The sequence below is a fragment of the Castor canadensis genome, chromosome 8, assembly GCF_047511655.1.
Source record: "Castor canadensis chromosome 8, mCasCan1.hap1v2, whole genome shotgun sequence".
Lineage (NCBI taxonomy): Eukaryota > Metazoa > Chordata > Mammalia > Rodentia > Castoridae > Castor > Castor canadensis.
This window is the reverse complement of record NC_133393.1, coordinates 18,437,104-18,564,996: the sequence shown is the minus strand read 5'-3', so window position 1 is coordinate 18,564,996 and position 127,893 is coordinate 18,437,104. Positions and strand designations below refer to the sequence as shown.

At 51.6% G+C, this 127,893-nt stretch overlaps 1 protein-coding gene and 1 long non-coding RNA gene across 3 annotated transcripts; one reads left to right on the top strand and one right to left on the bottom strand.

Annotated features, from left to right (window-relative positions):
- Positions 1-16,659: 16,659 nt before the first annotated feature.
- Mdga1 (MAM domain containing glycosylphosphatidylinositol anchor 1) lies at positions 16,660-73,513 on the bottom strand. 2 transcript variants are annotated; one of them, XM_020175911.2, is made up of 17 exons: positions 73,226-73,513; positions 45,858-45,997; positions 39,889-40,063; positions 38,482-38,678; positions 37,637-37,769; positions 37,228-37,497; positions 34,427-34,756; positions 31,018-31,314; positions 29,935-30,219; positions 28,367-28,518; positions 27,357-27,534; positions 27,080-27,103; positions 26,062-26,214; positions 25,678-25,812; positions 21,837-21,967; positions 21,526-21,634; positions 16,660-20,827 (listed from the first exon to the last, which is right to left on the bottom strand). In XM_020175911.2, exons 1-17 carry the CDS (start codon positions 73,290-73,292, stop codon positions 20,736-20,738), a joined length of 2,868 nt encoding a protein of 955 aa, XP_020031500.1. In that variant the 5' UTR covers positions 73,293-73,513; the 3' UTR covers positions 16,660-20,735. The 2 variants fall into 2 exon arrangements, with proteins under 2 accessions (XP_020031500.1, XP_073938387.1); XM_074082286.1 differs by lacking the exon at positions 27,080-27,103.
- A 27,599-nt stretch (positions 73,514-101,112) lies between these two features.
- LOC141425446 (uncharacterized) lies at positions 101,113-108,410 on the top strand. The gene is made up of 3 exons (XR_012450467.1): positions 101,113-101,220; positions 104,409-104,640; positions 106,289-108,410. It is a non-coding gene; the product is annotated as an uncharacterized lncRNA (long non-coding RNA).
- The last annotated feature ends 19,483 nt before the right edge of the window (positions 108,411-127,893 follow it).

Below are 127,893 nucleotides of genomic sequence, written 5' to 3'. Positions count from 1 at the left end.
GAGGCTGTAGTGGGGCAGGGAGGGGGGCTTGAACGAGGCGTGTAAGAGGATGTCACTCACACGCGCATCTGCAGGTTGGCACTGGCTCTTGGCTGAACCTTGTGTCTCCAGCATCCTGCAGAATAGCTGGGCTGCTTACAGAGAAGTCTCAGAGCAGCAAGGAAGTGAGACTGAAATTGTGAGCCCATGGGGTTAGGCTCAGAATTTGAGTGATGTCAGAGCGTAATGCAAGAGGGGGTGGGGTGGGGAATACGTCCATATCTTTATATCTTTGTGTGTGTGGTACTGGGGTTTGAACTCAGGGCCTGTGCTTGCTAGGCCAATTCTACCAATTGAGCACCCTAGGCCTTATTTATTTATTTATTTCCAGATAAGTTCTCATGGCATTTTAACCCAGGGCTGTCCTCAAACAGCCCTGCTTCCCAATCTCTACTTCTTGAGTAGCTGGAATTATAGAAGTGCACAACCATGCTGGCCTAGATCTATCTCTTATTCAGGGTGCTGTAAAGAATTCCTGGTCATTTAACATCTACCTCTCTGGTTGTCTATTGCTGCATGACACACCACAAAACTTAGTGGCTTCAAGCAGTGATGCCATTTCTTTTGCTCAAGAATCCTCAATTTGGGCAGGATTTGGTAGAGACAGATCTCTCAACTTTGCCCAGCACCAGCTGGGGTGGCTGGAAGCCCAATGGCTAAAGTGATCTGAAGTGCGTTGGCTCACCTATCAGGGGCTGGCTCTGCTACTGGCTGAGACCTTGTGAAGAGCTGTTGTCCAAAACATGGCAACTAGGTTTCAAGAGTGAGCATTCAGAGAGAGGGAGCAAGAGGGAAGGAGAAGGGGTGGGGGGCAAGAGACAGACAGACCGACCCAAGCAGAGCTGGGTCATACAATGTGTGGTGTGGTGGCTCACACCTGTAATCCCAGCTACACAGAGGGTTAGGTAGAAGGATCAAGGTCCAAGACCACCCTGAGCAAAACACATGAGACTGTACCTGAAAAATAATTAAAGCAAAAAGGGCTGGGGTGTGGGGTGTGGTTTATAGAGCACCTGCCTAGCAAGTGCATGGCCCTGAGTTCTAAAACCTCAGTACTGCCACTAATAATTAAAACTAATATCATAAAATGTCACACAATGCCACTTCTGCAGTGTTCCACTGGTGGAGGAGGGCACAAAGCTGCCCAATTTTAAGAGGACAAAATACTTTTCGGATCCACATTTTGACAAGGAGCTGCTGGGCCCTGGAAGAGCTCCTGGGAGCAGAGACTTTTCTGGGACCCATCATGGAAAGCACTGTTTTCTCAGGAGCCCCAGGACCCAGGAGAGGTCAGTTCTCACACCTGCCTGTGGTGCCCAGGAACAGCCATGTCACACACTTCGACCCCAAGAAGGCTTTCTGTGCAGAGATGTGCTGGGAAGGCCATGCTCTCACTGGCCCTTGTCACTGGCCTCACATCCTCCACCTCCTTGGGTTGGGTCACAATGGAGGTGTGATGGGCAGGTGGACACGAAGGACAGTGACTGACCCAAAGTGTAACATCACAGGTGCTCTTTGCTTTCTGATTTGGGTGCTGATCTGTCTTCTAACCTTTATCTGAATCAATATGGCAGGAAGGCAAATCCATGCAGGCATGAGTTCAAGTGAATAAGGAGTGAATGTCTACATTGTTGCACATACAATTTACAAAGCTTTAACTGTATAACATTTTTGTACCTAATAAGAAGTGCTGAAGAGGTGGTTTCATGGGTAGTCTGCCAGCAAATCAGTCATCAAGAATCCCAAGTTCAGTCTATATTTTTTGCTCTGCCATCTTCAGTGCTGAATTTTGTTCTTGAGCTCGGTGCCTCGGTGCCTCATAGTCACAAGATGGCTACCATTGTTCCAGACATTACAACCTTACAGTCATGCTCATGGGAGAGGGAGAGTTAATTGACAAGGCAGAATTATCCTCCTGAAGCTTCTCTCAACAGGAAGAATAAACTTCCAATCCCCAGACTTCCCCTTATATGTCACTGCTGATAACTGGGTCATGTGGGTCACCCCTAACTGTAAGGCAGGCTGAGAGATCAATACGTCAGTTTTTTGAGCTTTATAAGAGGAGGACAAAGTGGGGGTGGGGAGAGGGGATGGTGGCATTAGCATTAGTGGCTGTCACAGTGACTAGCGGGTGGTGAAAGAGCCCATGCAGTGAAATTGTAGCCATGTTCCCTCCAGTTCTAAGTGGGACAGCTCTGGGGCCAGGTTTCAGGGTTTAGAGGCAGGAGGGAAGCTAGAGGATTAGCATTCCTGGGGTCAGGTGAGTGGAGAGGGAGACAGGAATCCAGAGAGGACAGGGCACCTGGTGGTGGGGGGAGCAACTCATGCCACAATAGCAGAGAAAACAAACAAACACAAAAACCCCACACTGCAAGCGGGGGAGGATGCAGTTCCTGGAAAAGGGAGCAGGGCTCAGTCAAGTAGAACTCCTGAAGTATGTACGCAGACAGACAAGGTACTGCTGTGGCAGTGGCCCCTGGATTGAATGTGTGTTGGAGAAATCCATCTCTGCTAAACCAGAATCCATCTCTGCTAAACTATACCCAGCTCTCAGAAGGCTGAGGAAGGAGGATGGAAAGTTCAAGGCCAGCCTGTGTTGGAAATGTAGGCCCCAAAAGTGACCACGTGGAGAGGAGTGATCTGGCCAAGAGATTCTTTATTGCCGGGTGGGAGAGGGAAAGAGCCAAGAAAGAGAGAAGCAGGAAGGGCAGGGGCTTAAATACCCCTCAGTGGGACTCGGCATGATCTGATTGGTTAGGATCTTATGGTTCATGCTGATTGGAGGTTGGGCAGAAGGCGGATCCAAGCTAGACTTGAGGCAGGACCCTGACCCTGGAAAACAGAAGCTTAAGGGTGCAGTAAGAACAAAACCCATCAGCGCCATTATCGCCAACATTCCTCCCTTTTTTGTTTGTTAAGGAAGGGGGGCGTTGTGTTCGCTGTGGCTTCTTCGAGCTGGCAAGGGGCGGCGTAGGGGAAGGGAGGGTCAGTTGGCAAACAATGTTGGGGTGGTGACCCTCATGATGGCGTACACCCAGGCTCCAAAGGTGAAAATTTCCTCCTCCCTGAAGTTGATGAAGGTCCCTTGTAGCCATAGGTCATAAAGAGTCTCGAGCCAATCCTCCGACCTCCGCATGGTGGGTATCAGCCAACTATCCTCGTGTTTTGGAGAGGTTGGTGTCCCTGGAGGTACAACTGGTTAAACTTTTGATAGTATGACACAAGGGAGGAAGCTCAAGAATAGGAGAGCAAGAACACAGGCATCAGGATGGGCATTGGCCAGGAGAACCACTGTGAAATGTTGTTCCCTAGACAATTTCAAGAGTCCTCCAATTACAGAGAGAGAAATGGGTGGCCATACATTATCTAAGGCCCAAATAGGAATATTAGGAGGAGCATAAAAAGGTGTCTGTTCAGGGACTACATGCCTAGGGATCTAAATTGTGCAAAATCCTATAACTGCCAGGAAAACTGTAAGCTGTCTTATGGTATGGGGGTTGGGAAACGGAAGATTGGGTTGATGCATTTATGACTCAGGGAGTGAGTCTGTCCCTTTAAGGCCACACCTAGGTAGGTGACCTGTGGGAGGCAGGGACTGTCAGGATTTAAATGTAACACTCATGGATAAAAGAGAGCTTTAGCTCATTATTTTATATAAATTGACACTTTTAACCTTTTAAATGTTTGTACCATATTCAGATAACACTGTTACAAGGTGGTCATTTAAGACACATAAGCAAATATGTAAATGAATTCTGATTTAGTAGTACTTAAAAACTTGAGAAGATCAGCAGAAAACACAAATAATTTCTTTGATAAAATCTTTCTCTGTAATGGTTTTTTGTAGATGCTACTCAGAGCAGAACAATATTAAGATAACCTTGTTATTTCATAGACATAGAGGATTTGATTTTAGTTTGACATGACCCTAAAAATCTTTTAGGCAACTCTTAGATTACATTCAACTTTAACTTTATCACACACCAAAGCTTTTATTATACACTTTTCAAACTTACTCAGACCTTCATACAACATACTAAACCCCTTGGTGGTTTGTCTTTATCCTTCCTATTTGAAACAATCTTTAGGAGAAACCCTTCTTTTTTTTTTTTTTCTTTTATTATTCATATGTGCATACAAGGCTTGGTTCATTTCTCCCCCCTGCCCTCACCCCCTCCCTTACCACCCACTCCACCCCCTCCCGCTCCCCCCACCTCAATACCCAGCAGAAACTATTTTGCCCTTATCTCTAATTTTGTTGTAGAGAGAGTATAAGCAATAATAGGAAGGAACAAGGGGTTTTGCTGGTTGAGATAAGGATAGCTATACAGGGCATTGACTCACATTGATTTCCTGTGCGTGGGTGTTACCTTCTAGGTTAATTCTTTTTGATCTAACCTTTTCTCTAGTTCCTGGTCCCCTTTTCCTATTGGCCTCAGTTGCTTTAAGGTATCTGCTTTAGTTTCTCTGCATTAAGGGCAACAAATGCTAGCTAGTTTTTTAGGTGTCTTACCTATCCTCACCCCTCCCTTGTGTGCTCTCGCTTTTATCATGTGCTCATAGTCCAATCCCCTTGTTATGTTTGCCCTTGATCTAATGTCCACATATGAGGGAGAACATACGATTTTTGGTCTTTTGGGCCAGGCTAACCTCACTCAGAATGATGTTCTCCAATTCCATCCATTTACCAGCGAATGATAACATTTCATTCTTCTTCATGGCTGCATAAAATTCCATTGTGTATAGATACCACATTTTCTTAATCCATTCGTCAGTGCTGGGGCATCTTGGCTGTTTCCATAACTTGGCTATTGTGAATAGTGCCGCAATAAACATGGATGTGCAGGTGCCTCTGGAGTAACAGTCTTTTGGGTATATCCCCAAGAGTGGTATTGCTGGATCAAATGATAGATCGATGTCCAGCTTTTTAAGTAGCGTCCAAATTTTTTTCCAGAGTGGTTGTACTAGTCTACATTCCCACCAACAGTGTAAGAGGGTTCCTTTTTCCCCACATCCTCGCCAACACCTGTTGTTGGTGGTGTTGCTGATGATGGCTATTCTAACAGGGGTGAGGTGGAATCTTAGTGTGGTTTTAATTTGCATTTCCTTTATTGCTAGAGATGGTGAGCATTTTTTCATGTGTTTTCTGGCAGGAGAAACCCTTCTTTACAAAATCCCTTTTCATCCAAAAAGCCATTCTTTTTTCCTTTAACTTCTCAAAAAATACATTTATTACCTATTTATATCCTTTCCAGTTGTTTACTTTGTAACTTGTATTTTAAAATTAACTTTTATAAGAATTTTAAATTTATTATAGGGGCTGGAGCAACTAATTAGTAGCCCTTGTTGTTTTAAGGAATTGGCATAAGTCCTCATCATCCCTCAGGCTTGAGGGGATATTGTTTTAGGTGTGGAAACTGTGAGGGATCTTTGAGTTTTATTTGAACAGGGAGGGCAGTCCTGGCTCACCCTACACTCATCTCATCAGTCCACACTATGGAATCTTCTTTGCTCCTGAAGGAGGGGGCAGCAGAGGTAGCTGCCTGGGGGGAGGAGAATTTGGGCCTTTAATTGAGATAGTAAATCCTGTCCCAGCAGGGACACTGGAGTTTTAGGTACTATGAGGAAAGAGTGACAGAAGAGGAGGTCTCCCCAAGAGCAGGCCAGAGGCCAGGTAAACTAGCGCTCTAGGGGCTGGCCAGATTTGCCCCAACGATAACTTTTGTCATTGGACCAGGGACCAGGAGAAAAAGGTAAAACAGAGAAACAGGCTCCACTGTCTAGGAGGAAAATGACCTTTTGTTTTTCTGCCATTATGGCTCCTCAACATTGATGCCAAGAAGTGGAGTGTGGACAAGAGGCTGAGACCCATCAATCTATAGGAGGTGGCACCTCACCTTCCATCTGGAGGTGGGGGCACTTAGACCTTCAGTGGTTACCCTTGCAGAAGGCAGGGTCCCGGCTGGGGGCGGGGCTGTCTCCCAGGCTGTCCCCCTTTAAGCATTCTCTGCAGAAGTGCCCCTCCTGTCCAACACAGTAGCAAGTTCAGGATTCAGGCCCCAGTCGGGTGGGGCCCTCTCTGAGAGCAGCAATGGGGCCATGGTGTCTCTTATCTTTTTCTCTCCTGTTAGGAAGGTCCTGGACATACAGACATAGCCATAAATACAGACATGGCTGCTGTATTACTTGGCTCAATGACTTTTCCCTTCAGCCACAGTCTGAGTTTTTATGAATATCTGGGACTGACTGTTAGAAATTTATCTTTGAGGAGAACCTCTCTCACCTGTGACTCTGAGTCCACCGTGGTATGCTTTCTGATAGCGTCCTTAAGATGCTGTAGAAAGGTAAGAGGATTTTTTTTTCTAAGTTGTTGCTGTAAAGTAAAGTTGTTATTTTACATTGACACCTGACACTCTGGAGAGCAAGTCTCTGAACTGTTCTGGGCCTCAGTTGCCTCACTTGAAGAATGAGGGATCTGGTCTAGGTTAAACTACATTTTTCCACTATTAGATGGCTGAAGTGACATTAATGCCACTTATCTTCTTTACCATTTTTAAATTTTTTTTAGGTAATGCTGGAGAATTGAACCCAGGGCTTTGCACATGCTGGGCAGACATTCTCCCATTAAGCTACTTCTTCAGCCCCAAATATTATTATTATTTTTTACTTTGGCTGTACTGGGCTTGAACTCAGGACTTTATGCTTGTAAAGCGGCACTCTACTGCTTGAGCCATATAATCATTTCCAACCTGAGTGGCCTGGGCCAAAACCCATTGCTTTTCTAATGAGATAAGAGTCTGGTCTAGTAGAAGCATAATTTCCTTTCATGTCAGTTGAAAGGTTTGGATCACAGAGATAAAGACTTGGATGTATTTGGGCAGCAGTACAGCTGTTTAGATGTTTTTAAATTTCCCTTAGATCTGATAACTGGAAGGGGACATACGATTTGCCCTCTTCCTACCATTGCCTGTTGGAGAGGGAGGCACTCATTAAGAGGTTCTGAGTATTGGGGTGGCTTAGAGGGTAGACATTTGTATAGGGAACCTCAGTTTACTTTTTTACTTTTATAGAAAAGGTTTAGTTGGAGTATGGTATTGTAATTTAAGGAACCCTGTGAAGGCCATTTCTCTTGGTCACCCAAGGCATACTGAGGCTGACCTTAGTACAAAACTTCCAACATCTACCAGCCAAAGACTGGAAGATGCAGGTCCCATCTAGAAAGAACAAAACGCTAGGATCCTGTCTTTTAGCTAAAAGCAGGCAGCCTCTTTAATAAAGGCTACCTTTTTAATAAAGGAATAAATCCTTTGTAAAGTTAGAGAAGGGCATTCAGAGGGCATTTCAGGTCAATAACAGTGTCATACGGGACAACTAGTGTTAACATTTGGAGGGAAAAATTTATGCTGAGGCCAAAGGTATAGAAAATTCTAAATGAGAAGTTTAGAGACCACAGTAATGTCCATTTTGTTATTTCTGGAGCTATAACCTTGAGCTAATAATTGGCTTACAAGGGTCTGATGCCCTGAGGTCTGAAGTGGGGCTAGGAACAGGACTTGTGCAAGGCGCCACTCCCTCCACACACACCTGGGACAAATGACCCTGACTGCCTAGGCCTGATCCTGCGGGCTGTCGCCCCTCCCCTCTTCCCGTGTACCCTGCACGCGTTTATTCTAGGGGAAGTGGCGGTGGGCTGCAGTCATCACCATGTGTGGCTGGCAGCCCAGGATGTGCTGGGTCCTCTCTATGGATTTTCTTAGCTAGGGCAGGCGTTTTTGCTGTGTCTAGAAGCCAGCATCCTGTGCACAGGTGCGCCTGTTTGCTTTCCCTCCTCCCCTTGTGGGGGCAGAGTTACAGCGTGAGCGTGGCAGCTGCAGTTTTTTGTAAGTGCTTTTGTAAAGCAGCTGACTTAAAGTTACTTAGACTGAGAGACCTGGCAAACTAGTTGGAATAGCTTAAGTCGTAAGGTACCATGCTATAGGTTTTTCACAGGAGGCCGGGTCCCAGTAAGCCCAGGGAGGGGAAGGCAGACAGAGACAGAGGACACATGGTGAGACCATGGAGGAGGCAGAAAGGTGAGCTGACATCTTAGGCAAGGGAGGGGAAGGCAGAGCCTAGAGGCATGACACACGCCTGAGGGATTAGCCATCACCTGTGTCTCTTGGTTGCTCCCTTGACTGGTACTGGCCAGCTTTCAGCAAAATGAAACCTCCACTCTCTGGTCACCAAATAAATCCGGGGCTTTGTCTCAGCCCACAGGAAGGGAGCATGAGCTCTCCAGAGCTGGAATCACCTTGAGGCCAGAATTGGCAAGGAGTGGCTTGCTTAACTCCATGACGGGGAAAGTTTTTCAGGAACATAGGAGGAGATAGGTATGGTAAGCAGTGCAAGAAGTCTGCTTACATGGGGGAGAAGGTTTGGGAGAGGAATTGGCTGATTTAGAAACCAGTTTACAGGCTGGTGGAATCTGCAAGGGGAACAGAAAGTACAGAGGGAGGGTTTGAGGTCGGAGAGCCGGATTTAGACGGAGGTATGAAAAGGCTTGGACATAATGGAATCTCTCCCCATCATCCCAATCACTAACAGTAGTTATATGTCCCGTAAAAGGTTGGGATCTAAAGACCTGTAAAGGGGCCAGTGATTTTGGTTGTCTAAAGGATAAGTGGGCCAGACTTGAGTGCAAAAGTGGATCAAATTTTTTGTTTTATATCTGGGGTCAAATCCAAGGTGTCCAAATTATTGAGGGGCATCTCAGTGGGGAGTCAGATGGCAAAGAGGAGGTGGCCCCCATAGTGGAAGCCAGTTGGAAGGATATGTGGAATCATGGAGCATCCCCACATGGCTCGAATATCCTGAGAATGGTACAAGGCACATGAGAAGCAGTCATCACTGTGTTCAAGTGACTTGTGGGGCCCCTGGAACCTGGAGGCTGTGGATCACCCGGCACCGGGTTTTGCAGATGGGCGGTCTCTGAAACCGATGACAAAAATAGACCCAAGCCGAACAGAGGGAAGGGAACCCCCCATCTACTGTCTGAGTCCCAGAGATATCCAAAAAAGGGGAGTGTTTAAACCCCAGAGACATCGAAGGGAGAGACCGCAAAAGGAGCCCGAGAAGGGTATGTGGACTCACCAAAGAATGTCCGGTGTTGGATGCAAGCAGAGCGATCGGGAGGATGAGTCCTGGCCAGTCACGTCCTCAGGGTGGTTGTGGGGTGAATTGGAATGGGGGTCCCACAAGGATTAGTGGGGAGCCCCTATCCGAGTCATGGCACCAAAATGTTGGAAATGTAGGCCCCAAAAGTGACCACGTGGAGAGGAGTGATCTGGCCAAGAGATTCTTTATTGCCGGGTGGGAGAGGGAGAGAGCCAAGAGAGAGAGAGAAGCAGGAAGGGCAGGGGCTTAAATACCCCTCAGTGAGACTCGGCATGATCTGATTGGTTAGGATCTTATGGTTCATGCTGATTGGAGGATTCAAGCTAGACTTGACCCTGGAAAACAGAAGCTTAAGGGTGCAGTAAGAACTGAAACCTATCGGCGCCATTATTGCCAACAGCCTGGGCCTTGAAATTCTGTCTCAAAAGAAAATAGTCTATTTGAGGCCTTTCCTGATGGTTCCTCCTGTCCAATTCTTTACTCTAGAAGCAAATAAAACAGAATACCAGATGTCAGAGAGTTGAGGAGTCCCAGAAAATCACTCAACTCCAAATCCTCCCACTTTATGGAGGGAAGATAGAGAGCAAAGACCAGAATGAAAGGAAGTACGTGTAGATCCTGCTTCAGAACCAGACTCCAGGATCCCAGTCTCTGCCCCTCTCTCGGGGCGCTCCACCATTCCTCAAGGTGGAGTCATGGCCTCCATAAAATTCGTCAACCCCCACCTCTTGGGGGTCCCCAGAGCCTTCTGGCAAATGGAGGGGTACAGAGCAGAGCTCCTGGCCTTTCCCCAACCCCATAGGATGCAGAGGCAGGGAGGGAGCAGTGGCTGGCCAACTGTGAGTACACCCCCTGGCAAGATGGTGAGCTTCAGGTCACCAGTGAGTTGGGCCAGGCTGGAGGGACACTGTCCCTTGTGGGGTTAAGGATTGGTTCACAGAACCTTCCCTGCTCCTTAAGTTTTAGACTAAGAGTCCCAAACTCCCCTCCGAGGGGGAGGGGAAGTGGGACTTTCCACCCCAACTGCCGCTCATCCTGTCCCCATTTTTGACCCAATGTGAAGGATAAAAAGACACCTCTCTCTGTCCCACCCTCACTCCTTATTCCAAGAGAGATGTCCAAGACGAGACCAAGGCCCTCCAGGGGAACGGCTGAAGGGTCGAGGGGCTGCTGCCACTTGGGCTTGGGAGGCAGATCTCCACCCTTGAACCTGATCGTTACCCTCAAACCTGGTCAGTCCCACACCCCACAGCCCCCCACCTCTGACTTTGGCTCAACTCTGGGCAATCCTGACACCCACCCTACCAGGCCAGACCCTCTGCCTCAGCTTCTGCTAGACTCCCTGCCCCCGCTACCTGCACCCTTGCTGCTCCTCTCCAGCCTGAAGCTGCTGGTGCCAGCAGAGTCCCCACCCCCAGCTCTGCTCCTGGGCCCTGAGCCCGCTGCCCCTGCCACCCTCACCAGAGGCTCAGCTCTGCTCCACCGGCCACAGGCTGCTCTGGTCTCCACCCCTGGGTGCCCAGACAAGTCTGCGATCCTGGTCCCTCAACTCCGCCCCCTGCCCTCCTCCTAGCAGATCTGGGAAGGGGGAGCAGTGCACCAGCTCCTACCTAGGTCTGGGTGATGGGGGTCCCCAGCATGGGGGAGGGACAGAGACAGGTGATCAGCCCTACTATGACTCTGGGGTTTTTGTGGGGGCCCCTTTCTCTGCATTGCTCAGGAGACCCCACTCCTTCATTTCACTGACTCCCAGATCTGGAAGAACCTTCAAGTTCAACCTGTCCCCAATTCTCAGGGACTGCAGGCCCAGCCACCTTCATACCACTGAGAAGGCAGCAGCCTCTTTCCCAGGGCCAGCTCTGGGCAAGGACACGGGAGGATGAAGAGCTTGTTGCAATATAACACAAGGTCAGGATACAGCAGGAGAGATGTAAGTAAGCTTTATAAAAGAACTTCCTACCAGGGGTGACACAGTAAGACAAAGGAGTGTGGGCACCTGAAAACTTCTAGAAAAGTCCCCATCGCCTCTGAGAACATCTGACATCAATAAGTGCTCAAGATGCTTCTGGGCAAACATCTGAGCATCTCCAAGGGGGCTTTCTGCCCATGGGTAGAGTCTGGGAAGCTCTTGTCCCCGTCCCTCATGGGAGGCCCAGGCCAACCCTGGAGGCAGTGAGGTTGTCACACACTCAGTGTGTCTGGATCAAGTCTCACTAAGGGCCACACATTCACGAGAGGGAGGGAGATGCCAGCAAGGTACAGGGACTGCAATGCCATGGGTGCTCCAAAGAGAAGGGGAAAGAGGCCCTGGCCCTGGTCATCTCCAAGTCCTCAGGCCTCCCTCAAAGCCACTCAGGGCCTCCCTGCATCTGTGTCCCTTCCTTCCACCTGAACTTTGAAGACTACCTCCTCTGGGGGCCTCGGGGTCTGGTCCAGCTGGGGGTGGGGGGTGGGGCACCTCCTCCCACCCACGGACACTCACCTCTCCATACCACAAATACACTGCAGTGGGGGCTCCTTGGTTTTTTTCAGTGTTTCCAACATAAGGACAGCAAGGGCAGTTAACACCTGCTGAGCACCTATGTCGCCCCAGCCGCTGTGCCAAGTGTTTTGGATGGGTTATTTCATTTCATCCTTACTCTTAGTCTCACATTACAGTGGTGAAAACACTCAGGTTCAGAGAGGTTAAGTAACTTGTCCAAGGTCACACAGCTAGGAAGTAGGGAAAGGGCCTGGATTCAAATCCAGATCTGTGTGGCTCTGAGATCCATTCTCTGAACTAGGCTCCCCTTCCCTACTTTCACCACTATGTAGCCTCTTCAGAACCTGTCTGCTCCCTCCAGTGCCCTTTCCTATACTAGAAACCCTTCCAAGAGGCTCTCCATTCCTTCCTGGGTCCCTAAGCCCCTCCCTTCTGGGGCCCCCAAAGTTCCTTGGAAATCATTGTGAGCAATTTTCATTTGTCTTTCCTTAGCACTAACTCTGTCCCATGAACACCTTCCTTTCTCCCTTCCTCCTTTCTTTCTTCCTTCCTTCCACTGTACTGGGAATTGAACTCAGGGCCTCACAATCACTAGGCAGGTGCTCTACCACTTGAGCCACATTCCCAGTCCTTTTGCCTTTAGTTAGGGTCTCACACTTTTGCCCCAGCCAACCTCAGACTACAATCCTCCAGCCTCTCCCTCCAGAATAGCTGGGATTTCAGGTATGCACCCTTACACCCAACCTCAAAACATATTTTCTAAAGCACATGGAAAGCTGGACAGCTGTTAGGAAGAGAGACCTGGCTCTGATCCAAGTTCTAGCTTTCACAGCTGTGCCATCCAGGCAAGTCCTTTCCCTGCTTTCAGCTACCCATCTGTAAAGGGGGCAGAATGGGACCCCCTCAGCGTTAGCATGAGGGTGACAGGAAACACTGAGAGAACCATGCACCTGGAAGGATTGTCAAGTTTACTAACGGAGTGTCCAGAATAATGATCAACTGACCCTTTCCCCTCTCCTGCTTTTTGGGGCTCAAGAGACTTGGTATTCTTGAGCCAAAACAGGAGGAAGACAGAGGAGAAGGGGCTCAGGTTGCAGTGACAGACCACTCATTCCTGCTGACCAGATCCTCTTGCCCTTGCCCTGTACCTCAGTTTCCCTTCCTGGGTCCTGAGGACAGGAGAGGCTGAGGAGGAAAGTGAGGAGTGGGAAGGCTGAGGAGCTGCATCTCCCGCACCTGGCTTTTTCCCTTGGATTGAGGTGACCACTGGCCCAGGGCCTCGCAGTTTTCGGCTTGCCTTAGAGATAATTGTACAGCAAGGCTGCCACGGGCTCACCCAAGAGGGTGTGTGACACACTTGCACGTGTGTAGGCACACACACATGTGCACACATATTCTCTCTTACACCACCAAACTACATGCTAGTGTTAGCTCCTGGGGAAGTAGTTTTATTTTCTTAAGCGTTTCTCCAAAACTTGGTTCCATATCCTGTTTCCCGTCCCTCATCAACTCAACACAATTCTCCTCTCTCTCGTCCCAGTCGTGTGAATATTTGTATCTGAATAAGTCAGTAGGAAAAGCCCTTTCCCAAAGTCTGGAATGGATTAAAAAAAAAAAAAAGGCTAGGAACAGAAAGTGACCTTTATTTTCAATCTGTAGTCCTTGATGACTTCTGCCTTTTCTCAAGAAAATAGATTTTTCCTGGTTATTAAAAATAACACAAGTTCGTTAAAGATATTTAGACAATACAGAAAGCCTAAAGATGAGAGTCAGAAGCCTCTGAAATTTCACCACTGAGGTAACTACCATTGCATCCCAGCCTTTCAGACTTGAGAGAAAAAAGCACACACACTCACTCACATATCCACACGCACACTCGCTCACATACCCACACCTACTTTTCTACAACAAATGAGATGGTAATAGGCATGGAGCTTTCTAATCTTCCATCCTCTCTCAGCGTCCATTACGGACCTCTCTGAATGGCAGCAGAGCCTCCCACTGCACAGACCCTTGGCTCTCTCAGCCTCTCTCATTCATGTTTTACTCTGATTTCTCTCCACCTCTCAGATGAGAGTGAATTGGTGGGTGGTTCTGGGAATTGGGGGGCGCCTGGGAGCGGGACTCTGCTGAGAGCTGGAATGAGGCTCCCAGAACACAGAGCCTGCTCAGCTGCCATTTGTACAGAAGACTTGAACAGAGGCAGGAGATGGATATGGTGGTAGGACTTGCATCTGGGGGACTTGCCAGGTTGACCTTGGAGCAGGAAGTCATGCTGGGTGGTGACAGGGCTGTGTGCCCAGGAAAGATGAATTTAGGAGCAAGAGGTTGGAGAAACGGTATGGAGGAATGCCTTCACCCGGGTGCAGGTGACTTCAAGGAGAAGAGTTTTGACTTTTTTCTTGGATTTATTTATACCCAGCTTCTCTCTAAAAAGGTGTTACAGTAGTCTTCGACAAAGGACATATGCAAAAAGGTCAGGCAGCTAGAAATAGAAAAACAGGACCAGGGAACAATTTCCATCTGCAGCAGAGGACTGGAGCCTGAGCCCTGGGGGAGAGGACCCTGCTTCTCTGAGCCTCTAGGGATGAGCTGGTGAGAAAAGCAAATCGATCCCCCAAGAGCGGACAGAGGATGGAATCTGGCTGATGAATGAATACTGCCCCACAAGTCAGAATTCTGGATTTGCCTCCAGACCCTTCCCGTCCTGAATTTTATGAGCCAGGGTGACCACACCACCCTTGGTTTCTTCATCTGCAACGTGAAAACAAAAGAATCTGAGTTATCATGAGGAACACAGGACTCTTTCTGTAAGTTTCCTGACCTACTTGAATAGTTTGCATTGAGATCTGCCCTTGACAAGGTCAACTGTAGGACTTTCATGGGGCACTCACTTCAAGAGTATGCCCTGGGAATGGATGGTCACTAGAGGAAGGGTGAAAGAGGGGACATTCATAGTGTCTGCCAGCCCCGGCTTACCTCTGCTAAGTGGGTCAACCAACACACTCTTTTAAAATGGCAGCCCTCTGGTAGCCATGCTTTATACCCATGACTTCGTCCTCCAATCAGATGATTGCATTAGGGGTGGCACATGACACCAGGTCAGCCAATCAGCAAGCTGCCCAATGACACAAAAGGGTGGGAGAGGCCAATCAGCCCTTTCTCTAGAGAGGCTGAGTCAGTGAGCGCTGGCAGCTGCCCCTGGAAGGCTGTGAGGGAGAGTTGGAGCTGAGGTCGTGATGCCTGGGGAGCTGAAATTATAAAGGAGCAGACACCATGAGTCAGGGAGAGCTGTGTGGGTGGAAGGACACAGGGTGGCTCTTGGAGCAAACTACCCCTAACATCAGGGGCTTCAAAGAATGACTCCGTTGTGTCCCATGATGCCGTTGGTCAGAAATCCAGGTAGACTTGGCCAAAAGAGTCTTCTGTGCTGTGTGACATCAGCAGAGATATGCAGCTGGCAGGTGGGTTGGTCTGAAAGGTCCAAGGCCACTTCACTCCCTCATGGTCTAGTGCTTTGGTGGGAATGGCTGGAAGTCTTGACTTGGCTGGGATGGTCAACAGGAGCCCCTCCAGCATGGTGGACTCAGAGGAATTAGACATGTGACGGTTCAGGGCTCCCCCGTTCAACTCAGAATCCTGTTTTATTGAATAAACTAGTCACTAAGACCAATGTAGATTCAAGGTAAAGGAATCTGACTCCACCTCCCTGCTGGAAGGATGACCAGGGACTTACAGCCAGCTTTACCTCAAGTGAGGGCCCATGAACATCTACAGTACATGGTCCCGGAGCTACCTCGACCCACCTGGCTGAGGAAGGCCATCTCTGTCACAACTCCTTTTGCGCTTGGAGGTATGTCATCCTCACTATGTGTGTCCTCACTGTAACTTTCCTGGGCTTGTGTAAGTTTGAGTGGGTCTCTTCTTGTACCCAGAGAGACGAACTACAGCAGCAGTGAGTCCCACCCTTAGAAGAGAATGCTAGGTGTGGTGGCCAGAAGTTACCTATGATGAGGGCTGATAAAGCTCAGGAGATAGGAAACCTTAGTTTTGTCACCATTCTAAGCCTCAGTTTCCCCACCTGAAACAGGGAAGTGAAGCTATCTGCCCAAGCCACCTGAGTCACTGTACCTAAGTGACAAGAAAGACTCTTCCTGTCGTTTGCCCGATCTTCCTGCAGTTCTTATCATGACACCCATATAAGCCCTTGATTTGGGCCACTCTGTGATCCACCGTGAGTGGATTTCCCTCATCACTGCCTGTCCCCTAAGGAAAACTGACAGTAGAGGAGTAACGCCGAGCATGCAGGAGGGGCCCTGGGGTCTGGTGCTGAGGAAAAGGCATCTCTACCACCTGTGCCAACTTTATTCCTCCTTCCCCAGCCTTCACCTGTCCGGGCCTTTGTATATTCTGTTCCTTCTGCATGGAACTCCCTCTGCCCCAACAAACTCCCATCATTCTTTAGGTCTCTCTTAAATCTCTCCCCATTCCCCACCCTCTCAGACAGGGTCTCACTGGATAGCCCAGGCTGTCCTGAAACTCGTTATCCTCCTGCCTCAACTTCTCAAGTGCTGGAATTACAGGCATGCACGACCACTCCTGGTTAAATGTCTTTTTTAGAGCTGCCTGTCCTGAACCCCCAACTGAAATGGGAACTGTCTTTCACAGCCCCAATTTTCCTTCACAGCCTGAATTATAGACTTCTTGGTGTGGTTCTTAACTTCAAGTCCTTCGCTCCACTAAACAGGAGCTTCCATGAAGACAGTATGAGCTTGGTATTTGTGCAATGAGCAAATGAATGAGACTACAGAGTCTCATTCAGGACCAGGTCCCACTGTCCAGACCACAGAGGAGCTACAGGGATAAGCAGCAAAGAGAAGAAAGGCTGACCGAAGAGGGCTAAAAGGAACCTCCCAGCCCCTCTCGCTCCCCCAGCCCACCCTCTCCCTCTCACCCACCTGTTCACACACAAACCTGACCCCGAGTGCTAGAACACTGCAGTTTATTGATTGAAACAACCGTGTCAGAAACTAGAGGTTACATCAGAGGGCTTGAGGGAGAAAGGGGGCAAAGGGGGAGAAGTCAGGGAGGAGACAGAGAGCAAGGCAAAAGGGTGAGTATGGGGTCGTGTAACTAAAAACACAACCCCAAAACGTCTCACCCTTGAATGGGGTCTCCTGTTGTGCTTTTACCTTGGTGGTAGGATGGGCTGGGGTCAGATGCGTGGGCCTGGGCATGAGGGGTTTTGGCTTTTCTCCCAAGTCATTGAGGCCTCAGAGCTGGAGCGGTCCCCTCCTTTCTGTCCCTCCTGGGTTGGGGAGAACTTGGTGAGCTGGCTTCCCTGGAGTAAGGGGGCCCTCAGAGTTGGGCTTAGATGGAATGATTTGAGCAGGTAGGAAGAGGGTGTAAGGGGTCTGGGAGGGAGGCCACTGTGAGAAGGGCCCCTGAGCAATGAACCACAAAGGGGAGAGAGGTGGAGATGGGCAAATGCCATCTCGCTGGACCTCAGCTTTCTCACCTGTAAAATGGGGGCATTGAATTAGGTTTCTTTAAGGTCCCTTCCAGTACTAAGCGTCAAGGGATCTTCTCCAGGAAAGAGTGGTCCTTCTGCCCCAACACACACACACACACACACACACACACACACACACACACGACACAATGGAGAGGAAAGCACTTCCCTGATTTTGAAGTGAAGAACCCAACCTCAACCAATGGCCTAGAGGACTCTCCAGAGTGGGTTCACCCATCACATCCCTGGGGACAGACCTGGAGACATCCCTCCTCCAGCTGCCAGAGCTGTTGTCCAGGGAGAGGAAAACCCAAGGATTCTGCACCCTGGAACTTCAGCCTTCCTGGTCCTTAGGGGAAGCCAGAAGGACACACTGACCTTCATCCCTAGCTCAGGCTTTTGTGAAGACAGATGGCAGGAAATGGGACACAGTCTCTTCTATTTGGGAGCCTGGAGGAGTCCACAGTCAGTGTGAGCAGAGGTGAGGGCAGCTTCCGTGTGGCACCCATGCCTTCCCTGGGGTGGGAGCGTCTGGGGCTTGAGAGAAGAGGCCAGAATTTGGGGCAAGGAGGTGGTGCCTCTCCTAGCACAGGACCATCTGTAGCACCCTGGGGACAGGGCGATTTGAACCTCTCCCTGTAGTTACACTAACAGTAGAGTCCAGGAGCAGCGGCCAGCAATGTGACACCCGTGGGGCGGTAGTGGCTGGCTTCTAAGACAGGCTGTACCTAACCTAACTGTGGGGCCTTTGACGTCTGGGATCTCAAAGGTGGGAGGAGCATGCCAGGAGGAGGAGAAGGCCTGGTCTTCACTAACTCAGCACTCCTAGGTGGCATCCATGGTCCCCAGCACCGGATGGCCAAGCCAAGACTCCATCAGCTGCTATTCTGCATCTGGTCTCAGGAGTCCCTTTTTCCTCCCCAGCCCCAACCTGGAGGGAGAGTAGAAGGGTCCCAGCACCCTGAAGGCTGACCCCAGACTCCCTGTTTTAAGGCCACAATATGCCTCAGTCACCCTGGCCCAGAGGGCGAGGCTGCCAGGGGAAGTGCGCTGGATCCAGCCAGCCTGGTCTCCCCAGGGCTGGGGGAGTTTGGGGACCACCTACCAGGACACTGACATTCGAAGACACAGGCAGCATAAGTGACCCAGAGATGTGACTCACGGGTGCACACAGACACACCAACACTGACACACAAGCCACCCAGGGCTGCCCTGCAGGTTCGCAGACTGGCACCCGTGTCGGCACTGCCAGCACGCTAGCATACAGCCTACCACACTGGCACACACAGACACACACACATCATGCTCACCCATTCCCACGCAAGGACCACACTTAGTTAGCCCAGGCAGAACACCCTCAAGGCAGGGATGCCCTAGCCACAGAGAAGGCAGGCCTAGAAGGCAAGGCAAAAGCGTGCCACACACCTTTTCTGTGCCAGGCTTTACAGATACAGAGACGAACGAGGAGAAGCAGGACTGTGGACCACTGGCTTATACAATCCATCCCACCAGGCAAAACCCACAGAGTGATTTCATACTAGTCTCGCCTGTGCTAGGCAGGAGCAGGAGAAGGGAGGCTCAGAGGAGGAGCTCACAGTCTAGTTGGGACAACAGACTCTGCACAGATGGAACAATTAAGGAACGATACCCAGAACACACGATGAAAGCATGCACTGGGGATCTGTAGCCACTCGCTTCCTGGCCTTGGATGGGCCAGGAAGGCAGCCACACTGGTGGGGTACCAGGAGGCTCTGCTGTGGCCTGGCCTGGTAATCCAGCAGCTGTTGATAATAATGATAACACAGGCCTGGCAGAGGGGGAGCTGGGCAGCATGTGCCTTGGTCCCCCACCTACCTCCTGGCACTGCAGTGCTGCCTAGGTTCCAGGCCTCTTCTCTGCAGCTGATCCCACCAAATGCTCCAGGACGAGTCCTATGACAACCCCACCAAAGGTGCTTGCATTCAGTAGGGTCATCTCTGTACTCTGTGTGATCCTCGGGGATGAAAGATGGGCTTCCAGGCCCAGGTGGGAAGCTTGAGACTATAGAATAGGGCAGGAAGTGATCTACCTGGCTGACACCCCACAAACACATCGCTCACAAACGTGGATGTGTATGTGAACATATACAGGCACTCCTAGAGATGGGGTTCAGCCCCAGCTCCCAGATACCTGTAACTGCACACACACCCCCATATTTGCACACCCACCCACACAGAGGTGTGCACACAGCTGTATGCAGACACAGATGGGGACACAGAGACACGCTTGCACACACTGGCACAGTGCATGTGTCCACATGCACATGTGCATAAAAACTCATCCTGAAAGGGGCCGGGGCTCCTCTCTCCCATTGATGGCTCAGTGGGCACTCAGCAGGGGTGTTAAAGAGAAAAGACCTAAATTCCATCCCATCCCATCAATCTCAGCCTCCAATCCAGGATCCAAGACCAAGGAGCTCCTTCACGCTCTCAGGGGACTGGCAAGTCCCCATCCATCACCCCCAGCTCTGCACACCTCCACTGAGCCTGGGGGAGGAAGGAATGGCTGGGCACAGAGTGTTGTGCCATGTGTGCTCTGCCCTCCACACACACTCTCCTTCCAGCCAAACACATAAGAAATGGAGGCTCCACTCCACTCCCAAATTCAGTGTCCGATCAGGAGGCACAAAATCACAGAAGCAGGACTTCTCCTCTGCCCCTTAAAGTCATCCTCGCTCTAGAAAATGGCTCCTCTGAGTCCCAACTGGGGCTGAAGTTGCAGGGGGGCTGTGCTCTTGGGAGTCCAGCTACTGGTTGTGGGGGGGGGAGCGGGAAGGGACGTGTCATTCTCCAGATGCCCAGGCCCAAGACCCGGTGCTGGGTCCCTTCCAAGGGGGCACAATGAGGAGGGGGATATGATGTCCCAGAAACAGGTCAGGGGATCTGGGGTGACAAAGATCTCCACCATCCAGCCCCCGCTCTGGAACAGTTGCGTGCTGCAGACGCCCCTTTCTTCTTGTCCTCTGGACAGGGGCGACCACAGAGCTCACAAAGTCCCACTTGGCCCTCCTCTGATCCCTGCCTTCGTCGTGTCGGGGAGTCCCAGAGTCTGACCAAAGGAGGGGCTCCTGTGTTGCCCACTTCTGGCTCCCATGTGGAAAAGCCACTGGGCTGGAGTTCGGCCTTGAGTTTGGGGACAGGGGAAGGTTGGAAACACACCACAAGTGCAGCTGGGTGGGACAAGGCCTATGTCACGCCGAGGTCCCTGGGGTGGCAGACGCCATTCAGGCAAGTCCCGGGTCTCCGCAGTAAAGAAGGTGCTGGCAGGTCGGATAGAAACTTGTGCTTTAATATAACTGCGTGTGAGTGTGTGCGAGTGTGTGAACAACCATCTCCAGGGCCTCAGAGCTGAACTTCTGTCCTTGTTCTCTGCTCATCCACGCAACCAAGCAGGCCCCCTCCCAGGCGGGCCGGCCCTGCCCCTGGGCACCCCGGCTGGCAGGGGTCAGTCTTTGGTACGATGTGGACACTTTGGTGTGCCGGGGGCAGGGTGGGGGGCCACGAGCTCTCATCATCTCTGCAACACCAAGAGGAAGATGGCCATGGGCACCCAGAGCCGTGGGCTGGACTGGTGAGGGGCTCCACTGCCTGGCATCACCACCACTGCGACAGGAGAGAGAGGAGACAGCCCAGGGCTCTGGTCAGCTCCAGTAAGGGCGGGGAGTGGCAGGCAGGTTGGCTGTGGGAGGGCCCCGTTACTTTGTTTTGGGGGCCTGAAAGTGGGCACACGATGCACACAGACACACTCGTAAGCATGGACGTGGGCTGGCATGGTGTGAGGGCTAACTCAGCCTGCCAGGGTTCCTGCTCAGTAAGACACAGACCTCAGTGAGCCTCAGTTTCCTTTTCTGTAAAGTGGATCTAATAGTATGAGCAAGCCCAGAGGGCTGTGGTGAGGATTACATGAAATATGCATACACAGGTTTGTGTACCGTGCCTGGGACATAATAACTGCTCACGCAACTGGAGCTGTTAGTATTGGAAACATCTGACCCAGGCAGGCTCGGGCTCACACCTGGAGCCACAGGTGAGCACCTGTATGCAGACAGGCACTCAGACTGGGGGGCAGGAGGTGCTCTGAGACTAAACAATGCAGTAAGCTCCTGAAGTGGGGGGGGGGGTCTCCCTGTCCTCATACACCTCACGGCCTGAGTCAGGGAGGGCCGTGGTAAGCAAGCATTCACACAACACACCATTCCCCAAGTCCCATTCGGACACAAGCACCCTCCTCTAACAGACAGGTCCCCCTCCCTCACAGCCTCACAGATCTGGCAGCCCCACCCCCTTCCCCTGTCATGTACCTTTATTGGGGTCCATCTGCTTTCGGGGACACTCTCCTTTCTTCAGTGTGACATCGTCTATGGCAATATCCCCCAAGTAGCCCGAGCCTCGAACCCCTTCAAAAATAATCTAGGTGGGGCCAGAGAACAGGGGACAGGAGTTGGGGATGTTTTGCCCAGCACCGGAGAGCTCTACCCCTGCCCCTCCCACTCTATCTACCTGGAAGTCCCCTGTATTCTGCTGCGTTTTCCTCCCCAGGTTCCCAGAAGCTAGCAGGGGGCCTTCCTAAGGGTTCCCAGCCCGTGCGTCCACCCAGGCCCAGTGGACTCACCTGGAAGGGCCCACCAGGGTGGATGGGCACGTGGGCCTGCTGCCACACATTCCCCTTATTGCCACTGAGGGACCAGGCGTGTGTGTCCACACCCCCTTTGTTTCGGGACCGCACCAGGAGGTTGAGGGAACCTGTGGTGGGTGAGAGAACAGGGCGATAAGGTCTGGTCAGGGCGCCCCTGCCTTCCACCAAGTCCTCTCCCTCCACTGCCCTGTCAGATGGAACCTTCTCCCCACCCCCAGATGGTGCCTGCAGCCCACTGCCACAGGGGACCACAGTGTGGGAAAGGGGACAGCCTCGGATTTCAGTTCATCAGGGCAACTTGCAAATGTTCCTTCATCTCTTTCCTTCCCTCTGGTCACTGAAGCTGATCCTCGAACACACACACACCATCCCCATTCTAGGCCCACATTGCAGCGCAGAGCCGGACTCCCCAGGGGCACGCACACCTGGCAGTCCTGTCGCTTCTGGAGGAGGAAAAGGACCCTGAGTAGCTTCACTACTTTTTTTCATGCTTCCTGGGTCGAATGAAGTGCACCCTTCCACCCCAGCCCGGGATTTCTCCACTCTGATGTTTAGGACAAAGCCAAATTCCAAACAAAATCGGAGCGAGTTGATGTAAAGAAAAGCCATTAATTAGCACACGCACTACAGGACTGTGGTAGAGACAATGACTGTGAGATTTTGAAGGCATCAGCCCTGGGGTGCTGAGCCCATCTGCCACAGCCGCAGGGAGCTGAAATGCTAGGGCTTCTGAGGGGGCCTAGAAGAGAAGAAGGGGGGGTCACGCTTGGCTAAGAGCACCTGACCAGTGTCAATGCCCCTCCTTGTCAGTTCCAGCCCACTTTGAGCCCCCCAGTGGCTCCAAAGACCTCACTCTGGGGAAGGGAAATCAATCTTAGGCAGTGCCCAGTGGCTGGCATTTCTATGGCAGTGCCCACAGACAAAACCGCACCATCTGTGGGACCAGATAGACAGACCCCCGCTGTGGGGCACAGTCACCAAATGTTACCTGCCTAGGATGAAAGGAGTTGGCTGGGACCAAGGTAAGCCAGTGAAACCCACGGTCTGGGGACAGCTGGCACCCAGCTGCCAGGCAGGTGGGAGGGGATGAAGGGGAGGGGCCAGGAGAAACAGCCCCTCCCAGCAGTAAAGGCTCAAGGCATCCTCGCCAGCAGGACATGGATCCTCAACAAAGCTGCACCCAGCACCAGAACAGGAGGTGTCCACCCTGGCTTGGACAAGGCCCAAGCCCCAGTGTCTTTTGGGGTCCTTACTAGCCCCAAAGGGACCATTATGTCTTCCCCCACTGGGAGATCTAACCATGTCCCCATCCCCCTAGGGTCCAGCACCAATTTCCTTACCTTTTCTTTCTCCTCCACTAACTATTCTGCCCCTCTGCCCCAAGGGCCCTGGTAGGAAAGTGTGCACTTTCACTGCTCAAACAAAAATCCAATTTCTGCCCCCTTCTCTAAGCACCCCTGCACCTGCAAGGTCCTCTCCATGCAGGGGCTTCCCAACACCCCCTGACAGGGGTCAGCCAGAGACCAGGATCTTCCACCTCCCCTGGGGCGGGTCTGCCCTTCACATTGCTCCTGTCTCTCTTGCCCCTGCCACAGCCGACCAGGACGGACGCTGATACCTGGACACATCATGTTCTCCAGCCTCAGGCCTTTTCCCTAGGCCTGAGATGCCTTCCCTCCTGTTGCTTCCCTAGCTGAATCCTTCTCAGTCTTCAAAGCAACCCTGAAATGCCACCTCCTCCAGGAAGCCTTCCCGGGTTTGCGTTGGGAGTTTGCTATCCTTCCTGTGAACTCTGAGTCCTTAAACTGCAATTCCTTGTGCCCAGGCCACTCGCTGCCCTGCAGTATAGCAGTTGATGGGACCCACAGCTTCCCTTCCTCCTCTGACTCCTAGGGGACGGTCTGGGTCTCACTAATAAATGCTGAATGCAGAAATTCCATTGACTGTCACAGACTTTCATGGAATCTTGGGGTTGGAAGTTTCCTTATGGATTATTAGGCCCCAGCCCCCATCACTCACTCACTCACTCATTCATTCATGCATTCACCAATTGAGAATCACTTCGAGTTAGGCCCATCTTAGGCACTAGAACAAGACAAAGATCACTCCCCTTGTGGTGCCTCCGTTCTATTGGTGGCAAACATTGTAAAGAAAATAATGCAGGCAAAGGGACAGAGCTCTTTCATGTGGGATGGTGCAGGACCTCACTGAAGAGACCTGAGGGAAAAGACCATCAGGAGCAAAGGCCCTGAGGCAGGTGTGTGCCTGGTGGACTTAAAGAAAACCAGGGATAGCAGTGTGCAGGAGCCAAGTGACATCATATGGGACCAGAGAGGCAGGTAGGGACTGGACTAGGCATGGGAGGGTGGGGGAAGATGGCAGTGGCAAGTTTCAGAGGGTCCTGAGGGGGGCAGAAACATGATCTGGGACCAGGGTCCCTCCAAGCATCCCTGCTGGACCATCCCCCACCACAGCCCCCTCCTGACAGGGCAGGTGCCTTCAGGGTCTCCCTTAGGGGAGCTCAAACCTGCCCCCCTTCACCTCCCCAGCAGGCTTCACTGCCTAGTGTTTGCTCGACCCTTGGGGACCCCAGGGCAAGGGCTATCTGTCCCACAGACTTTCCTGACTCTGACCAACCATCCCAGTTTGCCCTGGGAGAGGGGATTTGGTGTAGTACAAAAGCTAGGAAAAGCCCGAATGAACTGGCTACTGTGACTGGGGAAACCTAAAGAAAACAAGAGCTGGGCAGGGCAGGGCGGTGCTGCTCACCCACTCTCACCCACTCCAGAGGAAGCGTCAGCCCCAGCCCTGGGTGAACTGGTCTGTATGAAAGGTTTGGGGGCTCCCCCCCAGCACACCCCATCCTTCAGCTTGGCCCATCATCCTGGCTCTGGGATGAGCCTGGGTGCGTACATGCGTACAGTCACTCTGAACCGGGCAACACAGTGAAGCGTTCAGTGAGCTAAGAATGGGCAAGCCCAGAAAGGAGAGACAGACAGACAGACACTGGCTTCTACAGGCATAAAGTTTCCCTGGAAATTTGCCCTCAAATCTAGTCCGTTGATGTCTCTGAGGAGGGGCCCTAGGTGACAGAAGGGATGGGAGGGACACTTTCATTGTGCACCTTTGGGTACCTTGTGACCCATAAGGTAATAAGTAAACAAATGACATCTTTAACAATTGTCATTTCCTCAGCAATCTCCCAGGACCATCCCCAGAGTCAGTGAGGTCTTCCCCTCACCAGCTGGCTGGCCCCGGTCCTGGTCACCAGCTCTTTCCTGATGCCCTTAGTCATCCTGTGTCTCCCACTAGCTGTAGGTGCCAGGGCAGGGCTCTGAAAGCGATGGCTGAACTGATGAGTTCATGATTAAACTGACAGTCCTACCAGAGGTAGTCCCAAAAGTCACATGCTTTGGAAGCAGCACTTCTCTCACAGTCATATAGCAGCACCTTACACTCCTGTTTAGGTCTTGGGGATTGCTATGCTGTGCAGTCTTTGGGCAAATGCTTAACCTCTCTGAGTTGTGTGCATACTACTTGGTGCCTGGCAGGCTTTCAGTATACACAACTGAGTTGTTTTCTCTACCCCCAGCCCCCCATGCCTCCCACCTTTTGCTGGAGCCTTTTTCTTTGTAAAAGCTGAAGTTAAGAGCTCTCAACTTCTTGCCTTGCCAATTTTCTGCCCACACCCTTCCAAGATGTGTGATTTAGCCAAGCTGGAAAGCTCGGCTAAATCACACAGGACGGTCCCCAGTCTCCTGTGACTCCCTCCCTGCAACCCCCAACACAGGGTCAGACTCACTGCTCCCCTACTCACCAATGTGCTTCCCATACATGTGGTAGAAGAAAGAGACACAGTAGAACTTGGTGCTGGCATTATAGAGGGGACTCACCAGCCTCGCACGGTCCCCCAGCTCCCGGGGCCTGGATGTCTCAATGAACATGTAGTAACCTGCAGGGGACAGAAAGATGGTGCCAATAGGCTCCTCCCACCCACCCAGGCCACTGTCCAACCCAGTGCCCAGTCCTAGCTCCGTCCTCCCCACGCTCATCCCAGGGCAGCACAGCTCTGAGTTCTGTCTCCCTCAGACCGGGGCTCCCTCAGGACAGGGCCCTGTCTCCCTGCACCCTCACACTGGGGCTCCGTGGGCCTAGACCTCTCCCAGAAGCAATCTTTCTTAGTAGCAGGCCATGTCCTCACCCTCAGGGGTCCCACTGATGTCAGTGGGGGGACCAGTGTTGGGGGACCGCTTTGGGTTCTGGGTGAGAGCGTTCTGCCGTGTCCAGTCAAAGTTGTCTGTCGGGTCCTGGGTATAGCCACAGATCTTCTCATCCTCAAAGTGGCAGGTGTCATCTGCATGCAGGGCGTTGGGGGCGGGGTGAGACAGAGGGTCGGCCTTGCTCTCCCTTACCACCCCCAACACAGCTCCCAAGCATCTAAGCAAGAGCCCAGGGTTTCAGGGTCAGAGAGACCAGGCAACAGGGCCCAGGACAAATCTGTCCCTAGAACAAGATTTCTTTGTGTCATAGGCCCTCCTGACATCTCAGGATACCATCTCAGAATGGTGATTTTAGAATGAAACGCACAGGATTTCAAAGGAAATCAATTATATTGAAGTACAGTTGTCAAAATATTTTTATGATCTGTTATACACTAACCAGGTTTCTTTATTATCTACTTAAATCACAAGATCTAGTGTTAGGTCTGGGAAGTACCGTAGTGGATGTAAATGACATTTGGAGCTTTCTGCACTACCTGTAAGGATATGAAAACATGACATTCTCCTGACGACAGTCACCAGCACTGATTACTCTACTGTGAGTACAATCATTGACATGGATGTGAAATTTCTGCTGGAAAATAAAGGAATAAATGTGTGCCCCTCTATGTTCACACATCCCTTGAATTCTACACACAGACCTCTTGGGGAGCCATGGATCACAGATTAAGGATCTCCGCCCCAGGGGACAGAGGACGTGGGGTAGCCTGGCTTCTCCCTTCTTTCTCTTGGAGACAGGGACAATGTCCTCCACACACACACAGCCAGCCTTTAAGTCCCAGAATAAACCCAGCCCAGCCTGAGGCTCCTGGCCCTTGCCCCATGGAAATGCAGGGAGAAGCCATTTTCTCTCTGAGTATCTCTCAAGGTCCCTTGCTGTCACCAGGAGAGCCTTTGTGTCCCTGTAGGGAAGGAAGTCAAAGTGGTCAGGGGTCTTACCTGACAGATTCGGAGAGCTGATGGCTGAGAAAGCAAGCAAGAAAATCTAATCAGAAACAAAGTGTAGGGCTGTGTGAAGGCTGCCCAGGTTTGAAACCTAGGGACAGGGGACCAAAAGGCTTGGGCTGCAGTGACAAGGTAAGAGAGTACTCAGTGGAGAGCCCCGAGTTCAGAGGGTACAAAGGGAAGGGAGGGGACAGGGAGTCCCTGGGCGTGCAATGGACCCACCGCCCCTGCCATCACCACTACCACTTCCACCACCACCACTGTCACCTACGCTCTGTGTAGTGGATGATGCGGGAAGCCATGTCACCAGCCCCAAAGGTGGTGTAGGGCGTGAGGCGGATCTCATAGCTGTGAGGCACACGGAGATCAGCCAGGATGTACTCCAGCAGCTGCCCCTTCTCCACACGCCGTGCAGGGATGGCCTTGACCATGGCATTGTGCTGGTTCAGCTGCAGACACAGGGAGTTCCCAGATGCCCAGCAGGCCACGCCCTCTGCGCAGCACCAGCCCAGGCACCGGCAGAAGGTGAGGATGGGACAGCATGAGGAGCAGAAAGAGGGAGGCCTAGGATGTCAGGCCTTTGGTTTCCTCATCTGTGAGATGGGACAATCACCCCTTCCTGGTCCTGCTTCCAGGGATATCTTAATAATAGCAGCCACAGTCACACCTACTGAATAATTAGTGTGTGTTGGGCACAGTTCTAAGTGTTTGTCACTATTAATTCATTAATATGCAAATCTTCTGAGGGAGACTGTTAAAAGTTCCCCCATTTAACAGATAAGCAAATGAGGCCACAGAGATGTGAGCTTGCCCAAGCTCCTACAAAGATGGCCTTGACTCCAGCCAGTGTCCCCCCGCCACACACCCCAAGGCACACTCTCCCGCTCCCCACCACTGCCTCTTGGGCTGAGCAGGACCACATGGAATTAGACGGAGTGGCTGACAGGGCAGCATGAAGACTCTGACCTTGCACTGTAGTGGCCCCGGCCCAAGCCCTGACCCAAGAGTGGCGTCTGTGCTCTGTGAGCAGTGCTGTGTCCCCAGGAACCCAGCTGTCTCTTGCCCAATTCTCAAGGCTGTGCTCAGAGGCTGGCCCAGAGGGGACACAAGCCTGGAGGCCCTCAGCTCCTGCTGCTCTGTCCAGACCATTGTCTCTGCCTCTGAGGGGCTGTCTGTAGGATGGTGGTGTATCGGAGCCCCTGTCTCCAGCCCCTTCCCTGTGTCACCATGAGATACACCATCCCCACTGCCTCGCCCTGCTCCCCCCCCCCCCCCGCCCACCTGGCGGACACTGAGTCTGTAGTTGAGCACAGGGTCCACAGCATCCGGCTCCTTCTGAGTCCACTGCAGCACGTAGGAGAAGTTCTTGGACAGCTTGTGGCTGCGGGTGGGGTTGGGGGTGTCGAAGTAAAACTCCGGGCTGTAGGCTTTGGCTGAGAGGGTGGGGAGGGGGGCATGGGGCCGTGGAGGGTGGGGGGGTGGAAGAGACACAGAGAGAGGAGGCATGGAGGGGGGACAAAGAGAAAGGGAGTATTGTGAGGAAAGGGGACAGGAAGAATGAGGGTGGAGTAGGAGGGAAGATGAAGAGAAGAGAGATTGCAAATCCCAAGAAGGGGCATTGGTGACAACAGGGAGGAAAGGCAGGGGGAAGCAGAGGTGACATTTGGGAGGACCCAAATGGAAGGGAGGTTAGGGAAGACACAGAGAAAGAGAATCAGGAAAGACAAAAAGGAAGAGAAGAAAGAGGACATGGACAAAGGCAAAAAGGCAGGAACAGGGGGAGTGTGGGAGAACAGGGGAGAGGGAAGGAGGTGGGAAATGTCACAGGGGCCTCTGGCTGGCAGGGCTAGTGAGTAGGGAGGGGCTGAGAGGTGGCCAATGACCTGTGGTCCTAGACCCCCCGCTGTTGAATAGGGAGATTACAACAAGGGTTGAAGGGATAACCTCTGAGTTCGGGGCTGTTGAAGCTGGGGTGCAGTGGAATGGAGGACAGACAGCCTGCAGCTCTCCTCCAGAGGCACTGTCACCAGATCTGGCAGGAAGGTGGCTCTCCCCAAATGGAGGAAAAAGGAAGGGTTGCTGGCAACTCAGACCATCCCTCTCTGTATCTCTCCACCTTCTCCACGACCCCCACGCCTTTTTGACCCATCCTCACACCTGTCTGAAGCCCCAGTCGGTCCATCCGGGAATGCCTTCATGTAGAGATGGGGCTGAGAGCAATTTTTGGGCACTAACAGGCCTGCACGTCTAGGGTGACAGCTCAGGGAATGTGTGCTGGCTGGCCCATCTTCACCCTGACATTTCAGAGAAGCTGTTTCGGGACATCTCCCCTCTAAGCTAGAGCTCAGTCCTGGAGGGGTTCCCTAAGGACCAGAGAGGACTGCCTGAGACCGGGTATTGCCTAGGCTGGAGGGTGGACTCACAGAGCTGAGATAGGACGAGGCTGTAGGGGGCGGAGCCTATGTTTTCTGTGGGCGGAGCCTCTAGACCTTAGCACATAGGACTTTAAAGAAAGAGCCTCAACCTGGGGACAGCTGGGTTTCAAAGGGGCCAGGCTGTAAGAGCCTGGGGAGAGGGACTGAGCTGTAATGGCCTGGCTTAGGGCAGCTATCTGTGGGCCTTGAACGGGGCGTGAGCCGTGGAGGGCACAGGGGGGCACCTGGGGGGCACAGGGTGTGGGGTCTACACCTGGCATGGGCAGGTCTGGGGCTGGCACTGGAGCCAGCAGGCTTCAAAGCGACATGGCCCAGCCAGGTGCAGCAGGACCGTGTAGAGGCGGAGGCTGACCCGGAGTAGGCGGGGGGGGGGGGGGGAGTGGGCAGGCGGGGCGGGACCGACGCGACGCTCACCGGAGACCTGGAAGAGGCAGGTGGCTGAGCCCACGTCGTTGGAGACGCTGCACTCGTAGCTGCCGCTGCTGTCGCGGGTGAGGGCGTCCAGGCGCAGCTCGGCGTGGTCTGGGGCCTCGGCGACCGCGGGGACCACAGGCGGCGGTGGCAGCAGCTGTCCCTTGAAGCGCCACACGGCCGAGGCGATGCGCTGGGGGCTGCCTCGCAGGAGCGAGCAGCGCAGGAGCACCGGCCGGCCCAGAGCCTGGCGCACGTCCTGGGAACTGGGCTCCACCTCGGGCGGGACTGAGGGTGGGGACGCCGGTCAGCCACCACGCACTTGTCCCCAGTCCCGTAACTCCCCACCCAGCCTGGGGAGATCTCAGGACAGGTGCACACTCGCACCTATTCCTACTATACCACGCTCACCTATCCGACCCGCACATACTTGCTCCCTCCTGGTCGTTCCCGGTAGAGGGGCCATGCTCCCAGACTGCGCCCTAGCTGTGGCTTATTTGGGTCCCTCACCGCCTCCCCAAGTGAAGAACAGCGTAGTCTTGGGGCTCAGAACACTTGCTGTTGAGCTAGATGGTTAGGTTCAAACCTCAGCCCTGCCTTATCTAGCTGTGAGAATCTAGGCAAGTTGCTTAACCTCTCTGTGCCTCGGTCGCCCTTTTTTCAATAACGAGGGGAAATAACAGAATCTGCCAACAGGGCTGCGGAGGGTTAAATGAGTACATGCATTTAAACGCTCTTAGGACAGCGTTTGGCACGTAGTGGGTTAGCTTTCATCATTTTGTTAGACTGTCCCCCCTTAAGGACCGCCTTCTTGTCCACGTGGGACCACAGCACTTTTCTTCCTCTTTCAAAATCCCATTTCTACCTGTCAAAATCAAGTTATTTCTTTGTTCACCAGGTCCCTGAAAATGAATGTGGGGGGCACTTGATAGTGGAAGTGAGGCAAAGGACTCAGCTCTCCCCCCCCCGCCCCCCCATGTCTTACAGCACAAAGCTCAGCAGTAGGTGGAGGGGCTGGTTGGGACGAGGGTGAGGGGGGTGTTACAGGGCCAGGCCGGCTGGCACTGGCGGGCAGATGGCACTCACACTGCACGTTCAGCTGCACCTGGGCCTCCCGAGCGCGCACGTTGAAGCCATTGTAGCGAGCCGTCTGGCAGCGGTAGGTCCCGCTCATGTCGCGGCTCACGCGCTCCAGCCTCAGTTTCCCGTCCGGGGTCTCCTCCAAGGGCAGCCCCGAGGGCAGCAGGGCAGCCTCCTTGTCCACGCGGGACCAGAGCACCGGCGGCCGCGGCTTGCCTCGCACCTCGCACTGGAGCTCGGCAGGCGAGCCCTCGCGCACGGTCACCACCGCCCTGCCCTTGGGCACGCTGATGGTGGGCGGGACTGCGGGAGGAGGGACAGTCAGGGACAGTAGGAGGGAGCTGGCATTCTCCAGGCCTCTGCCCTGGGGCTCCTGCCTTAGTCCCTCCAGGTGCAAGCCTCCCTCCCCTATCCCAGGCTTCCTACTGTCCCTCAGTCTCCAAAACACAATCACCTCTCCAAATCCTCCCCACCTCCTGGGTCTCTCTCTACCCCAGCTCACCAAGAGCCCTGAAGTCAGCCTGGTCTAGCCCTTCTGCCCCACCTCACCAAGTGCAGGGATTCCACCCTTTAAGCCCTTTTACTAAATTTCCTGTCTAGCTCCCTCTCTCCCCCAATGTGGCTGGCCTAAGTTCTTTCTTGCCCGGGTGTCACCACAGGGGGCTAGTCTATCCCCAATGTCATCACCCTTTCTTCCAAAGTAACAGAATACTTGATTATGGGCAGGACACACAGCCACCCAGAATAAAGACTACCTGACCCCGCTGGCTGGCCTCGGACTAAACTCTGACCAGTGGGGTATGAGGGAAAGCAAAGTCTTTTAAAAGCAAGAGGCCACGCCCCTGTCTCCTCCTTTCTGCAAGTCAGAATGCAGATCGCTGGCTGCAGTTAGAACTGCCATCTTGACGAGGTGGCAGTGCTAAGGATGATGGAACAACAAACCAGATGGAGCCTGGGGTCCCCAAGACTTGGTGAAGCAGAGATGCTGTCCTCATCCAAACTGCTCACCAGCTGGCTTTTGTAGAAGGAGCCATACATGTCTCTCCCACCCTTCTTTTCTTTTCTTTTTTTTTTTTTTTTTGAGGTTCTGAGGTTGATACCCAGGGCCTTACACATCACAGGCAAGTGCTCTACCATTGAGCCACTGTTAACTAGCCTTCTTTGTTTATTCATAGCTGAACCTAATCCAACCCACCACCTTGCCCACATGGAGGGTTTTTGAAGACCTCCCTTTTTTTGTAGGCCCCCTCCCCTACCACATCAAATTAAAATGTACCCATGAATATCAAATATTTAACATTGTATGTACTTAAATATGACATTTTTATTTGTAAATAACTCTACAAGGCAAGCTAAATTCCAGTTACCTAGTTCACATCATTTATTTCCTATAAACCTTTATACATTTATTGGCTTTAATTTTGCAGTTTTCTCTTTGTGTTTTGGAGCCAGTTCATTCATTTTTCCAGGTTTAAATCATTTCCAGGGGTTCATAAAAAGCTTCCATGCTGCAGGCATCAGACCTCTGAGCCAAATACAGAAACAGCCACAGGCCCCTTCTCTATCTCTAAAACATCCTGCTCCCAACCCTTCCAGGCCCCCCACAGGCTAAAGCGCTGCCCTCTGGTTATAGCTCCAACAGCTCCACTCTGCAAACAAGGCCCTCAGGCTCTAGCCTGGACACCCCCAGCCTCAGCTCCCCTCTCTCATCTTGTCCCAGCCTCAGGACAAGTGTAAGGAACCCACTTCACTCCCTGGACATGCCAAATCTACATCTGTGGGGCCTCCCCCACCTTTTCTGCCTGTTGTATTCTTTCCTGGACTTGTCTTCCACCTGACAAATTCCACCTCACCCTTCTAGAAGCCTCCTTTGACTTCAGGCATTCTGGTGCTCCCTCTCTAGTGTCCCCAGATTCCTCCTGTATCTGCCCAATCACATTCCCAGGGTATGACCTGCATTTTCCTACCTTGACCCTCCCCTGACCAGGTATCGAGGAAGAGGCGGTGTCTTCCGATCTGGCTCCTCAGCCCCTCTCCCAGGCTTGGCACAAAGGCATTGTGGCATCTGTGGAGTTCTGGTCAACTCCAAGGCCCAACTCAATCAAGCCCATCTCCTTCCAGAAGCTTCTTCTGACTGCTGCAGTCTCACTGGGTCTCTCTTTGTGCATCGGTCAGGGTGAGAAGGCCCTCTGAGGCCACCTGGCCTAATATGTCACAGAACCTGAGGCCTGAGAGTTGACAGGCCAAGGGAGGACATAGTCACGACCGCATCCTCAGCTTTGCATCTGGTCACATGGCTACCTGGCCAGTGAGCCTGCTCCTCAGCACAAGGTGCTGGGGACCCTCTCCCAAAGATCCCCTGATCACCTGTCACTCTCAGAGTGCAAACCCCATAGTCGTGGCTGACAGCAGCTCTGAAGATGACTGCCTTCCCAGCAAAACCATGCACTGTGGTGTTTTACCTTAGCTAAGTGTCTCCACTCATTGTAAAATGATAAGGCTAACGACTAAGGAAATCCCAAAGGGGAGAGGGAAATGTAAAGTCATCAGAACACACAGTGAACACTCAATAGATGTTAGCAGTGTCATTTCGTTCTTGTAATTTATTATTATCAGAATAATGACTTGTTATGGTCTGAATTGTACCCCTCCCCAACTCACATGTTGGAGTCCTGACACCCTGTACCTCAGAATGTGACAATATTTGGTGCTTTTAAAGAGACAATGAAGGCTAAACAAAGTCACTAGGATGCTCTCCGACCAATCTGACTGGTGTCCTTCCAAGCGGAGAAGACCAGGACACAGACATGCACAGAAGACCATGTGAAGGTAGGGAGAAGATGGCCATGCACAAGCCAAAGAAAGAGGCCTTTGAAGACACCAACCCTGCCCACACCTTGACCTTCGACTACGGGCCTCCAAAAACATGAGAAAGTGAATTTCTGTTGTTCAATCACCCAGCCTATAGTGTTACGGCCACCCTAGCAAACGATCCAGACTACAAAACCATACATAATCCGGGCCTGTAGACCTCTCCAGACGCATCTGACTCCATTCTCCCAGCCACTCTCCTTCCTTCGGTTCTCCAAATGGTCAGTGTGTTTTCCTGCCTTTGCACATGCTGATTCCTTGGTCTGCATTGCTCTTTCCCCTTCCTCTCCTTTGCTTAGTAAAATCCTGCTCCTCCCTCAGATCTCAGATCAAACATCTGTCTCAGTTCAATGAAGGCAGGGCCTCTTTTCCCCACGACTCTACCCCAGGGCCCAGCGCAGGGTCAGGCACATAACAAATGTATGCAGCATGAACAAATGGTGTCCTCGCTCTGGCCTTCCTTTCTCAAGCTGCTGCCTCCACTGGCCCACTTTGGGCCTCTCGAGCTCCCCCACATCTCCCTGAAGCCCCTCCAGCTACCCACCTGTCTCAGAGGAGATGTTGACTTCAACACTGAGGTCAGGCACAGGGGTCCCTGGGAAAGAAGCCACGCACAGGTAGGTGCCATAGTCACTGAAGTGCAGGTCAATGAGCTCGAGGCTGCTGGTGACAGCAGGGAGCTCAGGGTCGTTGCGGGTCACCAACAGCCGTTTGGACATGCGTGCTGGCTTGCCGTTCTTGAACCACTGGTAGGTCACCTTCTCCTGGGGCACTGCATCCACGTGGCATGACAGCTTCAGGTCCTGGCCCAGCTGGATGTTCTCGCTCTCCTTGATCACATCCGGGGTGATCTGGAACGTGGCGTTCTTCATGGCTACAAGTGGGTGGGGAGGGAGACGTGGCTGGGGCTGAGTTCATGTCTCACTCTGGCCCAACCCAGTTTCTCCCCTCAAAATGGCCATCTCGGGGTTGGGGAACTATGGCCACCCCCCTCCCAAGAGAGACCATCACTCTTTTCTGCTTGGAAACCATTCTGCTTGCTCAGATGTGTTTGAAAAGTTTTAGGCCTGGCATGGTGGTACACATCTGTAATCCCAGTACTCGAGGGGCTGAGGCAGAAGAATCAAGAGTTCCCGGCCAGCCTAGGCTACACAGTGAGGCTCTGTCTTAAAAAAAAAAAAAAAAGGAAGTTTTAAAAAGCTCACTACAGAAAACTGAGTTTAGTAACAATTGCACCATTGTTGATGGAACACACACTACCAGTGCGCACAGGCACTCTTCCTTGCACTTAACATAGATCTCTTTGGGTTAACTAATTTGCTCCCAAAAAACACTCTTGACCACCACACTGCTTTATTTTTATTTTTGTTTTAAACCTTGGACATGTAAAATACAGATTTGACAGGATGCATCAGCAGAACTCATTTGCACACTTTTCTCTTGTGTGCTGTACGACTGCCACAACTTATGCAATTTTTTATCATAAAAGACCAATACAATCATCCTAAATGAAGTTACATAAAAATATAGGCTTTAGAAAGGAAAGGGTCTAGTCTCTTTTTAAAATGTGGATCTTAGAAAAGCTGGACATGGTGGAATACAGCTAAAATCCCAGTACTTAGAGGTTAGCCTGGCCCAAAAGACCAAAAATCGCATGTTCTCCCTCATATGTGGACATTAGATCAAGGGCAAACACAACAAGGGGATTGGACTTTGAGCACATGATAAAAGCGAGAGCACACAAGGGAGGGTGAGGATAGGTAAGACACCTAAAAAATTAGCTAGCATTTGTTGCCCTTAACACAGAGAAACTAAAGCAGATACCTCAAAAGCAACTGAGGCCAACAGGAAAAGGGGACCAGGAACTAGAGAAAAGGTGAGATCAAAAAGAATTAACCTAGAAGGTAGCACACATGCACAGGAAATTAATGTGAGTCAACTCCCTGTATAGCTATCCTTATCTCAACCAGCAAAAACCCTTGTTCCTTCCTATTATTGCTATACTCTCTCTACAACAAAATTAGAAAAAAGGGCAAAATAGTTTCTGCCGGGTATTGGGGGGGGGGAGAGGGAGGGGGCGGAGTGGGTGGTAAGGGAGGGGGTGGGGGCAGGGGGGAGAAATGACCCAAGCCTTGTATGCACATATGAACAATAAAACAATAAATAAATAAATAAATAAATAAAATCCCAGTACTTGGGAGACTGAGGCAAGAAGATGGCAAGTTCAAGGCCAGCCTGTGCTATACAGTGAGATCCTACCTTAAAAATAAAAGAAAAAAAGTGGACTTTGAAGCAAGACAAGAGTTAGAGTTCTTAATAGCTTGGGTGCTGATTGGACAGGACACAGGCCACAAATCAGGACTGGGCTGGACAAAGCAGGCTGCAGTCACCCTACAAGGTGACTATAAGTTCTGATGTACAATGTGATCTTGCCAACCCAGGTTTTAAAGGTCAAGTGGAAATCAGGTGGAGAAAACTTCTCATGAGAAAAGTACCATTGCAGGCAAAAGCAGTCACCAGATGGCCACAATCTTGTTACTTTCTCTAAGTAAAGTCAGAGAGAGCTAGCTGGGAAAAGAGAAAGACACTGGTGGGTCAGTGAGAAATGGACCATGAAGTATCTGTTACCAGTCTCAACAGAGGCTATACCTGACTTTTCAGGACTAAAAAGCTAAGAGCAAGCCAGGATCTGGAAAAGACCAACACCTAAGGCTGTGCAAGCAAAAGAATTGAGAGCTTCCTCCTTGAATCAGAGAAGCAAGGTCAAGACCATAGTGTACCGGCAAGGATGAGGTCTACTATGGAAAGTGTCTGTACTTCTGTACGGGGTGTTCCAAGTTTCCTATCGTTTTTCACACTTGGTAATTACCTTCATAGTCACTGAAATGCTTTGCTACTGAAGTTATATGTAAGTATGTGGAAATGTGGTTATTTTCACTTAAATTCAGTTAATCAAGTAGTGAGAAAGAAAGCCAGGAAATTTCTTTTGAAGACTATGGTGTCCACATTTAGCTTTTTGCAGCCCGCTTCCCAATCTTAAAAAAAAAAAAAATTAGGCAATCCATACCAATCAATACCAGCCCTTTTATTTCTTGGCTTGCTGAAGTTAGATTTGGAAATGTAAATGGTAAATACAGGTTTACATCAATTTTAGTTCTTCTGCCTCCTGCTGGCAGACAGCTGAATTGCAGGGAAACCAAAGTGCTTGGAATTTGCCTCCTAGACATGTCTCACCTATGGAGGGGAAGTAAACAGGCCCCCTCCCCAGTTCACTGGTAGCTTCTGGAGGACAGGGACCCCCACCCGCCTCACGACATTCCCCCTCCCCCTCCTCAGGCCACTTACATCGCACCAAGAGGTTGACAGTCTTCTTGGCAGGGTTGCCCACGTTGTTGGTGGCTGTGCAATTGTAGTAGCCAGAGTCGCGGGCCTGCACTGAAGGGATGCTGAGGGTGCCACCCTGCGCCAGAGCACCCAGGGGCAGAGGGCCAGGCCCATGGGACCACTGCAGCTGGGGCAGGGGATCACCGCCTGTCAGCAGACACTGCACTGTCACATTCTCCCCAGGGTTCACCACCAACGTTTCATTCACAGACAGCTTCAGAGCTGGCGGTGCTAAGGGGACAAGGATGGGGAGTCTTAGGGGACTGTGAGGGCTAGATGAGGGGAAGATGAGAGGGTTGGGGAAGCCCTGGGTAGGGGAGGCACAGGCGGGGAGGGGTTAGATACTAGTGTGGGCACGGCCCCGGGGTACCTGTGGTGTTGGTGAGCCGGAAGGTGATGGCTTTATCTGGGATGCCACACACATTGCGCACAGACACCTGGCAGGTGTAGCTGGCGTAGTCCTGGGGCCGCAAGTTCTTCAGCTTCAGGACCTTGGTCTCTCCCTGGGCAGCGGTGGACCACAGGCGTGAGGAGCCTGCTTGGGTCTCCAGGAGTCCCCCATGATCACATCACAGACAAAAGGTCCATTGCTATTCAAATTCCACCTTCCCAACCCCCACCTCACCACTTACCCCCAGGGACCCTCCATACCCTGGGCAAATCCCCCACAGGCTTCTCTGGGTCTGAGGCTGTCCTGTGCACACTGGCCAGAAACAGACCTCAGTTTCCCCACTCTGGGAAACAGAGGGATAAGGAGGGTCTTCTCTGTCTTACAACCCACACCAACACGAGGCTGGCCCACAGGCCACATGCGTGGCTCTGACAGCCACCACTGAAAGCCCTGGCAGGGTGGTTTCATTGCCTTCTCCTGAGACTACAGGGAGCCCATGGGAAGAGGAGTCATTTTTCCATCCCAAACTCTTGCAGAGACTGATCATGGGTCCCTAATGTTAGCCAGCCAACAACAGGCAGGGATGCCTTGCCTGTCCCTGGGTACCTTCCCCTACATAGTGCATGCTGCCCTGGGGGCTCTCCTGTCTTCACCCCCTGCTCCCCAACCTCTTTGCTCTGATTTTTTCCATCCCCAGGCTATCTGATGCAGGCTCAGAACTGTTGGAACCAGGACAGTGCTGAGAGCTCCAGATCACCAGTGACCAGGGCCTTTCTCTTGTGAGTGCAAGAGGAAGAGTGGGTGAGCCAGCTGCCCGTTCTGACCTGGGTGTACAGGGGCTCATAGATGTCAACTCCATTGTCCTGGCTGTGGGACAGGGTGTCAGAGCCCCGCTTCCAGATGAAGCGGGCAGGTGGGTTGGAGTTGACCGTGCACCGCAGGAACACTGTCTTCTCCTGGTAGAAGTTGCCTCGCACGTCGCTCACCGTCTGGTGCACCGTCAGCACAGGCTCATCCAGGTCTACAAGGACACAGTCCCCACGGAGTCAGGATGGGGTGACCCCAAGGCTCAGGCTCAAAAGCCCTTCAGGAACACTTCTAGAGAGCCACATGCTCCTCTGGCTTCAAGCTTGACCAACAACCTGTTAGAGGCAGGGGCCTGACAGACTCCCTCCTGACTACCCCAGTGGCCTTCATGGGGGTGAGGAGGACAATGTGGACAACTGTAGACTGCAGATCGAGGAAAGTTTTATTTCACCCCAGTCTGGCTGTGAATTTGTAGTATGCCCTGCCCAAGTCTGAGCCTCAGTTTCCTTATTGGCCATTTAGACCTGATGGGTGGCTTCCAGCCCCGTTTGCACAGAAGAATCACATGGAGATTTTCTTTTTAATACTAATGCCTGGCAGAGCTCACAGAGGGGCAGGTAAGAAATTGTCAAACCAGTCACTTTAAGATTAGCTCATTGTGCCATGTGTCGGTGCCTCACGCCTGTCATCCTGTGTATTTGGGAGGCTGAGGTTTGAGGACAACCCCGGCAAATAGGTGGGGAGACCTTATCTCCAAAATAACCAGAGCAAAATGGGCTGGAGGAGTGGCTCAGGTGGTAGAATGCCTGCTTTGCAAGCATGAAGCCTTGAGTTCAAAGTTTTTATTATCATTATTAGTCCCACCACTAACAATGATAATAAAAACTCATTCTATGGGATATTGGTCTATGCTTTCAAAGTCTATTTCAGTCCCTGACGCCAGGCCACAGCCCACCACTTACATCAGCGCTTCAGACCTCAACGTTTTTAAAAAGATGTGTGTGTGTGGTGACTGCGGGGTGGGAGTGGGGGGGTCCCTGATGGGGGAGGGATAAAAACAGAGACAGGAGGTACTGTGGAAAGAGCCCCGTGTCCTCATCTTAGATATGGGACTACCTTGCTTTATTCCACGAGCAAGTCCTGTGCCTTGGGTACCTCAGTTTCCCCACTCTGTAGAAGAAGTATGATCCTTGCGTCCTGCCCGGTTTACAGGGCTGTCACAAAGGTCATGTGGCCTTACAGATGGGAATGTATAAAGGGAATAGGGCGGTACAGGGCCTAGGGACAGCAGAGACACCCCTTGGGTCGCAAAAAGAAAGTCTCCAGGGTCCTCCTTCACCGCGGGGCCATCGCTCCATCCTGCGCCTTCCCCACCTGCGCCGTGGCGCTGCGCCCTCGGGCCTCGGCCCCGGGCCGGGACTCACACTGCACGTCCACGCGGATGGACTTGATGGCCGGCACGCCCACGCCGTTCTCCGCCTTGCAGTAGTAGCGGCCGCCCTGCGTGCGCGCGATGCGCTGGATGCGCAGCGTCTCGTTGAACACCGACGTCTCCTGGAACTTGTCGGACGCGCTGCCCGCGGTCTTGGTCCACCGCACCTGGCGGGCGGCGTGGTGCGTCAGACACGCGGCCCCCGGCCCATCCCGGCCCCGTCCGCATCTCCGTCCCCAGCCCCGGCCCGGCCACGGCCCCAGCCCCGGCCCCAGCCCCGGCCCCGCTGCACACTTTCCCCAGGCGCACGCGGGGCAGACCCAGGCCTGACCCCAAAATCGGGGGGACGCACATTCGGGGAGGCCAGGGCCTGAGGGACGAGGCTGTAAGTCAGGGCACGGCTGTGAATGAGCTAGGGTGGCTTTAGCTGGTGTCTCCTGCCTTCCTTTCCTGTCTGTAGAGGGTGGGTGCTTCCCCTTCCCAGAAGTACTGGGAGGACTGATGAGTCCTCAGTGTCCTGAAGACTGAGAAGTGGCCCCCAAAGGTGACAGACACCCCTCAGCCTCAGGTTCTCCTGTATGAAAGGCATCCATGGGAAGCCATCCAAAGACGACCTCCTGGTCACTCTTCTTAGTCCCCTCTGCTCTATACTAAGGAAGGTCTGTGTGAGGACAGAACTGTCAGCTTGTCATTTCCAATATGAGGTGCGGAAGACTGATTTCCATCTTGGTTGCGCTTTAGAGAAAGCCAGCTCTCTTGCTCTGAGCTGTGCTATGGGGAGGAACCTGGGAGGAACTGCAGCCATCCTTGGGCCCACAGCCATGTGAGTTCCTTGGAAGCGGATTCCCCAGTCCTGTCATCCTCAAGTGACTGCAGCCCTGGCTGACACCACGATTGAGCCTGCTGACTCTCACCCTGAGCCAGAACCTGGCTAAGCTGCTCTGGATTCCTGCCCATGGCGCTGTGAGACGGTGTCTGTGGTTTTAAGCCCCTGAGTTTTGGAGTATTTCTTAGGCAACGATGACTAATGCAGCATAATACCCAGTCTGCAAAGTTCTTACAAGGTTTAGAAAGTGTATCAAGCAACTAATATGGCACTGGCATCCATTAGTCACTCAGCAAACGTCTATTGTTAATATTGCCTTCTGTTACAGAAAAACGTCAATGATCACAGGAGCTGTGGCAAAGGCTTAAGGAGAACCGATCAATTCCAGATAATTAAGTCTAAGGACTTGGTGGTTGGGGAACAGGTGCTGGGTGTCACTCTTGAATCTGAGGAGGATTTGCTTATGATGGAGACAAGACAAGAACCTCAATCCTAGTGCATAGTCTGGTCACAGTCTATAGAAACAACAAGGCCACCTTCCTCATACGGGGAGGGGTGGCTCTATGTCCCCAGCCTCAGCCCCCATGGTTATAAAACTTGGAGAAGGTTCAAGGCAGCTTCAGGCAATCCATACTTAAGGGGTGCTTGGAAAAGAGGATTGATGTTTTATGGTTATGCCACGGTTTGTGTAGGTGGATTTTATTGACATATTGCTCAAGACTGTCTGCTTTTTCCATTTGAGAGTTCCTACCTTTCTTTAATTCTCTGCAGTTCTCAGCCTTTGTCTCTTTAATATTTCCTATACTAACTCCTTCTGTAAAAAGGCCTAAATTTATCTCCTACCATCTCAGTCTGTCCTCCATGTCTTTCAACCTCTTTTCTGTATTTTCTATTTTTTTTATACTGGCCATAGCCACCATCCTTTCTTTTTTTAAATTTTTATTGTTTTATTATTCATATGTGCATACAAGGCTTGGGTCATTTCTCCCCCCTGCCCCCACCCCCTCCCTTACTACCCCCTCCGCCCCCTCCCGCTCCCCCCCACCCCCTCAATACCCAGCAGAAACTATTTTGCCCTTATTTCTAATTTTGTTGTAGAGAGAGTATAAGCAATAATAGGAAGGAACAAGGGGTTTTGCTGGTTGAGATAAGGATAGCTATACAGGGCATTGACTCACATTGATTTCCTGTGCATGTGTGTTACCGTCTAGGTTAATTCTTCTTGATCTCACCTTTTCTCTAGTTCCTGGTCCCCTTCTCCTATTGGCCTCAGTTGCTTTTAAGGTATCTGCTTTAGTTTCTCTGTGTTGAGGGCAACAAACGCTAGCTAATTTTTTAGGTGTTTTACCTATCCTCACCCTCCCTTGTGTGCTCTCGCTTTTATCATGTGCTCAAAGTCCAATCCCCTTGTTGTGTTTGCCCCTGATCTAATGTCCACATATGAGGGAGAACATACGATTTTTGGTCTTTTGGGCCAGGCTAACCTCACTCAGAATGATGTTCTCCAATTCCATCCATTTACCAGCGAATGATAACATTTTGTTCTTCTTCATGGCTGCATAAAATTCCATTGTGTATAGATACCACATTTTCTTAATCCATTCGTCAGTGGTGGGGCATCTTGGCTGTTTCCATAACTTGGCTATTGTGAATAGTGCTGCAATAAACAAGCCCCCATCCTTTTGCTTTAAGCTTGTTTTTCGGATAGGGTTGCAATAACTTTTGCCCAGGCTGGCCTCAAACTGTGATCTTCCTACCGCCACCTCCCGAGTAGCTGGAATTACAGGTGTGTACCACAGCACCTAGCCTCTTTTTCGTCTTCAGACTCATTATAGCTGATTTCCTCAGATTTATGGTCCAATTCCCTAACTTCCTCTTTAGCTGTCGCTAGGGGATTGAAACCATTAAAAAAAAAGAAAAGACTACAATATTTTTCTTTCTAGAATTTCTATTTGCTTTTTCCTATTTAACTGATCCAGTTTTCTCATCTCCTGTCTTAGGGATCCCATTATCTCTTCCAGTATTTTAACACAGTTATTCTGAAGATCTCTTTGAATTGCTCTTCTTCCTCGAGTGCTCAGATGTGAATTGCTGGGTCTGTGGATTGGCTCTTCTGGTGCCATGTTGACTGCAGAAGTAACTTCCTGGGAAAAGGAACTAAACAGACATGAATTCAAAGACTTTCTTCTCTGTAACTTTTCGTTAGATTTTCAGAACCCAGAATGTCCAGTGAGCTACAGGTAACAGCAGCCCATGGACAGCTGAACTTTGTAAGTGTCATAGCTCCTGCCTGTCTGATCTGCCTCCCCAGCACCCCTTCCATATGCCTCACCTGCAGCTCCTGCAGTCCCTGGGGAAGTTGGAACATGGTATTTGCTGGCGATAGCCTCCATCTTCTTTGGCTCGCTGGCTTTCCAGATAAACCAACAATTTGTCTTTGAGTCACTGCCTTTTCAAGTGACAATAGTGAACTTGGGTTCGTGGTTTCAGCATCATGCAGATCCCCTCTGCATTTCTGACCCCAGTTGTCCCCACTGCTTCTTCTTCTTCTTCTTCTTCTTCTTCTTCATTTTTCTTGCAGTGCTGGGGATCGAACCCAGGGTACATACCAGGAAAGTACTCTATCATTTGAGTTACACTCTCAGCCTTTTGTTTTTATTTTGCTTTTAAGACAGGGTCTTGCTAACTTTGCAAGGCTGGCCTTGAACTCATGATCCTCCTGTCTCCAGTTCCTGAGTAGCTGGGACTACAGGCATGCACCACCACACCAGCTCTTGCTTCTTGTTCAGAGTGAGGAACTCCATGTCTCCTTAGTTCTCCATCTTGGCCACAAAGTGACCATGAGACCTTTCCCTTGCTCCCCTTCTGGGCTGGATGCTCCAGGAGAACAGGAGCAATAGTCACCTCCTCAAGACCCATTGACAGACTCAACAAATACTTGTGACGAAATGAGCAGAAAAGAAACAAGAAGGCCTTTGAAGAGAGGGAAAGCAGCAGTGGTGAACACAGGAATGAGCAAGTGACCTGGGGGTGACGTGTGGCATGTCTGGCTGGAGCACCAGGTGAGAGGAGGAGAGCAGTGGGGAGCAGACAAGAGAGAGAGGCAGGTGGGGCACGTCCTAGAAAAACTACAAGTCCATCCTGGGAGGTGGACTGGGCTATAAATAATGGGGACCCGCTGGGGTTGCTGGGCAGGGAGTGAGGAGCTGTTGTAGGCTTGGACTGAACGTCCCAGTAGCAGTGTGGGAGTGAGTTGGAGGGGGAAAACAAGAGCCTGGGAGGTCAGCTTAGAATCTATTGCAGTGCTCCAAGGGGCAAGGCTGAAGATCTGATCTAGAAGGGTAATATGAATGGGGGTGGGGCATGCACAGAACATAAAAACAAATGCCTCAGAGTTTGGCTAGATGTGGGAAGGAGAAGGTGCAGAGTCAGATATGAGCCTGACAGTGGGAGCCTAGTGGCTTCAAAAATGAAGTCTCTAGGTGGGGCATGGTGGCACATGCCTATAATCCCAGCTACTCAGGAGGTGGAGATCAGGAGGATCACAGTTTGAGGTCAGCCCAGGCAAAAACTTAGTGAGACCCCCATCTCAACAAACTTACAGGTGGTGGGGCATACCTGTAATCTCAGCTACTCAGGAGGATCATGGTCTGAGGTGACCTAGGCAAAAAGCATAAAACACTTCTAAAAAATAGCTAAAGCAAAAAAGGGCTGGGGTGTGGCCCAAGTGGTATGGCACCTGTCTAGCAAGGCCCTGAGTTCAAAGCCCAGTGCTGCCAAAAGAAAGAAAGGAAAAGGAAGGAAGGAAGGGAGGGAGGGAAGAGATAAAGGAAGGGAGGAAGGGAGGGAGAAAGCAAAAGAAAAAGAAGGAAAGAAGGAAGAAATGTCAAGGCAGGTCATGGTATAGAACCTCTGTAATCCCAGCTACTCTGGAGGTGGATATCAGGAGGATTGTGGTTCAAGGCCAGACTGGACAGAAAGTTAGTGAGACCCCATCTCAATTAATAATGTAAGCCTGGTGGGTCATGCCTGTCATCCCAGCTACAGGGAAGCCATAAACAGGAGGATCTGAGGCTGGCCCCAGGCAAATAAGGGAGATCCTATCTGAAAAATAACTAATGGAAATAGAAAAACAGATACACGGACACAAAGCCACCAGTGACTCATATATGGGACACCTAAGGTGGGGTGGACACACACACACAGATGTCCAGTGCAGCTTGAGGGAGAGATGGTGCAGCTGCCTCACTGGCTTATAGGGAGGACCAGTCACAGTTCCCTGGTCACACCTGACACCAACACCCAGCGAAATCCAGCACCAAGGTTGTCACTGGTGAACACACCCTGGAGACGGAGCACCAGCAGCCATTGCTTTAGGCTGACAGTCTTTAGGAGTTCTCGAGGCCAAACCTACTAACGCCATCCCTGCTCCCAAAATCATCCAGGAAAAAAGGATTTGTATCTTAGAGTCCATCCTAGAATCCAGTTGCCAGCAAATTGCAGCAGCCTCCAGCCCTCCTCCTCCCACCTCCTCCTCAGCTCCGAACCCTGCACTTGACTGTGACAAAACTCATCTGCCATTTCCAGATCCTTGTCTTCTGTTCCCTTCTAATTGCTTTAGGTCTTTGAGCCTTCAGAGTGTGCACCTCGCCTGCCAGCAGCCTCTGGAAGTGGAGGTTGTTTTCCTGTGGCCTGTAACTCCTGGAGTCCCCATCTCAAAAGCAGATGCCCTGGGAGCCAGGGTGTCAAGCTGGAGGACCCTGGTGCTAGATTCAAATCCCGCTTGCACTCTCACAAGAGCTGTGTGATCTTGGGCGTTTGCCCAGCGTCCTCAATTTCCTCAGCTGTAAAATGGAGCCATGACAGGATCCACAAAGAAACAGTGGACAAAGGGCCCTGCAGGGGGCTTGACAGGTGCACCCTCTCTGGGGGGGAGCACATGTGAGGACGCAGTGGAACTGAACAGCTGGCAGGGTGTCAGGTGAGCCCAGCGTCCAGCCCTTCCCCACAGAGGTCATTTTCCAGCAGTTTCCACGGCCTGTGGTATGTGATTGTGGCTGCGGGGCTGAGTCCCCACTCCTCGGCCTGCCCAGCTCTGGTCCCACACAGGGTGCCAAGGCCAGGGCAGGGCTTACCTGGGGTCGTGGGTGCCCGGTGACCAGGCACTGCAGCACCAGGGTGTCACCCTCCCGAATGGTGTAGACGCGTTCGCTGACATTGTCCTCCTTCACCACGCACGCCTGGCCCGCGTGCACGATCTGGGCTTGGGCTGGAGCTGGTGAGAAAGATGCCCCAAGGTCAGCTCCAAGGTCAGCGGGGCTGGGGTCGCCCTCTCAGTGGGGGTGGGGGTGGGGGAGGGGAGGTGACCCATTCCTCTGAGGCCTCACCCCACTGAGACAGGAAGGACTCCTCCCAGGACCCCCAGGCCAGAACCAGAAAGCCCAGGGACTTGGGGGGAAGGGACCGGCATCTTATCTTCCCCCCACACCCCCTGAGGCCTGTAAGAGATCTGTGCCCTTCAGTGAGCCGATGTGGGTGAGGGGCTGTCCATCAAGTAGCTGCCTTGTCCTGAAGCCCCCAGCCTTGGATGCTCCTGGGCTCCCCAGGAGCTCCCAACATGGCAGGTGCATCCCCAGTAGATAGGGCTCACAGGCTCCCCTTCCCAGAAACACCTAGGAGGTCACCCATCCTGCAACACACACACACACACACACACACTCTCACACACTCACACACACACTCACACACACTCACACACACTCACTCACACATTCACACACACTCTCTCGCACACTCACTCACACTCACACACTCACACACACTCTCTTGCACACTCTCTCACACACTCACTCACTCACACACTCACACTCACACACACTCACACACACACTCACACTCACACACTCACACACACTCACACTCACACACACTCACACACTCACTCACAGTCACACACACTCACACACTCACACTCACACACTCACACACAGTCACACACACTCACTCTCACACACTCATACTCACACACTCACTCTCTCACACACTCACACACACTCACACTCACACACACTCACACTCACACACACACTCAAGGACGGTGGCAGGGCTCTGCTCCTGCTCTAGGGCGCCCCCTGGGGATGGGCCGGGGCTAAGCGTCCTGAGCCCGTCAGGTTCACCTTCACCTGCTGCTCCCTTATTCCTGGGTTTCTCCTGAGAGCATGTGCTCAGCAAATCGCGGGCCTACACCTCAACTCTCCACCCCACCTGTCTCAGGCTCAGCTATTATTATTATTATTATTATTATTACTATTTGGGTGGGACTGGCGCTCTACCACTTGAACCCATCCCCAGCCGTTCAGACTCTGCTTTTAGAGATCTTATCTCAAGACACCTCCCTCCCCGCCTCTCTCCAAAGGCCTGCTCATTTTTTCTCATTCTTGAGCCGGTGCTTCTCCCCCATGGGACAGAAGTTTTCACGGGGGAAGGAGGGAGCTCTGGAGAGACTGTGGGTCTCCCCAACATCTCTCAGTGCTCAGGGTGGGGGACCAAGTCTAGGATATGGCTAGAAGGGCCCAGGGAGAAAATGGTCTTAGAGCCAAGGTCACAGCCCCATTGTCCTAATAACAAACCATCCCTGCCCGTCCCAGACAGTGAAGGAAGGCCCCGAACATCACACCTGCCAGCTCACGGATGAGAGTGGCGAGCGTGAGGGTGGAGAGAGTGTCAACTAGAGCAGACACTGGCATGCAGGACACAGGGGCACAAACAGCAACCCTGTACTGAAGATGCACACAGAGGTAAGGTCACACCATGCAGAAAATGTGTCACTTCCATATGGAAGCCCTCCAGGACTGTCAGGCACTCAACCATCTATACCAAGTCGGAGTGTGTATCACTGCCTCCGTGCAATAACAAAGCAGCAGACCTGTGTGTCTGTCAGGTTCAGGATCCTGGATCTTTAGGCCTACCACTCCGTGACTCAATGAATGGAAAATGCCTTGTAGAGCTGTTGTGTGTTCTACAGACACCACAAGTACAGCCTTCCACCAACACTGAGGGACAGATGTATACTGACCACAGAGTACGGTCCCCAGAGGCAACCTGGCAGCAGGCCAAGAAACCTTGGAAGGAGGGGGTCCAGGCACAGTGGTTCATGCCTATAATCCCAGCTACTTGGGAGGTGGAGATTGAGAGGATCACAGTTTGGGGTCAGCCTGGGCAAAAAGTTAGAAAGGCCCCATTTCAATCGATAGGCTGGGTGGTGGAACACACCTGTGGTCCCAGCTGCACAGGAGGCCTAAGTAGAAGGACTGTAGTCCAGACCAGCCTGGGCAAAAAAATGTAAGGCCCTGTCTGAAAAATTACTAAAACAAAAAGGGCTGGAACTGTAGCTCAAGTGGTGGAGCACCTACCTGCCTCACAAGCACTAGCCCTGAGTTCAAACCCCAGTACCACCAAAAAGAAAAACAACTGTGAGCCAGCCACTGGGAGTGACCCAGGTCACACTTAACCACGCGAGTCTCTGCAAACAGTAGCAGCTGCCATCAAGCCAGAGGCTGAATGTCCAGGTGACCCTCCTGCCGCCTGGTTGCCAGAGAAGAATGAATCTGGGCTGGTGGTCAGGAAACAAGCTGTGTGACCTTGGACGACTAAAGTCACCTCTCTGAGCTGGTTTCCCCACCTCTGGGAGGAAAGTAGATTTGATGATCTCTGAGTTCTTTTTCAACTTGCACTTTCTATTAATTTTGTGATCAGCACATAGACCCCGCATAAGATGCACACCAGACTCTAGGGACAGGGTTTGACACTGTCATTCTGCCGTGCAATGCATGAACATCACTGTACGTGGGCCAGATAGGGATCTGTGGCCCGGGTCCCCAGGAAATCTCATCAGGGGACAACCTCCAAGAGACGCTGAGTGTGCCATGTGCTGTTAAGACCAGGGGACCACGTGCATGTCTGCAGGAGGCCTGGGGCGCCTCTCCACCTGGAAGACACCAGCGTAACGGGCTCCCATGGAAGATAAGCTGTAATCTTGGACACTGTGGCTTGCCCACAGCAAGGCAGGGTTGTAATGACAGACACTTTGGTGACTGATAAGGAGGCTGAAACAGAGCTGGAAAGCTTCAATCTCAGGTCACAGCCAGGGAAGTGGGCCTGGCCCTCCTTGGAGACTGCACCAAGGGCGGGCATCATGGATGACATCTCTAAGATTATCCAACTCCTTTTGGATACGTTGACTATTAAGACTGTCCAACTCTAAAATGGTGGGCTACTTTGGAGGAATTCTGGCCATATCTGTGAAAGCTGAACAAGTGTGTTGCCATGGTTCCACAATCAGGAACACACTCAATAGACGTGAGTAATAAGATAAGCACAGGATAGGTGCAAGAACACTCAAGGGTGACCCCAGACACAACCCATATACCTGCAAGAATGGTGTGAGTGAGGGTTGGGCATGGTGGTACATGCCTGTAATCCCAGCTACTTGGGAGGCAGAGGTAGGAGGACCATGGTCCAAAGGCCTCCTGGTAAAGTTAGCTTCATACCCTATCTGAAAAATAAACTAAAGCAAAAAGGGCTGGGGGAGTGGCTGCAGAAGTAGAGTGTCTGCCTAGCAGTGCGATGCCCTGAGTCCAAACCCAGTATCCCTACCTTCCCTCACCCCCCTAAAAAAGGAGAAGCTCAGTGAAGAAATGCAGGTGTGTTTATACAGCCGACCACCACACAGAAGTGAAGAAAATGAACTACGATGGATCACAGTGTTGAACCTCCCAGGCACAATTTGACAGGACCCAGACACAAAAGCATACATAACGATGATTTCATTTCTTCAAAATTCCAAAGCGGAGAGACTGAGCTCTGGTAACAGAGCTTGCCGGTGGCTGCCTCGGGTGGCGGGGACATTATCTCTGGGGAGGGCACATGAGAACTGAGGGAAGGTGGCCGGGAATGCCGGACACATGGTGTGTGGAACACATATAAAAATACATCCCCCGTATTTGCTTAAGATTTCACCTGATCTGCTCTGGTCTAGGTATGGAGTGGTCCCCGAAAGGCTCCCGTGTTAAGGCTGGGTCCCCAGCTGGTGGCGCTGTTGAGAGATGCTTGGGTCATGAAGGCATCAGCTCCTCAATGAGTTAGGCCATTGATGAGTTCCTAGCTAAATGGGTTATTGGGGATGACTTTCTTCCTAATATGTCCAAAAGAGTAGCATGAGTGCGGGCGGCCATGGTGGTACACGTCTGTAATCCCAGCTTTGTGAGAGGTGCAGGTAGAAGGCCTGAGGCTGCAGTTCAGGGCCTAGTTGAGGAATTAGGACACTGGAGGGGGGTATGATTTGAAGGGTAACCTTGTTCCAATCCCTCCTTCCCTCTCTGCTTCCTAGCTGCCTTATGAGAGCAGTTTTCCCCCGCCATGATGTTTGTGCCTTGCCACAGCCTAAAAGCAATGGAGCCAGCTGACCATGGACTGAAAACCACGAACCAAAATAAACCCTTCTTTCAGTCAGTATTCTCTGGTAGCTTGTCACAGTGACGAAAAGTGACTAACACACTAAGTTACACCTCTATCCCCCGCCTCTGATGACATCCATGTCACCATTATTGGAGAGAATCCACAGGTCATTGCTGATTTGGTGCCCGGTGTAGACTTTCCTTCTGGAACCGTGCTCACTAGTCCAACACACCAAGTCTCCCCTTGCTTGGCATTTCAGATCGCCCATCACCCCTGAGTTGCCTCCCCTCCCCTCTGCTCACTCCTAGAATGGGTGAACGAAGCTGTTCACCCTGAACCCCAAAGAAGTCCTGCCCCACCTTCACCACAGCCTCCAGCTCTGACCCCAGGGAGCCTCTGTAGCAGCAGCTTGGCCAGTGCCTGTGTCACCACACTCATGATGTCATCCCTCTAGTCTGTCTAACAACCAAGGCTCTGGGCTGGGCACTGGGCTGGACACTGAAGACACGATGATGAAAAGCAGGCAAGGCCAGCTCCCCAAGAACACCTGTTGGAGAGACAGGTGACACACAAGGAAGCAGAAATGACAGGATGGCTTCAGAGAGTGCAGTGATGACTCTGAAACAAAGGGGTGTGACAAGGAACAGTGGGAGAGAAGTCTGCTTTACAGAGACAGAAGAACTGGAGTTAGTGACATTTCATGATGTGTTTGGAATGCATGCTGAAGGTTTCAGAGGGGCTGGAAAACTGGGGGTGTGAAGAGGGTTGGAGCCCCCACTCCATAGAGCACACTGAGCATGGGGCTCCAGCAGACTGTATACGCCTCAGTCTTGCCATTTGTCAAATGGGATCCTGAGGATGCAGAAGGAAACTCACGAAGTGTTTTAACAGTGCGTGGGTGAAATGCTGTCATTCTGTAACTGACTCCTGTTCTGTCCTTTCTTTTCAGAAAGACCCTACCAAGCCCTCTGTGGGGACACACCGCGGGGTCCAAACTCCTGCTTCAGTCTAGGAGGCAGAAAGGGCAGGGAAGGAAGCGCCTTGTCCAGGTCACTCACCAAGATATCCGAGCTAGATGGAACCCAGGCCTTCTGCCTGCCACCTTGGGACTCCATTCGCTGTCACAGTCCTCCATGGACACAACCCACACACACACTTGCATCCCCAGGGGAGCTGGTTAAAAGGCAGGTTTCTGGACCCTGCCAGCTTGGACTCTGCAGGGGGGCCCTGGGGTTTGCATTTGGAACTGGCACCTGGAAGTTTCTGAGACAGTTGGATGTGATCACCTCTGCCAGACACTTTGGTGGAAAGAAGATTGCATGGGATTTTGAAACCAGGTGTGTTTCTCTGTCGCTGCTGAGACTTCCTATTTCAGTCTCCTGAGTTCAGCTGCCAAACCTCCATAAAAAAGGAAGATGGCACCTCCCAATCTGTGTGCTGCCAAGTGTTCATTGATAGTCTGTGGCAGAAGGTTTTTTTACTGTCGAATAAAAATGCTAACTGTCCTCTCTGTCAGAGAACCTCAGCACGGAGCATATTGGTAAAGGCTCTGATAAGTCCTGCAGTAAATATACCCACACAACTCCGTTTCACCCCATTTATGGATGGGCTGGCGGAGTGGCTTAAGTGGTAAGAGCGCCTGCCTAGCAAGCGTGAAGCCCTGAGTCCAAACCCCAGTGTCGCCAAAAAATAAATAAATTTGACACTAAACCCTTTCTTCACAGAACACCTCCTAGCATCTTGAGGCTGCGCTAAAGCTTAACAGGCATGGGATCGTCCCTGCCTCGGCCGCTTGCTTGGGGACAGCCAAGTGGCAGGAGAGATGTCACCCAGGGAGCAGTGTCGTAGTGAGGGAAGCTTCTGCCCGATCAGCTCACTCGTACTACAGACCCCCAGGGACTCAAAAAGGCAAATCCCAACCCGCACTGAGTTCCGAAGAGCCTTCCCGCTGAACTTAGCGGATTTCAGCAGCGCTGCATCGCTGGGGTCTTACTCCCCGGCTGCTAACCCAGGCGCCAGAGCCGGAGCCGGAGCCGGAGCCAGGACTGACAGGCAGCGCAGCCAATGCGCGGCGGCAGCACAGCCCCGCCCCCGGCCTGCCTCCCGGCGCCCCGCCCACCCCACCCTTAAGGAGGCTGATCGCGGGGATAAGGAGGTAGCTCAGGTGGTCTAGGCTCTGGGTTTGATTCCCAGCACAAAAAGAGAGGGAAGAAAGGGAGGGAGGGGAAGGAAGGGAGGGAAGGGGAAGAAGGAAAGGAGGGACAAAAGAAGGGAGGGTGGAAGGGAGGAAGGGAGGGTGGAAGGAAGGGAGGGAGGGAGACAGTGTAGAAGGGCTGGAATAAAAATGATGTCTGCTGAGGGGATGGAGGTATAGCTCAGAGATAGGGCATATACTTAAAATGTGCTAGGTTCAATCCCCAGCACCCCCAAAAAAAGATGGCGACTGCTGAGAGCTAAAGACCTGTGTATGTCCAGGTCTCCCCATGCCCCACTCTAACAATCTAACACAACGCTCACACTACCATTTATCGAGTGTGTACACCACTGTGCTGAGTGCTTTGTGCCTATCATATAACAAGTCCATATTGTGCCCAGTTTTCACAGAGAAAGCTGAGCTCAGCAAGATTAAGTTGCTCAAGAACGCGCCCCCCCCATACCCTGGTCCACCTCACTCCCAACTTCTGTGCTAACTCCCTCTCATTTCCACCTCCTGGGTGCCTGGCACAGTGTCCAGGACACAGGGCTCAGGACCCAGTCTCCACATCGCTGCTCACGTCAGTCCCATGCCTCACCCTTAGAAGCTAACCATCCCTCCCTGTGACACCTTCTGCTCTCCCAGCTCCTGGTACGCACATGTTTATTGATCCTTTTATGCATGTAATGTAAATGGACACTTAATAATTTAGCGAAGTTAACAGTGCTGAAATATTAACAGGCTTTTCTCTTTTAATTAGCTGCTCAGAGAATGGCGGCCAGGGGCTGGGGAAGACTTTCCCCTGGCAGGTGCCAGCCTGCTCTGCCTGGCTTCCTTCTGCCAGGAGTGATGCTCTGTGTTCCTCCTATGGCCCAGAGCCATCAACCTTGCCCTCCTGTGCTCTCTGCAGAGGGGTTGCTCTGCCCAGGTGTCTACACAGCTGGCTGAATCCTGTCCTGTATCCGCCAGCAGTTGGGTGTGGGCCAGGGGAATTGTTGGGAGCTCTGTGAGTCTGGGAGGGGCTGAGGGGGATGTTCCAGGTCAGTGCTCAGAAAACTAGTTTGACCTCTCCACACACGCACATCTTCTCTGGCCTCCCCTAATGCAGGCTATCTTCAGGAGAAACAGTAGATTTTTGGCCAGCCCATTTCTGGTCATTCTTTCTCAGGTTGTTAGCCCCAAGTTCAAGTTCACCCTCTCTCCATTCTCCCTCTCCCTTCCTGTGCTCCCAAGCCCTCAGAGGGTGCACACAATCACCTTTTAATTTGTCATGGATTCATCAATTTGTTCTATCGCATTTCATGAGCATCTTTTATATGAAACCTCTGCCCTCCATGCTAGGAGGAAGAGCCACGTAAGACATCAGCCTGGTCGCAGAGGAGCCTCTGCCCTGCCCTGCCCCAGACCAGGGTAAAGTCAGCTCCACCTTCCAAGGCCTTTGTGCTCATCAAAACCAATCCCATGTTCACCCAACCTCCCCTTTGACTGCAAAAAATCCGTCTCCACCCCAAGTGCATGGATCTCTGATCTCTGGGTACAAGGGTGCTGTCACTGAACATGGCAAGCAGCCAGAGCTCAAAGGATGATCATGTAGCCTGCCACCCTCCCACAGCAACTGAGTAGGAAAACGAGCTCAGCTTTCATTCTCAGATGCACAGCCCGCTGCTGTTTGCAGGGCCTGACACTTCTGGAATTGTCCTTCTTATCAACCCTCTCTGCTAAACGTGGTGCCTAGTCCATCTGCAGCCCAACCTCTGGGAATGTTTGGGACCACTGTACCCACCTCTGGGTCTCATGGAAGGCACACAGGTGTAGAAGGGCCAGGGGGCATCCACAAAATGTTCGTTGTCTGCAGCTCAGTAGAGGTCTGGCCTGCATGCCCACTTATGGAATGCTGGGATGTCTAGACCCAGTATTTAGAGGCACCAGGAAGCCCTCTAAATGAGGACTCTCAGGTCCCCTGAGGGACATTGTAAAGGACCTTTCTCACTGGTGAGCCCCAGGATGCCAGGATCAACAGTGGATGAGGAGGATAAAAAGCAGCTGTAGCCAGCACAAGGAGGCCATCATGGAAGAGAAAGCAGAAAGGCCCAGGGCTCAAGTGGGCAGTGCTTGGAAGGAGGCTAGTCTGTGGGGACTGCCGATGGTTAGGCATGATGGGAAGGAGTCTCTCTGCTATTGAATGACCAGGTGACCTTATGCAAGTCTTGACTTCTCTGACCCTCAGTTTCTTTATCTGCAGGATAAGAACAGCAGTCTATCTCAAGCTCCCAGAGAACAACTTCCGAGTTGTGAGGGTTCATTTCCAGGTTGTTGTGAGGGTTGATCAAGGTGATGTGAGTTGAGTGTAGAGCAGGGTGAGTACCTGGAAGGTGCTCCATACATTGTGGCTCCATTTCCACTTGATAATACAGCCAAGGACCCTTTGAAAACATTTTCTAATGTCCCGCAAGAGGAAAATGGAAAACTGAATGAGGTGCACTGTGGAAGGAGGATGAAAGTTTGTAATCTGAGACCAGAACATGGAGGTGGGCTAAAAGTGGTAACTGCTGGGGAGAGATTTCCCCATGAGGATATCCAGGACGATGAGAGAATGGCTCCAGGAACCAGCACATGTGTCTTCCTGGCCCAGAGATGTAGGGCCCACGATCATAGGGTCATTCATATGGAATGGAGTTCCAGCCATTCCCCCCTCAAGTTCTCCCTGCCTGGACCCTGCCCTCAGAGCACACCCATGACTTCAGCCCAGAAGGAGACCCCTGGAGGAGACATAGGCCTGGGGGTGGGGTTCCCATCCATATTGCTACAGCAGTATGAGGCAAATCTTTTAATGCTCTAGTTCAGAGCCTCAGTTTCCCAACTGTAAAGTGGGTACAAAAGTGCTCCCTGTTGTGAACATTAAACACAGTAGGACTGGAATGTCACCAAGCAAAATGCAAGCCGCCTAGCAGATGCTCTAGAAAGGTGGATGGAAGGCATTGGAATGGACCAGACTCATACTCAGGGCACATCCTCCCTGACGAGTCCCACCTAATCCAACGTGGAGACCATACCCTCCTGAGAGGCACTGTCTCTAGGAGCCTGAGGCACAGGGCTAGGAGTAGGGTGCCTCCTGATGGGCTGGCATCTAGGTCCCCAGCCCAGAATGCAGAGCCCTGGCCAGGCTCAGGCCAGGGAACAGAGACAGCAATGGCTTTGCAGAAGCCAGGAGATCTTGAAGTTCCCCAACCCCATAGCTCAGTGGAGCAAAGGAGTACATAAGGCTCCATCTGATCCCCATGCAGCTGACCCCCAACCCTGACACAGGGTTCAGCATGGGCTCTAGAATAGGCTGCCCCCAGGGGACTCTGAGGAGCCAGCAGGGCTGAGGCACTGGGTTTGGGCTGAAATGGGCATCTGGGGTCCCCAAGCCCTCAGATGAGAATGGGATGGTGGTAGGTGGGTGGGAGTCCTTCCCGTGTGGTGGTCCTACCCACAGGAGTTGTGTAGCGGCTCTGTGGCAGCTCCTGGCTTGACTAACCTCCCATTTCCCTGTGTAAAACAGAGACTAATAATATTAGGCTCACAGTGTCTTACTTAGTGAGATGACATACACCAATGTGCTGTGCAAACTGTAAAGTTCCGCACAGATCAGCTCTTATTGTTATTAGGTGTTGAAAGACCCAAACATGGCTTCAGGAAGTGAAAATTGGAAGTCAAAAGAACATCACACTGCACCTGTGAAACCAGGGCAGGAGCCAGGTGTGGTGGCACATGCCTGTCGTCCCAGCTAACAGGAAGGCATCGACAGGAGGATCACAGTCTGAGGCCAGCCCCAGCAAAAAGCACAGGACCCTATCTGAAAAACAAGCTAAAGCAAAAAGGGCTGGGTGTTTGGCTCAAGTGGTATAGTACCTGTCTAGCAAGTGTGAGGCCCTGAGTTCAAACCCCAGTACCACAAAAAAAAAAAAAAAAAATCCATGTAGCAGGCCTGTGCACAATGCCTCCAGCTCACACTTTCTGTAGCCCTGGCTGACCGTGCAAAATGAGACCATTAAAAAAAACGTTTCTATCCTATGACCTATTAGGCAAGCTCACTTTGTGGGACTAGGCCCCAAGGAAATAATTTAAAAGGAAAAAATGTCATTCACATCCTTATATTCACAGCTGAGCTATTTAAAAGAAAGGGAACTTGGCGCCTACCCAGATGCCAGCAGCAGCGGAGAAATGGTGACCCAAACCAGGCACATCAATGCAGGGGGTGCTCTGAGGCCATTAAAGTGACAGGTCTGAGGGCTCAGTCAATAGCAAGAGACGTGTGTAGGAGATAAAGTCAGCCAAGAGAGCAGAACGGACCACTGTTTACTGCTATGTAAAAATATATCGACAGGTGTGGGCATGGAATTTAGAATGAATGGTTCATGTTTTATGGTTGGGGTTGCCTTTTTCCTATGAAGTTGTTTAAGTGGATAATAATAACAATAACAATAACAACCCTGAAAGCAAAATCAATCTTTCGGCCTTTGTCCCCAAGACAGGAGGGAAAGGAGGAGGGAACATGGTGGGGTCCTCCCACTGCCAGGAAGCAGTCTGTTCTCCACCCCTGACCCCTGTCAGGTCCCAGTGGAGCTGCAAGTCCTAGGAAACACTGGCCCACCTGCGGGGGGGGGGGGGGTAGGACTGCAGCCTCCAGGCCTGAATCTTCTAAAGGCCGCTGCACACGGAGTGACCAGGCCTGCAGGCCAGGCCTTTGCCCTACCTGGGGGCCACAGGTGCATCAGCTCTGGGGTTCACAAACCAAGAAGCAGAGAAGCAAGAGCTCCATGTCCCTCTCCAGCCATCGACCTCTGGCACCAACTCTTACTGCCCCCTGGGAGCCGCCCCTCATCCCACACCCACGTTAGTGGCGCACACTGTCTCCTGCTGACCAATTGTCAACCAGAAATCTGGGAGTCACCCATGACCTCTGATTCTTCAGTACCCCACACCCAACCCATCAGTGAGCCCCATTGGCTGTACTATTGGGACGGATCCTGACCCAGCCCTTCCCTGCCCCCCCCCCACATGCCACCCTAGTCCTTCTGGGTTGTTCCAGCAGCCTCCTGACAGGTCCACCCTCCACCCTCCCTTGCCTAGTACAGCCTGTTCTGCACCAGCAGACAGGGATCCTGTCCCTCCTCTGCCTAAAACCCTGCTGTAGCGCTCATCTCATTGGAGTGAAAAAGCAATGCTTTTCCAAGAACTTGCCTTGTTCTCTGCCATCTCTCCTCTCCCCAATTCATGTTGCCCTCCTGCCCACTCCAGCTACACTGCTCTCTGTCATTCTTCCAGCAGGTCAAGTCCACTCCTACCCCAGGATCTTTGCACTTGCTGTTCCCCCGACCTGGATGGCTCTTCCCCAGGTCTCCAGCTCTTGCTCTAGCACCTTATTCAACTGTCTTCTGAGAGGCCTTCCCTGACCACCCCACTTAAGACAGCACGCCTGCCCCCATCTCCATCATCCTCAATCCCTCCCTCACTTGGCAGACCCTCAAAACACTCACGGATGCCTAGCATATTAAGTAGTCACTTTTCATTCTGTTTCTTGGAGGAGGATCATATTAAGTCCCTGACAGGGATGACCAATCTTTTTCCAAGTGTCAAGTCAGGAAGCCTATTTTCTTTGGCATCAGGTGTATTTATAAACCAGGAAATGCAATACCTTCCCTCCTGCTCAAGTATTCTTTTATTATTTTTTTTTTCTCCATCATTGAAGGGTTTCTCTCCCTTTTTGGCTAAAATTTTAGAAACCACGTAAGTGGCTGCACTGTGGGATCCGATTATAATGCTGTACCTCTGAACAATGTGTGGATGACTTGAAATCCAGTAAGTTGGGGCGGGGGGAGTGAAGGACTTGGGGATGGGGGAGCCAGTTGGATCACAGTTCAGCCACAGTGGGGGGCAGAATGTCAGAGCCATTAGGAAGCACCAGGGGATGTGGGAGCAGGGAGGGGCTGCCTTTTGGCAGGATGGTGAGGTCTGGAATGGACAGTGGGGGGGGGGGGCTGGGCAGGCCAGCATGGAACACACTGGAAGGCAGCTGAGAGGAGTGTGCTGGTTATGAACTTCCGCAAAGGATGATGGGAGGAGAGCTGGACTCCTTCCACCTCCTCCTCCTGCCAGGGCCTGTCTCTGCCTCATTCCCCCATTCCCCTAGGGTTGCATCACTTGCCTGTGCACAGTGACAGTTTCCTGAGCCAGGCCTTCTCCCAAGGGCCCCGCTCACTGACGGCCCGTGTTCCAGGGTGCCATGGCTGAGAACAGGTTTGCACGCGTACCTCATTCCACAGCCCTCTGTGGCTATGACTAGCCCTGTCTTATGGGTGGGGAAACTGAGGCACAGGGCAAAACCTACCCAAGTTCATACCGCCAGAGCATGGTAAGAGGCAGAACTCAAACCTCTGCTCCGACCCTCTAGGCCACACTGCCTCCCTACACTTCATCCCCATCCCACCCCAGCTGCATGCACAATTGCTCATCAGTTTTGATATATTTAGTTATGTGGTTCTGAAATTAGACCCTGGTGGTGTCATGGAGCCTGGCAAGTCATGTGCACAGCTGACCTCAGAGCTGCCAGTCGCTGACACCTCGGTGTGAAGTCTCAGGTTCCTCCTCTCCCTGGGGGCGCCAGGCAGAGGGAAGGGAAAGGTGGAGAGCCAGAGTCACAGGACCACAGGCAGACCCTTCCCAGCAGCCTCCTCTCCAGTTGCCATGGCACCACCTCTGTGAGGACTGCACCCTGAAGAAAGAGAGAATGATGGGCCCCAGGCAAGCAGCCTGTCTGTGGGGTACCTCTGGAAGAAGGGCTGCACAGGCCCAGCCCTGAGGCCCTCGGTCAGTAGGGACCCCCTCAGCTTAGAGGAAGCAGCAGCACTCAGGGGGAGTGAGGCCTGGCAGGAACAGGTGAGGGTGACAAAGCATGTGCAAGGAAGGGTAAGAGGAGCAATTATGAGGAAACTGAGGCATGTGGGGAGGACACCCCTACAGCCTGGACACTTCACAACCTTGGCCCAGTGCCCAGAAAACATTAGGTGCTTAATAAATGTCAGCCAGGCACAATTGTAGGTGCTGGAAAGAGACTCCCTGGTTAGGACACCAGTGAACCCCTTTGCTCAGGACGGGAACCATGTGGGCGCACAGAATCCCAGAACCCCCCTGGGACTCTGCACCTTGCCTAGGGTTTACAATGGTGCCCACTCCTCTCTGAGCCTCACAACTCTGTCTTGCACGGCTGGCCAGGGGGAAAAATAGGACCCCTGCTAGGCCCAGCTGGGGCCACTGTCGTTTGATCCCAGCCCAGCCCCCATCCTGGCACAGGCACAGCGGGTGAGCGCACGCCTGGCACAGGCCCCAGTGCCGGGGAGTGAGGCTCCGAGCAGGCGGCTTTGTGTTTTATGAAAACCAAATCCACAACTGAGCCCTCCAGCCAAGCAGGGCCTGCTGGGAAGGCTGGCAGGCTTCCTTCCAGGCCCCCACTGGGCCCTACCCCACCCCTAGTCCCCAGGAACTATGGGGGTACCAACTGCCACCCTGGCTGGATGGGAGGCTGCAGGGACCTGGCCAGGGTTCACCCTCCCACCCTGACCCCCTTCCTGCCTGGAATAAATAGGAATACAAATCAGAGAGAACCGCTTTCCTCTGTTTGAACAAATTGCTATGGATCCCTCCCTGTCTCAGGTCAGGGCTCGCGATGGGGGATATCTTCACTTGCGACTGCTAATAGACTGGAGAAGCTGCTGGATCGATCGCGGCCAGGAAAATTAACCAGGAGCTCCAGGCCAGCCTCAGCCTGCCCCTGCCCCCAACTCAGGGCTCCAGGAAGGGGTGGAGGGTGGTCATGCCAAGACTGGACACGAGTACTGGGCTGACCCTTGACAATCCAGATCACCAGGTGCCTGTGCCCACCTGGGAATCAAAGCCAAGACAGTCAGGGGTGGCCTGGAAAGGCAGCAGGACAAAGGCGGGCCTAGAGAAGCTCCCAAGGAGGTCTTCAGGACACCACACACACATATAGCATATACACACACGCACTTGTGTGCAACTCTGCATGCATGTACACACCTACTGCACACACACACCCACTATATTTATAGTGTGCACGAAAAATGCAAATAAAGTGCACGGGAACAAGTACAGAGTGGGATGTATTTCAGTTCCTGTCCAGGACCACAGTGAGAGCAGTTTATGTCATGCCAATGGTCCACGTGCACACGTGTGTGTGTGTGTGTGTGTGTGTGTTTGCACTCATGTGTAGACATGCACACATGCATCTCCAACAGAACGGGGGGAGGACATAGCACTCCCTAGCCCCAGAAAACTTGCTTCCCCCTGCTCCCTCAGCTCCCCAGAAAGCGAGGGAGTGAGCCAGATAGGGTGTTGGTGTTTTGGGCACATCCGGGCATCCCTCTTTAGTGAGCTCCTCCTGGTGCCCTCTTCCAAGGCTCCTGTGCCAATGGGCAATGCCAGGGGCCACGGCTGTGTGCAGGGGCTAGGGGAGAGCAGGAGAGGGGGAACTTGCTGCAGTCTCTTAATGTCCTAGAAGGAAGAGGGGTGGCTTGATCAGGAGAAAGCCACTGGTGTCTCCTCCCAGCCCTGTCACACACACCCTCAGTCAAGCAGATCCCAGATCTGGCTTAGGAGACAGAACCGGGGGAGAGGGGTTTGTATTTGCCAGCAGGCAGAGCAGTGCCACTAGCTGGTGAGACCCTTTGCTTGTAGCCAGTGGTTTTGAAACCTAACACCCGAGCAGGTAGATCTAAGGAACCTCTAATTCCATCGTCTCTCACTGGCCAGGGTTCTAATCTGGACCCTCCTTGCTGTGTGGCCTAAGGATTTCTCTTGCCCTCTCTGAGCCTCAGTTTTCTCTTCTACCAAATTATTAGGTTTGCCCTAAGATCCCACTGTCTCTGTCACTCTAGATGATCTCTGTCTTGCTCTCTGCTGTGTCCTTAGCACCAAGAACAATGCCTGGCATATAGCAGGTGCTTAATAGGTAATGAATTCATTAATCTCAGGCCCCAGTTGGCAGCAGAGAAAGAGAGAGAGAGACTCAAGAGGATGCAGGTACTTCTTTAGGCTGAATGCATAAGACTTGTGAGCACTCGGGATGCCATGGTCCATGGGGAAAGGCTTGGTTCCTGGGGAAGGAGTGGACAGGATGCAGTGGCAAGCAGACCTTCCGCTCAGAGCCCGGCCTGCAGAGAAGGGAGCAGTTTCTGAGGACCAGAGCCTGTCCCCACCTCTGCCTTCACGGGGTTGGGAACGAATGATCACTGCTCTCCTGCCCCGGCCCAAAGGCCTCTGTGGATCCTGGGCTTGACCTCATCGATCCCCAGCCCTGTCCTCTGCAGGCATGAGGCCCCTCAGTCCATCAGGGAGAGCCTGAATTCTGTCAGAAAGGTCGTGGGGAAATCAACACGCTTGGGTTCTGGCCACAGAATTCAAGGACGTAAATGAGTGGCTCACAGATCGGTGGCCATGAGGGAGAGTTTTGAGCCTGGAACTGGGGCTCAAGGCCGGAGAACACAGAGCCCCACCAACCAGGTTGCCTTAGGCAAGTGGTAGCACTGGCTGTGTGTGTCCCCACAACCCCTCCCTGACTACTGTCACCATGCCACCTGATAACTGTCTCTGGCCACTAGATCTTGGACCCCGTGTGTGCAGTGGGGCAGCAGATAGGGTGGGGTATCCATGGTCCAGCTCCCTCACCCCACAGAGGGATGACACAGTGTCCCAAAGTTCCCCAGGGGACACAGGTATAACTGGTATCAAAAGGTACTGTGTGTGGATTTCCTGCTCTGATCTCACCTCCCAAACAACCCACCTGCACATGACCCTGTTTCGGGGTCCTGCTGCAGAGCCAAGAGCCAAGCCCATGAGTGTTTTGATTGTCTGTGGTGGGCACTGCTAAATCCTTCACACGGCCACAGCCCAGAGCCCACACACTGCCTAACAACCCCCTCCCACTAACATGCACTCATATATCAAATCCCCTCTCCAATCCACCCACCCAGACAGGCCTGAATCCCACCATTCAAAACCCAGCCCACCAACCAGCCTTGGGCTGCTGCCTTCCCACGGGAATCTATGGGAGATGGCAGCCATGTTTCTGTGGCTATCTTGTCAAGAACTGGTGGGTCTGGTAGGCAGTGTGACCTGGTGGGGACTGACAACAACCTCCAGCTCAGGCCACCCAGCAGGCACCCCTTTCCACCCACAAGGGGGCTCCCAGGGACTCCCCGACATTTCCACTGAAGGCTTTTAATATCTAATTAGGAGTACTGGACCCAGGACAAGCCCAGATCCTGTGGTCAGGATGCAATGAGGTCTGGAATGACAAGTGGGTTGTAGGGTGGGGTAAGGATTACAGACCTGTGACATAAAACAAGCAGATGGTCCCTGGCATCAACTGAGTCTGAAAGTGACACAGGACAATGAGAAAGATCCAGCTTTAGAGTTCCTTGACGTGGCTTTTAACTCCAGTTGTGCTTCCTTGACAAGTCACTTGCCTGCACTGAATCCCAAATATCTGTGTCCAGGTCACGTAAAGCCCCTGGCTGGTGGCTGATCTCCCTCCCTGCCACACCCTCACACTCTCTGCATCTGCCCTGTGGTCTTATTCCAGAAAGGAGGGTGGAGCTTGTCATGTGCACTTCTCTGTTTGCCAGAAAGTAACCCAAGGTCCCCTGCATTTGACTGGAGCATCAGACCCAACTCTGAGTTTATGAGGCCACCGGAATTCAACTTCTCTCCTTCTCCTCTCCCAGTGTCCCTCTCAGAAGTTGGGGAAATGCCTTCGTCAAAGGCCAAGGGGAGATTAATGTTCAGCTCAGAGGCCTCAGCTTCTGAATCTTTCTCATGAGAGGTTACATTACAGCAGCTGAAATAAGGTCAGACCATAAGAAGAACTTCCACAAATGAAGGCCCAGAGACACAGAGCGCATATCAGTGGAGCTGTGCGCTCTTGTGGGTGTGGTCCTGCTGGGAAGAGGGTCTGCTGAAGAAGGTCACTTCCACAGTGCTCTCTGGCCCATGGCTTGTTGCACAGCCCCATAGTTTCTGCTCCTGAAGTCAGAAGGCTGCTTTTTGTTGGGGTCACAGAGCTCAGATTGAAAGGAGACCCACAGCATGGGGACGCAGGGGAGGAGGGACGAAGCCAGGTGGGACCCTCGCATAAATGTCCTGGTAACCCCAAGCAAGCCACAACCCACTCCAGCCTCAGGCTTCTCCAGGGCCCCTGCTGGCCGTTTCTGAGAAGCCAGAGTCCCTGCCCAACCTGAGCTGGGCTGGAGGGGGAGCAGTCATTCACATTATCTCAGTCCTCCTCCAGAACTGCCAACTGACTCCACAGCAAAGACACTCCCTATCTGTTCTCTTCTTTCTACAGAACCCCAATTTTTTCTTAGACAAGAATGCCCACCTCAAAGTCGGTGCTTCTCAGTGTGTCTCCCTTACAGTTAAGAATGGCTGATAAGATGTAAACAGAAGTCAATGTAGGGGATTGTGGAAAAGCTCTTTAAAGGATTCAGCTGGTAGGCCCAGTCTTTTAAATGTTCCTTCATCCAGCCTGGAATGTATCCTGATGGCTTAGCCCTGGCAGCCCTTTGGTAATCTTGAGACAAAATGCTCTAAGGAAGGAGTTCCCGAACTTTGCTGCGCAGTGCAATCACCATGCTAATGCCTGGTTCCCACCACTAAATGTTCTGATTTAATTGTGTGGGAAGCAACCTGGGCATGGAATTTTTTAAGCTTCCTGGTTATTATAAAGTGCAGCCAGGCTGGAGGACCACTGCCTAAGAAATCAGGGCACCAAGACAAAAGGAGGCTGCAGAACTATCTGGACTTGAAAAGCTGGCATTTCATTAAGGCCAGTTCCTGCAAACAGTTAGTGAGACCCCTATCTCAACCAAGAAAAAGCTGGGCGGGGTGGAATGCACACATCACCTCAGCTGCATGGGAAACTTACACAGGAGGATTGAAATCCAGGCCAGGCCAGGCATAAACTTGGGACCCTAATTGTAAGATGACTAAAGCAAAAAGGGCTGGGGCCATGGCTCAAGTGATAGAGTGCCTGCCTAGCAAGCATGAGGCGCTGAGTTCAAACCCAGTACTGAAAAAAAAAATTAATAAGTGAGATGTATTTTAAGACCCCACAGTCAGCCAGGCATGGTGGTACACACTTGTAATCCTAGATCTCTGGAGACAGAAGGATCACAAGTTCAAGGTCAGCCTGGGCTACATTGGAGACCCTGTCCAAAAAACAAAACAAAATAAAAAAGATCCAAGGTCCAGATGAGTTTGGTTGGAACTAAGCTTGGGGTGACCTAGAAACCTAGCCATGCTCTCAGAACGCTCTGATATGTCCACACCAGCCACGCCTGAGCAGCAACTGGACAGCGCTCCCTCCCAGCCCCAGCTGCATGACCACCTGCAGAGTTTCTGAATCCTAAGGGCTGGGGCAGGGAGGCACCTGTATTGGCAAAGCTATCCAGGTGGCTCTGACAGCATGGACTGAGAACCCATCCTCTGTATCATCAAAGCAGCTCAGTTGAGCTTCTGGGACTGGAAAGGAACCCAAAAGAGCCTGGGGTGGCATCTTCAAAGCCAGCAAAGCGGTGTCCTTGAGGCTGCCCAAGCCTCAGCCCCAACCAAGGTCATCCACCACACAGCCCGCCCTCCTCCAGGCAAGAGCTGGGTCTGGGGAGGAGGAATCGCCACTCCAGGCCTCCCTGGCCTGCTGTGTTTCTCAAAAGCGCAGCCTGAACCTCCTGCTTCCCTGTGCCACCCACACCCGGGGCTTCCTGCCATCTGCCTGCCACCTCCTCTGCTCTTGTGAAACACGGTCTCCGCAGTTCACCTCAGAGTTTGCGAAGTGCTATCTATCTATCACTCACAGCCTTCTCTGCAATTCCAAGAGGTGGGTGTGTCTGAGCCCACCATCCAGCTAGGGAAACTGAGGCAAGGCTTCTCGGCAGGGTCCCACAGAGGTGGCAACCTGCCCACCTGACCCTCCAAGCAAGTCTGCCCATTTTGAGCCTGGTGTCCCTTCCTGCACACCCCTGTGCAAAGTTCCATGCATGGGGCAGCTGCATACCGGGGACTTTGGCGGAAATGCAGAATTGCAGTCCAGCCCAGCTCCCGAGGAACCAGAACCTGCATCTTCCCAAGATGCCCAGCAGTCCCTGGGCACCCCACCCTGTGCTGCAGCTGCCCAGGGCCCACTTCTCACCAGCTCCTCCTCCACTTCACACAGGCTTTCCTCCCAGGCACTCGTCCCTGACTTCCTGGTCCTTGTCCCTTCTCAGGTCACCTCTTGCCTCTTCTTTACCCTCCTGCCCCATAGATGTTGGTGTACCCTAGGGCTCTGGCCCAAGCCCAGTCCTCACCCCCTCCCCCCACCCTGCATATTCTACCTCATGGTCTCAAACCACATTGTTCTGTGACTACAAATCCAGACATGTAAATCGACCTCTTCAGAGCTGATCGCTCTTCTGAACACTGACTCTCGGGTCCACCTGACCTGTCAAAATCCCTCCTTCACAATCCCACACCTGAATCTCATGCTAAAAACTGCACTCATATTGTCACTGAGATCACGTATTAAGCAGGCATGGTGGGGCACATCTGTAATCCCAGCTACCCAGGAGGCCATAAGTAGAAAGATTGCAGTCTGAGGCAGGCCAGGGACAAAACTTGAGACCCTACCTGAAAAATAACTACAGCAAAAGAGCTAGGGGCATGGCTCAAGTGGCAGAGCACCTGCTTAAGCTGGAGGCCCTGAGTTCAAACCCCAGTACCACCAAAAAAAGAAAAAAGAAGAAGGAAAGAAAAAAGACCTCAAATTGAGAGCTTGCTAGGTGCCCAGCTCTGTGCTCTGGGTTCCCTGGCATCGCCTTACTGTACTCTTTTTCCCCATAGCCCCATATGGTGGGCATGAGTGACAGGAGGAGATGCCGCAGCCTAAAGGGCAGATTCAGTTCTCAGGCTGGAGCAGGGCAAACTGGGGTTCCGGCCCAGGGTCTTACCCGAAGTCCAGGCTCTTGACTGCTTCCCAGGGCCTCTGGCTCTGCTCCTGCCTGGAACGCACTTCCTACAGATAGACACCAGGCTCCCTGCCTGGGCAACTCAGGTCTCTGATTTGGTGCCATCTCCTCAGGGACGCCCCTCCAGCTATAGTATATGAACTTGAACCATAGTTCACCACTCCTTGTTCCCTTGCCTCTTTTCCCTTCACAGCACTCATTCTCCTAAGATACAATGTATTCCCCGTCACAGACACAGTTTGCTGCCTGTCTCCCTGGTTAGAATGTGAACTCCAGGACAGCGAGAGCTTGCTTTTCCCACTGGTTAGCTCAAGTGCCACACACTTGGGTGGGTTTTTTGTTTTGTTTTGTTTTTGTTTCTCAGTGCTGGATTTTTGAACTTAGGGCCTCATTGCTCTGGGACCAAAATCCTCCTTCCCCTGCCTCCTGCATAGCTGGGACTATAGGCATGTACCACTGTACCCATCTTGCTTTTTTGAGGTAGGATCTCGGTAACCTTTTTTGCCTGGTCTGACAAACCGAGATTCTCCTACCTCCACCTCCTGAGTAACTGGGATTACAAGCGAGCTCTATCATGCTCACCAAGAGCTGCACTTGAAGGACTGTAGTTCTTGTACCCACTCCTTCCTGTCCATTCTCACAGCCACCACACACAGTCAACCTCTCATTACAGCTTCTCTGCACAAATTCCAGCCTCCTGACCAGTCTCTTCCCCACACAGCCTCTTCTAACACACATCTGTGGTGCTGCCCAGCCCCAAATATGGCTCACATCAAGTCATTTCCCTGTGGAAGACCCTCTTGACAGCATCTCAGAAGCCCAGGATCCCAGACTGACCCCCCAAGCACAGGCTTTGCAGACAGCAGCTCTGGGCTCCGGTCTGGTTCTGCTACTTGAGCAAGAGACTTTATCTCACTGAGCCCTCGGTTTACTTATGGGTAAAATGGGCTGTGAGTCCATTTTTCAAGGGGGATCAAAGATTATACATATTCATGATCTCAGCCTGGTAGTAAATGTTAGCAATTGTTATTATTATTATTATTATTATTTTGTATTTCCTGCCCAATTCCCTTTCAACGCATGCTGTAGCCCAGCTGAATCTCCCTACACACACCATCCCACACAGCCAGGGTCTTTAGCCTCCAAGTCTTTGCACTGTGCCCTCCATGTTGATTCCCGTTCCAGGCCTGACAGCTGGTGGTCAGGGCTGACGCCATGCACCCTCCTCCACATGGCTTTGGAGGTGATTTCTTCATCCTTCGTCTGCCCTGATCGTGTGCTGTCTACAAACCAACATCTTTCTGCAGCCACCGTCTCCTTCCAACAGAGTCCTCACTGTAGCTCTGCCATGCCCAGAACTGGTCCTGCTCAGGGCAGTGACTTTAGTGACAGGCAGTGAAAGGAACGCCACGCTGCTGTCTTTACTCCAATTCAGAAGGTCCAATGGGCTCAAGTCTTGGGGCCACTTCTTACCAGCTGGGCAACCTTGAGCAGCTCACTTCCACTCTTGGGACTCTCTGGACTGACTTCTCAATGTTGTAGGAATTAAAGGCAACAGAGTCATAAGACACGTGGCACTTACCTATAAGGGATTGTTGTCATAGCCAACAATGAACCCTAAAGGCTCACAGCACTAAAACACAACCACAGAATCATCACCAAATGAATGGCAGGTCAAGTGAGTTTCGCTTTCCGACACTTTCTTTTTTTTTTTCCGGTGGGACTGAGGTTTGAACTCAGGACCTACACCTGAGCCACTTCACCAGCCCTTTTTTTATGCTGGGTTTTTTTGAGATAGGGTCTTGTGAACTATTTGCCTCCGCTGGCTTCAAACCTCAATCCTCCTGATCTGCCTTCTGCGCAGGATTACAGGCATGTGCCACTGGTGCCCTGCTTTTCTGACACTTTTATGTAGCCTGATTGTTTTTGCAAAGAGCACATGCTATTGGTAGACTTAGGAAAAAAGGAGAGCTCATTGTTCAAAAAAAAAACCCGATTCATTCCTTTGAGCTAAGCAGGGCTGTGCCTCTCACATCGGCCTTTAAAGCCCCCGGGCCCCTCCTACCTAGTGCCTTCCATCAGCAGGGCTTTCTGACCGGGGTGGAGGGAAGTTGGTGCAGAAGGGGAACCCGCCTGGGTTTAGAAAGAGGCACAGCCCCTGTCCACACCCCCAGCAGACCTGAGCCACACTTCCCCACAATGAGGATGCAGGAAGTGGTTGGGCAGGTTACCTGGGACACTGGGTGGTTGAGTATGGAGGCCTGACCCTTCAGAAGGCCCTAAGGAACCCCCTCCACCCCAGGCTGGGGAACTAGAATCACTCTCCTGCCTCTCCCATAGGGTCAGGCCCACTGGAGCCTAGCAAAGACAGAAGCAATATGGTGGCCAAGCCCTCCCCCTGCTGGTCATGCCTGGAACAGCAACACCAGCCACAGAGGGCAGGGCCCCCAGGCAGTACCCCCACACACCAGAGACCTACTCAGACCCTGGTGTCCAGGGACAGGTAGGGGGATGGGCTGAGGGCTCTTCCAGCACCGAAAGGTGCCACCTCCTAGGTCTCCCACCTTCACCCGATGGGGTATCTCCTGGCCCGACCTTCCCAGCCACCAGGAGATGAAAGTCAGGAGTGTGGATGAGGGAGGCAGGTAGAAGGGGTGTCTTCCATATTCCTGGCTATGTCTCACTCCTCCCCGGCCCGTCGGTGCCTCCTGGGCATCCGGGAGAAGCCAGGCCTGCTACCACAGCCCGATTTCCACTCCGCCCCCAGGTATTGATTCCCTGCATCATTCATTTGCCAGGCCTTGGCGGCTGTGATTAGCTCCCTCCACTCTCCCTATGGAGCCCCCCGCCTGCCCCTCCATGTTCCAGCAAAGCAGAGCTAATACCAGGCTCTAAATGAGGCTTTGCCACCCTGGCCCCAGCAGCTCACAGCCAGGCCTGGCCAATTACACACAGGGCCTTTGGATAGCTCCAGTCTGGCCTTCAAGGGTTATGTTCCTGCCTAATAAAATCCCCTCTAACCAATCTCCCTCCCCCCAAAATCTAGAGCCTCTCCCCACAGCAGGAAAGCACAGATGCCAGCCTGCAGTGTGGGAAGGGGCTCTGACCCTCAGAGGCTGGCTCAGGGGCCAACATTAACTTGGGGTTGTGGACAACGCCACCAAGCAAACAAAACAGCCTGAATCTGTAGACACAAGTCTCTCCCTCCACGCAATGTCAATAAGCCAGAACGAAGAAGGGACACAAGCAGGAACCTTCCTAGGGATATTTAGCCTTCTGCTGGCCCTAGGAAACTCACTTTCTGATGTGATGTCTTCTCCAGGCAAAAGCCAGCTATGGACAAGCCGGTTTCGAGGGGGTGGAAACTGCAGTGTAAAATCCCAAGTGCCCACACCCGGGTCAACACCTAGAAGCCAGCACTGGGAGACTCATCTCCTGAAATTCCTCCACCGCACTCCCCAGAGGAGGAGAAAAACCTGACTTGGTGAGAATTCTGTAAGCTATGTTGCTCTTGTCAAATTATTCAACATCTGTCTTCATGTTCCCACAAAAATTAGCATAGGATAGTAGTTTCTGATGACACCTTTGGTGAAATATTTTGACTTCCACCAGTAAGTTGCAAACAACCTGTCTTAAGGATAATGTCAATTCCACTCCTGCATATTAAATAATCCAGCAGTTTGTTGTATTTTTTTGGAAAGGAGAGGAATCCGACCAACCTGCCCCTGCCTGGAAGTCTGGCTACTATGAGAGGACAGGAAGCCAGGACAGAAGAGTGGGAGTTCTCTAACGCTACTGCACGTGGGATAGTCCCCATCGGTCACCTGGCTAGTGTCTGTCTCAGGACTACTGCTCTAGGACCAGCCCAGCCCCCTGGCCTACCAGAAAGCAGATTACAGGATACATCCTGCAGGACAGCAAGCTGGGCGGGGGACCAGCTCCAAATGGACCATCTGGTCCAGCACTCAGTTGCTGTAGCATCTGTGCCCCAAAGAAGAGCAAAGCCACCTGGCCAAACTGAGAGGGCCTCCACAGCCCGTTGCAGACAGCAGGCTGAAGACAGGCGGGTGGACCAAACCAGTCTAGGGCTCCAGGCAGCTGCCTCCTGCCAGCCTCGGCCTAATGCTAGTGGGTTCACCCCAAATCCTGCTCCTCCTGTCCCTCCTCAATTTAGCCTCCTTATTAATCAGCCCCTTCCTCAGTCACACAGACCTGGGGACAGCGAGGCAGGGACTAAGGCTCCCTCCCAAGGACACATAATTTTCTCCTATGACTTAAGTAAAACCTACTGCTGCCCTCTCCCCTGCCAGGGCAACACTGGGCTTCCAGGCTCCTCTGTCTTCTAGGGCCACCAGACAAGGACTCCACAACTCTGCCTAATCCAAAACCCTCAGCCCACTGCCCTGCTGAAAACCAAGCCCTGGAGAGACTTTGGGGTGAGGCGGGGGAGGATTTCAAGAAGCGTTTCTTTAACCTCCCCCCACAACCATGGTCCTTCATTCCTTCAGCAAATACTCACGAAGCTCCTGCGGTGTGCCAGACACCATGCTGGGGCCAGATGCGGCAATGGACAGGGGTGGCTGGAGTGGCCATCTCTGACCCCTACACACTACCCTCACTCTTGCTCACTTGCTTCATCTGCTTTGGGGTAGGGAGAAACAGGATAGGGTCAGAAGGACAAACTGTAGCTGTCCATCCTACTTCGTAGATCAGTCTCACTCAGTCCTGCAAAGATGTCCCTAGCTTCTGCCACACCTGCCCAGGCTTCTAGCACCACAGGGCACTCAGCAGCCTCACCGTCCTCTCTTGCTTCTGTTAGAGCTTTCCTTCTCTTTCTGACCACCTCTACACAGATTTTCTGCCCTGCAATTCCCCTCCCTAAGCCAAGCTCTCCTAGAGAAGGGGAAAACATTGTCGCTCAAGAGCCAGGGTCAGCCCCACCATACCCAACCCTCTTTATTTGCATTGAGTGAAAGCAGCTGGGACCTAGATACAAGAAGGAGAGAAGAAAATACAGACAGCCAAGGGGACAGATGATCCTATGGCTGAATCCTGGCCCCCAAAGTCCTCAGAAATGTGGGTCTGCAGAGACCGCTGCTGTTCCTCATTGCTGGGATTTCTAGCTAGGCCCAAAGGAATCTCCCCAAGACTGGCTCACACAGTTCCAGAGAAGGTTGGAGAAGCTGGAGAGGGATGGCTGCAAATGGGCTTGCCAGATCTACCCAAGGGCGCAGGAGGGAGGGGCAGGGGGAGGACAGCAGCACACCAGGAGGGCTCTGTGAGGAGGAAGCATCCTTCTCAGGGCATCTCAGGGTGGGGGTGAGGGAGGGCAGTGAGCCACAGGGAATCCTTAGGGAGTAAGGGGAAAGAGGAGCCCCAGACCACGGGTGTCTTCCTGTGTCCTGGAGAGGTCAAAGCCTCCAGGACCTGCTCTTGGTCTCCTCCACATCACCCAGCCTTTCCCAGTCCCTGCGGCATTTCTCCTCTCCCTGCCTTTTCTGGCCTGGGTGAGGGACCAGGCAGTAAGAGACACACAAACTAATTAAGAATCGGAGTTTGGCCCGATGCCTGGGCCAGCCTCACCAGGGAATTAAGCTCAAGCCAGCTAGCGGTGTGAGGCCATGCAGCGCCCAGACACCCCTTCCTCTTGCCAGGCCCAGGCAGAGCGGGGCCTTCCAGAAGGAAGTATTTAGCAACAGCACCTGAAGCTGGGACACGGACTCTGCTCTGCAACCCGCACAGAACAGGTCCAACTCCCCCCTGATCTCAAGGGGAATAATTAGGCACTGGTCCCCAGAGAAAGAGAATCCTGCCCACCCCAGCCGCACATCATTAAAAAGTGACTACAAAGACCACCCTGCAGTTAGGAGAAGGCAAGGGCCCTGGAGATTGACTTTCCCGTGCAGGGTCACAGCACCGGCGGGAGGGTGAGCCTGGGTGACCCTGAACAGAAGTGCCTCCTTTTGGGGCCTTCCCAGGGAAACCCCAAGGGATGGAATGCAAAGAGGTAACCAGAATCCCCCTTGGCGCCGGCAGCTTGACATAGGAACGCAGGAGCAAAGCTGCGTGGCAGACGGCAGAGTTTGGACACGTAGTTCGATGGGTGCGTGCCGTGTTTGCGTTTCCTGGGGACAGGGGCTGAATGTGTCTGTGTGTGCACGCAGGCAGAAGGAAGGTGGGGCTGGGGTTTTGTAGCCGGGAACCAGGAATAGAAACTGCTGGCTGAGGAGAGGTCTGAAAAGGGGTCGTAGACGCCTGAGCCAGGGGATGCCGGCATCCGCTCAGACTGTCGAGAAGCGAGTAGAACCAAGGGAAGGCGCAGTGACAGCGGGGAAGAAGGCGAGCCTACGGCCCGGCCGCGGTGCCGGCCAGCAGCTCGCCACAAGCCGCGCGCAACTCCGGGTCGTGCGTGGCTCGCTTCCACTCCGGAGGCTGAGCCAGAGGAGGACGAGGTTTCGGTGTAAGTCGCTGCCCCAGCTTTGTGCTTGGAGTCTGCCCGGATTTCCCGTGCCCACTGGATTCTCTCAGGGGTTCCAATCACTCCCACCCCTGGTTTGAGAAAGTGGGTGACTTCCCCTGCCATCCCCAGCTTCACGGCAGCCCCTACGACCGGTTCCTGTGCTCCGAAGCAACCAGCTCGGTCTCCTTGCGCCCTGGAAAGGGCGGGGACGCGGGAGTCCACTCCAGAGTCCGAACTGAGGTCTCCACCAAACCCTGGCCGCGCGCACTTTGCGCCTCTTGCAAAGTTTCCGCGCGGGGCTAAGCCAGCGTGGAGCGGGACACAGGCTCTTACCGTAGACTCCTTGTCCCCGGCAGTGGAAGGGGATCAGCGCCAGAAGTAGAAGGCAGGTCACCTCCATCTTCACGGCCGGTGCTTCATCCCCGCGAGGCGGCGCAGCCCGAGAGGCGGCGGGGGGTGCATCCACCGGGGCCCCCGTGACGCCCCCTGTGTCCCCTCCTTTTCCCGAGAAGCGACAGAGAGGGCGACGACGGAGACCAGGAGACTGAGAAGGCGGCGGCGGCGGCGACCGGGTTTCTCCTCCGGCTGGGCCGCTGCCCGCGTGGGGACACAGGGGGCGCTGGCCCGGCCCCGGGTGCCTCGGCGCGCCCGGCGCAGCAGCCAGCGCCCCGGCCCAGGAGCCCGGTCGCCGATCCGCCCCGGGTCCCCAGGGCTGTCCGCTGGGGTTGCCGGGCACCAGGGACCTCTCTGCTGCGGCGGCGGCGCTTCGATCCAACAGGCCACCGACGACTGACAAACTTGTCGTTTCCCCGCCCAGGGGATGCCCCTCCGCGGAGCGGGGACCGGGAGGCCGGGGCTCCGCTAGGGTTAATCCGCTGTCTCCAGTCCTGCGGCCGGTGCTGAGGGCTCAGTGGCCCGACCCAAGGGGGCCGAGCTGGTCACCGTCCTGGTGACAAAGGAGCCCCAGCCCCGGCTCTCCGGAGCGCCAGAGCAGCGTGGACTGGGATCGGCCGCGGGGTGAGCACCACGGGTCCCGGCGTCCGCGAAGTTAGCTGAGCAGCCGAGGAGCCCCGGGGAGGAACAGCGCCCCAGCGCCCTGCGGCAATCTGGAGAGCAATCCCAGATGAGAGAGACCCCAGAAAGCGGGGAAAGGAGGAAAGTTTGTGTCGTTTGAAAAATATTCGCGCTCTCGCCGAGGCCGGGGCTGCGGCGCGGGCACCGCTGGCCGCCTCTGCTCTCCGCGCTCGGCTCCCGCCGTCTGGCCGCGGCCGTGGCGCTCCCGGGCTCCGAGCTCAGGGGAGAGCGGGGCTGCGCCGCGCCCCAAGTTGGTCGTTCCCGCCCCCGCCCGGCGGCCTCGACCGGCGGGGGCCCCGAGCGGGCGGGGCCGGGCCGGGCTCCGGAGCGCGGCGGCCGCTCGGCTCCGGGCCGCGGGAGCGCTCCGCTCGCTCGGCAACTTGGGCTTCGCTGTGCTGCTTTTTCGCCCCTCGGAGCTTTTCATTCCGCGCTCCCCCGCCTTCCTCCCTCCCTCCCTCTCTTCCCCCCTCCCTCTCTCCCTCCTCCTCGCGTCTCCGCGTTCGGTCTCTCGCTCTCCCACCCTTTGTCGCTCGCTCTCCTGTTTGATTCCCCTCCAGTTAAAAAAAGGGAGCCAATTAAAGGCAGTCCAGCTCGTCCGGCCCAGCCTCTGTCCAATTTCCTAGCCTCCCCCAGGACCAATTAGAGAAAACAAAACAGGGCTGGGGGAAGCCGACTGCCTCGCTCTCTCTCTCTCCCTCTCTCTCTCTCCCTCTCTCTCTCTCTCTCTCTCTCTCTCTCTCTCTCTCTCTCCCTCTCCCTCTCCCTCTCCCTCTCTCTCTCTCTCCCTCTCTCTCCTCCATCCTTCCTCTCCCTCTCTCCGCCCCCCTCAGCCCCCGGCAGGAAAATGTCAGAAAGCAGAAATGGATCCATCTATCCCGAGGACAGTGGCGGAGGGACGTGGGTTTGGCGCGGGCTCTGCAGCCGCGCGCTCGCACACTCGCTCTTCGCCCGCCCTTGCACCCAGACCGGCTGCCCGAGCCCGGTGCAGCGATCCCATCACGATCGCGGGGCAAGTACGCTCGCTGGCTCCCGGGACCCAAGCCTGCAGGACACTGCACACTTCATAAATGTTTTGCACTTTGGGGAGGCGGGACTGGAGCGGGGATCCGAGGAAAAGGCCGGGGCGATTGCAGCTCCTAGGGTCCTGCAGGCGCCAGAGCCGACCGCTTGCTGTTGGTCTGCAGGGCTGTCGGCCCAGCTCGGGAGTCCCCCGCCCCTGGCCGAGCCCTCGCCCCTTTTCAGGCCGCCTCTGCTTCTGCCCTGCTGGGGAGGCCACTGTCAAAGCAGCTGGCGGAGCCGCGGACGCAGAAGGCGCGCTTTGAGTTCGTGTCCTTGCCGCGGCCCACAGGTTGCCAACAGGTTCGCCTGCAGGACCCTTCGGCCGGAGCTCCCCCAGGCCATCCCAGAGTCTCTTCGCCTCGCTTGTCTGCCATCCTGCCTCCCTCAGGACCTCAGGCACAGCCAAGCGCTCCAGGGGCGCACGCCCTTCCGCTGCCAAGCCCCGGCCGCGCTCCAGCCGCCCGAGTCCCGCACTCGGGGTCTCCGCCACCTCAACCCGCCCTTCCGAAGCAGCGGTCGGGAGCGCGCTCCTCCCAAACGCCCTCGGGGAGGGGCGTAGGCTAGGGAGGGAGGCGGGTGGCCTTCCGGGTGCCACGATCGAGCACCCTCCACCCGGATCCTGCTAATCTCACCTGCTCCACCTGTCGCCGTTATTTATCTCGGCGTGTGCGCAGGAATTGTATTAGAGCGGCCCTTGGGAGCGCAGACGACCGCAGCAGCTAACAAGCCGGGGATTACAAACCCTCCTCCCCTCGCCCGGCGGAACTGTTCAGCAGCTTGACTGAGATGATGGCTTCACGACTCATTTCGCATTTGTCAAAACTCGAAGACCTATGCACCAAACGAGTTGATTTTCCTGCATGTAAATTAAAACATAAATTTTAAAATATGAATGACAAACTACTCCTTCCTCAGGCCCATTTCCTGCTGGCTCCCTCCTTCCCTGGTCCTCCAGGGAGTACCCCTACGCCCAAGAGGCAAGTGGGAAGAGTGGGGAAGATAGTGGGGAGATGCCTGGTGGCGGGAAGAGGCGCCATCAGCTGACACCTCAGCTTGCTCGTGTTCCATCTCAGGAGGTCTGGAACATCTGAAGACTTTTTCTTCAGGCTACCCCTACTTGTTTGTGCCTCTTTCATTTACTCTCCCCATCTCTTCTCGCCCTTTCCTGTAGGTCCAAGGCTGAATAAGGTCGATCCAAACCCAACTTAGTGCTGTGTGGCCCAGTGATGGCAACTGGAAATCAATTAGATGAATGAATGAAGCATTCTTTCTACTCTCCATCTCCCATTACCCAAAGGAAAATATCCATCTACTGATCCACAAAGATATCTCTTCCCATCCATCTCTCCCCCCACCCCAGTCTGAAAAGGAAATGGCAACAATTGAGGGTACAATGAGGAGCGGCTTCATTTATTGTCATCTTCCCAATATTGGAAGCCTTCTAGAAATCCCACAGGAAGCTCTCAGACATCGCGGTGATTTGGTGATTCCTGCTCTCCCTGGCTTTGCCCATCCAGAGCTGAGTGAGCATTTTATGGTAAAGTGCCTTCCTTTTTTCCAACTAGCTGTTCCACCCCCACACAGAGTAAATCGATCCCCCTCCCCCACGACTTTGGGATGTGTTACAGGGGACAGGGAACACCACTGACTCAGCTGACATTCTCCGGAGTTTGCCTGAAGGAGAGAGAATGTTCCTAATGGAGGAGGACTGGGGGGAGGGGGGAGCAGAGGTCCAAATTGGAGCCAGGCTGGGATTGAACATTTGCTGAAGCTAATCCACTTGTGAATACTCCGAAGCTAATTGTATGCAGTGTAAATACCTTGCCAGCCTGTTTGGTGTGCCTGTAAACTCAGTCATTTCCTCCTTCAAGTGTGCTTGGCCTGCTTGCTGCTGGGGACAGAGCCCAAGGTCTGACAATGGCAGGCAACTGCAGAGAAGGGAAACTTGCACCAGTGGGACCCTCCAGGCCTGTCTTCCTGTCCTGACTTGGCCAAGCCTCAGTTTCCCCAGATGTAAAGTTGGTAAGATCCCAAAGTCATAGAATGATGAGAGGGGTAATAGTAACCATAGTTGATGTCACAAGCCAGGCACTGTCACATATTTCAGGGATTTAGTCCTCATGACTCACACAGTGGCTAAGTGGCCAAACTGGACTTTGACCTAAGTAGCTGGGTGACCTCACTCTTTCTCATTGTTCAAGGACCTAGATATCTGGTAATGTGTTCCCCATTCTCTTCACACATAGGAATATTCTGTGGACCCAAATGGAGGGACACAGTAGCTAGACCTAAGAGGGGTCACAGAGTCTAGGGACAGGGACGGTCTAGGAGTCAGACTGGAACAGGCTGCCCAGGGGCTCAGAGTCAGCAGTAGGCTGCTGCATGCACCCACATGCTCTATGGTCACTTCCCACTGGAGAAGAACCCTGTTTTTGCCTCAGAGGAAGCCCAGCACATGGGCCCCAGGAGGGCTCAGGAAAGAGCTACTGACTGAGGGGTTGTGTGACAGGCCAAGGAAGCAGGGACCCCAGGCCTTGGCCAAACAGGGCAGCTGTGGGCTTTTGTTATGACACTGCTACCAGAGAGCTCTGCCATCTCCTCCTGCTGCCTGCTCTCCTGTGAATCAGATCCTGGAAGAAGAGAGAGGGAGAGAGAGGAGGTCTGCCAGGATGGTGTCGTCGCCTTGTGAGGAAGATGGTGCCTGAAAATCATACAGTGACAGGTATTGATTCAATAGGAGAGCAAGACACTTTCTGGGGTAGCGAGGGAGGAGGAGGCTGGCTGGGAGGAGGTGAGGAATCAGGAGAGTTATGACCCCACTGAAAGACCAGTTTATTAATTCTGGCTCTAACAAATAGCCAATTAATGGCTCCAGCTGCTAATTAGTAAGCAGTTAACTCCTGTTATAAATTGTGTGTCTCGAGACTAGTGATAATGCAATCCTGGAATGACATTCTCGGAGATAGGGGGCAGTCTTGTGTATATGTTCACTATTCATTCAACAAACGTTTAGTGAGAACCTACTCTGTGCTAGGCACTGCAGTCTGAACGTGAACAAAACAGACAAGGTCCCTGCTTTGTGAAGTTTACAGTATAGTGAGACAGACAATAGACTACTCCAATAAGGAAAGTAAATAGTATTCAGCTAGTAAGGAGAATGTTAAAAGCTAGGAAAAGGAGTAGGAACTGTGAGGGCTGAAATGTTAGAGAAGGAATCCATTTGAGTCGAGAGGGATTGAACCATGATGATATCTGCAGAGAAGAGCATTGCAGGAAGAGGAAACAGCACGTGCAAAGGCCTTGTGGTAGTGAGAAGGATATGGCTGCAGCTGAGAAGGTGATGGGGAAGGAGAACCGGTTGAGATCAAAGAGGCTTAAGGAGCAAGTCTTTTGTGCCTTGGGGTTATTGCAGGATACTGAGTTTTAGTCTGCATGAGGTGGGAGCTCTGATGATCTTGGGCAAAGCTGGGAAGGGCTCTGACTTGAACTTAGCAGGCACACTCTGTCTGCTGCATGAGAAAGAGGGAAGGCAGCACCACCGTATCCCTAGTTCCTGGCACTTAGTGGGTGCTCAATAAAGTCCTATCATGAGAACCAAAGAATGAGGATTAATGGGTATGATGTGCCTGGGAACCATGCCTACGCTCGAAGGCCAATTTATTTGGACTCTCTGGTAAATTATTTTCCAAACATTATCTCACATTTAGACTGTCCAAGGAATTCTATCCTACCTGGTCCTTGTCCCTGAGAGGTAAGGTAAGGTACATGGCCCACCCATTTTTGAAAGGTGTGAAAAACTGAGGCAAAGAGACCCTTGCTGGCTAGCCTAATGGCTAGCGAATAATGAGAGTGGCTCTAGAGCGAGTCGGGGTAGGAGATCCAGTGAGGCAGGAGTCCCTCTCCTCTTTCTGGCTGCCACATCATAATTGTGCCCTGCCTGCCTGTGTGACCTTCTTTGCTCTGGGAATGTGCAATATGTCTGAACCAGCTTTTAAGATTCCTCCCAGCTCCACACTCCAACGCCTTGTGAGGTGTGACCGAGATCTGACATCAGGATGCCACCATTTCCCAAGTGAGGATCACCCTGGCTGTCCTATGCTCCCTCTGTCCACACTAGTGTTGAAACAAGGGAGGTTTTATTTAACCTTTTTTGAACTGATGGTTCAGCAGATCAGAAGTAATTTTGTTTTAACACTGGCTTAAAAAAATATATGGTCTTCCTACTGTGAACTGGCGTAAGGGACATTGATTTACCAGCCTCTGCTTCCCCACTGGGGGAGGAGGGAAGGTTAGGAAGGAAGCAAATAAGCAGAAATAGTCCAGTTCTCTTGATGATGCATTAATTTAACAAATATTTCTTGATCCAGGAATTGTACCTACATCACACTGGGCATTCAACTCTGCTGGAGACATCCAGCAAGGACAGACACAGCCCTGCTCTCAGGAAACCCAGTCTGGGGGGGGGGGAAGATTGCTATCATGGGTTTCTAATGCTGATATCAAAATTGACATGAGGAAGGACTATGAGGATGGAGGAGGAGGAAGACCCCAGACAGGTGACTGACTTCCAGGCTCCTGCAAGATTGCTTCCTACCTGTTAAGCCCATTGTCTGCAGCCTTCTAGGGGAAGCCAAGCCCAGGGGAAGCAGCCTGATATTTTATTTGGATATTTTCTCTTAATGCAAATGACTCTCTGGAATCCTGGGATATGAGGCCTGTTTTGAGGCTGGCAGCTGCTAGTGCACACAGGGAAGAACCCATTCTCTCTAGGGGCCAGGCCTCATCACAGCAAGAAGCAGAGTCCCCACCGCTAGGGAGGCACCTGTGGCCAGCCAGACTGCAGAGCCCCTGGAGACCACCTGCTACTCCAGCCTCATGAATGTCACTCCTGCCCCAGGCTTAGAGTGGTCCTCCATGTCTTGGGTTCCGTGTGCTGTGAGGTCCAGGGCAAGTTTAGTGTCTGGGTCATTCACAGCACCCAGTGCGGACTGTGCATACTGTAGTCACTTGCTGTATGCTCACTAAAATGAACTGAGTTGGTCACACTAATTAACTCAAATGAAAGTAAGCTTTGGGCAAGACCTGAATAATCAGCATACCGGAAGCCCAAATTATCCAGACAATATGCAGATTAGGGAGAAATACAAATGATGACTGTGTAAGAAAAAAAAGTTTGAGGCAGGTGCAGGCTGGGGGAGAAGCCCCTTCTTGGGGAAGGGAAGCAGGCACGTGAGAGGCAGATGGCCATGGGAGATCCGTGTGGGACAGGGTCAGGGGCAGGAGCAGGGCCCCACGGCTGCCTCCTTGAGGGATGCCGGGATGCTGGGACCAGAGCTCTGGATCAGGTGTCTCTCTGCAGGTGCGGGCTGGTCAGCCTGGGCCCGGCTTGTCCTCTGGCCTTGGCTGGACCGCACAGCCCCAAAGGGAGCGTCATGTTTCGCTGAGCTGGCCCTTCCCACTCTCTCCCGGGGCTCTGTGGGAAGCAGAATCAGATGTCTCCCAGCTTGAAAAAATGGCCTGGTGTGAGGGAAGGAGGAAGGAGGGGGCGGGGGCGGTGAGGCTGAGGCCCTGGGGACCACAGCCTGTGAGCTCCTCGCTCCCTTTCTCTTTGACCTCCCCGCCGCTGGTTTGCTTTTTTGATTCAGGTGAAGAGGGCAGGACGCACACGCACACGCACGCGGCTGCGTGGCATAGGCTGCAGGGGGCGCCATTCCCATAGAATACGGCCAGAGCGGGGCCCACCCCCACCCCCACCCCCACCCCACCCCTACCCCCACCCCCACCCCCACCCCTACCCCAGTGTGCGTGGCTCCCGCCTGCCCCGCTCGCCCTGCGCTGCCAGCACCCCGGGACCCTCTGGCTGCACCTACCCGCGCCTCACTCCCCGATCCTTCCATCCCCAGCCTCCCCGGGCCAATCGGGCGGGGCCCCCAGCTCCTGTCTGCGCCCCTCACCCCCACGCCACCCCTGGCCTGGCCCTCACCGCCCCAGGATGCGACCCTCCAGTGCTCAGAGAGAGGCAGGGGAGGGGTCCCGGGCCACCCCGCAGCGCACGCTAGCTCGCAGGCCCTGGGGCCTCGCTGCCCTTTGCTGCCCAGTGGATTAACTCGTCTCGTTACCTGGCTCGGGCTCCCCTGGGGACCCTCCATTACTACCGGGGGGGGGGGGAAGGGGGGGGCTGCGGGCATCCGGATCCAGGCTTGGCTGGAGGAGTGCAAGGAACCCTCCTGCTCGGCCCCTTGGGCACGGCCCAGCCCCCCTGTCCCTTGCCGCTTCCAACCCCTAACCCAGGCGTAATCTAAAGCGGTGTGTGTTAAAATTTCATGATGGTAAAATGCCCAGCCTACAGACCATTTGTTCTCACGATCACCTTTGTCCTATTCCTTTGCCAGGTAGGGGAACTGAGGAACCCAGAGGTTTAGTCTCTGCCCTAAGGCCCCATAGCTGGTAAGTGGCAAAGTCAGCTTTCAAGGAAGAGAATGTGACTTCAGAGACTGCAGAGCCCAGCTTTTCCCACCACATCTAACACAAAGGTCCAAAGCCAACACGCTACTGCTGGGCTGCCAACATGTAGCCACAAGCAGCTACTTAAGTTTAAATCAAGTAAACTTAAGTTCAGTTTCTCAGTCCCACTGGCCACCTTTCAAGTGCTCAACAATCTGTCACATGAGATGATGGCTCCTGCCTTGGACAACACGTATAAGAGATTGCCTTTATTGTAGGAGTTTTATTAGGTAGCAATGGTCTGGGATCCTTGATTTTAATTGCAGCTCTACTGCCTACTAGCTGAGCAACCATGGGCAAGTTGCTTAACCTCTCTGTACCTCAAGTTCTCCACCCAAAACCAAATAAGCAACAATAACAACAACAACAAAAAAAACTAAGGACAAGAAGAGAGCCGACCTCATAGGCTGTTCAGGGGATTGACTGAGAAAATGCACGTGAGATGCCTAGTATAGAGCCTGGCATGCTGTAAGCACTCTAAGAATAACTAGTTTTGTTATTAGATATCAGTCCCGTCCATTTCACAAAGTAAATCACTAAGGATCAGAGGAACTAGGAAACTGCCTTTAAGCCACACAGAAAATTGAAGACTGAAAGCTGGAGCTCCTGATTCTTGCTACTCTGTCATGTGTCCTAGTGACACCACTTGAGAGGACTTTTCATATGTGACCCTCCCCGACATGACCCTCCTCCTCATTTCATGCTGTGAAATGAGGTTTCACCAATCCCATTTTACAGATGAAGAAACTGAGGCACAGAGAAGGTAAAGTCACTTCCTCAGGGTCCTGGTGCTGTTTGGTAGCAGGGCTGGGACTTGTCACTGTTCTGTGTCCTTTCCCCCTGTTGCATTGTGTGAATGTGGGGGAGGGGCTGTTTGTGTGTTCATGGTTCTCATTTGTTTACCATGCAGAGCTCAGGGACCTGTTATCCTCTACAGATAGGACATAAATTACATAATGATATTAATATGGTCTCAATTATGTAAAAAATTTGTGTAAGGAATAAAGAAGGATGGATAATACCATTTTAATGACTATCGTGGGTGAAGGATTTAGGGGTGATTTCCATTTCTGTCTTTCTATATTCCTGCTTCTCCCCAATTTTCTACCAGAAGCATGCATTACTTTCATAATGAGGAACAAAAGAATGTTATTTTCAAATACATTTTTTAAAAACTTAAGTTTCTCTGTTGTTTTTCCTACAGACTTCTGGACCCTCTAGGCAATGGAGAGGCCAGACCTAAGGTTTGGCTTTGTCTGGCCAGGCCTCCAACAGGCAGGAAGTCCTGCGTGGACCTCCCAGCCCAGACCCCTTCACCTAGAGGCCCTCAGGTCCCTCTGCACTGGAGTGGGTTTGAATTTACTCTGCCACATCCGCATGCAATAAATGTCATCCTGTTTTATTTTTCCAAGTCAAATAAATTCTGATCCCAAATCTCCAGTTGCCACAGAGCTGAGAAATCAGCTTTAGTTATGTTTGGGGGATTCTCCAGGGTCACAGAAGAATCTAGGGTTCTGAAAAAAAAGAGGCCTTGTGGTTGCCATGGTAATTGACTCTTGTTGCTGTGGCTCCTGAATCTTGTGTCAGGCCATGCTGCCCTAGACACGCTCTGAGAGGCCCCCACAGCAGCTCTCTGATGACCACAAGTGGCCTGGAGCCCCTCTGCCAGCCCCCTCACATATCCCTGTCTGGGACAGCTCACAAAGCAAGGCCAGAATCTCTGCCCCCTCACAACACCAAAGCCTCAGGCAAGAAAGCTAGGACTCAATCCCCCTGCCCTTGGGCACAGTCATACAGCATAGATCATGGTGACATGACTTATGCCAAACCTTACAGTAAGGCTTCTCAGGCCTCTGACTGCCAGGCCTGCCAGAAGCCAAGAGCACATACCTGAAGGGTACAGAATGGAGCCAGGAAGTCCCACCCACCTCCCTTGCCCTGGGAGGGGAGTGATTGGATAGAAGCCAGGAGTTGGAGTCCTGCAGACAGGAAGTGGTGGGTCATTTCCTGTCTGAATGAATCCAGTCCTGGGCACATTCCTTCAATCCCTGAACCTTGCCACCTTCATCTGAAAAATGGATGACCCCTCACTCAACAGCTATGTCTTCATGCCTGGGCACTGCTGCAGAGGACACAGCAGAGAACACGGCAGCCATCTTCCCTGGTGGCAGTTCCTTCAGTGGGTGAAGAATAACATCGCAGCATCATAGTGGGTCTCGTACAATCTGGCAGTGCCCACCTCAACCCTGTCACCCTAATTCAGTGCCCTCGGCTGACTTCTGATTGCCAGCATCTGCCTGCCTTTGCCCAAGGCCTTCTTTGCCCTATGACGCAGTGGCCAGCAGATTCAGGGCCACAGGAACTGCAGAACTGCCATCCCTCACTCCTCAGGCTGCACGCCTCTGAAAATGTGCCCCATACCATCTCCCAGAATTCCCGTGACTAGAGCTCCAGCTCCCCATAGTGTTATCGGATAAATTATACATCTTTATTGACTGTCCCCACCCCACCACTTCCCGGTTATAACTCCTTCCTGGAGTTACCACTTGTCCTTGAATCCTTGTCTGGAGTCTGCTTCTGGGAACAGCCAAAATTAAAATAGGGCAAATGGGTGGACAATGAGAAGTGATGTCACTTTACGCAGGGCTGTCGGGGAAGGTACCTGAGGAGGTGGCATTCCATCAGGGCCTGAACGAAGCCAGGGAGGGAGACAAGTGAGCATCTGGAGGACCAGAGTGTTCCAGATAGAGGAAACAGCATGTCCAAAGGCCCTGAGGTAGAAATCCTTGGAGTTGTGGGATGTTAAGACTCCTGCCCAGCGGGGTTGTGGTGAAGGATTCCTCGAGATCAGCTATGCAAGCTGTAGAGCCCTGGACATGCCTGGGTTATTAGGGCTTTTAAAATTCCTCTTGCAAAAGAGAATCCCTCCGCCTCCCGGCACCTCCCCTCTGTGCTCCCAGCCTCTCTAGCCTGGAGCAGGGCTTGGTTTTTCCAATAACTCATTAGTATGGCTTTTGTCATGATTGAAGAAACAAAAGCACCAACAAGAAAAGCCCATTCAGCGGCATTACAGGCTATTTATGAGAGAATGCAAAGCAGCCACCTCACTGAGAATGTCGGGAGGCAGCAAGGCCTGAAGTCTGGGACTGGGACATCTGGATGTGCTTGGTGCTGACCTCTGGGGCCTCTGCCCATCCCCTCCTCACTGCCCCTCACCAAAGCCAGCCATGGGTCACCCCTGCTGTAGCCAATCCATTCGGTTCCTCCTCCAGGCAGCTCTTCATTCATTCATTCATTCATTCATTCACTCATTGATTCATTCATTTGTTCACTCTCATTCATTTACATATTCCTTCATTCACTTATTCATTCAAACAGGTACTAAGGGCCTAATATGGGCTAGGCACTAGCCGACCTCACCATTTACAGCTCACAAAGCTGTAACAGCAATTGTGCCCTCAAATCAACATATCCAGCTCACAAACTGGTGACATCTCAGCTTAATCCCATGCCTAGGCTACCAAGCAAGGCCTTTCCCCAGAGAGTTGGCTGTTAAACTTACCCGACACACCACTGTAGCAGGCCCTGGCATCCTAGCCCCAAAGGTGGAACCCAGGAATTTACAGTCTCAAATAGAAAGACATTGACATTTATCACAAGACACTGGCCCACCCAGAGCCTGTGGGATTACTGCACAGCTGACTGCAACCAAGTGTGCAGCAAGAATGGGGCTCTGATGTTGAACCCTAGGAAGGCTTAACAAAGGAGTCTGTGCCAGGGCAGTATGGCCAAGGGAGACACCTGCTGAATGGCAGACATTCTAAGGGCTCAGTTTGAGCAAAGGTCTGGAGGGAAACCAGGCAGCTGTGTTCACACCACCTGAGTGAAAGTGCCATCGTGGGGAGTTTCCTCTCTATCACAGCAACAAAAGCAAACTGCTTTCAGGGGGAGAAAATCACTACTGCAAGGCCTGGACAGTCGGGGAGGGTTGCTGTGTGAACCTGGGGTCCTGGGAACCTAAGGTGCCTCTCCCCGTCCTTCCTTTCCTCCATCATCTTCCTTTCCAAGGAAAGGACTGACCTGTGGGAAATGGCTGTTGTGTGTGGCAGAGGCAGCCAAAAGGCCACCATCCACCCCCCATGGTAACAGCCACTCTCACCACTGATCATCACTGTCATGGGTGGCTCATTGGCAGCATGCTGCAGCCGACACAGACACGTGCACATGCTTGGCTTACAGATGGCAGGACAGACACCCAGACAGACCAAATGCAGTGAGTACTCCAGTGCTCTCAACTGCTCCGAACAGGAGGTCAGGCTAGAACTAATCTGAGAAGCATACTCCCCAAAGATGTCCCACCTGTCACCTCTTTCCTCCAGGAGCAAGCTAGGGCTCCTCCGAGCATACACACCACATACATGTGCACAGTCCTGGGTGGACAAAGGTGTGCGTACATCCAGTGCTGCTTCACCGAGTAGCCTACTATTCGTCATGAGCCAGACTACGTGTGGAGGAGGTCTCAGTCCATTAGCTCAACAGTGCCACCTGGGCCTGGTGAGCAAGTGCCAGCCCACGTGCTATCCTGGCCCACCCAGCCTCAGCTGATGTCATCCCAAACGGCCCACCCATCCAAGGCAGCTTCCTGCTCAAAACTACCCCAGTCTGTCCCCAGTCACCACCAGGGAGTAGAGTGATGGGGGCTATGACTGCACACTGCCTTGGTAGAACACTCCTCAGTCCTCAAAGTAAACACATACTCTGTTTTTGTTGTTGTTGTTGTTGGTTTTTTTGGTAGGACTGGAGTTTTAAACTCAGGGCTTCACCCTTGCAAAGCAGGTGCTCTACCACTTAAGCCACACCTCCAGCTCATTTTGCTCTGGTTATTTTGGAGATGGGGTCTCTCAAACTATTTGCCTGGGCTAGCCTTGAACCTTGATCCTCCCCATCTCAGCCTCCCAAGTAGCTAGGATTACAGGTGTGAGCCACTGGCACCCAGTTTAGTCACATATTTTCTCATTTCATTGTAAGACCCCTGTAAGGAAAGGATTCACGAGTCCAGTCTACAGATGAGGAACCCGAGGTATTCTGTTTTGGACAAATTACACAGGGATTGAAGTTCTAGACTTAAGTTTCAGTGTGAGCCTGAGTAACATTGGTGACCACAGCCTGTGGAGCACCTGTCCAGTGCTATCTCACTTCATCTTCACCCTAACCTCTTAAGAGGGACCATGTTTGCCCCCACTTTTCAGCATCAGACATCCAGCATCCTTCCTGTACTTAAGTTGCTCACTGTGAGTTTCAGAGTCTCTCAAGGATGGCCCAGGACCTCGGCCCTTCCAGAGCGACTGAAGTGGAGGTTCTTGGGAAGGACACAGGCAAGCAGTAGGTACACTGGAGTTTAGGCACCAGAGGGGCCTAGGGCGCCCACAGTTTGGTCAAGGGTCTTTGGGGGCAGCATCACCAGTGTTCTAGGGACTTGAACTCTTGGTTCCTCCCTGTTTGTCACTTTTGCTTTTCCCCTTGTGAGTTCATCCACCCAGGATTCTGATCACCACCTGCACCTGGATGACTGGCAGGCCTCATGGTGTGGGGGCCCAGGACCACTGCCCAGGAGTCAGGCTGCAGCTTCGAGGCTGTGTGGCCCTGGTGGTCACATCTGCTCTCTATGCCCTGGTTTCCTGGTCTGTAAAACAAGCGAGCAATAGTAAAAATTAATAGCAAATTCTCCCAGCTTGCTTACTTTGTGAGAGGCCCTGTTCTAAACTCACTGTGTGTACCAAGTTCTCTCATCTTTCACACCTCCCTGGGAGGTGGGCCCTTACTGCTGCACAGCCTGGTGACTGTTGGCCATCACTGGCTCTATCTCCAGCCCCAGCCCCCTGAGGCCACCACCTCTGACTCAGAACTCAGTCCCATTCTCCCTTCTGCACTTCTTATCTCAGCGAATGCTCACCATTGTCTCCTAGGCAGACCCCTGGGGCCTAACCCCAGCTCCTCCTTTCCTCTCAGTATGCGAGTTCAAGTCCTGAAGCTTCTGCCCCCTCCCTCTCTCATTGCCAGCCCTCTGTCCATCTCCTCTTCCCATCAGCACGGCTTCAGTGTGGCTTGGTTTCTCCCCTAAATTATGCAAAGCTTCCAATAGCTTCCTGCTCCCAGCCCACACACCCTGCAAACCATCCTCCTGCTTTGCAGTGATCTGTGAATCACAAGTCCGCTGAAATCCCTCTGTGGCGCCACAGTCTCCAAGATCAAGTTCATATTCTTCAGCTCGGCACACAGTGCTTGGTGCTCAGGGGATCTGGCCCTTCCCTGGCTTCCTCCCCTCCACTCTCCACCCACACTGCAGTATGGCCACTCCCAGTCTGGAGTACCTTGTCCGGTCTGCTTTGTCCTACCAGTTTCCCAGTTCCTAACAGGCACAGCTCAGAAGTCTTCCTCAATCTCCACTAAGTGTTCCTCCCCCACTTCTAGAGAAACACCCCTAAGTCATGGAAATGATAATGATATCATCTCTTTGTTCTCACCTTGAACGTAGATGTCACCTGGAAGTAAATGGTTAAAAGCAGTCTCAGTGCAGTCAGATGACCCAGGTTCTAATTGCATCTCCACCACTTACCAGCTATGTGATCTTGGCTAAGTTGCTTAACCTCTCTGAGTCTCAATTTCCTTGTCTCCAATGTGAGGCTAATGATGGTATCTACCACATTAGATGGTTGTGAGAATCCAGTTGTGGCAGAAAAAGTGTTTAGCACAATGTCTGGCGTAAATCCAGGTGTTCAATAAATGTCAGCTGTTGTTACCTAATAATAAGATCCTAACTTACTCATCTTTGTAGCACTATTGCCTATAATAGGGCCAGCCATGTGGCAAATGCTCAATGTGTGAATCAAAGTGAAATAAGCTAGAGCCAGTTTCATCTGAATCAGGATTTCTAAGCTGCAAGCAACAGAAACCACTCTGGCTGCTTTCTGCAGACGAGTTTACAAAGGAGAGACTCTGTAGGAGGACAAGGCCTGGAAAGCATAGAGTCAGGAAAAGTGTCCACATGACAGCCTGGTCCTGCTGTTGTGGGCATCCTTCCACACCCAGGACTAGACACAGACCCTAATGGCACTGGGCACCAAACACCGGATAAAGGTAGTCCTTACTATCTGTGGGACCCAAGGCCAGTGTACAAACGAAGTCCCACACGTTAAATATCAAAATTTCGTAACGTTGTAGAGCTAACAATCTGTTGAATGAAATATATTCAAATATGTTTCAATTACTCTGCCTGCACAAATTAGTGGCATGAAATAAACATCTATGATACTCACAGAGTTGCTTCTGGAACCACACTCGCATCACAGACATGTTGTTATTGCTTTAATGGATCCACTTGTTATGCTTCAAGTATGAAATGTCCCTTATAGGCTAAAGTGTTGAAGCCTTGGTCCCCAGCTGGTGGTGCTGTTTGGGGAGGTTCTGGAAACTTTAAGAGATGGGTCCAGCTAGATGAAGTAGGTCAGTGGGGTTCGAATCCTGGGGAACTGTATTGCCCTGGCCCTCCCTATACCTGCCTCCCTGCTTTGGATCCACCATGCCAGGAGCTGCTTTGCTCTACCACACACTCTCCACCATGTTCAGTCTCATCACAGGCACAGAAAAAGTAGAGGAAGCCTCTGACTGAACCCTCTGAAACCACGAGTCAAAATAAATCTTTACTCCTTTAAACTGTTTCTCTCAGGCATTTGTGACAACAGTACAAGTTTGACTAACAGATAAAATTGGTGCCAGAGAAGTGAGGTCATTGCTGTGACTACCTGACCCTGTGGTTCAGAGGCCTTTAGAGCTGACTTGTGGGAGGAATTTGGAAAAGCTTGGAGAAGCAGGCTAGAGAAGTCCTCCGTGTCTAAACATAGCCTAATGGGGGATTCAGTGATGAAACCACAGACCTGGACGCCAGTAGGAATGTAGGGAGAATAGAGTGTGCCTGAGGGTTCAGATAGGCAGGAAGATTCTGTTGGGAAATGGACTGGAGGCCATTTGTGTGGCCTCCCTACCTCCCCACCTCCATGTGCCACCTGTACTCTGCAATGTGGCCCCTTCACTGGGAAATGGACTGGAGGCCATTCATGTTACCTTGTGGCAAAGAGCTTGCCTACACACTGAACATGCCCTAAGGCTTTGTGCAAAACTAAGTACAAAGGTGACAGTAATTAATCTGGTGGAGGAAATTTCAAGGCAGCCTGTCGTTCAGGCTGTGGCATGGCTATTGCTGCCTATTTTTAGCTAAGTTTATAATGAGAGTTGTGAGTAAAAAGCAGAGCAGAAAGGTTTTAAAAACTTGCAGTTTGCCCAAAATGAAATGCTTATGAAGTTGTGGGCAAGGAAAGTGTGGCAGCTGAAGAGATCAGGGTCATTAAAAAGAAATGAAGGCACATGATAAAAGCGAGAGCACACAAGGGAGGGGTGAGGATAGGTAAGACACCTAAAAAACTAGCTAGCATTTGTCGCCCTCAACGCAGAGAAACTAAAGCAGATACCTTAAAAGAAATTGAGGCCAATAGGAAAAGGGGACCAGGCACTAGAGAAAAGGTTAGTTCAAGAAGAATTAACCTAGAAGGTAACACCCACGCACAGGAAATCAATGTGAGTCAATGCCCTGTATAGCTATCCTTATCTCAACCAGCAAAAACCCTTGCTCCTTCCTATTATTGCTTATACTCTCTCTACAACAAAATTAGAAATAAGGGCAAAATAGTTTCTGTTGGGTATTGGGGGGGGAGAGGGAGGGGGCGGAGTGGGTGGTAAGGGAGGGGGTGGGGGCAGGGGGGAGAAATGAACCAAGCCTTGTATGCACATACGAATAATAAAAGAAAAAGGAAAAAAAAAAGAGTTGAACAGAAAAAAAAAAAAAAGAAATGAAGGACTCTGCTTCAGGGACAATAGGATGCCTTGAGAGCATCTCAGAATTGGTCAGATATCACCCATCACAGACTCATCACAGGTGTAAAGGTGTAAATTCATTTGAAAGACTTTGCCCTGAGAAGAGAGCTGTGCAGCTCCCTGCTCCTGAGGTTGCCTAGGGAAGTGTCTTCCTGCACTTGGGTCATGGAGGCTTCCACCGAGATTTCAAAGGAAGGCCTGGGAGTCAGGCAATGTGTAGCAGGGTTGGAGTCTCTGCAGGCAGCCCTGAGGGGGTGACTGGAGGAGCCGTCAGGGTGAAGTTGAAGTCAGAATTGCCAGGAATGTGGAATGTCTGCTGAGCAGCAAGCAGAGATAGCCCAAGAGAGCCATGTAGGTTGCAACTGGTAAGGCCAAAAGGGTGAGCTGCGCAAACCTGTTGGAGCTCACGTCCATGCTACCACATGTGCTGGATGCCAGGCCTGGAGCTACAGAGTTTAATGTTTGCCTGGTTAAGTTTCAGTCTTGCTTTGTCCAACCCTTCCTGTTATCCTCTGACTCTTCTTCCCTGTAGGAATGGGAATGTGGGCCTGGTGCTATTGTGTCTTAGAAGCATATAACTTGATTTTAAACTAAAGATAGGAATTTATCTTTAGTCTCAGGGAGACCTTGGAGTTGAACTTTTGAACAGTGTTGGAACAGTTAAGACTGGAGACAGCTGGGCATGGTCTAAATGCATTTTGCATTTTGAGTTGGATGTGCGCCTTTGGGGGCCAGAGGTGGAATATTATGGTTTGAACATAAAAGGTCCCCCACAGGCTCACATGTTGAAGTCTTTGTCCTCAGCTGGTGGTGCTATTTTGGGAGGTCCTGGAAGCTTTAGGAGGTGGGCCTTAACTTGAGCAAGGCATGTCCTTAGGGACTGTAACTTGCCCTGCCCCTCCCATATTTGCCTCTCTGCTTCTTGTCCACCATGAAGTGAACTACTTTATGCTCTCAGCCGTGGTGTTCAGCCTCACCATAGGCCCAGAAACAAGAGGAAGCCCCACACAGGCTGAAACCTCTGAACCTTGAGCCAAAATAAATATTTACTCCTTTAAGGTGCTTCTCTCAGGTCCTTGTCATAGCACTGAAAGTCTGACTAATACAGACCTACTTCACGGATCATGAGTCAGGTTCAGAAGGGTTTGGCTTGGCCCCGTAATGTCTGAGGCCTCAACTGGAAGGTGTGAAGGGTGGACACTAGACTCATTTTTGGGTTTAGTCACGCACTTGGCTGGAGACTTTGGTTCCTTTCTACCCGAGTCTCTCCGTGTGAGCTAACTGGGGCTTCCACATAGCCTTACAGGTAGATTCCAAGGACAAATTTACTAAGAAAGAGACACCCAAGCTGGGCACTAGTGGCTCATGCCTATAATCCTAGCTACTTGGGAGACAGAGATCAGGAGGATCATAGTTCGAAACCAGCCGGGGCAAATAGTTCCTGAGACCCTATCTTGAGAATACTCAACACCAAAAAAGGGCTAGTGGAGTGGTTCAAGTGGTAGAGTGCCTTCCTAGCAAGCATGAGGCCCTGAGTTCAAGCTCCAGTACCACCAAGAAAGAAAGGAAGGAAGGAGGGAGAAAGGAAGGGAAGAAAGAAAGAAAGAGAGAGAGAGAAAGAAGGAAAGACCCAAATGTATCTCTTAGGCTGGGGAGCCTTTCATTACCCATCCAAAGTCATGCAATACCTTTTCTGCCATGCATTGGTCATCAAAGCAGTCACAAAGTCCTGCCCAGGTCCAGAGGAGGGAAGCACCTGCCTCATAGTGGGGAATCATAAGGATCTGAAAGAGAGAGTGAGACAAGACACAGTGCTATTGGCATTTTGGAAGATACGATCTGTCACATATTCCCCTACCTTGACAAGTACACCTTTATAACAACCAGGAAGGTCAAGTTCAGACTCAGAATCCTCAAACTCCTCAAAACTGTGCTGTCACATGCTGGTGGCCCCTGCTCCCTACCCCTCCTCTTTCTTGTCCCCATGCCTGTCCTGAACTGTTCATATACATGGGCCAGGCCCAGGAATGAGGCCTGCATAAGCCCAGAAGAGGGCTTGGGACCTTGGGTCAGGTAATGTGGTATCCTAGAAGACACATAAAATATGGAGGTCTCAAATAAAGGAATAGTCTTTAAAAGCCCTAGGCAGATAAGAATGACAAATGTTCACTGTCGTTCGTTCTTACTCGTCTATCGTGATAACCACCACCCAAACCTGCTTTGCTGAAGATAATGTAATTATTCCTCCCAATGAAAATGAACTCATCCTTTCCCCAAGGGAGACAATGTAAATTCCTACCAGTAATTACACCAGGATAACCAGAGAAGTTCATTCTCCCTCTAATTCCAGCACGATCTCATCTCACCTTCTGCAATCTATGCAATAGACTGCAAATACCACCATCCCCAACACCCCATACAAAAAGAATGGGTAATGAGGACAGGAGGAAAGAAGGGTTCCATCAGAATAGATAAATATATTCACAAGGAAGCAAGGAGTGTAACATGGACGGATCCTTTCGTTCTCATTTCTGAAGCTGATCACAGGGCTGTATTGGTATTTGTCATCTTGTCCTGTGTCTCATTTATCTTCATAAGTACCTCAGCTGGTCAGAGTTCTTTGTCCATTGGGGCAATTTTAACCTTTTGTCTGGAGAAGCCTGAGCCTTTGATGGGCTTGCTATGGTCTTCCACTAACTTTTGTTGTTACTGTTTTTGGTGGCACCGGGATTTGAACTCAAGGCCTTGTGCTTGCTAGGCAGCTGCTCTATCACTTGAGCCATGCCCCCAGACCTTTTTTTGCTTTAGTTGTTTTTCAGTTTCAGTCTCCCATTTTTGCTGGGCTGGCCTCAGACTATGGTCCTCCTATCTCAGGACTTCTGCGTAGCTGGGATTGCAGGGGTGCACCACCATGCTCAGCCTTCCACTAACTTTTATCACTTAACCTAGTCGTGGTAGAATGTGCCTTGTAGGCTTTCCTTGTCCCTATTGCTTCTCACTAATAATTAGGGTCAGTCACCCCAGCCAACACTATAGTCATCATTTTTTGCACAACAAACCAAAGGGGCCTGATGTCAAAGTTACCTTTTAGTTCAATTGGAACTATAATTATCTTCAGATGAAGCATTCCTACCTAACTCAGGCTTCTAAATTAGCAAAGTCAAGGGGATAGAAAGGAAAAGTCTTACAAATGGGTCCTCAGGTAAAAGGGTAGGAGAGGTCTTGGCTGAGACCTGACCTTGGATTTCCCCAGTACAGTGAAACCAAGATCACCACTGCGGTGCCCCAGACATCCTAAAAATGAAGGTGAGAGATCTGAGACAGGTCTTGTAAGAGCCCACAGAGGAGGCAGGGAATTGGGAGAGCCAGTGAAGTTGGGTGGTCTTTTGACCTGCATCTACTCTCTTTAATGACCTTCCCAACCTGTCCAGAGGCAGGCATGTGGAGGTCATTCTTGGAGGACGCTCACGTTCTTGAAGTTGTAAGTATGAAGAGGGGTCCTTGTACACGTCCCTGCCCCATGGCCTCCCCCTGCCCCCATCCTCCTGACTCATCCCAGCACTAAAATTCACCAATGTCTTTCCAGCACTTCTCAGGAAATATCTTTTCCCAAATTTCAAGTCTCAAGTAATCTGAACAATGGGAAAAGGTACGATAATTCTCTGTGAGAATTAAAGTCTCCCCATCCACACAGGGATGTGACCAACCTGAAGGAATCATGCAATGTCAAGTTGAAAGAAAGCCATTATATCAGTGTCTACTGCCAATGGTGAGCCAATCTTACAAATAAAATAAATATTAATAAGTTTGTATGCATGGTATATTTTATGCAAATCCCATGGGCAATATATCGAGAAATAAGTTTGAAAAGAAAAATAAGCCCTTAAACTGGTAAATTTTGTATGCATAGTACTGGTGACCTTGCTAGGAGGTCCAAATGCTACATTCCTCACATACTGTTCCATCACAGTCACTGGCATTTTCCAGTGTTTGAATATTAACTCTGAAAGAAATGCAAAGAGAAGGAAATAGAAATACAGTGAAATTTGCAGACACAAAATCAGAAACTTATCCAAAACCTGAATTAGCAAAAGCAATATCAATTTCACTGGCAAAAAGAAAGTCAGAGCAAGAAAGTGCTTTCATTGTGTCTTTCCTTTTTTTTTTTTTAAGAAGGCCAGGAGTGGTGGTGCATGTCTCTAATCCCCACTACCCCAGAGGTGGAGCTAGGAGGACCAGGGTTTCCGGCCGGTCCAAGTCAAAAAAAAAAAAAAGTTAATGAGACCCTATCTTAAAAAATAAACCAGGCATGATGGGTCATATCTGTAATCCCAGCTACAGGGAGGTGGAGATAGGAGGATGGTGGTGCGAGACCGGTCCCCAGGAGAAAGCACAAGACCCTGTCTGAAAAGTAACTAAAGCAAAAAAGACTGTGGTTGTGGCTCAAGTGGTAGAGCACCTGCCAAACAAGCACAAAGCCCTGAGTTCAAATCCCAGGACTGAAAACAAAAAGGTTATATGCAGCAAATGAGTCCCTATTCCCACACAAAAGATGCTGTGGACGCATCCTGGATGACGTAAGTCATGTCAAGACAAAACACTTTGCTTTCTACCCAGAACATTTATTGCAAAGTAAAGGTCAAGACTGTCAGCTTAAGTAATGAAATTTTCATTTTAAGAATAAAAACATTTTAATATTAAATATTTGTTTAGCTCTTGATTTTTAACGCCTTTTACCTGACATAATTTTGCATTCCTATTCCCTCATTTTAATGTTTTTGCTTATGAAATGTCTATGGCAGGTAGGGAGCAAGTTCACATTTTATTAAAATACATAATCTTGTCAAAATCTAGCAGTTCACAGTGGTAATGATAACCTTTATAGCTTATATTATATCTTGTTTTAAACAAAAGTCCTCTGGAAGTCTTAACCCTATCACAGCACAATGATTCCCTCATTATTATTTAAAGCATATAAAATAGTGTTATGGAAAACGCCGAATCATTTATGGTTTCAGAAATTTCCAAGAATTCCCAGGAACTCTAATTTCTCATTCCCAAATCCCCAAAGGTGGTGTCTGCCAGGAATTTGGAAACACTTGCAGACCAGCCTCTCCTCCGGATGAGGACCCGGGGTTTGACCAGGTGCCCAGGCACTGGGATGAGTGAGAGCACAATTTTGTGCCACCCCAGACCTAGGTAACATCTGCTGGGGATGCAGAGCCCACCTGTGGCCACCCTCTCCCTGTAGTGACAACCTCCTGCCTGTACCCAGCCCCAGCACCCAGCACCCCAGCACCCTGAGAAACCTGAAACAGAATCCCAGGTGTCTGCCTCTCTCATCCCTGGTCCGGGGAGAAGACAAGAATAGCATTTGCCTACTTGGTCTTCCTCCTAATTTAGTCTTTTTCAAATGTCAACAGGGAAGGGAGGGGTCTCCCTCTCTCTCTCTCTCTCTCTCTCTCTCTCTCTCTCTCTCTCTCTCCCTAGTGGAATCCTGCACTGGCATCTCCCTGGGGAGGATGAGAACGAGGATGCCACCTGACACATCTGCAAGATCACGGTGGCCCAGGGCCAGGTGAGGCTGTCCCTGTGAGGGTGAAGGTGTCCCATTTGGGACCCCTTTTCACTGGGCTCCCTCAATCCCTGGCAAAGCAGAAAGGGATAAGAAGTCACAAGATGAGATTTTGCCATCTATCAGGGAAAGATGGCAGCTCGGTTTATCTGTTGCTATGCAAAAGCACCCCACAACTTCACAGTTTAAAACAACAAGTGTTTTATTTGATCAGAATTCTGTGGGTCATGAGTTCAAACAGGTGACAATAGGAACAGCTCATTTCCAACGCACGGGCTGTCTCCTGGGATTACAATGTCCAGGTTGCTTTGTTCCCTGGGCAGGGCCCCATCTGGGAGCGTGGAAAGGCTGGCACTGATGGATAGATACTGGCTTCCTACTTCTCCTCCCAGTAGACTCAGAGTCTCTCCCTGAGCCTGGCCTCACCACGGGCTGTCTTCCCTGAAGGGGTGCAGAGAGGCTCGGGAGGTAGGCAGAGCTCTCATGGAAGATGCCAGGCAGTGGTAGGCTGGCGACTGGCTCTACAGGAAAAAAAACAAAAAACAAAAAACAAAAGAGATGGAAGGGAGGGAGGGAGGGAGGGAGGGGGGAAAAGTTTAGGAATTTTATGAGCTGATCAACGTCAAGTTGCTAGCTTAAAATTAGTCTTAGTGTAAGAATTTACACATAAATTCTTGCAGGCTGGTACCAGAAGGGCTGCCAGCCTTCTTTCAGCTTGGGCAGGAATTGACATATACCTTCCACCATATTCCTTTGGTTAAGGCAAGGCCCAAGCCATCCCAGAATCCATGGGAGACTAGAGCACAGGAAGCTGTGAATGGTGGGCCACCAAAGTAACATAACCAGGGGTAATGACACTATCACAGGGACATTGTACCTACCAGGTACCAGATTCTTTGTAGATGTAATGAACTCCCATTCTACAAGGGAGGAGCCTGAGGACTGGCAGGGTGGTAGTTTGCGTAAGCCTCAGGCCCTATTTGCATCCTTGCCAGGAGGGTGGTGACACCATAGTTATTAAGGCACTAGGGAACGCCAGGCGATCTGCAACATAGGAAATCAATTCTTATTACAAAAGTGCTGTCAAATCTGGAAGTGTGGCAGAGAATGACAGGAGTGCACAGGCAGAGGAAAGGCAAGGAGAGTAAGAAGTGACTCACCGATATCCTGGAAGATTAATAGCAATAATGATGACCTTGATATTGATTGAGCACTTACTATGTGCAAGAGACTTTGATAAGAATTTCATGCCAGGCGTTGTGATGTGTGCTTGTAATCCCAGTTAGTCATGCAGGCAGAGGCAAGAGGATCAAGGCACAAACTCAGCCAGGACAAAGTTAGTGAGAAACACTATCTGAAAACAAAAGGATGGGGGTAGGGGGAGGGAGGAAAATGAAAAAAAATAAAAATAAAAACAAAAGGATGAGGGTAGGGGTGGTTCAAGTGGTAGAATGCTTGCCTAGCAAGCATAAGGTCCTGAGTTTAAATTCCCATACCACCCCCCAAAAAAGAATTTCACAAACCTTATCTCATTTAATCTTTACAACCTTCTGTGGGAGGCTCTGCTACTATTCCTGCTTAACCTATGAGGAAATAGGCACAGAAAAGTTATTTGACTCACCCGGGGTCACACAGCCAGAGAGTAGCAGGGCCAAGATTTGAACTCCAACATATCCGGTGCTGAAATTCAGGCTTCTTGCTAGTGCATGTCTCCAGGCCTAGGGCAAGAAGTTGCTGGAGGGCAGGGTCTAAGAAAGGAACCACACCCAACCCGTTGTAATCCTCTTTGTTTTCTTTTACACACTTGAAATACAGTACTGAGAAGGGGTCCAGAGGCTTCGACACACTGCCAAAGGGTCACAGGGCAAAATGGGTTCAGAATCACATTCAAAAGCAAGTGAGGCAGTGTTGTGCCAGCGTGTGGTGTCAAGAGAGGTGAGTAGGTAGTGACAGATGGGGTGTGAGAATCTGTTTCTTACCATGGAGGCCGGGGCTGCCTTGCTTGTGCTCCAAGTCCATGTCAGGGACCGTGACGCTGCTCCAGACCAAGGATTCTGAACTGCAGGTCCACAAGCAAGAAGGATCAAGTACAAAGATGCGCCAGTCCCCCTTCGTCCCTCCGGCTGCAGCACCGGCCCTCTCACAGGCTGTCCGCCCCTTCCCTACCACGTGTGGGCAGGCTGGGCATCGCCAGGAGCCAGGTGCTTGCTGCACCGACAGGCAATTTATGAACTGTGGGTATTTTGTCTGTTTACTTGAAAGCACAAAAATTTGTCACTTGTGTGGGTAATTTGCTGCTAATTACGAGCTTACAATCTGCAGATAGGAAAATCAGGGCCAACGTGCGTGTCTTGAGGAAGAGGAAAATTACCCCACGTACTGTGTAATTATACACTTAGCGGGCACAGCGCTCCCAGCCCTCGCCCTTCCCACGCAGGCTGGCAGTGCAGGGTGAGTTTCCACACACGCCCACAGACGCTCCTTCTCCAGGAAGGGGAGGCCCCGCCTGTGCGGAGACTGAGCCAAAGCAACAGCTGACCACCTCTCTTCTGTCCTCTGCTAAGAGTGGGTACACACAGCCTCTGCCCTCGGGGCTCCCCATGGTGATGCAGAAGGCAGAGCCCAAGACCTCCAGAAACCCCTAGTAATGGAAGAGACACAGCTCCTGCCTACAGGGACCCCACTCTCACTAAGGGGACAAACAGCTGCCTTCTAGGAACACCTGGTCTGATGGAGCAGACTTTGGATCATGCCATGCCTCCCAGATCTGTAAGAAGAGGCATTGCCCCTGCCCTCAGGAGCTCCCCATTCTGATGGAGAGGGCGAGCTCCTGCCCTCTGGGGGATGTCTGATGGAGATAGCTCAGGTCCCGTCCGGCCTTGGAAGTCCCCATTTCAATGGAGAAGACACAGCTCCTGTCTCTAGGGGTGCCAACTGTGGTGGCAGACACACACCTCCTGCCTAGGAAGACCACAGTCAGCTGAGAGACACAGGGTCCTACACCCTATTTGATGGGGAGACATTGCCCTGATCTCTGGCTGCCTCTGAGCTTCTTTCTGCCCATCTCCATGTAAAATAAACAACTTGACAGTGAGACTCTGAGAGTTGGCCTGTTATTCACTCCCCTCCCCTCTGAAAGATGTGTTTCCAAAGCCTCCCTGCCATGATTTGGTCTGGAACGTCCCACAAAGACCCATCTGTTGGAGGCTTGGTCCTCAACTCTGCACTATTGAAAGGTGGTGGATCCTGTAAGAGATGGGGCCAGTGGAGGGCTGGGAGGGCTTGGATGTGGAGGAGGGGTGCCCTCAAAGGGGCCTGTGGGAATGCATCCCCTTCCCCTCTCTGCTTTTGCTTTCTGACTGTCGGGAGGTGAGTAGCTTCCTCCTCAATGTGCTCCCCGCCATAGGAGGCTGCCTCACCACAGGCCCAAAAGCAATGGAGCCAACTGACCATGGACTGGAACCTCCAAAACTGTGAGCCAAAAGAAGACTTTCCTCCTCGACTTATCTCAGGTGTTTTGTTACTGCAGTAAAAAGCTGTCTCACACACTCCCCATAGTCACACCCACACCATCTCCCTCAGACCCTCACACCACTCACATTTCCTCCCCAGATGGCAGGAGGCTATGCTAGATGATCCCAGAAAAATCCCTCTCTTCTCCTTTCCTGACCCCCTTTATTTGTTGGATTAAATCATTCATGACATGTAATAAAGGCCTCCACAGCCCCCTCCCAGCCCCCTGCAGAAAAAATTATTTAACAGAAAGGTGACAGTTAAGTAATTTAGTCTTGGGCTCCATTATTGATGAATTTGACCATGAAATATTTAGGCTCCTCTGTGTTCTGCCACTCGGGGTCTGACAGCAACAGTGTCACATTCAAGTTCATCCCCATGGAGGATGTGTTGATCAGGAGCACACTCTGCCTCTCTAGCCCCAGGCTGCACCCCGCGTCTTCACACAAAGCCTGCACTACACACTCAGGACTGCATCCAGTACTGACAGTAAGGGTTCTTTTTCCTCTAGGAATCTCCCCACCAACAAAGCGGCCAGAGTCTAAGAAGGGGCCTGTGAATTCAAGACAGTCTGAGACCGAAGGAGGAAAAGAGGAAAACATTGTGTCTGTTAGGGTCTATTAGTGCCAGCACAGGGTAACTATTTAATTCTTCACCAACACATGAGATACATATTATCAAAATCCATTTGCAAATTGGAGGAAATGGAGGCTCAGAGAGGTTAAGATACATCCCTGAGGTCACCCAGCCAGCCTGTGGTGGAGCTGAAATAGATCACAGACCTAGCTTGCAGTCCTCTGTTCTCCATTCCGCCATGGTGGAAACCACTTCTGCCAGAAGACATGGTGTGGTGAACAGCATACACACATTCAGGGATGCCAGTCCAGTGCCTGTTCTGTCTTTAGCTAGGAATCCTGGGTGAGGTGGGAGAAGACAGGAGGAAAGAGGACAATTCAGTCCTTGAAGGAGTCCCATCCTGATGAGCAGATAGTCCCCAATTAGTAGCAGGAAGTCATAGCCAATTCTGCTGGCCCACGAGGGGATAAAAAGGCAATGGGGAAACAGGCCTTCCCTGGAAGGTGGAGGACAGGACTTCAGGCCTTTTAAGCTGGCACAGCTCTCCAGGCTACTCTGTAGCCCTCTGGGTGGGGGTGGGGGAGGTTGTGCCTCTGAAAAGTCACTAACAGGACCTTCTTCCTCTAGGCTCTGCAGGCCAACTGTCTGTCTGTCTGTCTTCCCAGGCTGTGAGTGATTGATGAGCAATTCTAATGCGATGTTAAAATATGCATTAGGCTAATTGCATGCTAATTAAACAGACAAGGCCATTAGGGCTGCTCAGAGGCCCATCTGTGCTCTGATGTATCCCAGTGCACTGGCAGAGCTGGGGGCCTCAAGACGATGAGGACTGGAAGATGGGCAAGGTGACCCCGCAGAGGGAGCAGAGGGTGGGCAGGCTGAAGAGGGCTGGGGAGTGCAGTCTTTAACTCCAGGCTGCATTTCAGTACAAGGAAGGACTTTGGAACTACAGTCACCAGATATTAAGTGAGGTGAGTGAGCTCTTTGTCATTGGAGTTAAGCAAGCAGACAAGTGAAGATCCTGCTAGCATTTGCGGAAGAGGAATGGATACATTTGAAATTGCTTCCATTTCTAAGATTCGGGGTTCCTGCTACGTAGGTGAGACCCCCTTACATTCCTGTCCCTCCCTCTATCATGCCCGGGCAGAGGTGCCCTTGCCCTGGTGGAGGATGAGGGAGGGGACACCCTTTGGGAGGAAGCTGAAATCCGGTGCTTCCCTCCAAACACAGACACCTTGTTGAGGGGTGCTCTGGGAGCCCAGAGCTCTGGGAGGAGAGATGGGCCCCATGAGGACTCCCCCAGCTCCCTCTCAGTGCCATTTCTGTGCCCCACAGGACAGAGGTTTCTGCCAGGGGCTGGGGACAGGCTGGTTTCATCGTCTGGTGCCTTGTGTGTAAATATTTCATATCCCCATTGAATATTTTGGGATGATTATGAATTCTTGATGCGATAAGAGCCTTGGTATGTATGAGATGCTGCTGGCTGTCACTGGGAGGGAGGGCACAGGGGAGGCAAATCCGATCAATCATTCCACACCCCGCGCCCCAGCACCACCGACATGCCCACTGCGTGCCAGCTGCTCCTTACTCTCCTCCCATGTTCCACCAGCACAGCACCCATAGCCATCCACCGCCACCCGCAACAACCACAAACCACATACCACACACGCACCCTGCTTCCTCTGACCCCGGTGATCACAGTTGTCACTGTCCCATCCACCCAGCATGTGGCCATTCCCAGAGGGCAACATGGCCAGGCCTTATATGAGACTGGAAGGACAGGGATGGAGACCATGAATTTATGACAGCACAGAGAGGGGAAACCACTACCCCAAGGTCACACAGAGACAAAGCCACTCTTGGGCAGGAAAAAGCTGTTTGCTTGTGTAAAAACAAAAAACCTGGTTCATTTGGTAATTAAATTGTCCTGTCCATCAAGGGAAGAGAGGGGCAGATGAGCTTGCTGCATGCTGAGAACTATTTGAAGCTGGGCATGGACCTGGGGATCCACAGCGTGTTCTTTTCACTGAGGGGCTGTTGAAAATCCTCCGCTGTAAGGCTTGTTTTTTCAAGTTCAGTCTGCTACTGCCAGAGCAGCCCCTTCATATAAATTTAAACTTCAAGCTCTCCCCGGCCGCCCACCCTCTGCTGTGGAGGTGTGTGTTGGGGGGTGTAACTTGCTTCTCTTTGCTTTCCCTAGTGGGCTCCCTGTCCCCTCCCCAGCTCACTAGGCCACTGCTGCCCCTCAGGATTTACTTTCATGGCACTGGCAAATGTTCCAGCCATGCTTCCCCTGGGCCCAGCGTGGAAAACTGCTGCATCCTGGTTCTTTAGAGACCCCTGCCCCACCCCCCATGCATTGCTAGCTTCCTCACCTGTCATCCGCCCCCTCCCCCATGTGGGTGTGAACAATCCAGGTGTCATTTCATCTACCCAGTCTCTGGGTAGACACCGACTGGATTATCCGCTCTGGAAAGAATACAAGCCAATCCCAGCCAATCCACTGACCCGGGTAATTTCCCAAAACCAGCCTTTCCCACAGGCTCCACAGGAAGTCCTCAGCATCCTTTGCCCTGGTGAACACTGACACATCTGCCATCAAGGCAGGTGGCCAGGTGCAGTCCCTGACCCCCTAGGTCTCCAAGACATAATTCCTAAACCTGGCCCAGACCCCCTCATCTGCACGTGTGAAAATGAGACTGCCCACCAACATCTCTGCCTTTCTAACCTTTCTTAGGGCCTAGAAGTGAACAGGTTGGCAGCAAGTCCCAGCCCTCAGCCATGGCCAATTCCTTCCTAAGTCCTTTAGATGTGGACTAGTTGGCATTTGTTGACCTCAAGGACAACTGAGACAAAAATAATGTCATTTAACTTCCTGTTAAGCTATGATTACCGCACAAATGTGGTCAGGGTTGTTGGAGAGAGGCAGAGGAGACACTCTGGGAGGCCGAAGGAGAGAGGAGATGGTCCTTCCAACTTGGGTGCAGGAAGCCTTCTGGTGGGGGTTGTACCTGTGAGGACAGTGTGCTGGTGTCTGGATGGGGAGGCATAGAAAAGGCTCTGAAGTGGGAAGGGGAGGCATATGTAGCACCAAGGAAGGGTTGCTGGGGACAAGTGGGCACCCTGAGTCTGACCACAGATGGCCTTGAACACCAAGCAGAGATTTTCCTGTAAGGGAAAATTGCTCCTCCGTTGCTCTGTGGAGGGGGGTCTTAGGGCAGGCGCTCAGTTCATGTGGTGTTGTTATTTTGCAATAACTCTCTGGAGAAAGGGAAGGAGAGAAGCTGGCAGATCGGGGAAAGCAAGGGTGCCATCTCTACTGGAGTCTGGCTCCAGCCTGACCCCCAGGGAGCTGGGGAGCACAAATTCCAGGGCAGCCTTGCTTCCAGGCAAGAGAACTGGCCTTTTGCACCTCATGGTGGACTGCTCCCAAGGAGGGCGTAACTTTTTGGAGAAGACTCCCATTGGTTCAGGGCAAGTCCCCAAAGCCCAGCAGTTGGGAGTGGTTAGCAGGGGACTCTCGTAGCAGCTGGGCAAGGAGCACACCTGTCAGGTAAAAGGAGTCCAATTGGGCCATCAGCAAGTCCCCTACAATGGTCACGTGTTCTGATATTTGCTTGGGGACAGGGGGATATTATGTGATAAGCTGCATTATGAAAACTGATTATTCAAGCTGGCTGAGGTGGCTCCTGTCTCCCAGCTATGTGGGAGGAGTAACTAGAGGCTCTCGGTCTGCCGGGCAGGAGCAGCACAGACTCACTAGGGCTGTCATATTCCTCACAGTTCTGGAGGCTGAAAGAGTCTGAAATTAGTGTCGGCAGGACCACTGAGAGTCCTTCCTGTCTTTCCCTCACTTCTCGTACTTGCCAGAACTAAGCCCTAGGGCTCCTTGCTTGCAGATGTGGCCATTCTTTCTCTGCTTTTATAAACAAATGACTTCTTCCTATGTCTGTGTCCGAATTTCCCTCTTCTTATAAGGACATCAGTCATTGGATTAGGGCCCTAATCCAGAATGACCTCATTTTAATCTGACCATATAAGGACACATTCCCATGGATCCATAACATATCTTTTTGGGGGACAAAATTAACCCGTAACCACAGTCCACATCCTCAGAAAGAATGGCTTCAGTCAGGTGAGGTGACACACACCTGTAATCCCAGCCACACGGGAGGCAGAGATAGGAAATCAGGGTTCGAGGGCAACCAAGGCAAAAGTGCAAGACCCTATCTGGCCCTAAATAGTTAAGGTTCATTTCTTACCCTTCCGCACTCTTCTCTATGACAGGACTTGGACCCCACAGACTGCTTATATCAGGCTCTGTGCCAACTAGTTTCCTGAGCTCCTGACCAATGAAAGTGAGAGAGAGGCAAGAAGAGGGGGAGCCGTGCTATCTTTTCCCTCCTCCACCTCAGTTGGCACTGTTAGCAGCTGCTTCATCTGCATCATAGCTCCAAGGCCTGCTGCGTCTCCCCAGGACCTGGAAACACCTTCCTGCCTTCTTCTTTACCGGCTGCAGGTAGTTGTGACTCACCTGACCACCCTGGCTTGCTTCTCTGCTCTTCCACCACTTGTGCAACCAGTCCCCTAAACTATGTTCCTCCTGTTTGAGGCACCTGGAGTGGCCTCTGCTTCCTGCTTGGACCCTCCCTGGCAGCCCTCTTAGAACCACTGTGCTAGTGGAGGAGAAAGGGACCCATCCACTCCAAACACTTTGTTCCTCTCTCCACTCCCTTCTCACCACAGTTTCTTCATTCATTTATTCAGCCAGTCTCTCACTCACTCAGTCAATGACTATTTCTTGAGTTCTTTCATGTACTAACAGGTTCATGGTTCCCAAAATGTGTGCCAGGGTACATACCCTGAAGCACCCCAGTGGAGTCCCAAGGGTATTTTAAATTTTCAAAGAAAACACAGCAATGTCACACAAGCTATTACATTTGATTATAACAATTATTTTAATGATGTCATATATTTGTGCAGATGTTTGGTTTGTTTTGGTATGGTTGGTTTTGGTTTTTGGCAGTACTGGGGTTTGAACTCAGAGCTTCATACTTACTAGGCAGGTGCTCTACTGCTTGAGGCATGCCTCCAACCCTTTATGCTTGGTTATTTTGGAGATAGGGTTTCACTTTTTTTGCCCTGGCTGACCTGGACCTTGATCTTCCTATTTTAAGCTTCCCAAGGTAGCTGAGATGACAGGTACACCCCACTGCTCCCAGCTATTGGCCAGTTCTAGGCTGGCCTAGAACTGTGATCCTCTCCATCTCTGCCTCCCAAGTAGCTAGGATTACAGGCAAGATACACTGGTGCCGAGCTCGATGGATTTTAATTCAAGTGAAAAGTCAATGTGAAACAGGAAATGAGGACGAGAGTGGTGGTGGCCCTCTGACATCAAGGTCTGAGATCTTATGCAGTGCCCAGCAGGCAAACTCATTCTGCAAACTCATACAGCAGTCCTCCCTTGTCATGGAAAATTCCAGAAATAAACAATTTGGACATTTTTAATAACTCTATTTTTATTTCTTTAGCTATTGCTAATCTCTTACTGTGTCTAATTTATAAATTTGACTTTATCATAAAGATGCATATATAGGAAACACAGCATATTTAGATTTTGGTACTATCGGTGGTTTCAAGTCTGCACAGAATGTCCTAGAACATATCCCCTGAGGACAATGGGAGCTACTGTAGTTGCAATTAAAAGTGAAATAAAAATAGAGCTTTCTTTCAATTCCTGTGTATTTTTCTAGATGACTAATAAGTTGTTAGGACATAAAAAATTTTTTCCTTTTTTTGGTAGGTCTGGGGTTTGAACTCAGGGCTTCATACTTGCAAAACAGGCACTGTACCTCTTGAGGCACACCTCCAGTACATTTTACTCTAGTTATTTTGGAGATGGGGGGGTCTCGTGAATTATTTGCCTGGGCTGGCCTCAAACTGCAATTCTCCCGATCTCAGCCTCCCAGGTAGCTAGGATTACAGGTTGAGCCACCAGTGCCCAGCTATGAATACTATTTTTAGTGGTGTTGACCATCAAACCCAAGGCCTTATGCATGTTAAGCAAATGCCACCATTGAGCTACACCCGGGACAGAATTTCTGTACTAAGTTCTGTGGGTAGAGCTAGTCAATAAATGCAAATATCAGGTATTTCTATTGCTCCAGGGGGATCAAGAGAAACTTAAGACACAGATGGTGTCATGAACCAGGAAAGCCTGGGAACCTCTGTGTTAGAGACCGTGATGTCACAGTGGAGAATGAGACAAGGCCTGCCCTCGGGGAGCTCCTGGTCTGGAGGTAAGGCAGACACATTGGTTACCCACCACTGAGCAACAAACAAGCACATACTTAGTCACTTCCAAAAACACACGCTCCTCATCTTGGTTTCTGTGGCCAGGAGTTCCTGCACAGTGCACCCCGGTCCTCTACTCAGGGCCCCCAAGGCTGTACAGGTGTCAGCCGGGCCATGATCGCAGCAGAGGCCTGACCGGAGGAGAGCTGCTTCCACGCCACTCAGCCCCTTGGCAGAATTGATGTCCTGGCTTGGCACATTGCTTCTTCAAGGCCAGCAGGAGAATCTGTGACTTCAGGGAGGGTCTGAGGAAAGACATTTAGTGTCTTTCCCCTAATTAAGCCAGGCCCTCCCAGGGTGATATACCTTTTTGTTTTAACTCACAATCAACTGATCTGGGATGACTAAATCCCTTCACTTTTGACAAGAAGCAAGTGACAGGTCCCACCCATACTCAAGAGATTATGTAAGGGCATGGAACGCTGGGGGTCACTTAAAGGTGTGTCTACTGCAGCAGCAATTATGAAATTACTAAAGTGATGACTGTTTCAGGAGAAGTTTAAGGTTCTATGCGAGTAAAGAGTCCAGTGTAAGTGAAGCAGTAGGTCTGAGCTACACCTGAAGGTCACCTGGGAATGAGATAGACCACATGTAGGGAAGAATGCTCCAGGAAGATGAAATGGCCAGTGCAAAGGCCCTGGGGCCAACAAAAACCGAGTGAGTGAAAGAAACATAAAGACTAATTTGACTAGCACATAGAAAGTTGGGGAAGACTTGGAGTTAAGGAGACAGATGCTTCCTAGCCAGGCTCCTGTTTTCTTCATAGCTGTCAAGCAGTCAGTCAACACTGCAGTTCATACAAGCATCACGGAAGCCACTGTCAGACACAAAACACGAACAGTGGGTCCCTCTGCAGGGGTTATTTCCAGGAAGGGGCACAAGCACCTGTGAGGTGCTGGAAATGTTCTCTCTTACTCAGAGAGGTTACCCAACTGTGCACATTTGTAAAAGTTACCGAGCTTAGACGTGACTGAGGAACTTGAACTTCCATAAGGTATCCTTCAATAAGGAGCCGTTGCATAAAAGCAAATAAACCCCAATCCCAGGGAAGGCCCTGGCCCAGCTCTAGCCTGAGATCCCAACTGGAGCCAGGTGCCTCCAAGAACCCAGCCACTGGGGAGGAAGGTTCGGGGATGCTCAGAGACAGGTCACACATTTGCTCAGCACCTGCTCTGCCCCACAAGCGACTGACCAGGAGGAGACTCGGGTTGTGAAGACACAAGCCCTGTCTCCTGTGGTGGTCGTGAGAGAAGAACCGGTCAGTGCTGTACACAGGGCCCCAGGAAGAAGCGATGAATTCTATTTGGGGAGCTGAGAGGGCACTTGAAGCAAGAGGCATTTGAGTGAGCATCTGTCAGATGATATCAGACTTCCAGGTGTTCCCCCAAGAGCCTCTCTCCCCTTCTTTCATAGTAATACAACCTCACATGCTTTTGTCCTCTATGATGTGTAGAACACAGAGGTAATGGCTGGAGCACTAGCCACCATCTTGAACCATGAGGATCAGCAGACAAATCAGTAAGCCAGAATGAGTGTGGGTCTTAAGGACTGGGTGGAGCAGAGTTCCATCTGGGCTTTTACATGAAGGAGAAATATCTCTATCTTAAGCTACGATTATTTGGGGCCTCTATGTTTGTAAATTAATCTAGTGCTAATAAAATTGAATAGAGGACTGACAGTGTAACTGCAAAAAAAAAAAAAAAAGTGCGTAGGAATGGTATAGGGTGGCAAAGGGATCTGGCACTGGCATACATTTATCCCATCAGCCACCCCAGTGATACTTGCAAAGGGCTCAGGGCGGGGAGTGAAGATGGAGAAAGGAAGTAGAAGGGTCTGGCTGGGAGCCACCATGGAGCCCTCCCACCGGCCTTCCTGGACTTCATCCCCTGGCCAGGGGGAGGGTGGACAGGCGGAGAGGCAGAGTCCCTGCAAAAGGACTGAGGCTCAAGGCGGAGGGTGGTGGGTGGGGATGGTGAGGAGTGGGGGAGGGCAGAGACACTCGGGAGCAGTCGGGTGGGGGCAGGGAGTGACATCCACGTCTCTGGATGGAGCCTGTTGAAGGCTTTGGAATCGAAGAAAGACAATCTAATTTGCAGAAGAAGATTCAAACAAATTGATATAGACAAATTGAATTTGAGTTTCCAGCAGGAGAGTCTGGTGGAAGTGTCCAGGACACGGGGGAACTGTCTGGTGTCCTTGGAGAATGATAGAGACAGGGAAAGGGATGTATCTGGGAGCTGTGTGCTCGCTGGGAAGAGAGTGGGATCAAAATACCTTGTATGGAAGTGTCAAGATGAACGCGTACGGTGTACAATTTAATGTACATCAATTAAAAAAAAAGACTGCAGAGAAGAGGCTCAAAGAGATCACGCAAGGGGCCCGTGGCGTGGGAAGTAGCTGTGCTAAGGATGGGGTCCCAGGGAAGGACAGAGCAATTGGCAGGGGAGCTGAAGGAGGAGCCGCCAGAGGCAGGAGGGGAAGTGGATGAGCTCTCCCTCTGCAAGGTCTGGGGGAAAAGTGGGAGCCACCCACGGTGGGGGCAGAGGACAGACAGGTGCTCCCAGGCCCAATCTGCTCCCTGTCTGAGTAAAAACAGCTCAAAGTCCATTTTTAAATTCTTTTGTGGCGTTTAAATTATTTTTTTAATGCAGCTAGTCATCCAGTCTCACCTATTTGACAGAGAAATGTTTCTAAATTAACTTCTTATTATTTCTCACCCCGACAAAGGCGTCCCTGTGACAGGTGTTCCTTGACAATGTGTGCACAGGACAGCTCATTTGCAAACCAGGAGCTGGAGGCCACGTGTGTGCATGCACGCACACGCATGTGCACATGTATGTGTGCGCGCACTTAGCCTGAGCCCTGCAGGCACTGATTTAGGCGTTGGCACCCCACTGCAAAGTAGTTAAACCACTGTTAAACTCACTGTTCCCACCTCGTTGTGGGTGCCTTGTGCTCAGGGGACACCGCTTCCGACACCTTTCTAGCTCCCTCATCACCCAGCAGTGCCCCTGGAGCAAATCCAGCCAGCGCCACCAGTGCCCCAGTGCACAGAGGTACTCAAGTGACCGCAGTCCTCCCTCGACTTGGAGCCCCTTCCGAGGTACTCCAGGTCCCCAGCTTCCGGCCAGTCCCTTTTCCCTCAGCTCTTCAAGTCGATGGAGGAGAGCTGATGAGAAAGCAGGTACTCTGTGAGCCAAACAGAACCATATCCCCGTGATCATTCCCTTGGTCCCCAAATGCAGCTTCAAGGGTGACTTTCACACACAGGGAACATTAATAACCACCAAGGGCACGGGGACATAGCTCAGCAGTATGGCCCATGTGTAGCACATGTGAGGCCCTGGGTTCGATCCCAAGCACTGAATAAAAAAACAAACAACAGCCACAAGGGCTGAACATGCCACCAAGCGGTAGAGTGCCTCTTGGCAAGCATGAGCCCTGAGTTCAAGACCTAGTCCCACCAACAAAACAACAAAGCACCAGCCACGCCAGCCTCACCTCCCTGTCCCCCACAACACTTGTCCCTAGAGTGTGGAGATCCTCACATTCTCCCATGCAGGGAAGCCCTCAAGTGGCTTTGGACCCACCTAGTTCTCGGTCCTTTCTTCCTCAAAGTTCTGGAAAATTCCTGCAAAATGTGCTGAGAATACAACCTCCTGACATAGAAGGGGCTGGCCAGACCATCTGGGCTCTTTTCCAGTCCCTTCTAGAAGCAGGTGTCCAGCAGACTTTAGCCCAGTGAGTGATGTTACACCCAGGGCAGAAAACCCAGGGCCGGCTGCTTTCAGGGGTCTTCCAGCTGGGGTGCAAATGGGACAAACACAGAGGAGACTCTGCCCCTCTTGGCAGCTTTCAGAGTCTTGGAGGACCAGCTTCCCATAAATTTTAGGCTTCTGTCACCCTTGATGTCTACCTGTAAATAATAAACCTGCTCATGTCACTTGGTGTTTGTGACTGAGTGATCTGTCTCCTCAGGCTTGGGCATGTGACCAGCACTCAGAGAACCTGCTTGGCTCCCTGGCTCTGTCTTTTGCTTCTTCTCTAAACAAGATTTAAACAAGTGAGCAGGTTACCCCCACTTCTATAATAAGAATAACCAGGATCTATGGAGTGTAGATGTGTCCTAAGACTGACCGTGCAGGAACTCATTAAACCTCGAAACAACCCTACGAGGTCGATACTCTTATTACCTGCACCTCATTTTACAGGAGAAATGACATGGTGTCTGGAACTGGTGAAAAAGACTTGGCTAACCACAACGGAGGGGGGAGTAAATGGAACGAGATTAGAGAGAGATGACTTGTGGAAATGAGAGGTTGAGTTCTTAGGAGCTCACTTTTATAATTCTCTCTTTGTGCATGCATGAAATTTTCCATAATTAACAATAAAATTATAAGAAAGAGGCAAGTACTGACACATTGGGAACTCATGTGTTGTCATCTTATAAGGATTCAATAAGATAACCCGTGGGAAGAATCTAATACAAATCCTCTGTCCCCAAAAACATTGAGCTGGGCTGGGGATGTAGCTCAGAAGTAGAGTGGTTCCTGAGTATGTGCAAGGCTCTGGCTTTGAACCCAGAACTACAAAATTAAAAAGGTTGAGTGACATTATTTTACTCTTACTATTGTTATTATTACCTAGAACAGACCCCTCAGTTCTGCCCCATCACCGCACGCCTCTAGAACAGCCCATCCTTCCTACCCCAAGACAAGCCTCCTGTCCTGGTCTGAATGGGTCAGTTCCATCCTGGAGGGGCCACAGCACTGACACCTGTCTCCCTCGTGTCTCTGGGAGCTGTGCCAGCACACAGGAAGCAGAAGCAGAATGTCTTCCCTTCATTCAGCACACAGTTTTTGGAGCCAGCCAGACATGGGTGCCATGGCACTCACTAGCTCCAGTGGCCCCCTACAACTGGGCTGGGGGCTCCCCTGTAGTCCCCTGCTGACACTCCCAGATGCCCACGGTGGAGAGCAGCCTCCTTGGGCTCTAATTTTAACCCTGAGGAAGGTGCCAATCGTTCATTTTCAAAGCTGTTTCAAAGTGACTCTGATAAGCAAATTGCTGGCAACCCCGGCAGTGATTATTCCTGCATTAATCAGGGGGAAATTATGCCAGTTACTGATTAACTAATTACAGCAATCAGATCGGCTGGGAGAACAGGGCAGGGGGAGAAGGCCAAGGTAAACACAACCTGGGAAAGGTGAAGGAGGCAATTCAGGGTGGGGACAGAGGGCAGAGGTACAGGCTGCTTCCTGACTCTTCTCACTCAACTCCCACCCTGCCCCCACCCTGCCCTAGCTGAGAGGCCTCTGAGGCCACAGCTGGGTGTCCAGTCTGCTGGGAGACACAGGGCCTGTGAAGGGTCACAGAGGAGCTGTACTCTTCCAGCCTTTCCTGGGTCCCTCCTGCTGGAAGGGCATAGGCTCTGGCCTCCAGGAAGCCTGTCTATGGTAAAGGAGGCTGATGGTTCTAGGCTACCCACCTGCCTCCTCACTGGGAGAGGAGACTGGAGGAACAGTCAGGCTTAGCCATTAGACAGACTCTCAGAAGCAGGGACACAGTGACAAATGGAGTGAGGTACATCTTCAGTGAGGTATGGCTTCAGAAGTCACAGGGCGGGGCGGGGGAGGGGGAAGCCCGTGACAGCCATGGGCCTCTGTCTGCTGGCTCCCCATCCCACCCCAACACCAAGGAGAGACCAGAAAAGGATGGTCTCCATACTGTCCTCCCAACTCTCCTAGCACAGAGGAGGGGCCTGAGGGTCCTCCCAGAATCCTTTGTGCTCAGGTCTTGACCTCTTGTCCCCCAGATGGCTCTCTCCTCGTGCTTATTTGGCAGTGGGGGGAGAGGTGTCCAAAGTCAGAGCTGCTCACCAGTGTTCTGACCCAGTTCAGAAGGCATCACTGAATGAGCACTTGGTTCTGGACAAAGAAAGACAAGGAGAGACAGCCATTTTGCTCCATGTGGCTTATAATTTGGGGAAGTAGTGGGGACTCGATGTCCTCTGAACATCAGATGTTTGTAAGAAGCCACTGCTGGCCTGTGTATGTTCAGAATGCAGGTAGAGAGATATCCACAGTCCAGACTTGTGACGTCCCCATGCTCCTTCTCTCCTAGCCCTCCTCTGCGTGGGATGCTCTTCTGCATGGAGTCCCCTCCCCCAGTTCAGCGTGACTTCTCTCCTTCTGGGGTGGCAGGCAATGGGTGTCTCTATTAATAGACACTCAAGTTTAAGGTTTCCTTGCGATCTATCCGCAGCAACATGGTAATGTGTACCACAAACCAATTCTCTTTTTTTTTTTTTTCTTTTGGCCATACAGAGTTTGAACTCAGGGCCTCACACTTGCTAGCTAGGCAGGCACTCTACCACTTGAGCCATGCCTCCAGCTCTCAAATACCAATTCTTGGGAGCTGGTGGTTTGGTTTGGTTTGGTTTCAGTTGTATAAATTCTAGAAAAGGGAGCCACTGAAAGGCACAAGCCAATCATTTCCCTGGAGCAAATCCTGACAGTGAGTGGACCCTGGTCCCCTGAACAGGCATAGGAAGCAGAGTTTAGAACGGGATGCTGAGGGGCCCAAAGACAAAACCTTATGCAAAACCCCGTCTCCATCAGAACCCTCTGTGCAGTCCCAGGCTGATGTCCCCTCCTTCCTTTCCTCGACTCTGTATCCTCAGCTGCAAATGAGGCCACACCACACTGTGCAGGTGGGCCTGGAACTGGTCTGCCCAACCCAGCACTCCGTCTCCCATGCCCCCCACCACCCTGCCTCCTCATTGACCTCTTGCGTCCTCTGCCACATGGCCGAGAAGAGGGGGAGTGGTGCCTCCTGCCTCAGTTTCCCTCCACTTGAGGTTTGGGGCCTCCATCCTTGTTCCCTGGCAGGTAGCAGCATGTGAGTCAGGGAAGAAAGCAGTGAGTCTACTGGAAGGAGCCCTGGTGGAGCTCAGCGGGCTGTCAGGGGGGCGATTTAGGGCGATTGCTTTCCGCGGGGCACATTGCTTCACCTCGCAAATATTTCCTCGGCATTGCTACAAGAGGTCCATTTGGCAAACCGCCGCGGCCTGGAGGCCCTGCGCGCTGCCGGTAAAGTGGCGGGCGGTTACCGCTGATGACTGGAGTAAATCTGAGCTCACAATTAAAATCTCTTTAGCGATTGCAGCCGAGTGACTGATGGATAGGACCCCAGGCTCCATCTGTCCCCTCCACGCTCCTACACCAAGACAGATATCGACAGGACATCACAAACAGCCCCGCATACCGGGGCCCAAAGGCCTGGCAGGAGGTGTGGCTGAGGAGTTCAAAGAAAGGGCTGAATTGGGCTCTGTTCTGCAGGGCCCTGGGCGTGGCGGGCTCTGGGCAAATCCCCTTGGATGGGTAGAGAAGGCATTTTTATCACTTTTCTGTACATGAGGAAACTGAGGCCCAGGCTGTGTGCCAAGTCAGATTTCATGCACTTGAATTTTGGAACCACCCAAAGCTGTATGGGGCGGGCCTGGGGTCAGCACACCCTTGCTGGCCCGTTCCATCTGTCAGGAACATCCTTCCCCTCCGAGCCCGGTAGAATGAGGCAGTACCCACCTGTGTCCTTCGTCCTTTCCACCTCCCGGCCAGAACCCCACCTCTCTGCCATTGGTGCAGCAGGCCAGGAAGCTCTGTCTTCTGGGGCAGCCTCACTGATGATGGATGGTGGTTGACAGGAATATAAATACCCCAGCTCCTCACCGCTCTCCCAGACATGCTCTACAGTCTCCCTGAGGTCCCCAGATGGGCTGAGCCCATTGTCCACAGCAGTGACTTGCTCATTGAGGACTCTGTGTTGACTTCCATCCTTCTGCCTCTCTCTTACCCTTCCCAGGCTTAGTGCTCCCTGGAGCCCTCCCAAATCAACTACATGCACGCATCTCCTCATCTAGGGGCTGCTGCTGGCTGAGCCCACATCTTCGAATTCAGCCCACCTTGCTCTCTACCCAGGAGGCCTTCCCACTTTCTCCCGGTGCGGTGTGCAACACTTTACACATCGACACAGCGCCTTGAACACTTTCTGGCACATGTGGGTGCCCGAGTCAATTTCCCCAGCTCGGGGAGGTGCCTCTAGCAGGCAATAACGTTGTTCTGCATTGTCTCTGTTCCCTGAGTCCAGCACAGTGCCTGGCACACAACTGGGGCTCCATCACTGTTACAGAACAATTAACCAAATGGGGAGCCAGTAAGTGAATTCAGTGTTCTTTCAACTGAGAGATGTGGATGAGGAACGTTTTCTCGCCATGAAAAAAAACAAGCAAGGAAGAACCACATGAACAAAGAACAACTTAACTTAGCTTTGTTTTGTTTTAAGCAATGAATATAAAGCATTTTATCGATCTGCCTTTTAAATTAAGAACAGGAAACGTAAAGCCATTCAATAAATAAAACATAATAAAAACACTTCAGTTCCATAGTACAGCTAATTAAGGGAGACAGAGAGAACAAAGGAGGAGAGGAGGGGGAAATGGGGACCTGGGAGAAAGAGGGGGACAGAGTGAGAGGCAGTGATACAGAGACAGCAAGACTGCCTATGGCTGTGAGTTACAGAGATGCAGTAAGAGACCTGAGGCTGGAGGTCAAGGTGCAGCTGGACCTGGCCTGAGGCCGGGCAGCTGGGGAAGGCAGGAGCAAAGTAAAGAATTATCTTTGGTCTGCTGCCAAAAAGATGCCTACTTCATATCTGGAAGGAGAGAAGTGGGGAAACCTTTGAGCCTGTGGAAGGAAAATTCCAAGGGCTGGTCAGGACCAATGAGAGAAAGGAGATGCTTTGAAGTTAGAGACAAGGTCAAACTGGAAGCAGAGGGTGAGTCACAGACACTTACATTAGCCCTTCTAATAAATAATGCTAATTAAGAGCTTCCTGCCTTTAAGCTACCTGGGCAGGGATGATTACCATCCCCATGTCACAGATGAGAGAACCAGGCTCAAAGATGTCAAATAACCCAGAATCTGACCAATGGCATTTGATAGCAGGTCCTATGCCTAATGCCTTCCCATTGTCACTTTGGAGGGGAAAGGCCACACAGGGAAAAGGACCAACAGTTCTAAAGGACTCATGAAGAGAGAGACTTCTTGCTTACTCCAGCCTCTGAGAAATCCTGAGGTTTGAGGGTATGGGGGGAATGTGTGTGGCAATCTAGAAAGATGAGGGCAGGGTCTTCTGTGTGTGCCATCTCTTTGTCCTCTGTCTGTCCATACTAGCACATCTGTGGGACCAAAGTCATGAAGACCTGAAAGCCTGGGCTTGCCTTTTCTGCACTCAGGCTCCCCCCAGCTCCTCCTCCCCATACCATCCCTCTCAGCCCCTCAGGTTCTGCTCTGGCTCCTACCGGGACTCCTGCCCTCTCCTCCCTCTGGTCACGTGCCAAGGGGATCAGGCCTCAGGGCAGAAGTCTAAGGGCCCAGGACATTGCTATTTTCTTGGAAAAGAAGTTGGGAGGGCCCTCCCATGCCCGGTGTCCCTGACAGACCTCATGTATTGCAACCTATCAACGAAGCCTATGAATGAAGGAGGGAAGTGAAAGAGGAAGTCCAGAAGTTGGGAAAGATTTTTGTGATTAAATATCTTAATCCCCAACCCTGAATCCACAATCAACACCAGCCAAACACACACAAAACCCCTCACCAGTGTCCGCTTTGGCATGCCCTGCCTAGCGGGAGCTCTGGCACCAGCTTTCACTCAACCTTTCATTCTTGGCCCAGGCCAGGCCAAGTTTCTGTAAACTCCTGGAATCTCGGCAACTTCTCCAGTGGATTTTAATTGCCTGACAAAAGTAATACCAATATTTATAAGGGAACAAATACGAATACCATAAATAAATACATTACTGACTCATTGAATTAATTAGTGTTTAATTACTTGAAATTATCATCAGTTACTACCAATTACCTGAACAAGGAATGCATTCTTTCTCCATTATGGATGGCAATTCCCAAAAGGAAACCCAGAGACCTTGGCTGTAGAAAGAGACCTCAGTCCACCTTGGTCCTTCCCCCAAGCCCCCCCCCACCCCCAACCCCCCGCCCTGATCTTATTTATCCTTCATGTGTTTTCTGAGCACCTAGGATAAGCCAGGCACTGTGCTGGACACTGGGGGTGCATCCATGGATGAAACAGACAAAATTCCTCCCCTTCTGGAGCTTGCAAACAATCCAGTGGGTAGAAGTAAAAATGACGGATGTTTTAGAAAGTGGTAAGTGCTACACAGAAAAACAGCAGGAAAGAGTGATGGGTGTAGGGCAGGGAGTGATGATGCTTAGGTAGTATGGCCAGGGAGGACGAGCTGTACGCCTTCTTCTGCCACTCCAGACCCACTCTCCACCTGGGTCTGTGCCATGGGAGGCTGGCCGAGGGGGACTGTGTCACCAGAGGGCCCCTGACCTCTGACTTCTGTGAAGTTCAGCCAAAGGCAGTCCCATGGAGAGGAGAGGCAAGGAGGAAAGTGTCTGGACTGTTGCATCCCTGTTGAAAGGTCTCAGCGCCATCCCTGAGGTCACCCTTTCCATGAGGCCCTTTTTGTCTCTTGGATGCTATAACAGCTGTCTTCCCCATCTGGCCTTTTGATGGTCACAGCCTTCTCCGCAGAGCCACTGTTAACAGCCTGGGTGTCCGGCACTATCCTGTAGTGCCTGCCCACACCTTCCTCATCTCCTTGGAGGATCTGAATCTGAGTGTGCCATCTGTTTTCTGCTGGGATCTGGCAGGTAGAGATGTCCTCTTTGATAAGGTGACATTTGAGCAGAGGTGTGAAGGAGGTGAGGGAACAAGCCACTCAGGATATCTAGAGGAAAGTGTCCTGGGTACAGGAGACAGCAACCGCCAAACCCGGAGATGGAACCATGCTTGGTATCCCTGTGGCTGGAGCAGAATGAGCAAGGAAGAGACATGGCCATTGCCATGCCAGGTGAGGCCTGGTGAGTATTTTAAGGACTTTGACCTTTAATAGAATCAGATCCCACACACATTGTTCTGTCCCTTTTCTTTAGTTATCAGATAGGGTTCTGTGTTTTTTCCTAGGCTGGCCTAGGACCACGATCCTCCTACATATGCCTCCTGCATAGCTGAAATTCTAGGCATGAGCTACCACTTGTGGTTAGGTTTTTGTTTTTAGGATAGGGTTTTGCCATCCTCTGCCTCAGCCTACTGAGTGCTGAGATTATAGACACGTTCCACCCTGCCCAGCCTGTGCAGTGCTTTGAGCATGGAAACAACCTGGTTGGACACACAGGTAAAAGAATCACTTTGGTGGCTCTGTCACAAATGGACTACAACAGTCTACTGCAGATATGCAGGTAAGAGATGATGGTGGCTGGGGCCTGGAAGGGGGGCAGGGAGACAGTGGAAATGGTGAGGTACATGTTTTGAAACAGAACCAAAGGATGTGCTGATAGAATGGAGTGAAAAGAAAGAAAGGAAATATGGATGACTCCAGCTTTTTGGCCTGAACAGCTGCAAAGATTTACTGGGATGGAGAAGACTTTGGGAAAGGTAGCTTTTCCGGGAAGATGCAGAGGTCAAGGTGGAATGAGTTAATTAGAGCCATAGCCTAGAAAGTGGGCATGCTGTGTGTGTCCCAGGTGTGCAGAGGTCAGCCTGCCACCCCCATGTCGAATGCAGGCAGCTCTTCTCTGAATCTCCTCAGTTGGGCAAAGACTCCCCCTCCATCCCCTCCTCTCACCTTAGACACAGCCAGAAGGTAATTTCACTCTAACCGAAATCCCCTGTTCTGGAACAGCCTTCCATTGAATGGCAACGTGCCCAATATGGCTGTGTTTGGGAACAAGGAAAGGAAAGAAATGAGGGAACCCAGGAGAAGATCCCTGCCCGTGTACAGTGAAGGGGAGGGAGGTTGTTTTCCTCTCCTCACACCTTAGGAAGCTTGTGCCAAAAAATAAATGTGGATTGAGAATAACCCCAATCTCACTTGGGTCAGAGCAATCAAAATGTAATTGCGTTTGTGAATAACTAATGTTTACACTGTGTTGCCCTAATAGGACAATGAGACCTGTAGATGTGACTCCGCTGTCTCTGCTCCGTGAGAAACTAGGGTTTTCACAGAAACTGGGTCAGGCAGCGGGAGATGAGGAGAGAAGCTGCTGTCCTGGACTAAGTCACCAGGATGGCGGGAGGCCCAGAAATTTCTCTGTGCAGAGGCAAGGAGGCTGTCATTTGGAGAACTGAGCGAGTGTTTAGGAGAGCAGTTTCATCCTAGAATAATGGTAATGATGGTAACCATTGTATCAGGCACTTATTAAGCACCTTCTACATACCACCCTCAACACATTTCCATACAGTAACCTTATGATGTGGGTTTTACTATCCCCACTTTACAGATAAGACTATGGAGGCACTGGGAAGATGTGACTGGCTTTGGGCCTCTCATCTAGGGAAGCTAGGCAGAAGAACACTGCTTTCTCCAGGACACATCAGAGAGGCGACAGAAGTCTGGAGCAGAGGCAGAAACAGCTGTGAAAATTCGGACTCCTGGGCTGGGGGCATGGCTTCAGTGGTACAGCACCTGCCTAGCAAGCATGTGGACCTGAGTTCAATTCCTAGTATCACCAAAAAAAAAAAAAAAAAAATCTGATTCCTATTTCTCTACGCCAAGCTAAAGGGAGTAATGTACCAGGCTGGTTCAGATATTCCTTTATCCAAAATGCTTGGGAATGGAATTGTTTCCGATTTGGGATATTTTCAGATTTTGAAATATTTGCATATTCATAATGAGATATATTGGGCATGCGACCCAAGTCTGAACATGAAACTCATTTGTGTTTCATGGACACCTTAGACACAGCCTGAAGGCAATCTTAAGCAGTATTTTTAGTGTGCCTGTGTTTTGACTGCGACCTGTCACATGAGGTCAGGTGTGAAATTTTCCACTGCGCTGTCATGTCACTGCTCAGAAAGTTTCAGATTTTGGAACATTTTGAATTTCAGATTTCTCTATTAGGGGTGCGCCATCTGTAATTGCCTTCCTGTGGTAATGCTGATGTTGGTAGTGATGATTACTGTGGCAGGCTGAGGATGATGTCATCAGTGCCAGTCATATGGCAGTGGCCCCAGGTGGCTTGAGGGACAATGACATAGTGAATGTTGGGAAACTGCTAGTGATCCTTTTTGTACTGAGATGGCCTGACAAGGTACTCACCTTGTCACTCACAGCCATCACTGAGATGGTGACCAGGCTGCTAGGGACCTCCTGGGATTCTGGACGCAGGTTGGCATTGCTGCTGGGTCTTGCCCCACTCCCACCAAGAGAGCCACTCTGGGAAGGGGGCAGGGCTGGGGGCCTCCTGTAGAACTGGCTTTATTGCATTCCCTGTTCTGGACAGTGTAAGCGATGGCCCTGCCTCTCCAGAGGGACAAAGGTGATAAATAACCAGGGAGGGCAAGCGGGAGGAGGCGGCCCAGCCACCAGAAGTCATAAGTCTCTGTCCAGCCATATGGCAGGCTCATTACAGAAATGCTGCAGGGCCGTCCTGGCTGCGGGGCCTGGGACTCAGGAGAGCCTCCAGTGCGGGCTCCTGATGAGTCTGCAGCTCAGCTCTCATGGACTCAGCACCCCCACACTCAGCATCTCCCTCCACGCCAGGCCAGGCATGCCTACCCCAGCCACCTCAGCATTCACAGGCTCACATCTCTGACCCCCAAGAAATCCAGGGGGTTTTCTGATGTTCTCCAAAATAGAGTGGACAAATAGGAACCACACTGCAGCTCAGTCAGCTGCACTGACTGCAACAGACCCACAGAGGCCTGGGTTCAAATCCCATCTCTGATGTAAGTCATGTGGCCAGGACAACTTACTCAACTTGTCTGTCGTCTGTGAAATGGAGATGAGAATGCATACTCTACTTCATTAGGTTGAGGGGTGTGTGTGTGTGTGTATACACACATACACATGCACACACATATATAATTTAGCCTCAGAAACCCTGTGAAATGGGTTATCTTTGGGGGAACAGATGCTCAGAAAGACTAAGTGATTGGTCCAAATTCACATATCCAGAAGTAGTGAGGCCGGTGCTGGAACTCAGGATTTCTGACAACTAACCTCCAAGTCCTTTGCAACACTGAAATGCCTTCCCTTGCCATCCTGCCCCACCGAGACTGTTGGGGTTCCCCCTTGGACCTATCTTCCCTCAACAGGTCCTTTCTGGATCATTTCATCTTCCACACCCCCTCACCGCATCTCAAAAAAAGCATGGCAGTCCGATTCCGATTACGAATGATGACAACAAGCTCCTTTGTATCCAGCTTCTCACTACAGGGACGCTCACTCCCTCGCAGCTACCTCCTGGGATCAAGCACGCTCATTTGCAAAAAAAAATAGCCCAGGTTAAAAGTAGAGTCAGTGCACACTCACAATATAAAAAAGAAACCACTACAAATCAATAAGAAAAAGGCAGACAACCCAACAGAAAAATGAGCAAAAGATTTACACACACTCTCCAAAGAGGCAACAAAGACATGACAAAGTGCCCCACGTCCTCGCCCCACGTCCTTGGCCACTGGGAGATGCAAATTCAACGAGATGCCACTCATGCCCATGGGAGGGACAAAATGAAAAAGTCCAATAATACCAAATGTTGGGGAGGGTGTTCATACATTGCTGGTGGGTGTATACAATGGTGCAAATGCTTTCTAAAACTGTTTGACAAATCTACAAAATGCACATTTCATGATCCAAAGATTCCGGTCCTAGGTAAAGACTCACATGTGAGAACCTATGTGTACCATATTCTAACAGACAGAATGTCATAGAAGCACTAGTTTTCATAGTCCTGAACCAGAGGCAGCACTGACCAGCAGTGCAGAATGGATGAACATGGGTGTAGAGGAATATTATGCATCCAGGCAAATGAACACGTACAGTGACATACAATAAAGATGGAGTCCATATATAATGCTGAACTAAAGAAACCAAACACACAAAAAATATCCTGTCTAGTTCCATTTATACAAAGCTCAAAACTAAAAGAAGCTTATTATAGTGTTAGAAGTCCCACAAGGGTGACTCTTGGTGGGGGGAGGTGTTTGGAAGAAGAAATGAGGGGGCTTCAGGGCACAGTGCTGTTCTGTTTCTTGTCCTGGGTCCTGATTATATGGGTTTTCACTTTGTGAAATATTGTTGAGCTGTGCACTCATGATTTGGGAACTTTTATGATGCATTCTTCAATAAAAAGTTAAAAAAAGAAAGAAAGAAAAAAAGCTAGCCACCAGTGGCTGCAGAAGCAAATCCACTCTTCTGTCTTTGACAGGATTGGTAGAATGACAGAGGAAACAGTGTCGCATGTGGTGTGCCTGGACTTCACTGAAGATGTGACAAGGCCTCTTAAAACGTCCTCGAAAACAAATGGACCAATATGGCTGGGTGATCATGTAATGAGGTGGATTGAACCACCATCCACAAAGGGTGCTGATTAAGGAATCTCTGTCCACCCAGAAGGAAACTTCCAGTGCCTCTGGGCTCTGTCCTCAGCCTGGGCACACTATTATCTGGGACAGAATGAAGACATAACAGGCAGGCTTATCAGATTTATGGATGACACGGAGCCAGGAGGGAAAAGGGAGGACAGGGCACACAGAAGCAAGATCCAAAATGATTTTGGCAGGGTGGCTATGTGGAGCAAATCTAACAAGCTGAAATTGACTGGAGGATCTGCGGGAAGCCCTAAGATCGAGGCTAAGAGCTCATATTATGGGAACAGGACCGGGTGGGGGTTAAAGCTTTCCAGCTGCCGCTCTGAGAGTGGAGGGTGGGGGCAGGGACCCTCCTGTTTGGCCTCTGCATCCCCCAGGCCTGCCTTGGGGCCTGGCACTGAAGGAGCTCCCAGAAAGAGTTGCCAAATTAATCCGTGAATAAAAGATGGGCAGCGCCTGGCTGTGACACCTTAGCCCCAAGGCCATTGGAGGGAATCAATGAACACGTTGTCCTGGATGTCCTGCTCCAGCAGATGGGATCAGCAGGCTGTCACTCAGTTCTGGGGACATCTAAAGGGATGTAACCAAACTGCTACCAGTTCAGGCAGGAGCAAGAGACCTGTTTTTTAAGGAACCATAGAAGGCACTGGTCATATTTGACTAGCAAAAGAGACCAGGGTGGGGGATTAGGAGAAGGATAGGATGGTTAGTGTCCTCAAAAACCTACCCAGTCAGGTAGAGATGGAGTCGCCAGGTAGCCCATGTGTCTTCTGTGTCACGGCCACTCAGTTACATAGGCCCCTTCCAAGATTCTGAGAGGGGTGTCAGCAAATAGGTTCACATGGTCAGTTAGCTTTGTAAAATTTGCTAATAGAGACATTTTAATCAAGATCAATGAGATCCTTGTCTCTCTCCTCTCTGGCTTCATCACTCTTTCCCTCGCAGGGCACTGGAGTGACCAGGGGTATTATGGGACTTGGCCCAGGGGAAGTTGATTGGAGATCCGCGGAGGGTGGCTTTAGAGGATGTGTGCATTGGATTCTCAGTTGTTTCTATGCTAGTTGTCACCAGTTGTCCTGGTGGAGGAATGACATTCAGGAATACTCCTGTGCACTGGACACAAAAGTGCAGAGTAGAGGTTGGATCTCCATATGAATGTGCCCTGGGTGCCTGGGACTAGACATGTATAGACAGTGGACAGAGAGAAAGTTTCAAAAGTATGGAGCCAAAAACTGATCAGAAGAAAACCAAACCCAGCAAGGTGGGCCTGTGCAGGGAGTCGCTCATACTCCATGGACCTAAAGCCTAGAAGAGGGATGGAGGGACAGAGTGTGGGCCGTCATACAAGTACAGTCTTTCTAAGAGAGCTATGCAAAGAGAGACAGACATTCTTCCATGTTCATCTGCTTCTTCGAAATATCCAGCATTATCTGCCATCTTTTTTTTTTTTTTTTTTGGTGGTACTGGGGTTTGAACTCAGGGCCTTGCACTTGTTAGACAGGTGCTATACCACCTGAGACACACTGACAGTCCTTTTTTGGTTTAGCTATTTTTTGAGTAAAGTCTTACTTTGATGCTCAGGCCAGCCTAGACTGTGATGCTGTTTATGCTTCCGGCATAGCTGGGATGACAGGTACGCCCCTGCACTCAGCTTTTATTGATTGAGGTGATGCCTCACTGTTTGCCCGGACTGGCCTAGAACCGCGATCCTCTGATCATAGCCTCCTGAGTAGATGGAATTACAGATGTGAGCCGCCACACTTGGCTCTGGCATCACTTTTAAGTGTGGATGGAGGGAGTGTCCCTGTCACTAGAAGGTGTTTCAGTGTCGCCTGGAAACCACCTGTAGCAGAGAACGTGTGCCTTCACTGACCTCGGGCTTTTTTGAAAACAATTTTTTAAATTGTGATAAAATACATACAACATGAAATTTACCAGATTGGCCATTTTGAATTGGGCAGCTCAGCAGTACTGAGGGCCTCACGTTACCATGCAACCAATCTCCACACCTCGAGATCTGGCAACACTGGAACTCCATACCCACCACACAACAACTCCCCGTCCCCTCCTTCCTTTGGCCACTCCTGATGCCTCCTGTAAGTGACATCACGCGGTATTTGCCTTTTGCAACTAATTAGGGCTTTTATTTTTGCAGTTTTAAAAGCAAGGGTGACTTTATTATCAAGAAAATGCCTAAGTCTCCAGCATAAAACTCAGTTTTATTTGAGCTTCTATATGTGTTACCATCACTCAGACCAAGACATGACCCTTACAGAACATCCAGAAGTCTGCTGTGGACCCCACCCCACCCCACCCTGTCTCCACTGGAAGAACCACAGTTCTCAATTCTGCCCAAGTTGTTTCTAGCAGAATACTCTCAGAGCTTGGGCTCAAAAGATAGAAAGCATGGCTTTGCACAAATGACTCTGAGGCTGTCAAATGGACCGCTGATGACTACAGTACAGAAGCCAGTGCTGCAGGAGGTACTACCAAATAGAATCTGAGAAAGAGCCCAGAAGTGGCTCCATACTTGCTGGTTGAACAGGAATAGCACGGTGGAAGAGTGGGGAGAGAAGGGTGCAGGACAATCAGTGTTTCCAGGGGACAACTGTGGAAACTAGTCAGACCAGCTAAGCTGCCAGCCACAGACCTGGGCCCACAAACAGATTCGCGTGTGTCCTGCCAAACGTCAGTCCCATGAGAGATCAGACCTCATTGCTCTCCGCAACTCATACCCTAGAGTTCACACAGCAAAATCACCGGAGGGCTTGTTCAAACAGATTGCTGAAGCCTGGGTGCAGGTGTGCATAGCTCTAATCCCAGCTACTCAGAAAGTGGAGATCCAGAGGATAGAGGTTTTCGGGCAAAAAGTTATTGAGACTCTATCTCAACCAATAATCTGGGTACGGTTGGTGGTGCACATCTGCAGTTCCATCTACTCAGGAAAGCAGAGGTAGGAGGATCACAGTCTGAGGCTAAACTGGGCAAGGTTAGTGCAAGATCCTTTCTGAAAAAACAAAAACAAACCAACCTAAAAAAAATTTTAAAAGCAGAGGACTGGGGCATGGCTCAAATGGTAGCCCTGAGTTCAGTCTCCAGAGGTCACATTTGGAAACCCTCTGGTTAGTAGAACCTGTGCCTGCCTCCCCAGGGCCCCTGCACCCATGCAGGTGCAGCCATCCCTCACCTGCTGTGGTACGGTCTGCCAGTGGCTCTCAGCTGCCCTTGTTGGGGTTTCACCCTCTGCTGATGAGAAGTACCTTGCCCTGTGGGTTGCTACCCATGAAACTCACAGCCAGTGAGGGATTGAGGTGGGGAGCAGAAGGAGATGGCTCCCTCCAGACAACTTTGCAGTTCTTGCCTCCCTCCCTGAGGGGGTTCCAGAAGTATAAGCGTGTGTGCCTGAATCCCCAGCTCAGACTCTTTCCAGTGAACCTGACCCAAGGCATGCAGCAGGTACTCAATAGTTTGTTGAATAAATGAGCAAGAGGTCTGTTTTGGGCAAAGAAGTCCCTCCTTTCTGCTCCCCCAGCACCCTCTCAGGCCTCAGGACCCAAGGACCATGTGGCCGAGGCTGGCCAGGACTCCCTAGCCTCAACCTTGCTGCAGTAGCTACCATCCAGGGCGTGCTGCGTCCAGGAGAAGCTGTCGCTGGCTGCTGAGGGCCTCCTCGGACAGACTGATTAATTAATTACCGCCAGCCTGACAGCTCCAGGCTGCTGGCAGGGCCCTCAGCGCCCCTCCTGGCTCCTCGTGGCGGGTGAGATCTTCATTTCCAGCACTTGGCAGAATTGGGCTCAGGAAAGGTGGGGACTGGATGGGGAGGGAGGGGATCAAGAGACAGAGGACCCAGGTGCACACAGGCCTGGGGAACCTGTACTTCCAGGTTGATATTCAGGGCCTCCTGTGGGGAGGTCCAGCCTGAGAAACCAAGGCCTAGAAATTTGCCTGGAGTCACAGGTTGGGTGGGGTGGGGGGGAAGGGGGGGTGACACTGATTTTCTTAACATCCTAAGTTAGTTTCTGGCCTGCTCTGGATTGTCATGTAAGACGGTGCTGGGGTGGGGGGGCGGGGTTCTGGTAACTCCTGGCTCCTTTTCTCCTCCCTATTGTACGCTTTTTCCATCAGCTGACGCCTCCCAGCCTCAGATAGACCAGGAGAACAAGAGGGGTGCAACCCCAAGAACCATCAGTGTATCTGCTCTGGGAGGGGTCCAAAGAATGAGGCCCTCTTCGAGCAACCCAGATTTCCCCATGGGTCCCCTCCATCCCCACCCCCTTCCCCTTCCCTACTACCTGGGCAGAGCTGGTGGCTGTCAAGATGACAGGAGTGAGTAAGTGAGTGACAGGTACTCCATGATTAATCACGCACACCAAGGGGACTGGCCAGGGGAGTGACAGGTCTGGGGGACCCCACAGGCCCTCAGCCTGGCATTCCAGGGTGGGCTCCCCACTCTGGCCTCCTCTTTGTTGCCCAGAAAACACCTCTACTGTGCTTACCTGGCACTGGCACTGGCCATTGCTGAGAGCCCATGAGGCTGCATGCTCTTTGAGAGAGGGATGAGAATTCTCCTGTCTGTGCCTCAGTTTCCCCATCTCCAAAGGACACAGTACTAATTCCTATCTCAGGGGTGGTGGGAGGAACCTGGGTGTTAATGCATGTAGACCAGTTAGAAGGGTGCCTGACGCCTGGTGAGTACTGTGGGCAAGGCTGTGACCTAACCTCACTGACTCGGAGCTGTCAGGGTGTGCATACCTGTCAGTAGTACCTACCTGGAAGAAAACCATTGTAAGACACATCCTGGTTCCTGACATGCTCAAGTTGCAGGGTGGAGGCGGGAGGGGACATGCTTCTTGAGAAATGTGGCATTCTTCTTTCCTTACTGCTCCCTAACTAGAGCACTTAGCCCCCCACCAGCTGCACCGCAGGTGCTGAATAAACATTTGTTGAAGGATGAATGAGTGACAGGTGGGCACCCTGCAAGCAAGGAAGGCAAAGGGAGCCAGGCACTTCCAAGAGAGCTTTTGCTGCACTGTGGAGCCTGCTAGATCCAGGCCTTGTCATGACTCCCAAAATAGGCCACTTCTCCTACACCCGCTGACCTGGGGTCCCCAGCCCAGATAAGGTAACTCTTCTCTGTGGGACCCCCCCCAGGAAAGTGTCCTAGGACTTCCTGGCTGCAGAGAAATGCCCTGGGGGGGTGGGTAGAGGGAGGGAGTGGAGAGGAGAGGAGCAGTGTGTGTTTCTCTCTTTCTCCTCACTTCTCTAAAAGGAGGTTCAAATCTCAACTGACATTAACAGCATGATATTGGTTGGACCTGTCACTTATTTGGCAGACCTCAATTTTCCCCATCTATGGAATGGGGATAACAATTTTCCTTCCCTCCTGCACATGATGAAAGAGTTGAATCAAACAGTACAGAAGGCCTCCTTCCCTCCAACCTCCCCTTGCTCTGTTCCCTCACCTGCTTCTTTCTCTCTTCTGCTCCCCACTCCAGCCCTGCACTATAACCTACTTAATGCAAACACTGATTAATTTCCCTCTAGCCACTAAGATGCACTTTAATCCTGGGGGGAGAGAGGGAGGGAGGAGGGGCCCAAGGCCAGTAGAAACCTGGGCTGGGGCAGCAGTGCCAGTGAGGGGCCCTCCTCACACAGTGACTCCGCACTCTGGCTGCTCCCACAAAGATTTAATTTGTGCCTTAATGGGCCTCAGCCTCCTGCATAAAAGCCCTAAAGTGCCTTTTTATTTTTAAAAAAATCCAAGTTGCTGATTGTGTCTGTTGCTTCCTGGGGGAGGCAGAGGGAAGGGCAGGGAAGAGGGGGAGAGAAGAAAGGAGGAGGTGTGAGCCTTGGGGCTGCCAGTCTACCTTTCTCCTCAGCTCTCCTTCCCACCAGCCCTGATGGGTAGTGAGGAGGTGGGGGTGCTCCAGGCTGGCTGTTTGAGGAACAGTGGTGGCCT

What these genes read in the sequence shown, in the direction of transcription:
- Mdga1 (XM_020175911.2), bottom strand. Translation starts at nt 73,292, where the DNA reads ATGGAGGTGACCTGCCTTCTACTTCTGGCGCTGATCCCCTTCCACTGC. An exon ending in CCGGGGACAAGGAGTCTACG is followed by an intron (nt 45,998 to 73,225) that starts GTAAGAGCCTGT and finishes CTTTCTCACCAG; the next exon opens with CTCCAGCCCAAGCCCAGATC. An exon ending in CATGTATGGGAAGCACATTG is followed by an intron (nt 21,968 to 25,677) that starts GTGAGTAGGGGA and finishes CACCCACCACAG; the next exon opens with GTTCCCTCAACCTCCTGGTG.